This window comes from Anolis carolinensis, unplaced genomic scaffold (genome assembly GCF_035594765.1).
Source record: "Anolis carolinensis isolate JA03-04 unplaced genomic scaffold, rAnoCar3.1.pri scaffold_10, whole genome shotgun sequence".
In the NCBI taxonomy this organism is placed as follows: domain Eukaryota; kingdom Metazoa; phylum Chordata; class Lepidosauria; order Squamata; family Dactyloidae; genus Anolis; species Anolis carolinensis.
In genome coordinates this window covers 26,419,455-26,524,454 of record NW_026943821.1, presented here as the reverse complement: position 1 = coordinate 26,524,454, position 105,000 = coordinate 26,419,455, and the positions used below count along the sequence as shown (strand labels likewise).

At 39.0% G+C, this 105,000-nt stretch overlaps 4 protein-coding genes and 1 long non-coding RNA gene across 12 annotated transcripts; 3 read left to right on the top strand and 2 right to left on the bottom strand.

Annotated features, from left to right (window-relative positions):
* The first annotated feature begins 1,155 nt into the window (after positions 1-1,155).
* Positions 1,156-7,902, top strand: syf2 (SYF2 pre-mRNA splicing factor). Its single transcript, XM_062962813.1, has 7 exons — positions 1,156-1,299; positions 3,483-3,584; positions 4,433-4,558; positions 4,935-5,052; positions 5,149-5,239; positions 6,372-6,470; positions 7,322-7,902. Exons 1-7 carry the CDS (start codon positions 1,264-1,266, stop codon positions 7,485-7,487), a joined length of 738 nt encoding a protein of 245 aa, XP_062818883.1. The 5' UTR covers positions 1,156-1,263; the 3' UTR covers positions 7,488-7,902.
* Positions 7,903-9,687: 1,785 nt separating this feature from the next.
* tmem50a (transmembrane protein 50A) lies at positions 9,688-15,544 on the top strand. 2 transcript variants are annotated; one of them, XM_062962814.1, is made up of 7 exons: positions 9,688-9,843; positions 11,115-11,227; positions 12,324-12,436; positions 12,818-12,885; positions 13,171-13,263; positions 14,302-14,371; positions 15,215-15,544. In XM_062962814.1, exons 2-7 carry the CDS (start codon positions 11,135-11,137, stop codon positions 15,258-15,260), a joined length of 483 nt encoding a protein of 160 aa, XP_062818884.1. In that variant the 5' UTR covers positions 9,688-9,843; positions 11,115-11,134; the 3' UTR covers positions 15,261-15,544. The 2 variants fall into 2 exon arrangements, with proteins under 2 accessions (XP_062818884.1, XP_062818885.1); XM_062962815.1 differs by lacking the exon at positions 9,688-9,843 and adding an exon at positions 9,904-10,043.
* rhce (Rh blood group CcEe antigens) lies at positions 15,214-35,877 on the bottom strand. 5 transcript variants are annotated; one of them, XM_062962810.1, is made up of 11 exons: positions 35,750-35,877; positions 34,168-34,632; positions 32,509-32,695; positions 28,369-28,519; positions 26,840-26,987; positions 24,118-24,284; positions 22,155-22,292; positions 21,441-21,571; positions 19,990-20,069; positions 19,012-19,085; positions 15,214-17,050 (listed from the first exon to the last, which is right to left on the bottom strand). In XM_062962810.1, the coding sequence occupies exons 2-11, from the start codon at positions 34,313-34,315 to the stop codon at positions 17,024-17,026; spliced, it is 1,251 nt and encodes a 416-aa protein (XP_062818880.1). In that variant the 5' UTR covers positions 34,316-34,632; positions 35,750-35,877; the 3' UTR covers positions 15,214-17,023. The 5 variants fall into 5 exon arrangements, with proteins under 5 accessions (XP_062818880.1, XP_003228750.4, XP_062818881.1 ...); XM_003228702.4 differs by having other exon boundaries at positions 15,214-19,085; XM_062962811.1 differs by lacking the exon at positions 21,441-21,571.
* A 493-nt stretch (positions 35,878-36,370) lies between these two features.
* On the top strand, positions 36,371-75,082 carry maco1 (macoilin 1). The gene is made up of 11 exons (XM_003228699.4): positions 36,371-36,685; positions 49,277-49,418; positions 50,857-50,983; positions 51,473-51,596; positions 52,921-53,099; positions 53,522-54,020; positions 62,691-62,849; positions 64,105-64,287; positions 65,902-66,022; positions 68,525-68,699; positions 71,464-75,082. The coding sequence occupies exons 1-11, from the start codon at positions 36,606-36,608 to the stop codon at positions 71,664-71,666; spliced, it is 1,992 nt and encodes a 663-aa protein (XP_003228747.1). The 5' UTR covers positions 36,371-36,605; the 3' UTR covers positions 71,667-75,082.
* Positions 75,083-80,252: 5,170 nt separating this feature from the next.
* Positions 80,253-86,670, bottom strand: LOC103281266 (uncharacterized). 3 transcript variants are annotated; one of them, XR_010000845.1, is made up of 5 exons: positions 86,538-86,670; positions 84,603-84,682; positions 82,013-82,121; positions 81,725-81,783; positions 80,253-80,600 (listed from the first exon to the last, which is right to left on the bottom strand). It is a non-coding gene; the product is annotated as an uncharacterized LOC103281266 (long non-coding RNA). The 3 variants fall into 3 exon arrangements; XR_010000844.1 differs by lacking the exon at positions 86,538-86,670 and adding an exon at positions 84,783-84,824; XR_010000843.1 differs by lacking the exon at positions 86,538-86,670 and having other exon boundaries at positions 84,603-84,822.
* Between the last annotated feature and the right edge of the window lie 18,330 nt (positions 86,671-105,000).

The window sequence follows — 105,000 nt, the reverse complement described above, 5'->3', positions numbered from 1 at the left end:
AGTTGCTGGGTGAAGTGGCCCTCTGTGATGTCACTGGTTTGGCTGTTGCTAGGTGAAGGATTGGCTGTTGCTAGGTGAAGTGGCCCTCTGGGATGTCGCTGGTTTGGCTGTCGCTAGGTGAAGGATTGGCTGTTGCTAGGTGAAGTGGCCCTCTGTGATGTCACTGATTTGGCTGTTGCTACGGTAGATGAAGGATTGGCAGTTGCTGGGTGAAGTGGCCCTCTGTGATGTCGCTGGTTTGGCTGTTGCTAGATGAAGGATTGGCTGTTGCTGGGTGAAGTGGCCCTCTGTGATGTCGCTGGTTTGGCTGTTGCTAGGTGAAGGATTGGCTGTTGCTAGGTGAAGTGGCCCTCTGTGATGTCGCTGGTTTGGCTGTTGCTAGATGAAGAAATGGCTGTTGCTAGGTAAAGAATTGGCTGTTGCTGGGTGAAGTGGCCCTCTGTGATGTCGCTGGTTTGGCTGTTGCTAGGTGAAGAAATGGCTGTTGCTAGGTAAAGAATTGGCTGTTGCTGGGTGAAGTGGCCCTCTGTGATGTTGCTGGTTTGGCTGTTGCTAGGTGAAGAAATGGCTGTTGCTAAGTAAAGTATTGGCTGTTGCTGGGTGAAGTGGCCCTCTGTGATGTCGCTGGTTTGGCTGTTGCTAGGTGAAGGATTGGCTGTTGCTGGGTGAAGTGGCCCCTATTGAAATACAGCCACTGAAAGCAAATAAAACTACAGTAGAGTCTCACTTATCCAACATAAACGGGCCGGCAGAATGTTGGATAAGCGAATATGTTGGATAACAAGGAGGGATTAAGGAAAAGCCTATTAAACATCAAATTAGGTTATGATTTTAAGCACCAAAACATCATGTTATACAACAAATTTGGCAGAAAAAGTAGTCATGCTACGTAGCAATTACTGTATTTACGAATTTAGCACCAAAATATCACGATGTATTGACTATAAAAATACGTTGGATGATCCAGAACGTTGGATAAGTGAGACTCTACTGTCATAAAAACTGTAACACGGCTTTTTTCCTGTATTATGAAATCTTTTTGTATTTCAAGTATTAATTTTTCCAAAAAAAAAAATAAAAATTGGCTGGATGTGATTGACGTCTAGGCTCAGAGGGATGGGCGATATCCAGGGCTAGAGCGCCACCTGGCGTTCAGAGGCGAGCATAGCAACGGGGCGGTTTAGTTCTAGTCCCGTGATTGGCATTGTTGTGGCGTGACGTCAGCGGAAACGGGGCGAGCAGGAAGTAGCAGGCCAAAACAAGATGGCGGCGGAAAGCAGCGTCCTGGAACCGGAGCTGGTGAGGAATGAAAGGAAGGCCTTGGGGTTGGAATCGGGATTAAGGGATTGAGGATAAGGTTGGTGTGTGGTCGAAGGCTTTCATGGCCGGAATCACAGGGTTGTGGTGTGTTTTCCGGGCCATGTTCCAGTAGCATTCTCTCCTGACGTTTCGCCCACATCTATGGCAGGCATCCTCAGGCTCTTTCCTTTTGCCCCTCCGCCGCTTAAGCGGCGGAGGGGCAAAAGGAAAGGGCCTGAGGATGCCTGCCATAGATGTGGGCGAAACGTCAGGAGAGAATGCTTCCTGAACATGGCCATCCAGCCCAGAAAACACACAACAACCCCATTCAGTCCTCGAACAATCGCTAAGCCAGAATCCTGGCCCTATACAAAGATAGTCTTCATCCATCCACAATGGTCCATCAGCTATTTATTTATTATTTTATTTATTTTATACATTTATATCCCGCCCTTCTCACCCTGAAGGGGACTCAGAGCGGCTTACCAATTAAATTTACATACAATATTATAGTATTGGCATAGGACAATACTGGAAATAAATTACTATATTGTACTATATCAATATATTGTAATATTACAGTATTCGTAATATTACGTGTAATATATAAGTCATATAATTATATAATTAATAATACTGTATTATTAGTATTGTATTGTATTACAAAATAACATTATTAATATTATATGCATATACAATATATTATAATATTATATATTATTATAATATTATATTGCAATATATTATTATTATATTATTATTATAAATTATATTGTATATATGTAGGCATATTTATTTATTTATTTATTTATTTGCTACATTTATATGCCACCCTTCTCACCCCAAAGGGGTCTCAGAGCGGCTTACAAATTAAATTTACATACAAAATTATATTATTAGCATAGTACAAGACTGGCAATAAATTACTATATTGTACTATATCAATATAATGTAATATTATTAGTAATATTACATGTAAAATATAGTATATAATTAATATTCTTATATTGTATTATTAGTATATCGTATTACAATATAATATTATGAATATTATATGTATATACAATATGTTATAATTATTATATATTATTGTAAATTATATTGTATATATATGTACATATATGTATGTATGTATAATAATAATTTATAATAATAATTTTATTCTTATATCCCGCCCCATCTCCCCGGAGGGACTCGGGGCGGCTTACATGGGGCCATGGCCAGACACGACAGCACAAATCAGATAAAACATTAAACTGAGCAGTAAAACTTCAACATGATTAAAAACAGTCATAAAAGTCAATATACACAATAATATTAAAATCCCGATTTGGGTCAAAAGATCCAGGCCAAGGTGCAAAGCAATATCAAGTTATCAGGGAGGGATAATTATACAGCAGGTGTAATACTTAAAGTGCTGAATGAATCCTAAAAACAATCCAGAGGGTCTACTGCTTAATAGGTAAATAAGATGATCCCACAAGGATCAGTCAACGAAGGCCTTCTGGAATAGCCAAGTTTTCAGGCTCTTCCTGAAAGAAAGTAGGGTAGGGGCCTGCCTAATCTCCCTGGGGAGCGAGTTCCACAACCGGGGGGCCACGGCGGAGAAGGCCCTCTCCCTCGTCCCCACCAACCGCAACTGCGAAGTTGGTGGAAGCGAGAGGAGGGCCTCCCCCGACAAGCGAAGAGGTCGTGCGGGTTCATAGGGGGAAATGCGGTCTCGAAGGTAGGTGGGTCCCAAACCGTTTAGGGCTTTGTAGGTGATAACCTGCACCTTGAATTGGGCTCGGAAAATAAATGGCAGCCAGTGGAGCTCTTTAAACAGCGGCGTTGAGCGCGCCCTGTAATCTGCCCCAGTTAGAAACCTGTATGTATATGTGTATATATGTAGCTAGTCCCAGTCTCTACCATCTTTCTGAAGGACAGGAGGGAGGGGGCTGATCTAATCTCACCAAGGAGGGAGTTCCATAGCCGAGGGGCAGTCACTGAGAAGGCCCTGTCTCTCATCCTGTAACAATGGCGGGACCAAGAGCAGGGCATCTCGGAAGATCTCAATCTCTGCGGTGGTTCATAGAGGGAGATGCGTTCGGACAGGTAAACTGAGCCAGGGCCGTTTAGGGTTGTGAGCTCCGTTGGAAACGAAACACTTTAATTGTGAAACTAATACATGGTTGGCATTCCAGGATGCTTCTGATGTCCCAGAAGATCAGATGACTGCAGAAGAGTTGGCTGCGCACAAAAGAGAGGCGCGCCTTCGGAAATTCCGAGAGCTTCATTTAAAAAGGGTAAGGTCTCTCATTACAGTATTACTGTTTGCCATTCCGAGCCCTTCTTGCCACCTGGGATGTAAGGGACCCCGGTGGCGCAGTGAGTTAAACCCTTGTGCCGGCAGGACTGATGACTTGGAAGGTTGGGTTGCTGACCTGAAGGTTGCCGGTTCGAATCCAACCCAGGGAGAGCGTGAATGAACTCCCTCTATCACAGGTATTGGCAAACTTGTGCCCTCCAGGGTTTTTGGACTCCAACTCCCACAATTCCTAGCAGCCGGTAGGCTGCTAGGAATTGTGGGAGTTGGAGTCCAAAACCCCTGGAGGGCCCAAGTTTGCCCATACTTTTGCTATTAGCTCCAGCTCTATCTGGGGACATGAGAGAAACCTCCCACAAGGATGATAAAATATAAAAACACCCTGGCAACGTCCCCTGGGCAGTATCCTTGCAGACAGCCAATTCTCTCACACCAGAAGCGACTTGCAGTTTTTCATGTCGCTCCTGACACACACAAAAAGCTGGAATATATATGTAGTAGAAGACCAGCTTGCAGGCTTTCCAGTGGGGTCTTTCCCTGAAAAAACATGTACTCCTAATAAAAATTACCTTATTAGGTTCATACCATGTCAGTATTTAATAGAATGTTACTGATATTCATAAGGAGTTTCATGTCATATATTTACTGTCCTGCTTTTTTCCTGAATCCTTGGTTTGTATCATGGTAAATAACCGACAAAGATGGGACTTTAAAACGAAAAGATCAGGATTGTGAACAGGTTTACTTATCTTTTTTTCCTCTCCATCTGCTTGATATTCTCATAATAAGTGATAAATACCCATCATTGTGTTGCTGTTGTTTTTACAGAACGAAGCCCGCAAATTAAATCACCAAGAAGTTGTGGAAGAGGATAAAAGGTTGAAGTTGCCAGCAAACTGGGAAGCGAAAAAAGCTCGTTTAGAATGGGAGCTAAAGGTAGAAGAAAAGAAAAAGGTAAGTAAGCACCTTAAATAGCTGATAATTATAATTATTTGATGTTATCTTGCTTACTAAAGGCTATCGACTGGTAGCATGATTGGTGCTTCAGTCAAGGACTTCTAAGCTCTTTTTTTAAAAAAAGAAATATTTTATTAGATATTCAAAAATGTGATTTAAATCCAACAAATAAAAATTTTTAGACACTGTTTGTGAAGATCCTCTAGAGTGAAAATGAAGGAGGTCTACGTTTCCTTCTCCAAATATAAGAAGGAAGTCTACACCCACTCACTGCATAAGATTTCTGGCTTCAGCTGTAGCCTTAGGAAATATCAGGATGACCAACTTTGAGGAACTATATTTGAAGTATTAAAACCTGTTTTATGCTTACAAGGATTGTGTGGCAAAAGGAGAAGATTACGAGAGAGTGAAGCTGTTAGAAATCAGCGCAGAGGATGCAGAGCGATTTGAGAGGAAGAAGAAGAAGAAAAATCCCGATCTTGGGTTTTCAGGTAAAAACAAAAGATTGCCTACATTTGTTCCGGCTATTAAGCATGAATAAAACACAATGGCTATGTTAATGTTTTCCTGTTTGACGGTTTTCTTAGATTATGCAGCTGCTCAATTACGCCAGTATCAGAGGTTGACCAAGCAGATCAGACCTGACCTGGAGAAGTATGAAAAGCTGAGAGAAGAAAGGTGAGTATGATAGATCCCATTTCCTGGGCTGATTGCAAAACTCCAACCCCTAGTAATCCTGTCCCTCCTTCTGCCCTTGTTTCCTTGCTAGATTGGTAACACTTTCAGCTCCAATCCCTGTCTCTTATCAGCTCAAAGCCCTGTCTGTGTCACCTTCAAGCCCTTTCTGAATATCACAGAGGCAAGCCTCTGTCTTTTCTATTCCTCCACAGCTTCCCTGAGCCATCATAAGCTCCCTTTGCCTGCCTATCAACATTATAATGTCGCCTTGCTTCCTGAAGGGTGTCTAGTGATAGCATTTATGAAGCCTGAGCCATGGACAACGGAGCTCACTTTTTTGTTGACTTCTCTAAGGAGCGAACAAAAAAAAGGTCTAGATTATGATTTGCAGACATTAGAAGGAAATCACCAGCTGACTGTATAGGAATGCTGGCTTTAGTTATATTTTAACTAGCAAGATACTTTTTCTTAGGAAAGTTTGGCATTACAAAGTTAGAGAATGTCTTTTAATTTTTAGATAGATAGGATTGGTATACAGGGTGTTTGAAAAAGAACTCCCTATTCACCATCGAAATGTGCCAGTTGTATATTTATATGTATATTGTTATCAATGTTTAATGTATTGAATTTTAATTGATTGAGTTGTTGTAATATTTTTATATTGTGTTTTATTGTAAGCCGCCCTGAGTCCCCTATGGGTGAGAAGGACTTGATAAAAGTATTGTAACAAATAAATAAATAAATAAAATGGTGAATATGGAGTTCTTTTTCAAACACCCTGTATTTGACTATGTACTTAGGACCATTTAATGCGGTTTAAAGCTAGCATCAAACTGCCAACCAGGCAACAAATTTCCACAAAAGCACTTTTTAAAAGCCCATAATGTGCATCAGTGCTGTATGGTTTGTGTGATCACCATCCCGACCTTGGACTGTTTCCAGGATTTTTTATGTAATCTGCACAGTAAAACCACTTTCTTCAATACTGCTTTGAAATGGCATTAAATGGACAATTTAGATGGGTCTTAGTAAAACATCTTGTCTTGCATTTAGTAAGCAGAAAACTAGAACTAATTTATTTTTGTAGAGATGCCACACTAACAATATTCACTGTTCTTCCCCTTTCACTCAGCGGTGAAGAATTTTACCCAACTGCAAACAGTCTTCTTCATGGAACCCACGTGCCCTGCAAAGAAGGGGTTGACAGGATGGTTTCGGATCTTGAGAAACAGTAAGTAACAAATGTTAATGGCTGTTATTATTATGATTAGGTTCCTATTTACTTTGACTTGTGATTTTGCAATCAGTGTTTCAGAGCATCAGATAACCTTCCCTGGAAGTTCTATTTTTTTAGTGTTTCTCAAAACTGGTGAAGGCATTTCTTATTAAGGCTTTTCAATTATGTTAGTGTTTTATTTTTAGTGTTAGATACTTTGAGTCTCTTTTAGAGAGATAAAGTAGGAAATAAATATATATATTTTTGATAACAATTGACAAATAACTTCAGTGGCCAGAGGTTATGGATATCTTTAATATGGTGCTTGTTGTAAGTTTTTTTAATTGTTTTATTTGATATCTTAATTGGGTTTTAATCAAGATATTATGTTTTGATTATTGCTGTTCAGTGTATTTGTATGAACTTTATATGTTGTAGGCCGCTTTGAATCCCACCCACGGGAGAAAAGCGGGATAGAAATGAATTAATAATAATAATAACAACAACAGCAATAACATGTTAGGACATTCAGGTTGATCTTGACTCTGTTTTGTGTTGTTAATTGCCTTTGGGTAACCTCAACCTATGGCAAACCTATGAATGCGGGACCAAAAATGGTGTTTTGGTATGTAGAAATTAAAAATATTCCTAGACAGATGTTTCTATTTAATAGAATCCCATGACAGAAGTAGGTTGGGTTGGGAAAGAAAGGCAGAGAGGATTTCTGTTGCTGGAGTTTGCAGAATTCTTTACTTTACTGGACAGGGATAGTACAAGCTGAGCTTGGGCTTATGTTCACTATGAATAATAAAGGATGGGGAGATACATTTTTATGTGACGTGTCAATGTATCCATTTCTATTCTAGAATCCAAAAACGTGAAAAATACAGCAGAAGACGTTCTTACAATGACGATGCAGATATCGACTACATCAATGAACGGAATGCGAAGTTCAATAAGAAGGCGGAGCGGTTCTATGGGAAATATACTGCAGAAATCAAACAGAACTTGGAAAGAGGAACTGCTGTCTAGGAGATTCAGGCTATAGCTCAGAAACATGGTCATCCAGTCTTTCCAAATGATTCTGCGTTTAAAACCCGTTCTATAAAGGGACTTCTAAAACAATGGAAAGATGAGGCTTGTCTGAGATTATTTCTGTAATAAAATCACATTAGAATTCTCTGTCCTGTAAATAAAATACTAGTGGAACATTGGAAAAGTAATTGTTTGGATTTCTAGATCACGAGATGCCCATGAGCATGTCCAGTTTTTCCTTATTAACCATAAATGAAGATAAGTTCAATTTGTGTATTAATTTGGTTATTAAGTTCAATTTTAATGTTACTTTGTTGTATCAGAAGTTTCTATGTAACCGCATTTTGTGTAATAAGATGGATTTTTGTTACAGTTTTGAGTATAAAGTTCACCAATATAATTACATTACTTATCCAGTAGTGTAAATGTATTTATTTATTTTATTTATATACCGCTCTTCTCCCCAGGGGGACCCAGAACTTCTAAACAGTATGACCTTTTAGTTCTCACCTGGGCTCCCCAGACGTTTTTGTTAGGATTTCTGGGAGTTGAAGGCCAAAAACATCTGGGGACCACAAGTTGAGAACCACTGTTCTAGGAGAACAGATGTGCGATCCGTATCTTGGAGGAGAGCAATGGTATCTCCTGCTGTAGTATCTAGGACAGGGGTCCGTAGACACCTCCAAGGTCATGTGGCCATGGGCATGACTGCATGGAACGCCGTTACCTTCCCGCCAGAGTGGTACCTATTGATCTACTCACATTGGCATGTTTTCAAACTGCTAGGTTGGCAGAAACTGGAGCTAACAGTGGCCGCTCACACCACTCCCGGGGTTTGAACCTGGAACCTTTCCGTCTCTAGCTCAGTGCTTTTACACACTCCGCCACCGGGGTGCCTTAATATATTGTATATACATATAATATTGATAATAACATTATAATGTTATACAATATAATATTAATAATAATACCATATAATAATATTAATTATATGTTATATATTACATATAATCTTACAGTATAGTGGTATCATTCAATATAGTAATATATAATGCTAATATTGTGCTATGCTAATAATATATTGTATGTACATACAGCTGCTCTGAGTCCCCTTCAGGGTGAGAAGGGCGGGATATAAATGTAATAAATAAATGTAGTAAATGAATAAATAACTAATTTTAGACTTAGGCTCACCCAAAGTCTGAAATGACTTGAAGGCACACAACAACAACAATCCAAATTCACTTGACCTAATTCATTGGCCCACACTTCCCATTGAAATCCTGATAGGTTTATGCTGGACGGTTACAATTGTTTGCATTTTTAAATATTGTTCTTTCATTGTTGTTTTGCACTACAAATAAGACATGTGCAGTGTGCATAGGAATTTGTCTGGTGTTTTTTTTTCTTCCAAATTATAATTCGGCCCCTCCATAGTCTGAAGGATTGTGGACCGGCCCTCTGCTTTAAAAGTTTGAGGACCCCTGATCTAGGATGATACCTTTCCTTATACCTGTCGCTGCAGGATCTTGATTGATACCTTGAATAAGATCTTAAGTATCTTCTGTTCCTACGGGAACAATTCCTTTTCGGACACGATCTTGATCAGCTCCTACAGCGAATCCAACTTCTTGAAGATGATGAAGTGCTTGAACTGGATCTTGAGCTGTAAGATGACCTGCTGGATGATCTTGAAGGCGATTTCTGACTATAACTGTTCCTCGATCTTGAATGAGCTCTCTTTTGATGAACTTAAAGTCAAGTCATCCATGATGTCCATCATCTCATCCATCTTCTTGCTAGCTCAGTCTACCAGCTATTAGAAATTGTGGGAGTTGAAGTCCAAAACACCTGGAGGCCCGAAGTTGGCCCTTGCCTGGTCTAAACCATCACAACAATGGATCTGGGATTTTATTTGTTTTCTCAGGGCCCTTCCACACAGCCATTTAACCCAGAACATCAAGGCAGAAGATCCATCAATATCTGCTTTGAATTGGGAGCCCTTCCACAGTCATATAACCCAGAATACCAATACCACAATATTTGCTTTGAACTGGGTTATCTGAGTCCACACTGACCTAGAACCCAGTAGAATGTGGATTCGATACAGCTCAATGAAAGAGGCCTCAGAATTGACGCATGCGCCGTTCTTTCCCTTTGCCAGCCGGCTCGCCTGCGCATGCGTCATCAAGGGAGCTGCAATCATCACTCCTTTCCTAGGTATCGCCAAAACTCAGCGATTCTGCGCCTGCGCGAGGCGGCCTTGTCAACATCCGGGTCCTTCAGGCGACGTCTCCTTTTGTTTACTCGGAGGGCGGAGTTAGCGGAAGGCGCCGTCCGGGCTCTTTTCGAGGTAAGTGGGAAAGGGGCCCCCGGGGAAATGTTGCCCCGGATAAGGGTTCCGGATGGGCGTGGTTCCGTCTTTCCGGGAGGCCGGTGGAGCCGGAGCCGAAAAGGGAGGATGGCAGCGGCACAGTTGCCTCACGCTGCCTGCAGGCTCAGGGCGCCTCTGCAGGCCTCACCGGAGGGCAAGTCGAGAATGAGCCCTGAACAGTGGGTTCTTTGGCCCCTGTTATTATTATTATTATTTATTTATTTGCTACATTTATATGCCGCCCTTCTCACCCCGAAGGGGACTCAGAGCGGCTTACAAATTAAATTTGCATACAATATTATATTATTAGCATAGCACAATGCTGGCAGTAAATTACTATATTGTATAGTAATTATTGTAATATTATTATTAATATTACATGTAATATATAATTAACATTATCTTGTATTATTAGTATTATATTGTATTACAAAATAATATTATTAATATTATATGCTTCTAGGCCTCTTCCATACAGCTGTAACCAAGCCACACTGAACTGGGTTATATTGGCACTGTGGACTTAGATAACTCAGTTCAAAGCAGACTGGGTTGTTGTATGTCTTTTGGGCTGTGTGGCCATGTTCCAGTAGTAGCATTCTCTCCTGACGTTTCACCCACATCTATGGCAGGCATTCCCAGAGGTAGTGAGGTATGGATAAACTAGGCAAGGAAAGGAAAAAATATATATCTGTGGAGACTCCAGGGTGTGACAAGAGTCTTTTGTCAGTTGGAAGCTAGCATTAATGTTTCAGTTAATCACCCTAATTAGCATTGGAAAGGTTAATGCTAGTTTCCAACTGACAAAAGACTCTTGTCACACCCTGGACTCTCCACAGATATATATTTTTTTCCTTTCCTTGCCTAGTTTATCCATACCTCACTACCTCTGGGGATGCCTGCCATAGATGTGGGCGAAACATCAGGAGAGAATGCTACTACTGGAACATGGCCACACAGCCCAAAAGACATACAACAACCCTGTGATCCCGGCCATGAAAGCCTTCGACAACTCAAAGCAGACTGCTGGATGGACAGATGACCCAGCTGATCATTCTTTTTAATGGGAATATTGTGACCCCTTGGCATCCACTGGGGTTTGGTTCCTGGACCCCTATGGAGATCAGCATCCAAGCCCCATTATATACAATGGCATAGGAAAAGGTGTTCCTTATATAAAATGGCAAAGTCTGTGTTTACCTTTCAAATTAAAAAAAAAACAGAGAAGGAAATAACATTTTTTCTTGTAGATTTTCCAAAGCGTTGAAACATGTCTGGGTTCCTTGAGAACATGAGATGCTCAGAATGTGTTGACTGGGGAGAAAAACGAAACACAATCGCGTCTATTGCCGCTGGGGTCCTGGTGTGTATGTTTATCTCTTCTTAAAGATTCAGTTACAGTAGAGTCTTGCTTATCCAACGTAAACGGGCTGGCAGAATGTTGGATAAGTGAATATGTTGGATAATAAGGAGAGATTAAGGGAAAGCCTATTAAACATCAAATTACGTTATGATTTTACAAATTAAGCACCAAAACATTGTTATACAACAAATTTGACAGAAAAAGTAGTTCAGTATACAGTAAGGCTATGTAGTAATTTATTATTTATTTATTTGCTACATGTATATGCCGCCCTTCTCACCCCGAAGGGGACTCAGAGCGGCTTACAAATTAAATTTACATACAATATTATATTATAATTAATACAATAATTACTGTATTTACGAATTTAGCACCAAAATATCACGATGTATTGACAACATTGACTACAAAAATGCATTGGATAATCCAGAACGTTGGATAAGCGAGTGTTGGATAAGTGAGACTCTACTGTAAATGTTCTTTAAAATCTGCTTAATTTGATTGAATTAAATAGTTCTGCCCATGTGCTAAAATTCTGAATAATATATTAATATGTCGCAACAAGAACAAAGTGTTCTAAGGCACATAATAAAATGTGTATTGCGGCATTAAGTTTTGTGGGCTTGACCCACTTTGTCAGATGCATGAAATGTGAATGTTAGATATGAAATACCCATGTTGCACTAAAGATCAACGAGTTTAAAATCTGTAACATTGTACATCAGTGTGGGCAACCTGTTCTTTTTGAGACAGATTTTAAAAAACTGCTCTCAAGGATAGCTGTGGGTGACAATGTTATCTTTCTATTGCCTGCTTCCAAGGTTTGCATCTTCCTTTCACTTGAAATACATCAGGCACTCCAAATAGAAGAGTCACATTAGCTGACAAACTGGAGTGCAGACATTTGACATAATAGTTTATCTTTTGACAACTTTAAGGATTGTTATTTTTGTCTGGCAGCAGAGCATCCTTGGCCGCTGAAATGTTTTCTCACTGGTTCCTAATTGTTGCCACTTTCAATGAATGTCTGGTAAACACAATGATACATTATGTCAGTACTGTGTTGACAATCGTATTAAAAATTGTGTTCAAATAGTTTTTTACAGGTTGGTGGATCATCATAGATGCAGCTGTTAAATACCCAGATTCGAAACAGTTCAACCATTCATACCATGCATGTGGAGTTATAGCAACAGTTGCATTCCTAATGTAGGTATAATTTGCATTCAGATGATATCATTTATTTTCAGAACCTATATTAAAATATAAATTAAATTATATAAGCTGATATGTCAGATCTCCTATATTTAAACAAATTATTTGTTTCTCTTTGTTTTGATTAACAAAATGAATGTATTAGATCTAGTGATGTAGGTAAGCAGAAAATTCTATTCAAGTCATGCGTCTACCATGAATTTGCCAGGTAGCTTCTTCTCTCCCCCACCCCAACAGCAATATAGCATAATGATACAACCCAGCCTTACAGTGTTGTTTGGATATGAAGCTATCTGACTACTGGGAAGTGCTTTCAGATGTTGCATTTGAATTGACTAAATGTGTGAAACTCTGTTTCCTTTTTTTTCCATATAGGATCAATGCAGTCTCCAATGGACAAGTGCGCGGAGATAGTTACAGTGAAGGCTGCCTTGGGCAAACAGGTAAATCTTGCTAATTAGTTTTTTTCAGCTTTTTGCTCCATTCTGTTTATGGCCCATCAGAGACACAGTCTCATTTTCACAGACAAATCTTTCAAATGGTAGATTGCATAATTTCACTGGATGCTTAAGAGGAAGACATTTAAGGTGCAGTCAGGAAAAGCATTTCCTGCATGTTTCAAGTTTGCATATCTTTGCATTATCATATATGAAAAATGTAGTCTGTCTAATGCACAAATGCGGCACTACTGATCTTGAAAAATAAATGTGTGTGTTTCTTTTGGTAAGGTGCTCGCATCTGGCTGTTCATCGGGTTCATGTTGGCTTTTGGATCGCTGATTGCGTCCATGTGGGTCCTCTTTGGAGGATACGTGATTAACGGTAGGTGTCAAACCTTTGAAATGAATGCTTTACTACAGAGTGGGCAATGTCTAGGCCTTGGGCTACAACTCTCAGTGATTATAACATGCAGGCTAGCCAAGGAAAGCCCAGCTGCCCATCCTTGCCTTTGCCATATAAATATAAATGTTGAATTGTACATTCCTTGGGGGCAAGCCCCTGTCTTTTGCTTATGACAGATTTCTAAAAATGTCATTTACATTGATGATATTGTATAAATAATAATGAAATGGGATTTCCATAGGCAGAAAATGGGCTTGGGCTTGTTCTATTTTCAGAAACTGAGCTATGTTTTCTTTTTCCCTATGGAGAACTATGTTCCAAAAGATCAAAATAAAACCGTGATGAAACTAAATGGGCTTTACAATTGCCTGGATCGGAAGCTTGTGGGAATTATTTGCTCTCTTGCGTTTTAAGTGATACATGTGTACTATAAATATAGTAAACATGTTTTATGTGAGCTGCAGTTCTACTCACAATTACATGACAGTAGACATCATTAAATACAATGGAACCTAATTCCATAAAATTGCACTGTCAGATACGCAGTCAGTTCAGTCATCTGTCCCTTTTACTCAGAAATAATTCCCACTGTTCCCTGAAGCGTAGTCATGAGTCAGTGCATTTAGGATTGTGGCCTCAGTTCTTGTTTTGAGGAACTTGTGAAAGTAAACATGTGATAGCAAGCAATTATATATCTGGTTTAGGGTATATCGGTTGCACAATTTATGCCATTTTAATTTGCATTTGTTCTGCTTTCTTGCATTATTCAAATCTGACTAAGTGATTGCTTGTAACAATCTGCTTGAGAACCATTGTGGTAGAAAGCTGTATAAAAGCATTGCAAGTACATAAGTAAAACAAAATCAGTCTATTCCTATCAGATTCTGATAGGAATAGCATCAGATCTAGCTATTTGCCAAACAATTCAGAATTTACAAAATAGATCAGATGGGCATTAGTGGGGTGTTGGGGCTAGGAGTAAATATTGGCAATCTAACTAATTTTTTTCCTTCCCAGACAAACCAGACAAACCGGCCGTATATCCAGGAATTGCGGTCTTTTTCCAAAACGCATTTATCTTTTTTGGGTAAGGACGCATTTGTTTCTTTTTTAATTGCACGAGGCAAGTCATACACAAAAATAAATTTAAGTTTACATACACACACATATATAATATACAATAATTTATAAATATATAATATATTGTATATACAGTAGAGTCTCACTTATCCAGCACTCGCTTAGCCAACGTTCTGGATTATCCAACGCATTTTTGTAGTCAGTTTTCAATATATCATGATATTTTGGTGCTAAATTTATAAATACAATTACTACATAGCATTACTGTGTATTGAACTACCTTTTCTGCCAAATTTGTTGTATAACATGATGTTTTAGTGCTTAATTTGTAAAATCATAACCTAATTTAATGTTTAATAGGCTTTTCCTTAATCTCTCCTTATTATCCAACATATTCGCTTAGCCAACATTCTGCCTGCCCGTTTACGTTGGATAAGCGAGACTCTACTGTACTTATAATATTGATAATATTATAATGAAATACAATATTATACTAATAATAATATAATATAATAATATTAATTGTATGTTATATATTAAAGGTAATATTACTAATAATATTACCATATAATGATATAGTACAATATAGTAATTTAATGCATATATTGTGCTATGCTAATAATATATTGTATGTAAATTTGATTTATAAGCCACTCTGAGTCCCCCCCAGGGTGAGAAGAGTGGGATATAAATGTAGTAAATAAATAAATAAATCACTTACAGTACCAAAATCAACAAGAAATCTATTATTTTATGTTATATTTTCCTATTAGATATCCCAGTTAGTGTTTGAAAGCCATTTAAACCTATTTGTTTTCACTTTTAAAATGTCTGTGTCTTTCCTTTGCAGAGGTTTGGTCTTTAAGTTTGGTCGCACAGAAGATTTGTGGCAATAAGAGACTGCGCACGCCCGGCCGGCTATTTTTAATCGCCCACCTCCATTTTGGTAACATTTCCGCTCTGATATCACTGACGATAAAACACTGTCTACACTTTAAAATCATGAAGCACACTTCCTATTTTTATTATTATTATTATTCTGTTCTCTTAGCTTCCGACATTAAGCGTTTTCTTGTATGACAGATGTAAAACTGTTAAGAGAATCTGATGAAGTCGTCCTCTCGCTGAATGTTTTTGTTATTATAATGAAGTATTAAACAATATAAATGTTTCTTTCATAGCTCTTGAATGTATGGTGTGTTTCATGAAGTCTTTCCTGGCATTTGCTGAGCCATAGTTCATGGCTGGGAGTTATAGTCTAGGACAGGCATGGGCCAACTTTGGCCCTCCATCCAGGTGTTTTGGACTTCGACTCCCATCATTCCTAACAGCCTCAGGCCCTTTCCTTTTCCCCCTCAGCCGCTTAAGCGGAAGGGGCCTGAGGCTGTTAGGAATGATGGGAGTCGAAGTCCAAAACACCTGGATGATAATAATAATAATAATGATGCTGATAATAATAATAATAATGATAATAATAATAATAACAGCTGGCACAACAAAACATTGCATGGAAAGTTCCTTGACAAAATTGAAGGAAAAGCTGATAAGGAGAAGACCTGGCTCTGGCTCACGAATGGGACCCTGAAGAAGGAGACAGAAGGCCTGATCCTTGCAGCCCAGGAGCAAGACATCAGGACAAAGGCAATTCAGGCCAAGATCGAAAAATCAGCTGATGACCCAAAATGCAGACTGTGCAAGGAAACCGACGAAACCATGGATCATATCCTCAGCTGCTGTAAGAAAATTGCACAGACAGACTACAAACAGAGGCACAGCTCTGTGGCCCAAATGATTCATTGGAACTTATGCCTCAAGTACCACCTGCCAGCAGCAAAGAACTGGTGGGATCACAAACCTGCAAAAGTATTGGAAAATGAGCACGCAAAGATACTGTGGGACTTCCAAATCCAGACTGACAAAGTTCTGGAACACAACACACCAGACATCACAGTGGTGGAAAAGAAAAAGGTTTGGATCATTGATGTCGCCATACCAGGTGAAAAACAACAGGAAAAACTCAGCCACTATCAGGACATCAAGATTGAACTGCAAAGACTCTGGCAGAAACCAGTGCAGGTGGTCCCGGTGGTGATGGGCACACTGGGTGCCGTGCCAAAAGATCTCAGCCGGCATTTGGAAACAATAGACATTGACAAAATTACGATCTGCCAACTGCAAAAGGCCACCTGACTGGGATCTGCACGCATCATCCGAAAATACATCACACAGTCCTAGACACTTGGGAAGTGTTCGACTTGTGATTTTGTGATATGAAATCCAGCATATCTATCTTGTTTGCTGTGTCATAATAAAATAGTAATAATAATTTTATTCTTATACCCCGCCCCATCTGCCCGAAGGGACTCGGGGCGGCTTACATGGGGCCAAGCCCGAACAGAACAATAAAAACAAGTCAAAGTTGGCCCATGCCTGGCTTAGAGTCAAACAAACAGCAAAACAGAGGCACAAATAGCAAATAAACACCACAGGGTTGTAGTGCTCTGCACTTAGCCTTGCAAATAATTATTTACTGCAGAAAGATGAATGCAGGACTTCTGGCAGCTTTAATAAAGCAGATACAAAATCTCACATTGCAGAGTGATGAGAGCACATAGGAAACAATTCTCTCTTGAATGTCTAGCTTCCTTGATGGCTGTGTTCAGTATCCAACAGCTAAATTTGGAAACTAGAAAGAAAGAAAAAAATAGCATGAGGACACTAACAAAAATAAATAACATCTTACTTTGCTCTTTTATGAAAACCTGAGTGTATTTGAGGAGGATGACTTCCCAGTTTCAACACAACCTCAACAAGTAAATGACGTGTTCTGGATGCTGGGTAAAAAGTGCAATGTTGATAATGTTTAAAATGTGACACTACAATACATTCTGTTAATATAGTAGAGTCTCGCTTATCCAACGTAAACGGGCCGGCAGAGCGTTGGATAAGCGAGTATGTTGGATAATAAGGAGAGATTAAGGAAAAGCCTATTAAACATCAAATTAGGTTATGATTTTACAAATTAAGCACCAAAACATCATGTTATACAACAAATTTAACAGAAAAAGTAGTTCAATACGCAGTAATGCTATGTAGTAATTATTGTATTTACAAATTTAGCACCAAAATATCACGATGCATTGAAAACATTGACTACAAAAATGTGTTGGATAGTCTAGAAAGTTGGATAAGCGAGTGTTGGATAAGTGAGACTCGACTGTACCAGAGATCACAGAGCTGCACTTAGATATTTTCTCCAGCTTACTCTTTGGATCCTAATACAAGCAGATATAGTTCAGAAGATGTAATTTCCTTGTACTAAAGCATGTAGTGTAGTCCTAGTAAGTTCAATCAGAAACAAATCCCATGGTGTCCATTTAGGCCTGGGTTAGTGTATACAGGATTTATTTTTTTAAATGATTCCTGCCTGGGGGAATCCTTTGTTCGCATGTGTTAGCTGGCCCTGATTGTCTCCTGTCTGGAATCCCCCTGTTTTTTGAGTGTTGTCCTTTATTTACTGTCCTGATTTTAGAGGAAGCAGCCAGTCTTTGAAGCTGTAAGGCCATTCAATGCTAACCAAGGTGGCCAATTGAAACATTCACACTTGCCTCCAACAGGCAAGAGTTCTTTCCCCCACCCTGGACATTATTCCAGTGGTATATATATAAATCCCACTTGCTTAGTTTCCATCAGATCTCACAACCACTGAGGATGCCTGCCATAGATGTGGGCGAAACATCAGGAGAGAATGCTTCTGGAACATGGTCATTCAGTCCGGAAGACACACAGCAACCCAGTGATTATGGCCATGAAAGCCTTCAACCACACAACAACAACAAAAATAATAATAATAATAATAATAATAATAATAATAATAATAATAACAACAACGATAATTTGGCATCGGATACTGGATGATATGGAAATGTAGATCCAGCCTGAGAAGAGTGCATGACCAATGCATGTCAATGATCAGAGGTAACTCCCTGCAGATGGCTTTTCACATTGCAGTTCAATACTGAGACAAAAAGGATCAGGACAATTGGAAATAAACAATTACAGTAGAGTCTCACTTATCCAAGTCTCGCTTATCCAAGCCTCTGGATTATCCAAGCCATTTTTGTAGTCAATGTTTTCAATATATCGTGATATTTTGGTGCTAAATTCATAAATACAGTAATTACAACATAACATTACTGCGTATTGAACTACTTTTTCTGTCAAATTTGTGGTATAACATGATGTTTTGGCGCTTAATTTGTAAAATCATAACCTAATTTGATGTTTAATAGGCTTTTCCTTAACCCCTCTTTATTATCCAAGATATTCGCTTATCCAAGCTTCTGCCAGCCCGTTTAGCTTGGATAAGTGAGACTCTACTGTATATGGAAGTGTAGATCTAGCCTGAAAAGAGTGTATGACCAATGCAAGTCAATAATAAGAGGTAATTCCCTGCAGACATTGCAGTTCATTGCTGGGACAAAAAGGATCTGGACAACTGGAACTAAACAATTAGCCCTCTTTGCTTCACATATTCCATTCCAAATGTGAATGAATTGGCTATTGAGAAGCAAAAAGGTTCTTGATCCAATAAATCCACATCTTCACTCCAGAAAAATCACCAGCTAATATGCATGTGAATCTTACCTCCCAATAAGCTTGATCATCAAAGTACTTGGTTACAGGAGGTGCTTTCCAGAACTTGAAAGTTAAGAAGAAACCTGAGGAAAATAAGCAGTTAGAGAGTAAGAAAAAAATCACAGAAGCATGTTATCTATTAAATGTAATAATACTAATAATATTACCACATAATGATATAGTACAATATAGTAATTTAACGCTTATATTGTGCTATGCTAATAATATATTGTATGTTCATTTGTAAGCCGCTCTAAGTCCCCTTCGGGGTGAGAAGAGCGGGATATAAATGTATTAAATATAGTAAATAATAAATAAATTATCCTGATAAGTTAAAAACATTCTATGATCTGCAATGCATTACAACTAAAAACATATTTTGAGGTGTCTATAGAGTTTATATCAAAGATGGCATGCAGTTCCCAACCCCGTAGTGTTTCCTATAATCTGACCTTTTCAAAATCCAACCGACATTGCAGTTTGATGTCAAAATTCATTAGCAAACCACCCAATGCACAAGCATAAATGAGAAAAGGCACTAAAGGCTTGGATATTGATTGTGCCATTGACTACAGTCCATTTAGTTCTCAGTAAGACACTCAATGGCATAGTTAATATCGTATTCATCAAAGTCAGTCCAAGTACCTACGAATTTAATACTACCGTAATTAATGAAACATGAGTTGTTCCTAATGAGCAGAGGGACGTTACTTGTTAATAAGGAAATCCCTTAACAAGGAAATCCATCTTTCTGAATGTTGATTAATGAAGTCGGGATGTGGAACGTTTTGCATGCTAAGGCTGAAATGTAAATAATATTGGAACGCAGAAGGTTATGCAACCCTTATCAGAAATTCTTGAGCTGTATTTCAGATTTTGGAGTACCAGGAAACCCCCATCACCTTGGATTCACCTTAAATTGGAAGGCATACGACAACAACCAATTGCTGTTGCATTGCAAATGTTAGGAATGTCTATAATACAGACCTGTAATGAAACCGCCGATCAGACCCAGGGCCATGCTCAGGCACAGAGCTCCGGCCTCCATCAAAGCCGAATAGCCCAATCTGGAAATATATATCAATCAACCATGTGCAGATCAAAACAACTTTTAATGGGAGAATCTATTAAACAGTTGGCATTTCAAAATACTGACTCAAGTTCCCCATCTCTCATATTATGCTATGCTAATAATATATTTTATATACATATAATATTGATAATAATATTATAATTTAATACAATATAATAATACGCTATTATAATTGTATATTTATATTACATATAATATTGCAATATAGTGGTATAGTACAATATAGTAATATATAATGCTTATATTGTGCTATACTAATAATATAATATATTGTATATACATATAATATTGATAATAATATTATAATGTAATACAATAATATACTATTATAATTGTATATTTATATTACATATAATATTGCAATACAGTGGTATAGTACAATATAGTAATATATAATGCTTATATTGTGCTATACTAATAATATATATTGCATGTACATATAATATTGATAATATTATAATGTAATACAATATAATAATACACTATTATAATTTTATATTTTTATTACATGTAATATTACTAATAATATTGCAATATAGTGGTATAGTACAATATAGTAATATATAATGTTTATATTGTGCTATACTAATAATATAATATATTGCATGTACATATAATATTGATAATAATATAAGATAATAAAATATAATAATACACTATTATAATTTTATATTAGTATTACATGTAATATTACTAATAATATTGCAATATAGTGGTATAGTACAATATATTAATATATGCTTATATTGTGCTATACTAATAATATAATATACTGCATGTACATATAATATTGATAATAATATAATTTAATACATATAATAATAATACACCATTATAATTGTATATTTAGATTACACGTAATATTACTAATAATATTGTAATATAGTGGTAGAGTACAATATAGTAATATATAATGTTTATATTTTGCTATACTAATAATATATTCCATGTACATATAATATTGATAATATTATAAGGTTATACAATATAATAATACACCATTATAATTATATATTTATATTACATGTAATATTACTAATAATATTACAATATGGTGGTAGAGTACAATATAGTAATATATAACACTTATATTGTGCTATACTAATATTATCATATATTGCATGCATATATAACTTGCAGGATCTTTCCATTCATCTGTTTGGACTGAATGCATCCTACAGTATTCTGGTAATAGTGAGCATCTCGGGGGAGTTTTTCTGTCGTTATAGATTGAAAAATGGGAAACTTTCTCCCTCAAAGGCCCAATGTAGTGGGGAATTTAAAACGGCGGCCTGTTTCTATTCAAAGAACCAAAGGATGATACTTATAAAGACCCTCAACCTACACTGAGAGGTCCTCCCAGCTGTCCACTACAATCAGGATAACGTGGGCGATTCCTCCAAGCAAACTGGGCAAGCCAAACATGGAATGAACTCCACGGGTGTCATGAAGCCCAATGGCTGGATCCAGGCATTTCTGGAATCAGGACAAAGGAACATGCGAAAAACAAGAAGAAACAGTTCAACGTTTAATAGAAGCTCTCTGTTTATTGCAGTGGTGTTGGCTAAGCAGTACAGGCATGGAAAGGCAAAATATGAAAAGTCTACAGTCAGCCGCAATTGGTTGTGTTTCCAGCGGAAGCGTGCTGGGCCCATAACCACTGTCAGAGCGCGCGGTTTGGATAAACACACATGCAGCGGAAGATCAATGAAGAATCACTGGCACCAATAAATAGGCTGAAGCCTGTTTGGCTATCTACAAAAGATTTACTAACAAACGGAAAACTCTCAAGACAACATATACATACAGAGTGCAAATAGGCAGAGGGAAGAGAGCAGGCAGATAACACACCTATTTATAACCACCTCTGCTGTCTGATGCAATACACAGCTAACTCTTTACACACTCGCATAGTGGACAGCAGACAGCATGATGCAATCTTCAGCTCACATTGCAACACTATAACTCAATTACATTTAAACAACTCTATATACAATCATTCCCACTTCAACATCCCCCTTGTTCATAAACAGCACAGTTTGAAAAGTGGACCATTTACCTTTAGAAAGCCGGAACCAAGAGCAGAGACTGCTCCCGCTGCCAGGCCCAACGTCATTGCAAGCCAAGGATGATGGATCATGGAAGCGGAGAAGCCGAGAGCAACCCCACCTGCCAGTGAAGCATTCTGGATGTGAGCCTGGCGGACAAGGCAAAGTAACGAAATGAGGGAAGTTGAATGACAACGTACTGCTCGATAATACTTATGGAAAGGTTCCCTTCCTAGATAACAATTCTCAGACTTCCCCAGATAGGTAGTGGCATATCTAGTTTGCAGCAATAGTTGTATTTTGTCAACTGGCCACTTGCATTCATGCATATCAACCAGCCCCCAAAAAACAAAACTGTCCCATCCTCAGGCAGTCAAAAACTAAAGAATTATTATTTTATTGTATGACACAACAAGCAAGATAGATATGCTGGATTTAGTTTCACAAAACCACAAGTCGAGCACTTCCCAAGTGTCTAGGACTGTGTGATGTATTTTCTGATGATGTGTGCAGATCCCAGTCGGGTGGCCTTTTGCAGTTGGCAGGTCATAATTTTGTCAATGTCTATTGTTTCCAAATGCCGGCTGAGATCTTTTGGCACAGCACCCAGTGTGCCGATCACCACCGGGACCACCTGCACTGGTTTCTGCCAGAGTCTTTGCAGTTCAATCTTGAGGTCCTGAGAGCGGCTGAGTTTTTCCTGTTGTTTTTTGTCAATGCGACTGTCACCTGGGATGGCGACATCAATGATCCAGACCTTTTTCTTTTCCACAACTGTGATGTCTGGTGTGTTGTGTTCCAGAACTTTGTCAGTCTGGATTCGGAAATCCCACAGTATCTTTGCGTGCTCATTTTCCAATACTTTTGCAGGTTTATGATCCCACCAGTTCTTTGCTGCTGGGAGGTGGTACTTGATAATATATTGTTGTTATTGTTGTTGTTGTCATCTATGAGCCAATGGATGCCAGATTGCAGTGAGTTTCCAGAGGAGAATAATAATAACAACAACAACAACAATCTGCCAACTGCAAAAGGCCACCCGACTGGGATCTGCGCACATCATCTGAAAATACATCACACAGTCCTAGACACTTGGGAAGTGTTCGACTTGTGATTTTGTGATACAAAATCCAGCATATCTATCTTGTTTTCTGTGTCATACAATGTTGTATCAATAATAATAATAATAATAATAATAATAATAATAATAATAATAATTTTATTTATACCCCGCCTCCATCTTCCCCGAAGGGGACTCGGGGCGGCTCACAGATAATACCAGATAAAAACAATAACAATATACAATACATCAATGAGCAAAAACATACGCAAATTATAAAATATAAACATGGAATTAAAAACAGCGAGGTTATTATAATATACTAAGTAAAGTGCACATTATAAAAGTTGTATAAAAGTTATAAAAGAGAAACAACTGTACCCAATGGTCACAAATATTGCACCAGTCTGGAAGGGGGGGAAACCAGTCTTCCACACTACATAAACTGGGAAATGCTGGTATAAGCAACCTCTTTATATTTCCACATCTCCTCCCCTCTCCTCTCTCTTTCTTGCCCAGCACACTTTCTCCATCTCTTCATTACTCTTCATCATTCTGTCAATGTTTTGAAAATAAAATAATAATAATAATAATAACAACAACAACAACTTTATTTTTATACCCCGCCCCATCTCCCCGAAGGGACTCGGGGCGGATTACATGGGGCCTTGCCCGATAAAACAATCAAATATGAAAACACAGCAATAAAACAGTTATCCAATAAAAACATCAAAAAGCTATGTTGTCAGTCTGTGAAGTTTGACATGAAGCCAATAGGGTTTTTGCCCTATCGGTGCCATTGATGGGGAGAAGCCTAGCATCTTAATCCAGAATTTCAGAAGCAAGCGCCTATCTTCAATGGATAGGACACAGTATTGAAGAGAAGAGCCCCGCTCTTAAAGCTTAGATCTTACCATCGTGAGCTTTCCATGTCTGCTGGTTGCCGCTGAGACGGAAAAGGCGGCGATGGAACTGGCCGCAATTGCCAAATAGGTATTGCACACAGCAAGCCATTTCTTCTCGGCCTCCGTTATCAACACGGAATTGAAGCTGGGCCAGAACATCCAGAGGAAAAGAGTGCCTGGAAACCCACCAAAAGGACCATAATTAGTATTTCCTTCATGCCATTCAGTGCTTGGATTTAGCAGTCCTCACCAGTTCAGGTATCCCATCCATGTCCACAAAGCATGAAGTCACCACGATTGATGTTTCAGAAGCAGTTTTTCATTTAAGAACCAGGCCTAATGTTTGTAGGCAAACTTGTCTCTTATTGCGGCACCAACTCAAAAGAGGCACACAATCACTAGACAAGAAATGCTGGCCAAAGCTGACCAAGTATATTGGTAAATTACTGTATATACTCGAGTACAAGCCTAGTTTTTCAGCCCTTTTTTTAGGACTAAAAAAGCCCCCCTTGGCTTATACTCGGGTGAGGGTCCTGGTTGGCTTATATTTGGGTCAGCTTATACTCAAGAATATATGGTCCATTTATTATTTTTCTCTATTATTATTGGTATTATTACATTTATTATTTTTCTATATTATTATTACATTTATTATTGTACTCTATTATTGTTGCTACTATTACATTTATTTTACTCTATTATTATTAATACATTTATTATTTCACTCTGATATTATTATTGCCTTTATTATTTTACTCTATTTATTATTACATGTATTATTTTCCTGTATTTATTATTATTATTATTACATGTATTATTCTACTCTATTATTATTAAAAGGATACATAAGCATATTTACATTGAAGAAGATGAGAATAATGATTTGATCAGAGTTGGACAGTCTTCTCTTAAACTAGAGATTGATGTAAATATTCAAAAACATTTAACCTACTGATTAATTAATGTAATTTTTGGTATCTGTTTTTATTTCTGAAATTTACCACCCTTGGTTTATACTGGAGTCAATGATTTCCCTTTTTTTTCGTGGTAAAATTAGATGCCTCGGCTTATATTCGGGCCAGCTTATATTCGAGACCACTGATCTAGCCCTCCATCCCTACTTGTTAAAAAGGAAGCAAGGAAATTGCTATTGTTTGTTGACCAGCTTTGCTTGGGGCATCTTATCTCATATAGACGTATGAATTAAAACTCTGGATGGAGCCTATATCTATCCGTTCTGCAGCACAGGGCAAAACAAGGGTTGAGTCAAGGGGATCTGTAACGGGATCTCCTGGCGCATGTCACGCTCAAAAGGAAACAACAGGTGTGGGCTGGTGGTAATTTACTGCAGGGAATAACCACAACGGAGTCGACGACAACAACGTCATGTCACCTCCTTATCTATCAACAAGTTAAAAGGACAGGCGTCTGGCTCAGATGCTGCCTCTGGAAACAACAGCCGCAGAAGGTCACGTATTTCCACATCTGTTTTTTATGTACAGGTTTCAAACAAAATTGCACAAAATGATAATGGGACTTTTAAGGACCTCTTGATGTGTATGCTATTGTATTTACTTTGACATAACTATCTCCTATTCTGGGCAGTGAATCGTGCAGCTACAGTCCTGGGGCCAATTTACTGCCTTGATGCAAGCAATCAAAAACATCATTTCAAAGTGTAATAATAATAATAATAATAATAATAATAATAATAATAATAATAATAACAACTTTATTTTATACCCTGCCTCTGTCTCCCCAAAGGGGACTCAGGACGGCTTACATGGGGCCAAGCCCAAATAAAAACAATCTATATATATAAAAGAGTGATGGCATCACGGCGCCCGACAAAACAACAAAACTACAGGCCCCCCCAACCTCGAAATTTGACAACACAACCCATCATCCATGCCTCTAGGTTGATACAACAAAAAGAAAAGAAAAATAAAGTCCTCATTAGAGGGAGAGGAATAATTGTTTTTATCCAATTGCTGCCAGTTAGAAGGCTAAGCTCCGCCCACTGGGTCTCCTAGCACCCCACTCAGCCCAGGGACAGGCAGAGTTAGGCCTCACTTAGGCCTCTTCCACACTGCCTATAAAATACAGATGATAATAATAATAATAATAATAATAATAATAATAATAATAATTTTATTTTTGTACCCCGCCACCATCTCCCCAGAGGGACTTGGGGCGGCTTACAGATATAAAACCAACATACAATAATATCAAATACAAAAACACACAAATAAATTTAAAAGGCATTAAAGAAAATCACAATTATTATAAATCACTTGAGAAACACAGCAATAAAAACATAAAATGAGCTGGGCATAAAAACATAAAATGAGCTTATTTTAACTGGATTATATGGCAGTGTAGACTCAAGGCCCTTCCACACAGCTATATAACCCATTTATAATCTTATTTTATCTGCTTTGAACTGGATTATCTTGACTATTTCCCATACCACCATACTTTGCCACAGCAACGCGTGGCCGGGCACAGCTAGTAGCAATATAAAACAAAAGACATGTACAATTATAAAAATTTAAACATTAGCCAATAAAAACAAATGACAAGAACTAATAAAAACATGGATTAAAACGGAGAGGTTGTAAAAGTAGACTGGGTAAGGTGCACTATATAAATATTGTAAATACGAGGTGTTCTGTGTTTCCTTTTCTCAACTCTTTTACAAAGGAAGTTGTAAACTAACCAAACCGCTCACCCAGCATTGCAAATGTATCCGAAGTGGGCTTTGAGCCCTCCTTTTCGACTCTCGAGCTCAGAGATGAATGGTAGAGCTTCCAGGAAACCATCAAGCCAAAGTAGGCACCAAATAAATGCACGTGCATCAAGCTCACATGGTTGGCAATCTGTGGAAAGCAAGAAAAAAAATGCCTTTTTGGGTATTGCTATGGTCAGGTGTGCTCTGTGCTAATGTGGGAGTTAGTGGATGAACCTGAGAGGGTGAAACAATGGGATTAAATCTAATGCCAAGTAAATATCCTACAGCCCATTTGGCATTTATTCTCCTTTACAAGTCCTTATCTAGACCCCTACTTTGCACTCATTGTAATTAAGTAAAGATTTTCCCTTGACGTTAAGTCAAGTCATGTCTGACTTTGGGGGTTGGTGCTCATCTCCATTTCTAAGCCGAAGAGCCGGCATTGTCCATAGACACCTCCAAGGTCAAGTGACTGCATGGAACACCGTTACCTTCCTGCCAGAGCAGTACCTATTTTTCTACTCACATTTTCATGTTTTCGAACTGCTAGGTTGGCAGAAGCTGGGGCTAACAGCGGGAGCTCACCCCGCTCCCGGGATTCTAACCGCCAACCTTTTGGTCAGCAAGTTCAATAGCTCAGCGGTTTAACCCACTGCGCTACTAGGGGCTCCCAATTTTAATTTAATAATAATAATAATAATAATAATAATAATAATAAACACTTTAGTCTACCCCGCCACCATCTCCCAAAAGGGACTCAGGGCGGCTTACAAAGCAGTTGTAATGTAACAGTACACACAATGCAATAAATACAGATAAATCAATATCAAAGGGAAACATAATTCACATCATAAATACATAACAATGCCACAGTAAAATCAATCAACCCTAAAATGCACATCAAAAAAAGTTATTTATTTATTATTTATTTGCTACATTTATATGTCGCCCTTCTCATCACGAAGGGGACTCAGAGCGGCTTACAAATTAAATTTACATACAATATTATATTATTAGCATAGTACAATACTGGTAATAAATTACTATATTGTACTGTATCAATATATTATAATATTATTAGTAATAATACATGTAAAATATAATATATAATTAATTGTATTATATTGTATTATTAGTATTATATCATATTACAATATAATATTATGGTACTTATAGACATAAAATGAATAATTAGCCATCGCACAAGGGGCTGCTCATGTCCGAAATTGATGGGCATGCTTAGGACATCAGATGCAGTGATTGACAGGGAGAGAAATTTTGGGCAACAAATGGTGTTGAGAAGGTGATGAGACTAAGTTTTTCGAAGGGACTGAACTGGAGACAGGGCGCCACCCGAGAACCTCTTTTTCAGTGTCAAATCACCCATTATTTTGGAGGATTTGATTTGCCAGTTTTCTAAAATGAAGGTAAAACGACTTCATCGTCTCACTAATTTAGCATGCTGGATTCTGGGAATTGCTAGCGGGAAAAATAACGTTGCCAAGCTTCAGCAAAGAGGATGATCGTACCTTCATAATAGCCACAGCAATCCATCGGTTTAACCCAAAAACGGTGAGCTCTACCACGGCCATCCAGATCAACTGCATCAGGTTGGCTTTGCCAAGAACGGCCCCAACTGAAATCAGCATCATGGTTACGGTCATGAGGGCTTCTAGGATGCTTTGGAGAAGAAAGAAAGCATTGCCTCTCAATGCGTAGCTCTCCATATGTGTCTTTCATTCTGTCATCCCATGCATTAATGCAATGAGTTTTAATACTATTTTAATATTTGTATGTAAACAGCATTTGTATATTTTGTTGTATTGCAATGCAATAATAATAATAGTAATAATAATAACTCTAAACACTTGGGAAGTGTTTGACTTGTGATTTTGTAATACGAAATCCAGCATATCTATCTTGTTTGCTGTGTCATATAACGTCGTGTCAATTATAATAATAATAACTTTATTTTTATATCCCGCCTCCATCTCCCCGAATGACTCGGGATGGCATTACATGGGGCCTGGCCCAGGTGGATACAGACAATACAAAAAAACACAACAATATAAAAACATATCAATAAAACATACTTAGATAAAAACCTGGGTAGGCAAGCCACTTTTTATTGTGAGCCACTTTGAGTCTTCATATGGAAAGAAAAGGCGGACTATAAATAATAATAATAATAATAATAATAATAATAATAATAATAATATTTCCTGATGTCTTTTTTTGTTAATCCCAATGGTGCTTGTAGTAAGTGTTAAAATTGTTTTATTTGATATGTTAATTGGGTTTTTATATCGGGATATATTTTAATTGATCATGTATTGCTGTCTGATGTATTTGTATGAATTTTATATGTTGTACGCCGCTTTGAATCCCACCAACAGGAGAAAAGCGGGACAGAAATGAACAAATTATTATTATTATTATTACTATTATTATTATTATATCCTGCCACCATCTCCCCGAAGGGACTCAGGGCGGCTCACGTGGGGACTAGCCCAGAGGACAACAGATTAAAATACAACCAGTAAAATTAAGCATAATAAATACATAAAACATAAACAATAACAACAATCAGTTAAAACAATGCAATAATAATAATAACAACTGGACATGCAGAGGATAAAAGTATAAACTCTGGAAGGGGTTCCTGAGGTATATAAGGACAATAAAAAACAGGGAATAATAATAATAATAATAATAATGTCGCCATCCCAGGTGACAGTCGCATTGACGAAAAACAACAGGAAAAACTCAGCCGCTATCAGGACCTCAAGATTGAACTGCAAAGACTCTGGCAGAAACCAGTGCAGGTGGTCCCGGTGGTGATCGGCACATTGGGTGCCGTGCCAAAAGATCTCAGCCGGCATTTGGAAACAATAGACATTGACAAAATTACGATCTGCCAGTTGCAAAAGGCCACCCTGCTGGGATCTGCACGCATCATCCGAAAATACATCACACAGTCCTAGACACTTGGGAAGTGTTTGACTTGTGATTTTGTGATATGAAATCCAGCATGTCTATCTTGTTTGCTGTGTCATAATAAAATAATAATAATAATAATAATAATAATAATAATAATAATATAAAATAATAGTAATAATGATGATGATGATGATGATCATGATGATGATGATGATCATGATAATAATATTGTGGAGCAATGAGGCACGGATAGCTCCTCAAGAGAAGCCCATGGGTAGGAGATTCTCCCAATATCTTTGCATTCCCCATCCCCATCCGTCTCACACCGTTGTGAAGGATCTCCTGCGCCCAATCTGGAAGGGAGACCAGTCGAAAAGGAACTGGCTCGGGGCATTTTCAGTGGGAAACTGGAAAGCACACAGTGCGGATTAAAAATCCTGCCTGCTCAGCTGCCAATCTCATGGTCACAAACATTCCCTTTTATCTAAGACAACACAAACTTCAGGAATGAAGCTGTGATCAGATAACATGAAACACTTCACGGCTTCCTGGGGTTACTGGCATTGTCAGTTCAACGGATTGTTCCTCTTCCACCTAATGAAAGTGATTTTGTGCCACTCCATCATCCTCAAGTGTCTGGCCAAGAAGGCAGGCAGAGCCCAGACTGCTGTTGATGACTCAGGCACAGTGCAATTCATGGCTGTGTGTTAGTTCAGTTTCACTCTTGGCTTCTCTAATATGCTGGGATCCCAAGTGGCTGCCACGGAGTGTAAAAGAAAGCCTTCTCGACAGAAGCAGACGGGTCGATTCCAGTGACACCCAAACCAGAGCCAGAATTATGATATTATTATAAGTATGACACAGCAAACAAGATAGATATGCTGGATTTCATATCACAGAATCACAAGTCGAACACTTCCCAAGTGTCTAGGACTGTGTGATGTATTTTCAGATGATGCGTGCAGATCCCATTAGGGTGGCCTTTTGCAGTTGGCAGATCATGATTTTGTCAATGTCTATTGTTTCCAAACGCCGGCTGAGATCTTTTGGCACGGTACCCAGTGTGCCCATCACCACCGGGACCACCTGCACTGGTTTCTGCCAGAGTCTTTGAAGTTCAATCTTGAGGTCCTGATAGCGGCTGAGTTATTTATTATTATTATTATTATTATTATTATTATTATTATTATTATTATTATTATTATTATTATCTGCATTTCTATACCGCTTTTCTCACCCCTGGGGGGGACTCAAAGTGGTTTACAACATAATAAATGGCAAAATTCAATGCCTCACATATATATAAAGATGTTACAGCTGGGATAAAAGCCTAAAGATATACAAAGGGCAATGCATGGCAAAGATACTTTTTACACTACCAAAGTCCAGCTGCTAATGCAGGAATGGGCAAACTTTGGCCCTCCAGTAGGCTGCAACTGATGTCCAAAACACTGGAGGGCTGCAGTTGGCCCATGTTTGGTCAAGGATATGCAGAGGGCAATAGGTTAGTGAAGTTTTCCAACTGTGTGTAAGGTTAGCGAGAAATTTAATAGGGGAACATTTTCCTTCAAGGGCAATTGGCTCTTTTGTCCCCTGAATCTGGAACTTCAGGCATTTGCGTAAATGCTCACCAGGCACAGACCCCCGTATCCGCGGTCCTAGTCTAAATTCGACCTCACTTGCCATGTCCTCCATTTGGGTGTTTTAATAATAATAATAATAATAATAATAATAATAATAATAATAATAATAATAACAACCTTATTTTTGTACCCTGCCTCCATCTCCCTGAAGGGACTCAGGGCGGCTAACATGGGGCCAAGCCCAGACAAGTAAGTAAGTAAGTAACTTTATTTTTCTATCCCGCCACCATCTCCCAGCAGGGACTCGGGGCGGCTACACGGATCAGAAGCCCAAACTAATAATAATAATAATAATAATAATAATAATAATAATAATAATAATAACAACTTTATTTTTATACCCCGCCCCATCTCCCCGAAGGGACTCGGGGCGGCTTACATGGGGCCTAGCCCGATAAGACAATCAATATCAATAGCACGACTATAAAACAATTATACCAGTAAAACATCAATAGCAATAAAACAATCGTTAAAATCAGCAAAAAGCATACAAAAAACATTCAATATTAAAACAGGAGACTAATTCATAAAATCCAGAACAGAATACAAAACAATAAATCAGTTAAAACACATTGCAATACCAACACAGTAAAATCAGCAGTTATACAAAACAGTTACCCTAACCAAAACAATACAGTAAATCACAAAAACTCAGTTAACATATAAATCAGTTAAAAATAAAAACAGTTAGAATGAAATAAAATAAAAATGGGCCACCATGTTGGTGGAGGGGATGGCATGGTGGGAGTCACCTAAACTAAGGTGCAATGATATAGTTCCAAAGTGCTTTGGGTCAAAGGACAAAGTGTAAACATTCCTGGACCGAAGGGATGTTATGAGAAAGAAGGTGTATTGATCTGACTATTTGGACATGGGGACTCAGTTAATTACAATAAAACAAAATAAAATGCATGCAAAACAATTATCATAGTAAAACAATAAAACAGTAACAGTAGCATAATAAAACATAGTATAAAGGCAGTACAAGAAACTTAAACAAAGGCGAACTGGGCCACCAAAGTGCAAGGAGAAAAAAATATGAAAAATTATGAAAAAATGTAAAGTATTATAAAACAAGTTGCTTACCTTTGCAGGCTTATCTCCACTGCTCCACAAGAGAAATGGAAGAGGAATCCGTTCACAATCATCGCCCACTGCACTCCAAGGGCAGCAAGGCAAAGGCTAAATCCAGTGCTGCTGAAGCCAAATCTCTTCAGAAAGGCCAGCAAGAAGGAGAAGCCAAGAATCACCAAGACATTGACATCCTGGAAGGCTGCGGGGGGAAAAAAAAATATGGATGAAGCACCGCTAGTAGGATTCAGTGTAGATGGGTGCATCTACACTGTAGAATAAAAGCAGTTCGCCACCACTTTAACCACCATCGCTCAATGCTATAATAATGATAAATAATAAATAAAACTTTATTTATATACCGCCCCATCTCCTCAAGGGACTCAGGGCGTTTTCCAACATAGCAAGGAAACCATACAACAACTTAATTAAATTGAACTTAATTACAACTTGCTGTGTTTTTAATTGAGGTACTATTGTTATGTTAAGTTTTGTACAATTTTTGCACCTTTGGAATTTTTGCACCCTGAGTCCCTCCGGGGAGATAGAGCAGTATATAAATAAAGTTTTATTATTATTATTATTATTATAAAACCATACAACAACAAAACGTAACATAATAATGAGCATAAGTACACTATGCTACGGCACCAGGACTCTGTAGCAGAGAAGGCTGAAGACTTAGCAAAATTATAACTCCCATGCTTCTGTAAGCATTGAGTTAAAAGTAATGCTATTTAGTATTGTATGTTATGAATGTTGCTGTAATTAATTAGTTAACTATTTTAATTGATTTGTATTGTATTTTATATTTTTATATACGTGTGTTTTATTGTAAGCCGCCCTGAGTCCCCTTTTGGGTGAGAAGGGCAGGATACAAATTTTGTAATAAATAAATAATGTCAAACTGCTTTAATTTCCACAGTATAGATGTAACTAGACTCTCCCAAGACAGAGAAGAAACCACTTCACGTGCCATTGAAACTTAAGAATATAATAATAATATAATACACTATTATAATTTATATTTATATTACATGTAATATTATGTAATATGTATTTTGATTTTGCTGTAAGCCGCCCGAGTCCCCTTTGGGGGAGATGGAGGCGGGATACAAATAAACTTATTATTATTATTACTAATAATATTGCAATATAGCGGTATAGTACAATAGAGTAATATATAATGCTAATATTGTGCTATGCTAAATAATATATTTTATGTACATATAATATTAATAATATTATAATGTAATACAATAATAATAATACACTTGTATATTTAGATTACACGTAATATTACTAATAATATTGTAATATAGTGGTATAATACAATATAGTAATATATAAAGCTAATATTGTGCTATGCTAAATAATATATTGTATGTACATATAATATTGATAATATAATGTAACACAATAATAATACACTATTATAATTGTATATTTATATTACATGTAATATTACTAATAATATTGCAATATAGTGGTATAGGACAATATAGTAATATATAATGCTAATATTGTGCTATGCTAAATAATATAATATATTGTATGTACATATAACTTGTAAGCCACCCTGAGTCCACTTCAGGGTGAGAAGGGCGGGATATAAATGTTGCTCATAAATAAATAAATAAGAAAACCAACAGCTCTAACAATAAGCAAACATACCTGCATAGAGAGCAGGGTCTCTCTGAAGATGTTGGTACTGACGGTCGTAGGTAAAAAAGAAATAAAAAATCAGGAGGAAAGCAGCCTCCAAAAAGAGTATACATGCAGGCAGACGAAAACGGAGACTTGGTGGGTATTGGGAAGCCATTTCTGGTTCACTTCAGCATTAAAGACAAGAAGGAATTTGTATTTTTGATTCTGTTGAAATGTCCCATTAGACTCAATGAGAAAAAAAGAGAGAGACGGAGAATTTCTGGGCGTGATAAGACATCCCAGGCGGCATCGAGTCCTTATCAAAGGCTGCCCAGCCGACCACGTTGCAAAGACAGATGCTTGAGCAAACTTGCGATCCAATGCCATGGGAGAGGGCTGTGCCAGGATGGGGTTGTTTACAAGGATAATAACTGCCATTCTGGACCAGAATGAAGAAGACGGGGCCAGGAAGATATCATTCCACCATGTCTCCTGTACCAATTTAACAACATAATAATATATAATACTCATATTATACTATACTAATATTATAATATATTGTATATACATATAATATTGATAATAATATTATAATGTAATGCAATATAATAATAATACACTGTTATAGTTGTATATTTACATTACATGTAATATTACTAATAATACTGCAATATAATCGTATAGTACAGTATAATAATATATAATGCTTATGTAGTGCTTATATTGTGCTATACTAATAATGTAATACATTGTATGTACAGTAGAGTCTCGCTTATCCAACGTAAACGGGCCGGCAGAACGTTGGATAAGCGAATATGTTGGATAATAAGGAGAGATTAAGGAAAAGCCTATTAATCATCAAATTAGGTTATGATTTTACAAATTAAGCACCAAAACATCAGGTTATAAAACAAATTTGACAGAAAAAGTAGTTCAATACACAGTAATGCTATGTAGTAATTACTGTATTTACGAATTTAGCACCAAAATATCACGATGTATTGAAAACATTGACTACAAAAATGGCTTGGATAATCCAGAACGTTGGATAAGTGAGACACTACTGTATTAAATAAATAAATTAAATAAATAAATGTAGTCGAACCGCCAACCTTCCGGTCAGTAAGTTTAGCGATTGTTGCAATTGGACACCCTGATTAGCATTGAATGGCCTTTCAGCTTCAGAGCCTGGCTGTTTCCTGCCTCCAAAACTTTTGTCTTTTTGAGGCAAGTGTGAATGTTTCAATTGGCCAGGTTGATTAGCACTGAATGGCCTTGCAGCTTAAACCTTTGAACCAGGCTTTGAAGCTGCAAGGCCATTCAATGCTAATCAAGCTGGCCAATGGCAACATTCACACCTGCCTCCCACAGAGAAGAGTTCTTTCTCCCACCCTGGACCCCACTTGCCTCGTTTCCAACAGACCTCAAACCTCTGAGGATGCCTGCCACAGATGCAGGCGAAACGTCAGGAGAGAATGCTACTGGAACATGGCCAGACAGCCCTGTGTCATTATGATTTCCCGCCCAGCTCCTCTCCCAGCCAATTCTACCTCTGATTCTTTTTAATAAGTTTAAAAAGCCAAGTTTCCCCCCAACAGAAGCACGCAACCTTCTTTGGTTCCCTTTCCGGCTCTCTTTTTCTTTCATTCCTTCCCTCCTTCCTTCTCCGCTCCCTGATTGGCCGGCTCACTTTCCCAGGGCCCTTGACGTGCTGCCTCACCTTTCTCCTTATCTCATTGGGCCTCCTTCCCGTCATTTCTCCGCTTCTCATCTCTATTGGATTAAACTCCTGTCAGTCATAAAGAAAGGCGGCGCTTGGAGGAACCTGCCCGAGCAAGGGCCTCTTTTTACCTTTGCTGCTTTGGATTACGCGAACCTTTACGTCCGGGTTGGATTGGTTGGAAAATCCGTCAATCAAGCGAAATGTCAAAGCGAGAAGTAGAACGCAGCCTCCCTTCCTTGTATTGGGTGAGCTTCGAATCCCGCCTTCGTTCACTTCCGAGTAGCCATTGGGCGACGGAGGGATCAATCCACGAGCGCTTTGTTGTCACAGGCTGCTCTAAACGTCGTTCTAATACAAAGGCGGGATCGGGGCAAAAAGAGGGCGGGGTTTTAGATTTCCGCTTTGCCATTGGCTCCCTCGCCTGCCTTTCTTCCTTCTAGGGCGGCAGGGCTGATATGTTCCAGAGCGTGGATTGGCTCGCGGGTGAAAGGAGGCGGGGCGAAGGGAAGGGAGGAAGGAGGGAGGGAGCGAGCGACCTGAAATTATTTTGTATGCCTTTGTTTCCTTGTCTCGCGGGGAAGGGACGGAAAGCCGGAGGGGACAAAGAGCCGGGGGCGAAGCGGCTCCTGGGGCCTGTCGCGCGGGATGGGGCGGCTGTGAGGGAGCGAGAGAGTGACTGAGCGGGCGGGAAGGCAGGCAGGCAGGCAGGCGAGGGGAAGGCCTGCTCGGGCCTGGAGAGAGGATGAAGCGCCGGAGCGCCGACTGCAGCAAACTCCGGCGGCCGCTCAAGCGGAACCGCATCACCGAGGGCATCTACGGCAGGTAAGGCCCACGCCCGCCGACCAGGCCGCGCTCCCTTCAGGACAGGACTTCCCCTCACGCTGGCGGGAAGGGAAGGATGGCGTCGCTGTTGGGCCTTCCCGCCAGGTGTTTTGGACTGAAAAGGAAAGGGCCTGAGGCTGAGAGGAATGGTGGGAGTTGCAGTCCAAAACACCTGGAGATAAGGCCCAACTTGGCCCATGCTTCATCTAGCCCAACCCCTTTCTTCCATGCAGGAAAGGCACAGTCAAAGCACTCCCGACAGATGGCCACCCAGCCTCCAAAGGACTCTCGAGGCAGAGAGTTCCACTGCTGAACAGGTCTGCGTCCAGTCAGTTTGAACTGGACTATATGGCAGTGTGGACTGACTAAGATAACTCAGTTCAAAGCAGATAATGTGGGATTTTCTGCCTTGTTATTCAGGGTTATATGGCTGTGTGGAAGGGCCTTCAGATAACCCGGTTCAAAGCAGATATTGTGGGATTTTCTGCCTTGATATTCTGGATTATTCTGTGCGGAAGGGCCTTGAGTTTACTTCCATATATAGAGTCTCGCTTATCCAACGTAAACAGGCCAGCAGAATGTTGGATAAGCGAATATGCTGGATAATAAGGAGAGATTAAGGAAAAGCCTATTAAACATTGAATTAGGTTATGATTTTACAAATTAAGCACCAAAACATCATGTTATACAACAAATTTGACAGAAAAAGTAGTTCAATACGAAATAATGCTATGTAGTAATTACTGTATTTACGAATTTAGCACCAAAATATCACGATTTATTGAAAACAATGACTTCAAAGATGCATTGGATAATCCAGAACGTTGGATAAGCGAGTGTTGGATAAGTGAGACTCTACTGTATATGGCAGTGTGGACTGACTCAGATAACCCAGTTCAAAGATAATGTGGGATTTTCTGCCTTGATATTCAGGGTCATATGGCTGTGTGGAAGGGCCCGGAGTTTACTTCCATATAATCTAGTTCAAAGCAGATCATCTGGATTTTATACGGCATTGTAGAAGGGGCCTAAGGGCCCTTCCACACAGCCATATAACCCAGAATATCAAGGCAGAAAATCCCACAATATCTGCCTTGAACTGGGTTATCCGAGTCCACACTGGCATATATTTCAGTTCAAAGCAAATAATGTAGGATTTTATTCAGTTGTGTGGAAGGGGCCTGAGTCCACACTGTCATATATTCCAGTTCAAAACAGATAATGTGGACTTTTTTCAGCTGCGTGAAAGGGGCCTAGGTTATCTGAGTCCACACTGCCATATAAGCCAGTTCAATGTGGATTCTATACAGCTGTGTAGAAAGGGCCTAATAGAGAGGAAGGAGTGGAGACAGCCTAGGCTGGATCCTCGGCTCCTTCTCCACTGCCATATAATCCAGATTAACAAAGCAGATAGTCCACATTATCCACTTTTAACTGGATTGTTTGAGCCTGCACTGCGGCCTCATCCAGATTATCTGCTCTGAGTCCACACTATCATATAACTCGGTTCAATGTGGGTTTTATAGAGCTGTGTGGAAGGGGCCTTCTCAATTCACACCCCTCCTATTATTCTCAGCCTCCCATTATCCCCAAATTTGCCAGTGTGTGTTTGGACTTATATATTATTTGACGACACATGGCTATGTGCCTTGGAACCTAAGGACGGATTTGTCAACATATGGGAGGTGACATTCATGTTGGAGACTAGACTGTCCCTCCATGATCTCCCAAGGTACAAGCCAACCGACACCCCTGTGATTCCAGCAAACTCATTTATGTCCACCTTTTCCCCCAATGTGAGATTCAAATGTTGGGACTGCTTTACAATCCAGTTCTTTGTTTACCATGGAAGCTTTCTTGGGACCCAATTTGGGAGAGGCAGCAGCTCTTCTGGGGACAAAAGGGGGACCAGGCATAACTACTGCCTTGACCCAATGGTTTCATGTTATTCCTACAAACAGCACAGTTTTGACTCCCAACAAAATCATTTATACACTGTCTTTCTCCTAATATAAGAGCCAGATACTAGGGCTGCATTTCCTTCTTTGTTAACCACAAGAGCTCTTTTGTAACCCAACGTAGGGGTGATTGCAACGCTTTCAGGGCCAAAAGGGACACCAGACACACCTATTGCCTTGTCCCTCATTGAGGACTGTTTCTCAATTATTTTCCCTCTCTTCCAACATGCAAACAGACAGCTGCTGGTGTTTCTGCATATGGTATTGTTTCCTAGTAGATTTCCTTTCCTGAAGTGACTCCTGTGTTGTATATTCTCTGAATATTATTCTCCATATGTTGACAAATCTGTCCTTAAGTTTCAATGCACTTAGCCATGCCTGTTTCTCACTTCCACTCTTATAATATGTAAGTCTTCTCAGGAGCTTCAGTAGAAGCTGGGAACAGCAAAGACAATTCTTTATATTTCATGGTATTCTTCAGGTCTCACTTGGAGGTTTGATTGCTGGTCCAATTATCCACCCACTGCCCCACCCCAAAAAGCATTCAGAACAAGAAAGCTCCCTTTACCATATCTCCCAAAACACAAAGAGGAGAAAAGGATTTTTAACAAGAAAAGTCCATGGGTAGTGCTGTGTATCCTAGTGACCTCACATTTTTGGTTTCCAATATGCACACAAACAAGTTCAGTGGCAATCTTGTTGACTTTTCCTTGATCCACAAATGCTGTAGATTCACCGTTTCTGTCACTGCAGACCATTTTTTATGCTAATTGAGGCTAATGAGAATTATAGTTTTGCATCTAAAGACTCTGTGTTGATAAAGTGCTGCTCTAGAATTTCCTCCAAATCCATACACACAGCTCTGCACATTGTGCTTCTAGCTCTTCTCTTGATTCTGCAACCACAGTTACTGTAGACAGCTGTTAATAGCCCTGTGGTAGAGGACCTACTCAGTAGTTTTTCTCCACATACACTCAGATCTTTTCATATTCTCTCACATCATCAGTTGTGTGCCATCACCCTTGGCAATTCTTGTCCTTTAGAATTCCCCACTGAGGGGTTTTTCTCCCTCTGAGGCAGGCTCTATGCTGTAGAAGGAATGCAGTTTGACACCACTTTAACTGCCTTGGATCAGTGCTGTAGTTTGGTAAAGCACCAGCACTCTTTGTCAGAGAAGGCTAAAGATCTTGTTTAACTCTTATGAGTTCATAGCACTAAGCCATGGCAGTTAAAGTGGCGCTGAACTACATTCATTCTACATTGTAGATGCACCCTGAGTTCAAAGTGTCCAGGGATGCAACAGCTTTTGTCAATCAGGTGTCCTTCAGGTGTGTAGGACTACAAGACCCATAATTCCAAGCCATCATTGTCATTGAGTCATAATTCTGCTATCCCATGGATTTGTTACTCGTGGATAACCAGACTGTTGTTTTCAAGCCCTTTCCCATTTTGATTACTGCTTCATTTCTGTTTTGACTTACTAACACTTAGAAGTCCCTATCCTGAACTTAATTTAAAATTCTCACAAAGATTATGTTGTTCTTAATATTCAATTATGTTTCCTTAGTTATTCTCTGTGACCTTCTCATGCAAAGCTTACTTTTCTATGGGTATACCCCATCTCTATTAATAATAGCCTTTTTATTGTGCCACTACCCATATTTCAGTTTTCCTCTTGTGCTTCACTCCTGTATTTCTCCCTCCCACACACAAAATCTTGGGCATCATTAATCAAAAGTTTGCCTAAGATGTTATTAGAGTTGCCCTGCCTACCTGTTTATATTCCTCCAGGTTATTCTTATTCTTCTTTCCACAAAATCATCAAGATAATTGGTTCTCAGAGCTATTGAACTTCCATTTCATACTTTGCTCTCTCCCTCCCTTCCTGTGCTAAAATATGTAACAGGTCAATTTGTTTTTAAAGTTGTGTGAAAGTCGGAGGCAGTAATGAGAGACTATGCGCGTACTCTTAGTTGTAGAGCTCTATTTGGCCAAAGTTTTGGTTTTAACATTCTTAACAGCTTTTAAGATAACATTTCGCTTTTAGAGGTGCTGTGGTATTGTCAAGTTGTATACTTTTAAGGAGCCTTTTGATGTAAAGTTATGGCAAACTAAACTTGGCTTAACATAAGAAGCTATGCTTTCATGGAGATCTTGTAAGAAGGGAAAGGATGGATTTAAATTAAAATGTAGTATGACTTTTATTCTAACAGTTTTCATGAAAGACTAATTGGGATGAGACTAAAACATGAAAGTCTGGTTTTTATACAAAGAAATGTTGCTGACGTGAAGTCATGGTTTTGTTATGAAATATTAGATGCATTTCAGATGCTTTTTTCCTGCATTGTTAATATGTTGCATTTATATTGCATGCAGCTCTATGAACATTTTTGGGGGCAATGTTTCCCCTTCTTACCTCAACCTTTTGGTCTAATTTTCCCCAGCTGAATCCTTAAAGTGATGTCATTGGCCATTTTAATTCACCTCATACTGTTGCTATATTAGGTATCACATATTTTTTTCAAAATTGGAAGTGATATTTTCAGGGGTTTTAAAAAAGATGGGCACAAGAAGCAGTCCACTAAGATCTAGGAATGTGGACTTAACCCTTTTCACCGACGGTTGAACACAACAAATAAGTAGTATTCTTTGATTTTCAAAACCTTAGGGAAAAGATTGATAGTCTGTACAAAATACTGTCAGGAAAGTCAAGAAAGAAGTGGTTTGATTACTCTCCCTGGGCATTCATCAGCGTGAAGGTCTTATAGATTGGATTCTCTTTAAGATCTCTAAGGGTCTTTCCACACAGCCATATAACCCAGAACATCAAGGCAGAAAATCCCACAATATCTGCTTTGAACTGGGTCATCTGAGTCCACACTGGCATATATTCCAGTTCAAAGCAGACAATTTAGGATTTTATTCAGCTGTGTAGAATGGGCCTAGGAGAGCAACTCTAGGGAAACAAAAATCCTTGGAATACAACGAAAGAGTTGTCTGTGTTTCTCCCAACTGATAGGTTTGGTATCCTGCACAGAATTGATTGTATGTATGAGGGGAGCAGGTCATGTTGGTCTTCTTACGCTAAATGCCAAGACCAGATATCATGGAAGCTCACAGGAGTAGCAAAAGCCCACTTCGAAAACCTTTGGATTTCTAGAGGTTTATATTAGATCTGTGGGGTGCATAAACGGCTGCTGCAAGTTGCAGCAGGAGCACAGCCTGAGTGGACAACAGACCTCCCAGAAACTTTCCTAACAGAACCTACATTTATGGACCTAGCCCATGAAGCTTACTTGTATATTGTTAGACTTGAATGGTTAGCTGGTCCCTATTAAACTTGTGGTTCTATAGTTTGCTAAATGTTTTAAACAAGCAGTCTTAAAAATATGTTTTTAGATACCCAGAACTTTATTCTGAAGACAGGTCCGTGATTATGCACAAGGAAAGTTTGTTTGTTTTGTCTCCAGAAACTAGTGAAAACGGGATCAAAGCAGAAGTTTATCTCATCGGTGCTACAAATCATGCCCCATGCTTCAACACAAATACTGCTCTGTCACTTTGGCAGGTCACAGGTCCTTAGCTTTACCAAACATTTATGCCTTTCCTGCAAAAATGGGACCAACAATCTCAAGATTTGCAGTCAACTTGCCCATTGAACATGTGTAACCTGGTGAACTCGCACTATGTTTGTTTGTTTATTTATTAATCAACCATTTTATCAAGTTCACATCTAATATTTATTTTGCTGTTATTATTTCCTGCCAAAAGCAAAACACATTTGTTGGCTTTAGTTTGAATATTCCTGTATGGATATTTTTTTTGGGGGGGGGGGGGGTGTTAATACAACACAATTGCCTAAGGGGAGGAAGGAAATACTCCTTAGCCAGAAGAGGAACTGTTATGTGTCAGAAAAATGATGTGCTGTGTGTTAGTGGGGTAAAGCATTGTTAGGCCGGCCTCTTCTCACTGATGTTAGTGGTAAACAGTTGCATGGTGAATAAACTACCCTATTTCTCAGATTTAAGTCTTTCTCAGATCTTGTTTCTAGAGTAGATTGTATTTGCTTCCAGCTATGGTGGAGGCATTCATATATCTAAGATAATTTTTTTATTGTGTATAAGCTGCTGCAGGTATTTGATGGCTTAATAGTTTTAAATATTGAGCTGTGTTTTCACAAGGTATGTGTCTTTAACATCAGTATGTTTACATGTGCAATAAGAATTTGAAATCCTATACTATGACAGTTAGATGATTATCAAATAATTTAAAATATACCATCCATTTACTATAGGTCCATAGCCTTATCATTTAAAATGACAGGGTTAGTTTTTTTCTGTTTCTAGAGCTTTTTGTTATTTGTGAGTTTGTTTGTTTTTTTAAAAAATTAAGAGAAAATTTAATGGAGGTTTATTTTAAGAACTAAAATTACCTATGTGATTACTCTTTAAATCACTTTTTCATCGCAGCCGCACAATTTTTAACATACTGCTCAAGTTAAGAGTTTTACTGGCCATATTGGAAAACTCGGGATGTCTTCTTTAAAAAAAAAACAAAGCAAAGCAAAAGGAATGCCAAATTTGGCGGCACAGCTAAAACATTATTGAAGAACTTTCTGTGTTGAGAAGAAGTTGAAAGCAGATTGTTACAAATCATAGGCTGTGCTAAGGTACTGCAACTATTTATAGTTCACTTGTGATCTGCGTGTGCAGTGGGTAGTACGTAGAGGAAAATACATATGAGATAGATATTAGCGTCTCCTGGAAAGCCTTTTATGGTGAACATGAATGCACTGCATGGATGTCTTCACTGCAGTATTAAGACTGCAGTTCACTTTGTAGACAGTTTGCGCATATAGTGTTTGTTTTAAGTCTGAATCCTTTTGCATCTAATCATGGATGGCCAACATCTTCATCCTAGACCACATGTGTTATTCTCAAGGCCCAGAGCCTTAATCCGGCCTGCCATGTCATTTCATGTGACCCTGGACTCCGACTCCTGTATGCCTCATTATTAGACCTCTTGACTAGAGCTGATGGGAGCTAGAATACAGTGACATCTGGAAGATTGCAGTTTGTTCTGTTCAGCCAAGAGAGTGGGGTTTGGATTTAGAAACAAGACTTGTGGAGATGATGTCTGCCTTTGAAAAGTCCTTTAACCCTTCCCCAACCTCAGAGCGACATGTGCTATCGGGTTGGAATTCCCAGTATCCCCACTTTGCATAGGGGACAATCAAAAGTAATGGAAATTGTAGTTCAATCACATCTGGTACCCAAATTGCATAAAAATTAAAGAGCACTGCCCACTATGTAAAAAAATTATAATTGGCCCTCTGTGTCCACAGATTCTCCATCCATGGATTCAGTGGTCATGAAGACAACCATAAGGCTGATGTGGCCCTTGATAAAAATGAGTTTGGGGTAAATTAATACAACTCAGCGTAATAGAAAAGAAAAAGAAACAAACCAAATTGCACAAGATTCAATTGGAAATTAAAGAAAAGGAGATTGAATATAACAAACAACCAAAAGATTAAAAAAACTAGCTGAAGAACTCAAACTATTAAGAATCCAAGCATCAATGATTTTGGTGGAACAAATGGACAAAATATTGAAATTTAACAAACAGAAATTTTTTCAACATGAAAATGAGTTTGACAGCCCTGACTTAGACCTTCTCAGATTAGTAGATGTTAGAAGGCTGGGTGTTGCACTCAAGTTACTAGTCTGTTCACTGTCTCTTGTTGTGTTGTATGATAAACACTGAAATCTTACTGAAGACCTAGAACACACATTTTATTTTATGAGGGGTTTTGCGTGGTTTTATATTTACATTTTTTGAGTTGCATCACAGCTGCTCTGCTGTGAGCTAGGACCATAATGGAATGCCAGGGCTTTGGTTGTTGTTGTCATTTTCAAATGTCTTTATACAATTATCCAAAACTGAAACTTAATGCTGTTTTTCGGACTGGTTTTACCTGGACTGTAGTAATGGCCATTTTTGATGCTTCTTTGCTTAGTGACAGTTTATGTAAGCCTGTCTCTTTGGCTGGTTGTCATTCTAGAAATAGGAAAAGTGTGTTAATATCGATTAACTTCTTTGGCACTAATCAATGAATGTGTTTTTTATTTTTGTTTTGAATGTTCTTCCTCCCTCCTTTTCTTCTCCTCTCACCTATAGTGGCTCAGTAGGTCATGGCATGAGAGAGATGCTGCATGTAATCAGGTTATTCATGGTTTGTTCACTTTCAAGTTGGATAGGGCATATTCTTGACCTACCTTAAAGTGGCACAGCCTTTATATAGTAACATCAGAGTTGTATATTAAATGCAGGCTGCTCAGTAGGGAATCTTTCTTGTCCTGGTCACAATTAAACATATGCCTGTAAGAGTCTTTATTGAATTCTTTGGACAGGTCAGTCCCAGGGGACCATTTTAGCTATCACAGAGCCAAAAGGATGTTAGAGTGGCTTATAGCATTGGCTGTGAGAAAACTGACCAAGATTTACAAGAGAGCCTCAGCAAAATTAAGAAAAAATACATTTCGGTCTGTATCCTATTTAGCACAGGGTGGCTAGAAAATCTCATGTAGCATGAAAAACTGATTCTGCATTTGTAGTTTTGATTTTCTGAAATATTGTGAAATACATGTTAAAACATATATATTTTTTGTTTTTTTATTTCTGTCATCTGCATTGTGCTTTTTAGACTTGATTCCTCCACATTAGCCTTATATGTAGTTTGGTGTTTCCTGATTTTATCAGAAACACGCCTAAAAACAAGGCCTTGGCAGAGAACTATTTATGGCAGTGCTAACACTTATTTTGGCTTAGTTGTGTCAAAAATGTGTATTTATTTCCACCTACTCAATTTCTTTTGAGTTTTCTTATTATTGTTCTCCTTGTGGTGAAGGCTATGTTTTCTTCCAAAATATAGTGTGCTGATACTGCCACAAAAACAGTGGATCCCATACTTTTTTAAAAAAAGGTCCTCCAGCTTTATAAAATGTGATTTTGGAAATCAAGCTGAAGTACAGAAAATGTGATTAAAAGTCTTAGTTATGGAATCTTTCTTAAGAACAGCTTATAGATAGAAAGAAGGACATTATTAATGCAATTCTTTAATTTTTTTCTAAGTGTCATGCACACAGATGTAGATCTTTTTGATCCTTCTGAATATTTTTCGCTACTGTCATAGTACTGTAATTATCTGCTCAGAGCCGTTGACAAGACTTAATTGGGATAGGTTTTATTACATATCTATTATGTCCTATATACGCTTCAATTTTTTAACCTATCCTAAGTGCAAAAATTTAAATACTAGTTGAATTATCAACTTCTGTGTTCTGCTATTGGAAATTCTGATTTCTACAAAAAACTGATGTAAATTTCCAGTTTCGTTTCCAGTTTCAAAAACTGATGTAAATTTCCAGAGCTATAAACCACAACTATACTAATTCATCTTGTTCAGCGGTGCTCTGAAATAGCATCTTATCTGCTATAGTACCTACCAGTAACATGCAACCTATAATATCCAGCTTATAATTTAGCAATAACTGCATGTAAGAGAAATGTCCAATCCTGCCAAAGTAGCCTCAGGGCAACAAGAGTAGGAATTTTATTCTTATTAGATATATCTCCTTGTAATACCAGAATAATACCACAGTTTATTGTTCACTATATTGTATTTTATTATAAATTAGATGATCAGTGATGTGTCTTAACAGCATCTTACGTTGTCATATTTATAACTGCAAGCACTTTTTCAAATGCATCTTCTGCCTTCTGCTTTTTTGTCCCTATTCCTTTTTTCCATAAAGTTCTGCATGTAGTGTTGCTTACTGTTGTAGTGTACAAATCCAGGAAGGATAGTAGGGAGGTGGCCAAGGGGAGGGGTATATTTAAGTACATTGCAATACAAAATACTGTAGTGTATGTATGTGCCAGTGGTTTCAAGCGAGCCTCATAGTCAAGAAGTGATGAAAAACTAGGTCCTGTAATTTGCAAGTGTTGAAAAAGCGAGTCATCAGAAAGCGAGGTGTCTAAGGGCAGGGAAGCCTGTATTAAGGTTACAGCTATTTTAGTGGGTTGTGACAAATCATCAAAGTATGTAAATGGAACCTCGATGAAAGAGGTGAGCTACGTTTGTCCAAGGATCATTATGACAAGATCATTCATCAGCAAATGTGTTAATTGGTTGCCTAGTGCAAATAGCTAGTTTCCATGTATATATGCTTGCAACATGTACTTCAGATTTTGCAGACTGTCTTCAAAAACAAAGTGGTGATTCACTTGCTTTTTAGTGATTGCTAGTGTTTGTGTGATCAGAAAGGGTTGCGGTGTCTTGAATTTAGAATGTCTCATAACAGTTTGAGATGCTTTTAATGATCACTTTGACAACCCGTGTCGTGCAGTGTGTGTTCTATTCCCTTCAAATAATTTTCTGAAAGCTGCTTGCAGGAACAGCAAAGAGTAATTAGGTTGGTGAAAGAGTCTAACCAGATGGAAGGGGCGCCTTCTGTTTTGTATGAGCAGTGAAAGGATCTCAAAGAACTGTTCAGGTTACGGCTGTTTGTATCCCATGTACCTTGATTTTAAAATAATGGAACATTTAAGTAAAAACCACATTAAGATGTATTTATCAATACAGATGTATGGGATCTTCACTTGGCCCAAGATAGGGAAAATATTTATTTCAGTTTCTTTGTCATGTATTTTAAAGTTTTGTAAATCATGTGTGGCCATGATTTTTGCTAAGCTTGAACAATGAACCTGCCATTGTACTTCTCTCAATAGCCATTCTGAGTCTTTATTTTTTGCTGGTAGTATGGTCCCATCTGCATAATTTAAATAGTTGATGTTCTTTCCTCTTATTTGCACATCTCCTTCCGTGAGTCTAATCCCACTTTGCATATGATGTGTATAGAAAATCACATTAACAACATGCTGCAATTTAAAAGAAGCGTTTATATCATTTTCATGAAAAGACATATCACATAAAATCTGAACTCTAGGTATTTCCATCTTATTTAAACTTTAGATAAGATGCGAAACAGTGTTATACTCACCCAGAAGGATATCATAATTCTTGGTATCAAAAGATACTGAGAGGTCTAATTGAAGAAAGAGAATCGTTTTCCCTGTATCTCTTTCCCAGAGGGTAGCTTGTAAGGTGGCCAAGGCAATTATAAGTACAAAAAAAATATATTTGTATCCTGACTAAATTGGATCTAAAAAATTCTTCATCCAAGTGTGTCTGGAGTTGCCTAGCAACCACTTACTTGAACACTTTACCTAAAAAGGAAATATTGATTACTGGCGCGAAATATTCAACTTCTACATTGAGGTCAGGATTTTTCAACCATAGTGAAACCCTATCTCCTTCAAGGAAGCTGACACTATTCGTATTTTCCTGGAAGTAATAGTATGGTATTTGCTAGATCGCTCAAAGTGGCCTATATAACCTTCCTATTTGCCGGGGCTTAATCTTCACAAGATTCAATCTGTAGGGCAGGTCAGACTGAGAGCAAACCCAAGGTCGCTTCATGAGCTCCACAGAATTAAAACCTGAAGCTCCCAAGTCCTAATCCATGGTTCTAGGCCAGGGATGGGCAACCTTGGGCAGCTATTCTCCTTGTCCCTGGCAATTAGCTATACCTGACCGAGAGCTGCACCTAGCAATACCTGGAGAGGAACAAGTTGTCCACCTTTATTCCAGCACTGTGTAACTATTTCATGAACTCAACCAGATGTTTCTCCTTATCAGATGTGGTCCAACGTGGTGGACAAGAGTTAAGGGTACAGGGACTTGTCTAGAATGATCTAAACACCTTGTCCACATCCCTGGATCTCTCCATGCATTGCACTGTTGCTAACAAAGATCCTAGTAACCATGCAGTCGACCAGTGAAATATTGCTGCCAACAAATCATAGTGTGAATAATCCAGTTATAATTTTTATATATCTCACATCTTAATGAAATAAAGTTACATACATTTCTTAGCACCTAGCCAAGTGCCTTTTAACTTTAACACCTTTTCACACTTGCTGTGGTATGAAATGGAGTTGTATTGCAGACGTGCCAGTCATCAACTTAATTCTCTTTTATGAAAATGAAAATTATGTATCGACAGAGTCTCTCAAATATATGACATTACTTTTGAAGCAGGCTTTTATTTAATTATTCCCGGGGAGGTAATTGGCATGCACGTTCCATTTTTTCTCATTTATATCTTTTTTCCTAACCCTTTAATAATTTTTCCGATTGTTTTCTAATATAGAATTATTTCTTTTTTGTTATTGCTGTAATTGTGTTGCTTTAACTCATTTTATCTGCAAGCCATCTTCAATCCTACCTCAATAGAAAGGTGGCATATATAAATACAATAAATAAAAATAAATTTAAAAATCTTCTGCACAGAAATGTGGGCATAGTAATTGTCTGTGTTACAGTTTCCACTTTTGCACAATACAGTATGATGTTCAGTGTATCTTGGCTTTTTTAACCATTGCTTCTTAATGTAGTAAACTACTATTCCAGTGTACATATTTTGAATCAGAAAAACATGTTTGGCTACTTGTATATTATATTGGCATGTATGCTAAATTACAATTTCACTGTCTTTCCATTTTTCAGTACTTTCCTGTACCTGAAATTCCTGGTAGTTTGGGCCCTTGTTCTGCTGGCTGATTTTGTGTTGGAATTCAGATTTGAATACCTGTGGCCATTCTGGCTTTTCATCAGGAGTGTTTATGATTCCTTCAGATACCAGGGATTGGTATGTATAACAGGAGTGACTATTTTCTTTTAAAATTAGTCGCGTTGAAATGAATAGCAATTTAAAAAAATTGTTGCATCATAAGAACTTTATGTGCATAGGCCCAGAATGTTTCAGTGCACACGCATGTGGCAATATTCATTTCTGAGCATACCCCTCACGGTACCTAGTTTTTAAAAGCACTTTTCTTCCCCTCAAATGTATGAGGGGAAGTGAAGTCTCATCCATGTTCCTGGCCAGACCATTTTAGTATAGGAAATACTTTTTTAAAAGGGAAAAGTGAACTGGAAGTGACTTCTGGATAGCTTCTTATTTTTAATAAAGCCCTTTCCTGGTCCTAAAATATAAGTTCGCTTGTTTTAAAAAAAATGCAGATTGAAGAGGCCTGTTTAAATCTAAGCCATTGCCAAAAATTAACAGACTGGTCAGATGAATAACATTTATCTGGCAGATCCAAGCGTGGGATCTGGATTCACATTGGCTGCCGTGCTTACACATCAATGAGTGACCTTTGATCAAGTTTGTGTTCTGCAACTATAACCTAAAAATAGTATTCTACCTCTTGGAGATGGAGTTGGAGATATTGCAGCACAATACCCATTTAATTGTAGGCGAGACCCATAATATTTAGTGTTTGGATAATACTGCTGATGGCAGGGAATACTCATATAAGGTTTCCACAATACAGTTTTCCTCAGCCATTAGTATTGCAGGTTTTACAGTTGCATAGTGAGTCCTTGGCTAACAGTTTGTGTAGATATGCAAAGGGATGTGCCTGGTGAAAAAATTCTATAAAATATAGTCATAATAATAATAATAAAACTTTATTTATACCCCGCCACCATCTCCCCAATGGGGACTCGGGGCGGCTTACATGGGGCCATGCCCGGGAAAAATACAATATAACACAATATAAAAACAACATATCATAATACAATAATAGTCATAGCACTTTAGTACCACTATAACTGCATCCTACAGAATCCTGAGTTGTAGATTGAACTTTCTGGCCCAAAACTCTGAACAGTCCACTCAATGACAAAGCCCAAGATTCCATAGACAGTAGCCCTGTCCGTTAAACTGGTATCGCAGTATTACAAATGCATGGTGTGAAATAAAGGTTTTTATTATTATTATTATTATTATTATTATAAAGTGAAGAGGAATTATTTGTATTAACCATATGACAAAAACAAATCCTCTTCCAAAGATACTACTAAAAGCAATATTGATAAGTTAACATTATCAATAGTTGTTGTTTTTGCTTAATTGCTAATGCGCATTTGTATAATTTCCTCCAGAATGCACGTTTATAAAAAGCTTAAATAAAAAGTATTGTTATAAAGTGTTTAAATAGTCAGTTATATTTAAAATAAATACAAATTTTTATTTTTCTTCTCCCCCCCCCCCTCCCGCCTTCATTCTGTCTTTTCTTTAGGCCTTTTCAGTATTTTTTGTTTGTGTAGCATTCACATCAAATATCATATGCTTGCTCTTCATACCGATACAGTGGCTGTTCTTTGCTGCCAGCACATACGTTTGGGTACAGTATGTCTGGCATACAGGTAAGCCATTTTACTTGAACCAATTAATTTATTGAATGTGAATCATAGATCAAAATATCCCATTGGTTATTTCTGTAAATAGCACAACCAGTTTTCCATTTCAACAGTGCTTAGTGCAGTCTCAAGTTGTTTATGTGTTTTATTAGAGCTGATCAGTGTTATTAGAATTGCCCGATATCAGCATCCTAAATCAGAGGTGAAGCTAGTTCATTCAAAAGATGCCATCTATAGGACAAGTTTAAAAAATATGGTTTTGAACTAAAATTGGCGGAATGGTCGAGTTTAACGCATTGTGAACCCAAAATTGAAATAATCAAAAGAAAGAGATTTCATTTCTGGTCTCCAGAGCAGCTCTTATGGGCAAAAGTAATGCATTTTAATTTTAAACCTGTTGTAAATATTTTTCATTTTCTTAAGAATGTCCTAAGAATTCTAGTTTCTTTTTATCTGTTAATAATACTTACCTTTCTTTTTGTGTCTCTCCAACAGAGAGGGGCGTGTGTTTACCAACAGTATCACTGTGGATACTGTTTGTTTATATTGAAGCAGCAGTTAGATTTAAAGATCTTAAAAATTTCCACGTAGATCTTTGTCGGCCTTTTGCTGCGCACTGGTAAGTATTCATTCCAGTTTTTTTTAATTTAGATCTTGGTATCAGCTTCATGGCCACATCTGTCATTTCTAAGCAACAGCTGCATTTGTGAAATTATACCCTCCCAAGTTCTTTGAATTCTCTAAGCTGGATGTGGAAATGCTTTACCTGAAGAGACTGTGGCACTAGGCCACTGATATTCGTATTGTGTTTTTTTATGTGCAGATAATAAACTGCAGCTCCTCAGTATTAAAAACAAGGGTAACCAGTCAGAGGCTCATATGCTGTTCTTCTGTTGTGTGAAATGCAAAACTGCTGAAGATCAACATCTTGACTTCACAGAAGCCTCTCAGGACATTGGACAGGGATATCAGTAACTGGGTTGTCTATTAACTCTGACAGGCGCTTGAAGGGAATGCAGTTGAGCCAAATCACTGGGGAGTAAATGCCTCCATTTCAGATGGAATCACACATTTTAGACTGCACTCCCCTCTAGTGTTTTTGTGTTTCTGTTCGATTAGTTCTGGCAGTCAGATTTGATCCCCACATAACTGATAAGGTCACAAAAACTCATAAACAATAAATTATAAAGATATTTTTCTTGATTGCCTATAGTTATATTAATCTATTGTACCTTTACTGGTGTTAATCCATGGCTCTCCCTTCATGTATACATAATCACACATTAAATGGTTAAATCAAATATTATTGTCATGTTGATTCCTTCCATTAAGAACTCTTAATCCACGGCTATCTTCATATATACAGGCCATCCCCAAGTTACAAACATCCGACTTATAAACAACTCATTGTTACAAACAGGGTGAGACAACAGGAAGTGGGAGGAATCTACCCCCAGGAAGGGAAATCCATTCTTGGAAGAGTTATTATCATGGGGAAAAGGAGTCTCAACTGAAGCTTTCTCACCAATCCTTGTTTTCACAAGCCACATTTTTCAAAATCCAATTCTCACAGGGACAGAAAGTGAGGTGAAATTTGCTGAATGGGGCACAGACAGCAGAGGAAACACCACAAGGGTGTTAAGTTAACCCTTCCGTATGCCATCCAATGATTGATTGATTTATTGATTGGTTGATGTGTGTGACATATATATATATGGCTGGAGTTACACTTTAAATGTACCTGTTCTGACTTACATCCAAACCTAAAGAACCTATCTTGTTCATAACTTGGTGACTGCCTGAACATAATTGCACATTATATTGTTCATACCGTTGTCATGTTGTCCCTTTTCGTTGAAAATATTTTGCTTCATGCCGGGATTCTCATTAGCTTACTCTTTGTGGTTCTGTCTCTATTAACAACATCATCACTTTTGTTCCAGTATCGGTTATCCTGTGGTGACTTTGGGCTTTGGCTTCAAAAGTTATGTTAGCTATAAAATGCGATTAAGAAAGCAAAAAGAAGTGCAGAAAGAAAATGAATTTTACATGCAGCTTCTGCAGCAAGCCTTGCCACCGGAACAGCAAATGCTACAGAGACAAGAAAGAGAAGCAGAAGAGGGTGAGTTCTGGATTCTTACAGACCTGGGAGCAGACATAGTGATTTGGAGGCAATCTTGGGAGTATGTGTCTCTCTTCTCTCCCTTTGCTTTTCTGGAATTATTTCCTCTTCCAATAGTAACTTTACGTTGCTAATGCAGCAAAGATTAATGGCTGTTTTGTTCTTCTTTTGATTATCTCTGTAGAGCTTTTGGAAACAGAGTTTGACTATAAACAAAATAGCAGGGATGAGTGCTATCCCACTTGTCTGGCTGTCCACAACTATGACTTATTTAAATTTGGATTGCTATATCATAGGATTTTTGTGATGAAAAACATTCAGAAGTGGTTTAATATTAATGTAAATACCTTATAAAGGGCTATGAAGCTTATAATAGGTTTTAGTTTAAATTTTAAGTGCTGTCTTTTTTTTCCATATTCCAGCTGCCAAAGGATTGTCAGAGATGGATTCTTCAATACTTTTGCAACACAACGGAGGTATTCCAGCAAATAAAAAGTTGTCTGCAACGCTACCGGAACTAGAATATAGAGAAAAGGGGAAAGAGAAAGACAAGGATGCCAAAAAACATAACCTTGGAATAAATAACAATATATTGCAACCTGTAGACTCTAAAATACAGGAAATTGAATACATGGAGAACCATATCAATAGTAAAAGATTAAATAATGATCTTGTGGGAAGTACAGAAAACCTCTTAAAAGAGGACTCATGCACTGCCTCATCTAAAAATTACAAAAATGCTAGTGGGGGTGTGAACTCCTCACCTCGCAGTCACAGTGCAACTAATGGGAGCATCCCTTCTTCATCTGCTAAGAATGAGAAAAAACAGAAATGCACTAGCAAGAGTCCAAGCACACACAAAGACTTAATGGAAAATTGTATTCCTAATAACCAGCTGAGCAAACCAGATGCACTGGTAAGGTAAGTTTGATATGTTAGTGACTTAGTTTCTTTTACTTTCCTGCTGTTTGTTTTCTGAGTAAGTTAAGATGCCTTTTAAAAGAAGGTTTTAGGGTAAGAGCCACGTACAAAAGTACAAGTTACTTGGAGATGTCGCAGACAAATATGTGCTTGTATTTGCATGTATATGTAGACTGTTGTGTGAGGAATTGCTCGACTCTTTGGAGTTTGTTTGTTCGTTTGTTGAGGTTTCCAGAAAATAGGACTACGTACATGTTACTTGCAATGTGTGCTTTATGGGAACTGGAGATCATCAGATATAGTGATGTACAGGATAGATTGTGATAATTATTTTCAGAACTCTGGGTAAAAAGAGCTTAGCTTGAAATGTTGACATACTGACCCGTTCAAAAGGAAAGGCTTCCTCTGTGTTGTTGTCGTTTTCGATTTTGTTTTTAAGTTTTTCTTCCTGGACTTGTAGCATAAATGATTGAGATGTTTGTTTTGGGAATTATGGTGCAAGTAAATCCATCCAAGAAGGAGTGATATAGAGTTACTTTTATTTGGATCTGGAATGTATCTGAGTACTTCATTACAAAATTTAAGCCAAACTTACAACTTGGTAACTGGAGGCTAGAGACTTGATTTGGAAGATTTTTGAGTGTTGTCAAAGTACCTTTTTGTGGAAAGCCTATAGAACAGGTTCATACAGTAGTTCCTAATTCCATTATCATTTGTCCTCTGGCACATGTGACAACAGAATCAGCGCTCTTGTCAGTATTTGTGATTGCAATTTGCGTTGTTTTAGCTATTTACACTACTTGGGTCTCAAACAACTTCTGTGATCATCACATCTCTCCAAAGTCATCAGCATTATAAGGATATGGTTCCTCTTCTGTTTAACTCTTTTTCAAACTATTTGGGATGTGACACAGAGGTGCAACATACGGTTGTGGGCAAACGGGGGACAGGACGTTGGCAATTATTTGTTTTGATGCAGCTACTAAAAGCCAATCAAAATGTGATAGAACATGAGTGAGTCAAACAATGAAAGAAACTTAGAGCAGAATGGCAATAAATACATGAAAGAAACTTTGGAAAAGTCATTTGTGTTTCAACGATACCCAAATTTTGGGATTTTTCTGAAAAACTATGGAGTGCCTTTTCATATGTATGGTTTCACTTTTTTGTTGTCAACCATATTTCCTATTGAATCTTTCCTATACTATTGGAGTAGATGACATCTTACTTATTTGTTGTTTTATAACGAGGGGTCAAAACTATATGTCTAATTCAGAGGTCCTCAACCAAGGTTTCTTACAAACCTAGGATTCCATGAAAAGTTGATAATATTAAATCCATGAGTGCAGAATCCAAGGATACGGAGGGCCAGCTGTATATTACCAAACATAGTTCAATCCGCAGTTGCTTGGCATTGTCAGCCTAGATGTGGACCAGCTTGAAAAGAGCAAAATCTGTTGCTTTGGTGTTTTGGGCTTCAACTCCCACAGTTCCTAACAAGTCGGTAGGCTGTCAAGATAGTTGTTACCATCTAGCTACTATTACCTTCATCTTACCTTTGTTTATATTTTCTGGAGCAAACATGACTTTGTTTTCATAACATTGTCATCTGCAACATATCTCTACAGCACCAAAACTTAAGTGCGACAAACATTACCTTGAAAAGCAGGCCAATTTGTTACACTGAATTCTAAATGTTAACTTTAGAATGTGCAAAATTTACAATGTTTCCATCTTTGTGCACAAAGATTTAACATTCAATCCCATTGGCAACCCTATACATGGGGGGAGAAGGCAATAATAAATGTCAATCATTCTAACCCCATATACTTGATTAATAGACAATTATTGTTTTATATTCCTTGGTTTCATAACAGACGTTCATTTGCTGGGAGAAGCAATTTTTATATTACATTCTGTTGGTTAAATTATTTAAGTAGTTTTGAATGCTGAAAGAAATTGCTTCCAGATGATTACTTTGGTGGCAGTCTTGTAATTAAAAACGTATCGCTTCCCCACAGGATCAGTATACATGAGGTGTGAACACCAATTCTAAAGCCATAAAAATAGACAAACCTGTATTTGGAACCCACAGGATTAAGAACACACGAAGAGCCAATTTGCATCAGACCAAAGTCCTATGTGGTTCAACATTCTGTTCACACTGTGGTCTGGGAAGGGTGCAAGCAGGGCATGAATGCCATGCCACATTTGCTCTAATGAGCAACTGGTATTCAAATTTTCCTGCCTTTGATGTGGGTAGTAATATGTAACCACCTTAACTTTATCTTCCGTGAATTTGGAGTGTTGAAATTGAACTCTTCGTAGTGTGAAATGTTAATTTAAGTCTCTTGAAACTATTTAAAGTGGAAGAACATCTGCAGGTGAAGCAGCCAGACAGTTCCAATTAGCAAGGACAAAAATACACTGGGACACATATAGGCTCTCGAGTATAGCAGCTGGAAATTGACAAACCTGTTCATTTCCCGTCTGTATAACATTCACATAGTTTTATTTTATTTTATTCTGCATCAGTCTGGGACTTTGTTTAATTGTGCACGTGTTGATATGTTTAAATGACCGAGAACTCTCCTACAACACTCTGAAATACGAAATGTGTTTGGATAGGGTCAATAAGGTCATTCATCTAAAAGGTAAGGATCACCACATTCAGAGATATTTTTTTAAGCTTGGAAAAGTACATAAAGGACCTTTTAGTATTTTCATCATAGTGGTCCAAAAAAGTTAACATTTCCCAGCTGTGGGAATACAAGCATTGGTACCAGAAGCGTATGAGTGAATAGGCAATGATATGGTCACCAAAGCCTGCTTAATTCCTATTTATATTTACCTCTTAATGGTCCTGTTGAATCCCCTGTGACAAAACAGCAGGCTCGCATGGCTACCTTGGTGAGAAGAACCCCACACTCCAATAACCATTTTAAGATTTGCATCTTGACTCTGGAGACCAAGGTTTGAATCCCTGCTCAGCCATGAAAACCCTTCATAGGGTTTAACACTATAATAAGATACAGGAGAGACAGAATTCATTTCTGCTCTTCTATATTTATTTACACCCATGCCTTTTTCACAGTGCACAGCACAGCAGAAATAAGAAGTTGGCTTTAGGATTTATAGAGTGAATCTTTTGTTTCTCATTGGTGGAAAACGGGATGCTCCTCTGCTCAAAGCTGCTGTCGTATACTATTACTTTCAGGGTGGATTTCACCTTTATCTTTTGAAACCGCAGCTTGAAAGGGGGAAATGAAATGCCAAAGTTTCTCATCTGTGTCTTCTCTTTAATAGCAGTATTAAAAAAAATCCCAAAGAACAGCGAGATGCCCTTGAAAGTATAAAAAGTTGTCCTGAAAAATACTACGTAATTTTAAAAGTCAGCCATTTTCATCTCTTTCGAAAGTCCTGTAGAGAGATCCAATATTTTGGACTTCAGCTGATATAGGATGCTGATATGCTGCAAATTATCACTATAAGCATGAATCAAGAGGCAGGTTAGTAAGGATTTTTAAAAAATCTGCCGCTAACTTTTATGTACTTGGCACTGCCAAGCTCTATACAAAAAAAAATTCTAATAACCAGTGTGGGGAGTGTCAATAAATTAATGAAGAACTATTGGATGTGAAGAGTGTTCCAAAAAGATATTTAATCAAGCAGGCTTGGCAAGTAGCTTATAGTTTGATGAGTTTAAGTGGTTTTTCATCTCAGAAATGGCAATAAAACAGACTCTTTTAAGTGTTGCATTGTATATTTACATACTTGGATGTTGTCTTGATGAAGGCAGATCAGATGTTGAGAGATTTTTAAATGTGCCGTGATGGGAAATTGTTGTTCATATAGTACTGTTTTTCCTGATATGTATCCTACTTAGTACTTCTCCAAGCAGTTCATATATTTTATTGATCGAATACAAATATTAAACATGTATAAGTAAAAGGTAAAGGTTTCCCCTGACGTTAAGTCCAGTCATGTCTGACACTGGGGATTGGTGCTCATCTCCATTTCTAAACAAAGAGCTGGCATTGTCCGTAGACATCTCCAAGGTCATGTGGCCAGCATGACTGCATGGAGCGCTGTTACCTTCCTGCCGGAGCGGTATCTATTGATCTACTTACATTTGCATGTTTTTGAACTGCTAGGTTGGCAAAAGCTGGAGCTAACAGTGGGCACTCACTCTGCTCCCGGGATTTGAACCTGGGACCTTTTGGTCTGCAAGTTCAGCAGCTCAGTGCTTTAACGCATGTTGTCACCGGGATTCCGGTGTATAAATAAAGTTAAAATGCAATGCAAGTAAATGATCACTATTAAGAGCCCTTTGATTAGAACAGTTCCAAAAATCCTATCAAAATACAGCATTGGTGTCCGTTTATCATTAGGTAGATGGATGCCAATGATAAAGCCATCTAGCCTCCCTAAAAAGGGAATTCCAAAGCCACCAAGAAAGGTATCTTTCCTGCATTTTCACCATAATGACAGAACCAAGAGAAGGGCTTGTTCTAAAGATCTGAAAGTCCTGACAGGCTCCTATGAAAGAAATATAGCCATTATATATGCCGTTCTCCCAATTTTCCTTGTACCTTCAGGAGGAAATTCAAGTTACTTGACACAGATACATTCCTAAGATGAGTTTTCTTCATCATGAATAGTGAAATGAAAAGGGTGATGACCAACTTGTCAGAAAGAGTTTTAATTTCAGTTCTTAGCATACCTTTGCTGTGTTTCCTTCAACTACTTTAGCCTCTTGTTTCATAGACTGTAGAAAATATTTCCCTTAGTTGGAGGGATTTGGAGTCAGATTAGGCTAAAGTCACCCTGCCTGCCTGACGGTTCTTTTCTGTTTTCCTAATGCACTAATATACATGTCCCAGAATGTGAGAGTGCCTCTCTCTGTGCTTTAGAATTTTAACCTGCATTTTATTGGTGTGGTCTTGTGTGTATTTTGTTATATATATTTTAATAGTGTTGTGTTTATCTCTCCGTTTTAACCCTGTTGTACCCCACTTTGAACTGCAAAGAGAGGTGGGTATTGAATTTATGATAATGATGCAATTGCATCCAAAATGAATAAAAAGCCACATGTGCAGAAGGTCCTGGGCAAGGCATGCACTGACTGAAAGGCAGGGTTAGCACAGCAGGACAGAAGGGAAATCACAGGAATGTATATCTCCAAAGCAGTAGCATTGTGTGGATTCAGAGAAATGAGATAGTGATTGTTCCAATAGCGATGTTTTTCAAAAGGCCCAAATCCAAAAGAATTGAAAAATGAATTATAGGTGGCAGCACATTGTTGACTAGGAATATAATGTTTTGTACAGACCAAAACTATCAAAATGGACCAAATCGCTTTGCTACAGGGCTTGGAAAATTACATTTCCTAGCAAAAGAATGCAAATCCTTAGCACTTTCTTTTAGTTCCTATAAAATTTATTCAGGTGGATTTTGTACTTTTCAGAAACAAATTCCACATTTGCTTCAAAAGTGCAGTTGTTTCAAGATAACAGGTTGTTGTGATAGTCCTTCGTTCTTTTCCTTACACACTCATTTTACCCTGCAATTCCCCCCTGAAAAGCTGCTTCTCTCTCCCTGTCAACCCCCAGATAAGGATTTACAAGATTAATCTTTGGGATCTATACAGGAGATAAAGTAATTTAGAAAATAGTTATAGAGAACCACCTTTCTTTTCCCCAACTACTTTTCAACTACCCACAACATTTCCCAAAGTTATCTGGGCATAACCAAAGCAGCTACTGGATTTGTCGTACACATTTGTGCATCATTTGTAGCTCTGTCCTGACACTTGGCTGGAAAATAAATGTATTTGTTTTATGGTCGTGGATAAATAATACGTTGCTGAACAAACCAAATGAAAAAGCTGTATGATCAATTTTATTTGCTTGTCTGCCTGGAGAATTTATGTTTCCTTGCCTAGACACAAGAATTTCCATTTGTAAGTGATTGTTGTTTCATAGCAGTTTTCCCCCTTCCAAGTACTGAACTTTAATACATATACATTTGATAGCCTTTGCATAAGTCTAACTTGAGAAATAGCTTTGTCAAGCTGTTCACTATTGTGTTCCAGATTAAATGTATGCTGATTGAATGTATACTTTGGGTTTGGAAGACCCCTTAATCATTTCCTATCATTGAAATATGTTGACTGATAATATAGTATTGCAACATTGGTTTTCTCAGTGAATGCAGTCAATGTGAGATCATCTCAAAAGTGCTTGATAATTTACAAAATACTTCCACATGTATTTTGTTTTCCATGTATTGACTTTAAAAAATTCCTTTATGTATATTAATAGATAATGGGACAGTGACAGAAGGGCCCATGTAATACAGTTTTATCTAGTAATCAGTGTAGGTTTATTTTTAGAGATCTGTGCCTGCTAAGCAGCTGTAGTACACATAGCAAAACTGAATGCAGCATGATTAAGGCATTTCCCAACAGAGTATGGTTTGGGGAAAGAATTAAAAGGCTTTTCCTCTTTTTATTTTAAAATAAACTTTTTGCTGCTTGAACAATTTTTACATTCTTAAAAGGGGGAAATTATCAGAGGACCAAACCTGCACATTATGCAGAAATTGTTAAGGCTGTAGAAGCTTAAAATAGGGGTTTCTTCAGGGTTCCATAAGCCTGCTTTATTTATTTACTTATTCTGTATGAATACAAAGACATGCATAGTGATGCTTACATGCAGTTAGCCTATAAACCAGTTAAATGCATAATGTTCTTTTTTGTTGATTGTGGGTGGATCTCTCATGTCAGTATGAACTGGGGTTGCTACTAAACTATTAAACAGCTGTGACAACCTGGCAAGTCTCTGACATAGGTTTTGCCTCACTGGATTATTATTATTACTACTGCTACATTTATTAATACCCTGCTTTTTCTCTCCACAAAGGAGACTCAAAGAAGCTTACAAAAAAAAAGCATTTCAGTACAATGGTATTAGTTAAAAATGAACAGTTAAAAATCCTTAAAACTTATTAAAATGTATTCAAGCTAAAATCACAACACCCCCTGACTGGATGACCTAAATTGAATTTAGAGGTATTGTGTGTATATGTGTGTATTATTAATATTATTGTTATTATTATCCTGCTTTTATCCCATGGGTAGGATTCAGTGGTTAACAATGTATGTGTGTGTGTGTGTGGATATATGTGTGTGTGTATGTATATGTATGTACAGTAGAGTCTCACTTATCCAACACTCGCTTATCCACCATTCTGGATTATCCAACGCATTTTTGTAGTCAATGTTTTCAATATATCATGATATTTTGGTGCTAAATTCTTAAATACAGTAATTACTATATAACATTACTGCATATTGAACTACTTTTTCTGTCAAATTTGTTGTATAACATGATGTTTTGGTGCTCAATTTGTAAAATCATAACCTAATTTGATGTTTAATAGGCTTTTCCTTAATGCCTCCTTATTATCCAACATATTCGCTTATCCAACATTCTGCCGGCCCGTTTATGTTGGATAAGTGAGACTCTACTGTGTGTGTGTGTGTGTGTGTGTGTGTGTATGAATGCTTTTGAACAGTTGAAATGAGGTTATGGAATTGCTAAGGATTAAAATAACCTTTTCTCAATAATTTAGGCTGTTTGCCTATTGCTAGTTGAGATTATGTGCCCTAAATCAGTTCCTATGATAGCTTTCCAGGTTTTACTATTGGCCCTGCTTGCCTGCACCAAGGTACGTTGGTTTCACATATGCTCACAAACTAAAATAAGAATCCTGGCCTTGCTAACAGATATTAAGTCGAAAATTCCCCATTTGGCATATACCGTGAGCCAGGATTTCTATTGCCAAAGTCAGTGTACACGGGAGAGAGAGAGAACAGGTGGGGAGGTGGATATGTTTTACAATGCTCATCCACAGCTTCATCGTGTGTGAAGTTGCAAATGATAGCTCGATGTTACTGCGCTACAGTTCCTTCAGGCAAGTTGCATAGCAAAACATCTATCTAGTTTTCTGGTTCAGGGAGAAATCAATCATGTGACTAAAGTCAGGAGAAAGGTGGGGTATGAATTAATTAATTCGGGTTTGACTTAGCAAAGACACCATCCTGGGTGCTTGTGGTCCAAACACAGAGCTCATTCCTTTTCCAGAATGCAGTCCCCCAAAAATGCCTTCTTGTATGACGGCTCTCCTCGTGTTTTATCTTTATTGTCAGTTGAAAATGATCCTCTTTGAATGCATTACTTACTTAACATGTACAATAAAATTGCATGAGTCATGTGTCGTTTATTTCACTGTCAAATGAGAGCAAATAATTCAGAAGCAGTCAGCTCCTGTGCTTTGGGCGCTGGAACAAGGAGCGGGTGCTGTCGGAGACAGGATGTTGGCTAGGTCTGTCCCTTGTCGTTGTTCTTGATATGGCAGTAGCCATGTTTCACAGTGTGTCAGGAAGTACAAACACCTTTGGTTGAAAAGCACTGAGCTAGATACACCTGGATTGAATTCAGAAGTGATGGGGAAATGCGACAAGAACTCACCCACGTGCTGGAATGTTGTGTTGTGTAAAATGGTTGAATACTAAGAGATCCAAAATATTTGTTCTGTTTCAAAACTTGATAAAATACAGTAATTGACCAATCAGTGAGTTCATTAAGCTGCCCTTCTGTGTCCTAGGTTGGAACAAGACATTAAGAAGTTGAAGGCTGACCTGCAGGCAAGCAGGCAGATTGAGCAGGAGCTGCGGAGTCAGATCAGTTCTCTGACCAGCACAGAGCGAGGGATTCGGTCTGAAATCGGACAGCTCCGGCAAGAAAATGAGCTGCTTCAGAATAAGTAAGTTTAGCCCCACCCCGCAATATGTTTGGCTTACTGTGGCTGCTTTCCACACTTCTAATCTGGCTTTTTAAAACCAAATCTTCCTTTTAAAAAAATCTGTGTTCAATCTGGCCCACACTAAGTTCTGCTGAGCTCCATTCATTTCAGTCAGAGATTGAAAGGCCATAATTTTAGCTTGACTGTGGCCTTCATTTTGCTCTCTCTCTCTTATACCTTGTAGGTAGAAATGCTAAAATAATAATAATGATAATAACAACAACAACAACTTTATTTTTGTAACCTGCCCCATCTCCCTGAGGGACTTGGGGCAGCTCACATGGGGACCAAGCCCAACAACATACAATAGAATACAACAATATAAAATACATAACAATTACAACAAATTAATATAATAATAATAATAATAATAATAATAATAATAATAATAATAATAGTAATAAACTTTATTTTTATATCCCGCCCCATCTCCCCGAAGGGACTCGGGGCGGCTCACAACAGGGACAAGCCCGAAACCACAACACAACATATTTGACAAAAACTTAAAACATTCCAACGATACACAAAATCAAATCATGTACAATACATTAAAATATCAAACTCTACAACAGCATTTTGTCTATACTTTTTGAGTGAAGTGAATGCTTTAGAATGGTTTTCCGTGTGAGACATTATATATACAATACACTTATAGTAATTAATTGCAGTTGGTCTGTATAAAAGCTATATGAGCCCATTAAAAATGGGATTTATTATTTTGTTTCAATATTTAGCATAGATTTCCTTCCATCCCATTCCAGCAGACGGCACAAATGCCTTCCTCCCCCATCTCTTGCTGAAATAAATACTTTAGCCTTGAATGATCCACAAAACATTTCATTTTCCCTTTTGTGCTAAAACAAACCAGCTATCTTTAAATATATATCTTTAGATTGCTTTGCAAAGTTAAACGTGTGAATGTGCCTCTCTGTTTCAGCCGCTGTTCCCCGTAAACCTCTAAGTGATAAAATTAAGTTAGCTGGCCAGAAAATGTGCATCAATTTCTTTGGCCCTTTCTACACTGCCACATAATCCACATTATCAAAGCGAATGATCCACATTGTCTGCTTTGAACTGGATTATATGAGTCTACACTGCCATATAATCCAGTTCAAAGGGTACAGAAAACAAAAAATGTTTACTTCTTAAGATATCTGCTGCCGATGGTTTTCCCATTGTGTGCACAAAAATGTTCTAACTTTTATTCTCCATACAGATTACATAATGCTGTACAAATGAAACAAAAAGACAAGCAGACTATTGGGCAATTGGAGAAAAAGTTAAAAGCAGAGCAGGAGGCACGGACTTTTGTAGAAAAGCAGTTGTTGGAAGAAAAAAAAAGAAAGAAATTGGAAGAAGCCACTGCGGCCCGCGCGGTTGCATTTGCTGCTGCCACCAGGTACTGGTCTTCCTTCCTTTCTCTGCTGTCTTTACTCTTGAGATCCCATCTCAAAGCATAGAGGTTTCTGCTGAAATGTTTCGTAAATGAACAACAGTAAGAAACAAACCCCAGCCCTAGATTTAGGCTTAGGAACATGCCTTTTATGGCTAATCTTATATATAATATGGAGTCCGGAAAACTTATTCTTCCTCTCTGTTTTGGGAATATCTTTTATGCATTGTCGAGGGCTTTCATGGCCAGAATCACTGGGTTGCTGTGAGTTTTCTGGGCTGTATGACCATGTTCCAGGAGCATTCTCTCCTTGACGTTTTGCCTGCATCTGTGGCAGACATCCTCAGAGGTTGTGAGGTCTGTTAGAAACTAGGCAAGGAGGTTTATATATCTGGAATAATGTCCAGGGTGGGAGAAAGAACTCTTGTCTGTTTGAGGCAAGTGTGAATGTTGCAATTTGCCAGCTTGATTAGCATTGAATAGCCTTTCAGCTTCAAAGCTTGGCTGCTTCCTGCCTGGAGGGATCCTTTGTTGGGAGTTGTGAGCTGGCCCTGGTTGTTTCCTGTCTGGAATTCCCATTTTCTGAGTGCTTCTCTTTATTTACTACAGTAGAGTCTCACTTATCCAAGACTCGCTTATCCAAGGTTCTGGATTATCCAAGGCATTTTTGTAGTCAATGTTTTCAATATATCGTGATACTTTGGTGCTAAATTCGTAAATACAGTAATTACAACATAACATTACTGCGTATTGAACTGCTTTTTCTGTCAAATTTGTTGTCTAAATACAGTAATTACATTAGAGTCTCACTTATCCAACCTTCGCTTATCCAACGTTCTGTATTATCCAACGCAGTTTGCCTTTTAATAGTCAATGTTTTTGTAGTCAATGTGGCAATATTTTGGTGCTAAACTCATAAATACAGTAATTAATTACTACATGATGTTACCATGTTTTGGACTTCTTTTTCTATTGATTTGTTGTATAATGTGATGTTTTGGTGCTTAATTTGTAAAATCATAACCTAATTTGATGTTTAATAGGCTTTTCCTTAATCCCTCCTTATTATCCAAGGTATTCGCTTATCCAAGGTTCTACCAGCCCGTTTAGTTTGGATAAGTGAGACTCTACTGCATCTTCATTCTAGAGTTTTTTTAATACTGGGAGCCAGAGTTTGTTCATAACCACTGTTAAGGAGCGTGCCATACTATTCACATTAAAGGTGACTGAAATGCACTGGTGCCGTCAGGCTTTTCTCTTTTGTCAGTGTTTTCTGTCCTATAGCCTTAGGAAATCTAGACTTACCTGTGGAGTGTGTTGGACAAAGGAAGTGGTGTTCAGGAGGGGTTTTCCACCTCCAGCTTCAGAGAGAAGTTGCTGGTTTTCAAGGAACAGAAGCTCACATTTGAAACGTGGCTTCCAAGAACGAGCTGACAAGTGTGTGGTTCACAAAGCATTTGTATCCCACTGACTTTGTCATTTTTGGATGCTGTTACTGAGCTGGAAAGAGCGAACCTGGCACCTTTTTCACTCCTGCCGTGTTGTGACACTTCTGAGGAACTTAAATGTGGCACAGACTGAAAGTCACTTCTCTTTCTCTCTTCTCATTTTACCTGGCAGAGGCGAATGCACCGAAACATTACGAAATCGCATAAGAGACCTGGAGACAGAGTGCAAGAAGTTAACAATTGACATAAAGGTGAAAGAAGATCAGATACGAGACCTAGAAATGAAAGTTCAGGTAACGAGAAGATGCCAAGACACTGCATGCCTTCATTGTTATTATCTGTGTTCATGCGCATTCTGGGGCGGCCTCTTGGTGTGCTTATCAATAAGATTTTGGTGCTTGAGAAGTGCATAGAATTGTCTTTTCTTTGTCATGCTCCCTTCTTTTTTGTGAGAGATGTTCCTGCTTGCTTTCTGTAAAACATCACTTAGTTTTTGTGCTCCGTTTTATTTTAATGCGCAACATCAGTTTGCATGGAAGAACCAGTTGGTGCCGCTGACATCCGGAGTGATTGATTTTATTTCACTCAAGAATGTATGTGAGTCTATGGGGATAGGCCAGTTATCACACGTTGTCTTGACTACTTATATGTGTGACTGATTGAAAGGTAAGATCTTTTGTGAAACAGGAACTTTGCAGTGCATTAATTTCTTCCTCTGAGGACTAGGGTTTGTCGGCGATGTCCTCCTTGGAATAACAACTAGAACTTCATATCCTTTAGTTATCCCATCAATAACATGATCGATTGCAAATACAACAGCCCAGATACACACACACACACACACACACACAAGGTAGAAAATTAATTGTCCACAGAAAAGTACAGCATCAGAAAATTCTGTTTTGAAAATTTTGTACCCCACATGAAAACATATTTGCCATGTGTGCATTTTAGGTATTTAGTTGGCTTAGCATAGCAAACTAAACAGCTGTGCTGCAGAAAATCCTGCCAATCGAAAGGTCAGCAGTTCGAGCCCAGGTCAGGGTGAGCACCTGCTGCCAGCCCCAGCTTATCTGCCCACCTAGCAGATCGAAAGCAGGAATGCAAGTAGATAAATAGGTACCGCCTTCAATGGGGAGGTGATAAAAGGCGCCCTTAAGGACATCGATCAGGAGGACCTCTCAGGACAACAAAAAAGCTCCTCGGCATGGAAGATGGAATGACATGTTAACTGCCCCAAGTCCCTTCAGGGAGATGGTGGTGAGATAGAAAAATAAATTATTATTATTATTATTATTATTATTATTATTATTATTATTATTATTATTAAGCACTTCCCTTCCATCAAGAGCCCTGAATCTATTAAGAATACTTGCACAATGTTCTTTATTGAAACTCTTGCAGAAAAAAATGTGCATAAAAATAGATTCTGCTTCTCCATCTATTTCTGGACCGGCTTTCTGTTTTCCTCCACTTATCATTCAGTAGATTTGCCGTGAAACACATCTGCATTTTCTGCGCTTTGCCTCTTACTTGTGTTGGATAGAAAGCCCACATAATCAAACTGTCTGTGGAAAAGTAGCACAGCTCTTGATTTGATATGCAGAGAGCTATGAAACAGAAAAGAACGTTTTCTTAATCTCGGGCTTTTCATTTGTGTGTCAAAAAGAAAAAAAGTGTTTGGCTTTGTGGATTTGACAGGCATATTAAGTAAAGCACCGGCTCTGGCTCGCTCTCTCTCTCTCTCTTGAGTCCTCAAAGCACATCCAGCTCTTGAGGCTGAAGCGGCTGAAACGAAAAGTTTCAATGTAACCCACCCTGAAAATAAAGCTTGGACACATTAGGGACGTGGTAGAGCAGGTGTCCCCAAACTACAGCCCGCGGGCCACATGCAGCCCATCGAAGCCATTTATCCGGCCCCCACGGCACAAAGGCAGAAGGGGGTGGGCTAAATATATTATTATTATTATTATTATTATTATTATTATTATTAACATTGAGGCTGGGTGGCCATCTGTCAGGGCTGCTATGCTTGTGCTTTTGGTACACAAAGGCAGAAGGGGGTTGGGCTAAATGGCCCAAGGGGTCTCTTCCAACCCTTGTTGTTGTTGTTGTTGTTGTTGTTGTTGTTATTCACACTGAGGCTGGGAGGCCATCTGTCAGGAGTGCTTTGCTTCCGCTTTTGGTCCACAAGGGCAGAAAGGGGTTGGGCTAAATATATTATTTATTTATTTATTTATTTATTGTATGACACAGCAAACAAGATGTGTGTGTGTGTGTGTGTGTGTGTGTGTGTGTGTGTGTATATAATATTGTTATAAGATTATATATTATTATTATTGTTATTAACATTGAGACTGGGTGGCCATCTGTCAAGGCTGCTTTGCTTGTGCTTTTGGTCCACAAAGGCAGAGGTTGGGCTAAATATATTATTATTATTATTATTATTATTATTATTATTATTATTATTATTACTCGATGGTCAACTATAGTCCAGCCCTCCAACGGTCTGAGGGATCGTGAACTGGCCCCCAGTTTTAAAAGTTTGGGGACCCCTGTGGTAGAGCTTGTCAGAAACTCACGAGTAAACTCAGGAATTGAATGTATAGAGCAGGCTTGGGCATAGTCCGGCCCTTCGGGTGTTTTGGACTTCAACTCCCACCATTCCCGGCCTCAGGCCTTTTCCTTTTCCAAAATGAACGGATCCATGCCTGTGAGGCGCTCCCTTTGCTGTCCCCACCTATCCCAGTGTCAAGACCCTATTTGTAACCATCCTCTTTTAATTGTCCTCAAAGGAGCTGCGGAAATACAAAGAGAACGAGAAGGATACAGAGGTGTTAATGTCAGCGCTTTCAGCCATGCAGGACAAGACGCAGCACTTAGAGAACAGCTTGAGTGCGGAGACGAGGATCAAGTTGGACCTCTTCTCCGCATTAGGAGACGCCAAAAGACAGCTGGAGATCGCCCAAGGTAAGTGTGAGAATTGATTTCATCTTCCTGAGGAGCCGAGATTTAGTCATAGAATCCTGATCAAATACTGTGTCCTCCTTACTTAGGCGATCCCTCGTAGGTCGAGGAGGATTGTCTTCCATATTTGGTGTCTTGGGTGTGTGTCCGTAGGTAGCTGAAGAGACCTATTCTTGATCTGCATGTTCTCCCTTACGCAGTGAGGACATCGGTTTCCAGGTGGAAGGCTTGACGGGCCTTCCTCTTGGCACGTTTCTCCCTTAAGCCCTCCATTCGTGCCTCTTCAAACTCCACAGCACTGCTGGTCACAGCTGACCTCCAATTAAAGCACTCAACTATTTGACAGAGAAGGCCAAGGACTGTAAACTACAACTCATCACGTGCCTTCTTCCTCTTGGCACGTTTCTCCCTTCTGCCCTCCGTTCGTGCCTCTTCGAACTCCACAGCACTGCTGGTCACAGCTGACCTCCAGTTAGAGCGCTCAAGGGCCAGGGCTTCCCAGTTCTTGGTGTCTATGCCACAGTTTTTAAGGTTGGCTTTAAGCCCATCTTTCAATCTCTTTTCCTGCCCACTAACATTACGTTTCCCGTTCTTGAGTTGGGAGTAGAGTAGTTGCTTTGGAAGACAGTGATCAGGCATTCGGACAACGTGGTCAGTCCAGCAGAGTTGATGGCGTAGGAGCATCGGTTCAATGCTGGTGGTCTTTGCTTCCTCAAGCACGCTGACATTTGTCCGCCTGTCTTCCCAAGAGATTTGCAGGATTTTTCTGAGGCAACGCTGATGGAAACGCTCCAAGAGTTGAGTGTGATGTCTATAGACTGTCCACGTTTCGCAGGCGTAGAGCAGGGTTGGGAGGGGAATGGCTTTGTAAACACGCACCTTGGTCTCTCTACGGATGTCCCGGTCATCGAACACTCTCTGCTTCATTCTATGTGTCCTCCACACTGAGGATCATAGCAGTCTTTGTGGATATCCCACACATACACACCCCGAAGTGAAAACTGAAGCAAAGCGGTTCTTGGAAACACATGGTTAGGTTCTAATGGCTTTCTGAATGAAGTTTCAAGTTGTAAATTTCCACAATATTCAGGCTGGAGTTCCTCGCTTGGTATGTTCCATCCAGATAAACAAATGGAGAGGGAAGTAGGAAGAGAAAAATAATAATAATAATAATAATAATAATAATAATAATAATAATAATAATAATAATGGAAATTGCATTGCAGGGATCATCAGTATAGATTTCACACTCCTCCTTGGCTATCATTGTATTTCCTGCTCTTAGGAAAATAAGCCTTTGGCGAGAGCCTCAGCGCAAAGGATATGGTATTCTTTGGTAGGAAGCTGTGACTAAATGCCTATTACCATATATACCAGGCATGCGCAAACTTCAGATCTGGACCAAACTTGGCACACATCCCTAATGTGCTTTCTGGGAGTTGTAGTTCACCCACAACCAGGGAAACTGTGACCTCCACCAATGATGGACCTGGTCCGAACTTGGCACACAGAACCCCCATGACTAACTCAACCTACTGTTGTGTTTTATAATGATTGTGATTTTTTAATGCATTTAAATTTATTTGTGTGTTTTTGTATTTGATATTTATATTTGATATTACTGTATGCTGGTTTTATATCTGTGAGCCGCCCCGAGTCCCTCTGGGGAGATGTGGCGGGGTACAAAAATAAAATTATTATTATTATTATTATTATTATTATTGGAGAGGTTTGTGGGGACTGGCTCAACATAGTGGGAGTTGTAGTTTACTTTGCAGCAAGATTAGCACACTGAACCCCACCAATGATACATCTAGAGCAAACTTGCCCAACATAAACTTTAAATACTGATGGAGTTACTCAAGGTTAACCTGGCATGATGTCAGTTGTAGTTAATCCACAACCTTATGCATTTTGTGCAATTAAAAAAAAATTCAAATTACCCAGGCAAGGCCAGGTACCAAAGCTAGTACGGTATATTTGCACTTTATATATACAGTAGAGTCTCACTTATCCAACATTCTGGATTATCCAACGCATTTTTTAGTCAATGTTTTCAATATATCATGATATTTTGGTGCTAAATTCGTAAATACAGTAATTACTACATAGCATTACTGCGTATTGAACTACTTTTTCTGTCAAATTTGTTGTCTAACATGATGTTTTGGTGCTTAATTTGTAAAATCATAACCTAATTTGAGGTTTAATAGGCTTTTCCTTAACCCCTCCTTATTATCCAACATATTCGCTTATCCAACATTCTGCCGGCCCGTTTATGTTGGATAAGTGAGACTCTACTGTAGTTTTAAGTTTTGTATATTGTTTCATGTGTTTTGATGCCTAATTGTTTTTAATTGCTCTATGTTTTACTCTATTGTATTGTTGTTTTATTGGCATTGAGTCTTGCCAGGTCTGTAAGCCACCTTGAGTCCCCTCGGGTGGGAAAGGCGAGATAGAAATGATGTAAATAAAATAAATATATATATTTAAAACTCGGTTCCCCACTGCTTGTAGCTTAGCTCTAGTTGTGATAGTTCTGCGCTGTAAATGGCTTCCTTATCCAGCAGAGGGTGCTCAAGGTTAACCCAAGAGTTTAAATGTCCTGGATATAATACAACATATATTCGTGTTATTAAGGCATTTGCTGGTTTTGCATTAATCGGATAGATCTGTGGGAGGATTTTTTTTTCTGCCATGGTTCTCATTGGTTGTCAGCCAGCCCCGGATGACATTGTTCTCGTTCTTTTTTTGTTTAATATTGCAGGGCAAATCATTCAAAAAGATCAGGAAATCAAGGACCTAAAACAGAAGATAGCCGAAGTCATGGCAGTAATGCCCAGCATAACGTACACTGCAGCCACCAGCACGCTGAGTCCCGTTTCCCCACATTATTCTTCCAAATTTGTGGAGACCAGCCCATCTGGACTTGATCCCAACGCCTCAGTTTATCAACCCCTGAAGAAGTAAAAAAAACAAAAACCAACTTTCCCATTTGTTACGCGGGAAGGCGGCATCACACAGAAAAATCTCTTGCAGTCAAGATGAAAATTGTATGGTGTGAGACTGTACTGATCTCTCGTTGGAAAAAATAATAATAAAAATAATAAAAAGAGGGAAGTGGGGAGACAGAACCCCAACACCAAGGTTTGGCTAGAACTGCCCATCCGTTTTTTCTTGTAAATTTTTAGAAAACCTCACAGACCTTTGACAGTTTATTTTTTTTTTCTTGGCCAACACATTGAGGAGAAAACAGCCCATGACTTTTGGTTTTCGCGTAGCAAATTCTGCCTCTCTTCTTCCGAGGTTTCCTCTTGAAAGGAGTAAAATGGCATGGCACTATGTTTGACTCTAAACCAGGCATGGCGACACTTTGGCCCTCCATCCAGGTCTTTTGGACTCCAACTCCCACCATTCCCAACAGCCTCAGGACCCTTCCTTTTCCCCCCAGTGTCCTTTACAGGTGGCTCCATATATAAGGATGACAAAATAATCCATCTTCCTCTCTCCTGTGTGACTCAGTTTGAGTATCTGCCTGCGTTGTATGTGATTATCCGATCACTTAAGTGGCTGAGGAGGAAAAGGAAGGAGCCTGAGGCTGTCAGGAATGGTGGGAGTTGAAGTCCAAATCACCTGGAGGGAAAGCCCAAGTTTCCCCATGCCTTCCTTTTGTTTTCGGATTGGTTTTTGAAACATAATGGAGCCGAAATGGCAAATTAAAAATGTCAAGGAATAATGATGAAAAATTCTCTTTTTTATATATATATGAAAGGGTTTGCAATCAAACAAAGGCCATGGGGTGGAATGGTGGGAGAAGAAGGAGGAATGTGTACAAGGAACCGGTTTGTTTTTATCCCTCTAAGGACCGAACGTATTGAAAAGTGGGCATCGGTTTTAAGGGGAGCGTAATCAGTAATGCGGGGAGTGGAGGGAGCACAATGGCATGTGAGCTTGGTGATTGAAATGTGATTCTTATTAGCCCAGGCCTGGATGATTGATCGATTGATTGGTGGCCCTCCCGGTGTTTGGGACTTCCGCTCTCAGAATTCCTGGCCATTGAACAATCTGGGAGTTGGAGACCCAAAAAACCTGGACGGCTGCAGGTTGGAAGCGGTCTGCATCCACCTGTTCAACCCAAAGCAGTGGTTCCCAACCTTTGGGCCTCCAGGTATTTTGGACTTCCGCTCTCAGAATTCCTAGCCATTGAATAAGTTGGCTTCTGAGAGTTGGAAGTCCAAAAAACCTGGATTGGAAGAGGTTTGCATTCGCTTGTTCAGCCCAGGGTAGTTGTTTCCAACCTTTGGGCCTCCAGGTATTTTGGTCTTCCGCTCTCAGAATTCCTAGCCATTAAATAAGTTGGCTTCTGAGAGTTGGAGGCCCAAAAAACCCGGATACCCGGACTTCAGCTCTCAGAATTCCTAGCCATTGAATAAGTTGGCTTCTGAGAGTTGGAGGCCCAAAAAAACCGGATACCCGGACTTCAGCTCTCAGAATTCCTAGCCATTGAATAAGTTGGCTTCTGAGAGTTGGAGGCCCAAAAAACCCGGATACCCGGACTTCAGCTCTCAGAATTCCTAGCCATTGAATAAGTTGGCTTCTGAGAGTTGGAGGCCCAAAAAACCCGGATACCGGGACTTCAGCTCTCAGAATTCCTAGCCATTGAATAAGTTGGCTTCTGAGAGTTGGAAGTCCAAAAAACCTGGATTGGAAGAGGTTTGCATCTGCCTGTTCAAACCAAAGTAGTGGTTCCCAACCTTTGGGCCTCCAGATGTTTTGGTTCTCACCGTTCCAAACCGCTGGGATTTTTGGAAGCCCGAAACACCTGGAGGTCCAAAGTTTGGGAACCACAGGCCCAGAGCATGAAAATCTTCCTTTTTTGTATTACGGTTCTCAGCAACGTTGGATGGAGACCAAAGGGTACTGAGTTGTCGAAGGATTTCATGGCCGGGATCATAGGGTTGTTGTGTGTTTTCCCGGCAGACTGGCCATGTTCCAGAAGCATTCTCTCCTGACGTTTTGCCCACATCTATGGCAGGCATCCTCACAGCCTCAGGCCCCTTCCTTTTCCCCCTCCGCCGCTTAAGCGGCGGAGGGGGGAAAGGAAAGGGCCTGAGGCTGTGAGGATGCCTGCCATAGATGGTGAAACGTCAGGAGAGAATGCTTCCGGAACATGGCCAGTCAGCCCGGAAAACACAACAACCCAAAGGCTCTGCTTGGGCGGTCTTGTTCAACGATGCCTTGGGGAAAAAAAGACATTTCAAGAGGAATTTTGATCGTTGGAAGACTTTTCTCTCCCTTTTCATCCTCATCCAGCTTATAACATTGAGCTCATTTTACAGAGTCTACTGCAGATCTTAAGTGGTAATTTGAATGCCCGTTGTAGTCCAAAAGTACATCTCTTTTTGTTCTGTTTCTTTGTTTGGGTGACGAAACCCGACAAGTATTCACTAGGGAAAGATGTGTTGCGTTCCGGGAAAAGGCGGAACTGTGCAATGTACTGTCTACAAGGGACGGCCAAGCTTGATCCTAAAGCGGCAGTCTGGACGTTTGGGTTTTATTTCGCGTCAACTGTAATTAACGCTTTAATACCATCTTGTGTTTGGTAATTTAATTTCAGCGCGGCTGAATCGATCTCAGCCATTGTGCCAAGGAGGGTTTAATTATTATTATTTTTGCAAAAAGAGAGTTTCTTTTTTAAAAAAAAAAGGCTCATAAAATTGCACAGAGATTTAAGTTTAAGTGTATATTGTGCATTGGTAGGAAAGTGTGTTGCACCGGCGACTTTCAAAGTGTTTAAGGTTTGGGTGGGAGGGGGCCGTGGGCCGGGATGCAAAATTGTATTAGTAACTAGCAAAATTATAAAACTCAAAACCATTATGATTTTTCAAACATGCAGTAGACTCTGGGAGGACACGGTCCTTCTTTGAAAACAACAACTTTTTAAAAGTTTCGTACCAATTGGCAGAGATGCCTTGTTTAAAAAAAGAAAAATTAAGTAGGACAAGCGAGTCAATAAAAAAAATAGGAGTATTAAAGATCCATCATTTTAATCAGAGATTCTTTTGAGATTTAAAAAAAAAGTCTAGCTTTAGCCAGGTGTGCATGTTGCTGTCACTTTGCATTTTTGAATCATCTTGTGTAATTGTCACCATGAAAGTGTTTACTCAGAAATGTCATAGGTTTTCATCTTTGTGAAAAACATGGACTATTGTCACTGACTTTCTTTTGTGTTGAGGTTCCCCCATTTTTTTTTATTTTTATTATATTTTTTATTTTTATTATTTGGCTGCCTTTGGGGCACGACTTTCATTGAAATACTTGGTCTTGGCTGCATTCTTTTTTTTTCTGTGGGGTTTACAAAAAATAAACATTTTCTTGCAGATAAAGTCGCCTTCTGTTTTTGTTTTGGGGTTTCTAGCACAACGTTGTGGTCTGAGTTGTGACTCCGGAGACCAGGGTTTCGATCTTTGCTCGGATGAGCGGCCTTCGGCGAGTCACACTCTCTCGGCCTCCGAGGAGAACCATGGCAAATCTCTGAACAAGTCTTGCCAAGGTTTGCTTTGGGGTTGCCATAATTTGAAAACAACCCGAGACTACACAAAAACAACAGAAAATACATACATTTTGTCAACACACTTTTTAAAGAACTTTCTTTGTTAAAGCAGGTTTGCACAATTTGCGGGATTTTGTGCAGCCTGGAGAAGGCTCTATGCTCAAGTTTTAGATAGGGAGATTACATGCAGCAATATAGCAAAATAGTAACTGGAACCTGCCATTCCCCCTTCCAAGTATTTTGCCTCTACACCAGGCATGGGCCAACTTGGGCCCTCCAGATGTTTTGGACTTCAACTCCCAGAATTCCTAACAGCCTCAGGCCCTTTCCTTTTCCCTCTCAGCCGCTTAAGCAGGTTTAATTTCTCCATCATTCAGGTAAGAAATACTGTATATACTCGAGTAGAAGCCTAGTTTTTCAGCCCTTTTTTAAGACTGAAAAAGCCCCCCCTCGGCTTGTACTCGGGTGAGGGTCCTGGTTGGCTTATATTTGGGTCAGCTTATACTCGAGAATATATGGTACATTTATTATTTTTCTCTATTATTATTGGTATTACATTTAGCATTTTTCTCTATTATTGTTGCTACTATTACATTTATTTTACTTTATTTTTTATTATTTTTATTAATACATTTATTATTTCACTCTGATCTTATTATATTATTTTACTCTACTACTGTACTTGTATTTTTTCCTGTATTTATTATTATTATTATTACATGTATTATTTTACTCTATTATTATTAAAAGGATACATAAGCACATTTACATTGAAGAAGATGAGAATAATGATTTAATCAGAGTTGGGCAATCTTATCTTAGAGCTTTATGTAAATACAGTAGAGTCTTACTTATCCAACATAAACGGGCCGGCAGAATGTTGGATAGGCGAATATGTTGGATAATAAGGAGGCATTAAGGAAAAGCCTATTAAACATCAAATTAGGTTATGATTTTACAAATTAAGCACCAAAACATGTTAGACAACAAATTTGGCAGAAAAAGCAGTTCAATACGCAGTAATGCTATGTTGTAATTACTGTATTAATGAATTTAGCACCAAAATATCACGCTATATTGAAAACATTGACTACAAAAATGTGTTGGATAATCCAGAACGTTGGATAAGTGAGACTACTGTATTCAAAAACATTTAACCTACCGATGCCTCAATTAATGTAATTTTATTGGTATCTATTTTTATTACTGGAGTCAATGTTTTCCCAGTTATTTTGTGGTAAAATTAGGTGCCTCGGCTTATATTCGGGTCGGTTTATACTCAAGTATATATGGTAATTTGCACATTTATGCCTTTGGTGAGAACACTAAAAAACCCAGAAAATAATTTCTCACAACCTGCAGGCAATGTTTTACCAATGTAGTTGCCACCTTGAATGTTGTGACTTTACACTGAAATCGTGTCGGCATGAGCAAACCCTTCTTCTATGACTTTGCTGATACATGAAAAGTTGCAAAATTTTTTTAGCCCCCAGAGATTTTCTCCTCCTTCTGCTCCTATGTAATTTACACTACATAAGTAATGTTGTCAGCTGCAAAATGAATAATTTTTATAAACCTTCCCTGGAGATCGTGATCACTGCTGGTGATGGAGAAAGTGGATATGTACAAGAACGCACTGACTAATTTAGAAGACTGAAATATATTCTGGAAAATAAAAGGAAACTTTCTAAAAATAATCCTGGTGAAGGCATTTGGAGCAACTTCCTGAGGGCAAGATCTGGTTGATAGCGGAACACACCGCTTCAAGAGTGTAAAGTCTCCTTGTCGGTTTTTAAATCGTGGCTGGATGGTCATCTGTTGGGAATGCTTTGCATGTTCCAGCATTGCAGAGATTCTTCTATTAGACATGTCCGATCGATGAAAAAAATGTTTCAATTCTCGTTTCTAAAGGAGGGGGCGCTGGTGCTTCGATATAGAAAGCATTTCCGATTTTTTTCACCCAAAAATTTCCGATATTTCCGAAAATTCGTAATGATTCTAAATGTTTCTAAAATGGTGGATGCGCATGCGCAATCACAAAAAAAAGCCCAGCCCAGAATGGCTCACCTGGGCTACACAAGGGGCTTTTATGGCAATCTTCCATGGGGACGCAGAGGACCCTAGCCCTCACCTTTGCGTCCATCGTGGAAGCTTCTGATTGGCCGGGGAGCGGCAGCCATGTTAGGCTGCGCTAAGCTCCCATTCAAGGTAGGTTGCAGAAACAAAAACATTTTTTTAAAATATTTTTTAAAATATATTTTTTTAAAAAAATTGGGGAAAAAAATTAACGAAACATTAAGAGACAATTAGAGAATGGGCCAACAATGGTTCGAATTACATTGCTGGTTGCGCTGTGAGACAATGTCTCGGAATGCGTATCAAAAAGCGAGAACAATCCGAAATAAATCCGATATATGATTCAAAACGATTTTTTGGACATGTCTATCTTCTATGATTCTGCTGCCACCTGATGGCTGTCGTCTTCTACATTTTCAACTTGCACAGAGGAGAACAAGCTCTGAAGAATATCTTTCGACCTAAACCAAATTTGCAAAGTATCACAAAGCCTCTCTTCAGTTTTTTCTTCCTTTGAAACAACATAGTGCCCAAAGGCCATAATTTCAACATAAAGTATGCGAAGAAAGTCAAAAGATTCCGCTCAAAGCCTTGTTGAACCATAAATCAAAGCGCAGAGCAGATAGAGGACTCTTGTCATCCTCCTTAGGATGCAGCAGCACGTCACATTGTTCCAATTAAATTATGAATTATGAGACATGACAACTATTTGTTTGAAGTGTGTCCGCTATATCATTTATGGGCTATAATTAACGGGGTATAATCTTTTTTTGTGATCGTGGAAACCTGCACTTGCCCAGCCTTTGATGTGCCGATATTTGAATGGCTTGAAGTGAAAAGGAAAAGGGCTCAGATTAACTCATCAAGTTTTATTTTCGGTGTTGCCAAATTGCAGGAAAATGGGGAGGGTTGGGGAGGGGAGATTATAACACATTGGGCTTATAATAGACCAAAGAAACAAAGAAGTTTCAAGCACAATGCATGTCCTGATGGAACAATTTGCTCGGAACTGATTCTGTGCAAAGAGAATTCTATCGGTTTTACTTACCTCATTCATTACACATTCTTGGATTCATTTCAATTACTGTATATACTCAAGTATAAGCCTAGTTTTTCAGCCTTTTTAGGACTGAAAAAACACCTCGGCTTATACTCAAGTGAGGGTCCTGGTGGGCTTATATTCAGGTCGGCTTATACTCAAGTATATATGGTATATTTATTATTTTTCTCTATTGTTATTGTTACACTTATTATTTTACTCTATTAAGTATTATTACATTTATTATTTTACTCTATTATTGATGTTACTTTTACATTTATTTTACTCTATTTTCATTATTATTAATACATTTATTATTTTACTCTAGTAGAGTCTCACTTATCCAACGTTCTGGATTATCCAACGCATTTTTGTAGTCAATGTTTTCCAAACATCGTGATATTTTTGGTGCTAAATTCGTAAATACAGTAAATACTACATAGCATTACTGCGTATTGAACTACTTTATCTGTCAAATTTGTTGTATAACATGATGTTTTGGTGCTTAATTTGTAAAATCATAACCTAATTTGATGTTTAATAGGCTTTTCCTTAATGCCTCCTTATTATCCAACATATTCACTTATCCAACGTTCTGCCGGCCCGTTTATGTTGGATAAGTGAGACTCTACTGTATTATAAAAATCCAAAAATATCTCTGCACCAGACACTATGTCCTCCCCAAGTCTACTTCAAAGGTAGGGAGAACTTTTTTCTTCCCAACCTAAGCTCCGTGGAAGGATAGGATAAAAATGCAGCAAATCCTAAAGCCTTAGTAGAACCGAAACCAAGTGTGTCTGCCCGATTTCTCTTCTTTGGGCGGAACAGACAAGCTATGTTATCACTTGCTGAAAATCCTAATTGGTATGGATTTTCCTTTTTTTCTCCTTTGAAAGAAGAGAGAATCTGAAATTTCTTTGTACCTTAATTGAATCCCATTTCCTCTGATGCGCTGCCTGATAATTCCTCAGAAGCGATTCAGCAAATCAACTTTAATAAGGTTGGAGGGAGAGGCTGGAGACGCTAATCCAATGAAGTTGAAAGGGAAGCCGACTCCCCTTTTTAATTTTAAATTCCCCGTCTCTGGCGTAAAATCAAGCATTGTTTTTGGGCTGTGTTGTTAGAGCGCAACAACGCTTCTCTCAGCTGTTTAATACCCTTTTTTCTAAACAGACTACAGTGGAGTCTCGCTTGTCCAACATAAAATGGGTGGCAGAACGTTGGATAAGCAAAAATGTTGGATAATAAGGAGGGATAAAGGAAATGCCTATTAAACATAAAAGTATGTTATGATTTTACAAATTAATCACCAAAACATCACATTTTACAACAAACTGACAGAAAAAGCAGTACAATACATACAGTAGTCTCTCACTTATCCAACATAAACGGGCCGGCAGAATGTTGAATAAGCGAATATGTTGGATAATAAGGAGGCATTAAGGAAAAGCCTATTAAATGTCAAATTAGGTTATGATTTTACAAATGAAGCACCAAAATATCATGTTAGACAACAAATTTGGCAGAAAAAGTAGTTCAATACGCAGTAATGCTATGTAGTAATTACTGTATTTATGAATTTAGCACCAAAATATCACGATATATTGAAAACATTGACTACAAAAATGCGTTGGATAATCCAGAACGTTGGATAACAAATTATGTTGGATAAGTGAGACTCTACTGTATTTAATCTGTGTTTGGAAATGTGTTGTGATTGGCTGTGTTAATATGTGTGCCTTAAGTTTCCTGTTGACTAATGGCAATCACAAATATTAATATTTTCTTAGACAAGGAAAACAGAGCTGTTTTTTTTTTGTTTTTGGTTTTTTTTTTACCGTTCCTTCCTCTGAAATAGAAGCTAGAGCAAGACAAGGCTCAACGAGAGTAAGAAAACTTCAACAGGTTTATTCTCCAGCAAACATTTTAAAAACAGGAACAAACAACTCTCGGAAAAGGAATATATAAACGTTCTACCATGCAACCAAGATAACACAATTAACGGGGAAGTTAACAAAGTTCAACAGTAAACATTATATATAAGACAGTAAACATGCCATATTGTGGACTCTTCTCTGTTCTAGGTCCTTGCATGCTTGGGTTGGTTTCCTAGGATGGTCCAAAGAAATCCGCACCACAGAAGTGCGTCGGTGTTTTTGGTCCTCTTCCCTTTCCACCCAACAACCAAAGCTCTTCTATGCTTGTGTCCCCGGAGAAGCAGACGGATGATTATGAACTACATGTGCAAAAGCAAAAGCAAAATTAAACCACCAAACGGCGGAGATACGGAAATATAGAGCTGGGAATAGGCAATGTAACAATGCTTATATTGTACTATGCTAATACTGTAATATATTGTATATACATATAATATTGATAATATTATAATGTAATACAATATGATAATAATACTATTATAATTGTATATTTATATTACATGTATTACTAATAGTATTGCAATATAGTGGTATAGTACAATATAGTAATGTATAATGCTTATATTATGCTATACTAATAATATATTATATATACATATAATAATAATAATACACTATTATAACTGTATACATGTAATATTACTAATAATAATATTGCAATATAGTGGTATAATATAATAAAATAATATATATTGTGCTATGCTAATAATACAATATATTGTCTGTACATATAACTTGTAAGCCGCCCTGAGTCCCCTTCGGGGTGAGAGAGGGCGGGATATCAATGTCTCTAATAAATAAATAAAAGCAGAGAGTCCTGAGCAAGGCCTTCATTACAACTATTCACACCCAATTTTATGTTAATTTTTTGTTATCTGAAAATTATTCCTAATGAATATACATAGGGGGTTGTTTTGTATTTTACAATATTTAATTATTTTGTATAAACTTGTAAATACACACGATTATAAATTCCTGTTCACATCACTGTATTTTAGAAGAAGAAAAACTACAACTTGAAAAGGGTTGTTGTGTTTTCCGGGCTGCCTGGCCATGTTGCATGTCTCTTAAGTTGGAAAGGCATCATGGCCTTGCTTCCTTCCTGAGATATGCTTTTTAATGATTGTTTTTATTGATGTTGATGTTTTTTATCGGGTTAATTGTGCCATGGCTTTGTAATTGGGTTTTTTTATTGTTGTATTGGGCATGGCCCCATGTGAGCCGCCCCAAGTCCCTTCGGGGAGATGGGGCGGGGTATAAAAATAAAGTTATTATTATTATTATTATTATATCCCACCTCCCAGTCCTCTGGGCATAACAGAAGAACCTACAATAGATCTGGCTAGAAAAGTCCAGAACGCATCTAACTGGCAAGTGTAAACCAATGGCGCCTACAATAGAGAGACCATGTTTTCACACTCACCAATTCATCCGATTCCAGGTTCCTGCTCAGTGGGGAGGTGGCCTATCTTCTCGAGTGGCCTAAAGAGAAAACCGCAGAGGAAGACAGGACCTCTTCTGTGAATCATTTCTCCTTTGCTTCCCAGGCTCCAACCAGGAGAACTCTGCCGCCCTCCAAAACTAGAGACCCACAGCTACCTGGAGAAACCTGACAACGACGGTAGTGGTCTCCCATCTGTTGTGCCCACTCCAGAGGCAAAATAAAATTAAGTATGTAATATTACTAATATTACATACTAATATCACGTACCAATCAACAGGGCAGTTGTCCTCCTCACTGAAGGATGCTGGCTCCGGAATCATGACTGAGATCCATATGCTTCCTCAGCCCGTTCGCTCCGCAAGCTGCAGTTTGGAATCTAGGGCATGAAACCAAGACCAAGGTGTTGGATTGCACGAACCCGAGGCCCCTTCTACACTGACATATTAAATCCAGATTATCTGATTTGATAATCTGGATTAAATGGCAGCATAGAAGGAACTTGAGAAATGAACTCCAAGACAATGTCCACACTGGCTGCACCAAGGCCTCCAATACAGTGTTCCCTCACTACTTCGCGGTTTGCTTTTCTCGGATTCGCTGTTTCACGGTTTTTCAATTAATAATAATAATAATAATAATAATAATAATAATAATAATAATAATAAAACAGGAAAAACTCAGCCGCTATCAGGACCTCAAGATTGAACTTCAAAGACTCTGGCAGAAACCAGTGCAGGTGGTCCTGGTGGTGATGGGCACACTGGGTGCCGTGCCAAAAGATCTCAGCCGGCATTTGGAAACAATAGACATTGACAAAATTACGATCTGCCAACTGCAAAAGGCCACCCTACTGGGATCTGCACGCATCGTCCGAAAATACATCACACAGTCCTAGACACTTGGGAAGTGTTCAACTTGTGGTTTTGTAAAATGAAATCCAGCATATCTATCTTGTTTGCTGTCATAATAAAATAATAATAATAATAATACATCACACAGTCCTAAACACTTGGGAAGTGTTCGACTTGTGATTTTGTGATACGAAATCCAGCATATCTATCTTGTTTGCTGTCATAATAAAATAATAATAATAATAATAATAATAATACATCACACAGTCCTAAACACTTGGGAAGTGTTCGACTTGTGATTTTGTGATACGAAATCCAGCATATCTGTCTTGTTTGCTGTCATAATAAAATAATAATAATAATACATCACACAGTCCTAAACACTTGGGAAGTGTTCGACTTGTGATTTTGTGATTTGAAATCCAGCATACAGATCTCATCTGCTGTGTTATAAGGTGTCTTTGTGTCAATAATAATAATAATAATAATAATAATAATAATAATAATGATGATGGAGGGTTGGAAAAGACTCCTTGTACTATTTAATCCAACCCCCTTCTGCCTTTGTCCACCAAAAGCACTAGCAAAGCACCCCCTAATAATTAAGTAAATAATAATTAAAATACCATTATAAACAAGCAAAGCTTTGGAAGATGTGTGCCTTTCCCTCCTCCCTTGCGCCACATGCACCTTCCTCGGCGGAGGAGGGAGCTTATTTTATTTACAGCATTTATATTCCGCCCTTCTTTCTCACCCCGAAGGGGACTCAGGGCGGATCACATTACACATATACCGTGTTTCCCCGAAAATAAGACAGTGTCTTATATTAATTTTTTCTTCCAAAGATGCTCTAGGTCTTATTTTCAGGAGATGTCTTATTTTTCCATGAAGAAGAATTCACATTTATTGTTGAGCAAAAAAAAAATGAACATTTATTATATACAGTACAGTAGCTGTCATCACAAACCAGCATAACCAGACAAACTGTGGATCCTATCAATAATTTCTTGTTACTACAGTAGAGTCTCACTTATCCAACATAAACGGGCCAGCAGAACGTTGGATAAGCAAATATGTTGGATAATAAGGAGGCATTAAGGAAAAGCCTATTAAACATCAAATTAGGTTATGATTTTACAAATTAAGCACCAAAACATCATGTTAGACAACAAATTGGACAGAAAAAGTAGTTCAATACGCAGTAATGCTATGTAGTAATTACTGTATTTATGAATTTAGCACCAAAATATCACGATGTTTTGAAAACATTGACTACAAAAATGCGTTGGATAATCCAGAACGTTGGATAAGCGAGTGTTGGATAAGTGAGACTCTACTGTACCATTATTTCCATGTACAACACTCTATGGTATGTACATTTACCGATCCTGCATGCTTAGTGTTCTGTTCGGCAGGCATGCTTCCAAACAAAACCTTTGCTAGGTCTTACTTTCGGGGGAGGCCTTATATTTAGCAATTCAGCAAAACTTCTACTAGGTCTTATTTTCTAGGGATGTCTTATTTTAGGGGAAACAGGGTAGGCAAACATTCAATGCCTTTTAACATAGAACAAAGACAAGACAAACATAGGCTCTGAGCGGGCCTCGAACTCATGACCTCCTGGTCAGAGTGATTCATTGCAGCTGGTTACAGCTGGCTTGCTCTCCCGCCTGCGCCACAGCTTCTGCTGCGGGGGGCAGATAAATGGCTTCGATGGGCCGCATGTGGCCCCCGGGCCGTAGTTTGGGGACCCCTGCTCTTGGCCTTCCCTTCTTCTTGGCCTTCTTAATGGACCCCCAATAAGTCCCTGATCCCTGCTGGAAACTAAGGGGGGAATTTGGTGGCTAGTAAGATACTCTTTTCAGACCACAGTCTCAAAACATACAGGACTCTTTTCCAGAGGGTTCTCAGCCAACCAAAGGCATCTGTTTTTAAAAAAGCCCTTTACTCAGTACTGCAAGTCCCATCACAAAGTGGAATCTCCCCCCACAATCCCCTCAACGTACTCTGCTCTCTCGCTTGGCACGTTCCTCTCAGGAGCCATTCGTGGGCTTGATGATACATCCGATGATTCTGTTGCTGTTGCCTGAGGAGAGAAGATGATTAAGGCTTCAGCAACATGGATGGTCAGGTTTATTTTATTTATTTTTTCGCTGTCAAGGCAGATCACATGGCTTCCACTAAACCTGAGGAAGACTTCTGAGGTGCTGCTTTTCCCAAGGCAAATGCACAACTGAGTGGTGGCACGCCCTATTTATAGCATTCCTCCTGGTGACATGGCGCAACCTGATTGGTCCTTGGTCGCCAGCCGGCACGATTTCATTGGCTGTTCCCTGCTCGTGCTCTGTTTACCTCAGGGGTCCTCAAACTTTTTAAGCAGAGGCCTAGTCCACGATCCTTCAGACTCTTGAGGGGCCAAATTATCATTTGGAAAAAAAATACCAACAAATTCCTGTCTTACTTGTAGTGCAAAAACAACAACAACAATGAAAGAACAATACAATATTTAAAAATAAGAACAATTTTAACCAAGATAAACCTATCAGGATTTCAATGGGAAGTGTGGACTTGCTTCTGGCCAATGAGAGAGTCAAGTTAATGAGGATTGTTGTTGTTGTTGTTGTTGTTGTTGTTGTCTGCCTTCAAGTCATTTCAGACTTTGGGCGAGCCTAAGTCTAAAACTTACCTTGGAGGACCTTGGTTTGGGGACCCTTAGCATTGGCTATTAATCCTGCAAATACAGCAGAGTCTCGCTTATCCAACATCCACTTATCCAACATTCTGGATTATCCAACGCAGTTTGCCTCCCGTCATGATCCACAGCTGTTTCTCTAGGCAGCAAGGATTTATGGATTTAATTTCCGACAATGCTGCTACTGTAAGTTCATTTTACGCAATTCTATCTTCATTTGTAGTCAATTTGTTAATAGCCAATGTTTTTGTAATCAATGTTTTCAATATACAGTAGAGTCACACTTATCCAAGACTCGCTTATCCAATGCTCTGGATTATCCAACGCATTTTTGTAGTCAATGTTTTCAATATATCGTGATATTTTGGTGCTAAATTCTTAAATACAGTAATTACTACATAGCATTACTTCGTATTGAACTACTTTTTCTGTCAAATTTCTTGTAAAACATGATGTTTAGGTGCTTAATTTGTAAAATCCTAACCTTATCTGATGTTTAATAAGCTTTTCCTTAATCCCTCCTTATTATCCAAGATATTCGCTTATCCAACATTCTGCTGACCCATTTATGTTGGATAAGTGAGTCTCTACTGTATTATTACATTTATCATTTTTCTCTGTTATTGTTGCTACTATTACATTTATTTTATTCTATTTTTATTATATTATAATACATTTATAATTTCACTCTGATATTATTATTATTACATTTATTATTTTACTCTATGTATTATTACACGTATTATTTTACTCTATTTATTATTATTATTATTACATGTATTATTTTACTCTATTTATTATTATTATTATTACATGTATTATTTTACTCTATTTATTATTATTATTATTATTACATGTATTTTACTCTATTTATTATTATTATTATTATTATTATTATTACATGTAATATTTTGGTGCTAAATTCATAAATACAGTAATTAATTACTACATAATGTTACCATGCTTTGAACTGCTTTTTCTGTCGATTTGTTGTAAAACATGATGTTTTTGGTGCTTAATTTGTAAAATCATAACCTAATTTGATGTTTAATAGGCTTTTCCTTAATCCCTCCTTATTATCTAACATTTTCGCTTATCCAACGTTCTGCCAGCCCGTTTATGTTGGATATTTCCCCGACTCCTTTGTTTCTTTCTGGAAAGATGGATGGAGTAAGTTTGCCCTGACAGTTGACACTTCTAGTAATTCTGCAAAATTTATTTTCCGGCATTTACTATGGATGGGTGTTACCTTGGGAAGGGATCACAGGCCATAAATTCAATTTCTCCCTCTGTTTTCCTCTTTGGGGAAGGAATGCTTGCAACATCACCTCCTGGACCCCCGTAGAGCAGTCGAATTTAATTTTTGCAAGACTTGTTGTTATTCAAGTTGTTGCCTGTGGATTAATAAAAGCATCAATTATTAAAACTCAGCAAATGCTCCCCGGTGGTTGTTTGCCGCAAAGTTAATGTTTAAGCGGAGGCCGCTGTTTGCAAGCTTAAGTAGAAATGTCTACATTTGGCCCTGTTTTGTTTGGGCTGCAAAATAAATAAATAAAAAATCCTCTCCGGAAATAGTAAATAGATAAATTCTTAACCGCATAATTGCAAGACCACTCATTTTAATGTCTGAGTGTGAGTTTCTGCTGCTCACACTCCACGGAGGGGCACCTTGCAGGACCGATTCACACCACAATCGCACGCTTTAATCGAACTCAAACTGGTCTCGAAAGCCACACAGGGTGCATCTACACTTTTTAACAAATGCAGTTTGATGCCACTTTATAACTGTATTGTCTCCTGAAGGTGTATTTTTTACAAGGCCTTCAGCTGATGCCTCACCAAACTACAACTCTCAGGATTCCATACCATTGAACCAGGGTAGTTAAAGTGGTGTCAAACTGTGTTGATTTTAGCATGCGGAGACAGCCAAAGTCTCCCCTCCTGGAAGCCACCATGGTGAGGTAAAGGTAAAGGTTTTCCCCTGACATTAAGTGTATGTCCAGCTATATTTACCGTATATACTCGACCTGAATATAAGCCAACCAGGACTCTCACTTGAGGATAAACTGAGAGGGGCTTTTTCAGCCCTAAAAAGAGCTAAAAAATTAAGCTTTTACTCGAGTATATAGGGTGTACAGGTGTTCACTCTCCCCTATGCTATCCAAAGCATAAATATATATAGGTAAAGGTTTTCCCTTGGCAGTCAAAGAGCCGGCGTTGTCCGTAGACACCTGCAAGGTCACGTGGCCACTGACATGATGGCATGGAGCACCATTACCTTCCCGCCAGAGCGGTACCTATTCATCTACTCACATTTGCATGTTTTCGAATGGCTAGGTTGGCAGAAGCTGGGGCTAACAGTGGGAGCTCACCCCAACCCCCCAGATTCGAACTGTTGACCTTTCGGTCAGCAAGTTCAGCATCTCAGTGGTTTAATCCACTGCGCCACCGGAGGCTCAGCTACCTTGGTACAAAAGGGTATTTCTGACATGTCCACCTGTCCACAGTTTTGGATGATTTTACATCAGACGAGAGCAGTTTTTGCCTTTTTTTCTGCTTCCCAGCATGCATAAACCTATCAATCAATAGCCTGTCTTGTTTTATTGTCAATCCTACAACCCACCTTCCACTCCCCTTGGATGGCTCCCCGTCCATCTCACTTCCCCACTCACCCAAATGACTGAATTGTGATTGTGATTATTATTATTATTATTATTATTATTATTATTATTATTATCATTATTATTATTTCCTGCTTCTTAGCAGGGGGTTGGACTACATGGCCCACGAGGTCTCTTCCAACTCTACTATTCTATGATTCTATGATTCTATGATTATTATATATGGCTGTGTAGATTCAAGATTGGGTGACTGTTTTGAGGTTGAATCTGGCATCAACATGGCACATGATGGACAGCCAGAAAGATCGGATATCCTTGTCACTGCCTTTTATTACTTGCTTTTCTGAAATGTGACAAGGATTCAGGCACATTTGCATCTAAAAAGGAGCAATCGAAGGAACCCAAAGGGGTAGCTCATAAAATGCGGCCTTGATGCGCTCATTCTGTGTTTCCGACATATTTGCCGGAAGTTACCTGGTGAGAAAATTATTTGTTTCTAGTTGCCTTGAACGATGAATCTTTCATGTGTCCCAGGTAGATCTCAGCGGTGTTCTCCCCCACGTGTCCCAAACACGCGGCGCATGAATGAAATTGGTGTGTTAATTATGAGAATGAACCAGAGGTTGCCATGGAAGTTCAGACGGCGCCAAGATAGACGCGTTTGTAAATGCTCGAAATGCTCCAAGTACAAATTACTTCTCTTTACAGTAGACGATATTATGCAGAAACACAATGTTCTCATCAGCTGGAGAGCAAAGCAAGAAGCGCCGAAAATGGAAGCAACTAGGAAGAGATCAGGAATCTGGTGCGCTTCCAAAGTTTGGTACGGATTTGGGCACGGCAAAACTGAAAGTGCTACAGGACAGAAAAGCTTCGATGAGGTCAACAGGAGGATAGCGTGTTTTATAGTGGGGCTCCTTAAACTATTTCCACTTGCAACCCCTTTCCAACTGGGAAATTTATATTTGACCCCAGATATATCTATATATATAAAAGGGTAATGAAATTTCGGCCTAGGACAAAACAACAAAACTACACATCCCAGAAACACTAAACTTGGCAGCACAACCCGTCATCCATGCCTCTACGTTCATACAATAAAAAGAAAAGAAAAATAAAGTCCTAATTAGAGGGAGAGGAATAATTGTTTTTATCCAATTGCTGCCAGTTAGAAGGCTAAGCTCCGCCCACTTGGTCTCCTAACAACCCACTCAGCCCAGGGGATAGGCAGAGTTAGACCTCAGTTAGGCCTCTTCCACACTGCCTATAAAATACAGATTATCTGATTTTAACTGGATTATATGGCAGTGTAGACTCAAGGACCTTCCACACAGCTATATAACTCATTTATAATGGACTTAATGTCAGGGGAAAACCTTTACCCTTTACCTTAACTACCACCAATTTCTCAATACTTTATTTCCCATACTACCAGACTTCGCCACAGCAACGCGTGGCCGGGCACAGCTAGTAGGTATATAAATCAGCATTTGCAAAGGTTGCTAAACAGACCGGTTTCCTTTTTATGTAGCACAGCTGGTGCATTTTCTTCAGAGTCGATTGTAAACACTGCAGATTTGTGTAAACGGGTGGTGTTCAGAAACCCTTTGCAAATGTCTGTGACTCCCCAAGACTGCAATAAGGGGACCCCATTGGAGGCCGAGGCCCACAGTTTATGATACAGTGCTTGTTAATGTGGGATTTGTGTATTGATAGTGTTTAAATGCAATTTGTGCCATGCTTATATTGCAACTGATTGCATCATCCAGAATGTACCATAGTGTGGAAAGAGTTCATTGCCAAGAAGCTATGATGACCTTGATGTGTGGCTGGAACTAGGGAGTATCCAGACACAAGTGTTTGTGCATAATGATTGCATCAGTTCAGTTGAGTTCTGTCTGCCTAGAGTTCGAGTCAAGTTCTGTTGGAGAACAGAACAGCCCTGTGTTCGTCTGTCGTCTGCAAGTCTGTTTGTGTTGATTACTGCTGCATACTGTAAAACATTGTAAATAGTTTTACCAATGTCTCTGAGTGTCTCTTCGTTCTGCGCTCCACTGCTTCCATCCAACTACTGCTGCACTGCAAATACTCTGACAGTGGTTATATCATAATCATTCACTTTAAAAAGTAACCAAATTGTAACTATTTTAGGGTATGTCTATATTGTAGAACAAATGCAGTTTGACACTACTTTAATTGCCATGTCTATGGAACCATGAAAATTGTAGTTTAGTATCGTCTGCCAAGGCAACAGTGCTGACCATGTTTTACAACAAATCAACAGGAAAAGCAGTTCGATACATGGTAACTTTATGTAGTATTTACTGTATTTACGAATTTATCACCAAAACATCACAATATATTGGAAACATTGACTACAAAAACACTTGACTACTAAAAAGCAGACTGCGTTGAACATTGGCTAAACGAGACTCTACTGCAGATAGATAGATAATATATAGATAGATAGACAGGGATAAGAAAAATCAAGTTAGGAATGCTATTCTGACATATTGATCCGATTTTAGAGAAATTAGAAATGGAAAGAAAAGTATGGTCTGAGGGTTGTTGTGTGTTTTCCGGGCTGCATGGCCATGTTCCAGAAGTATTCTCTCCTGACGTTTCATCCACATCTATGGCAGGCATCCTCAGAGGTTGTGAGGTGCCTGCTATAGATGCGGGCGAAACGTCAGGAGAAAATGCTTCTGGAACATGCCCATACAGCCTGGAAAACATGCAACAACCCTGTGATCCCGGCCATGAAAGCCTTCGACAACACAAAGTATGATCTGTATGTTTCTGTGGAGAAAAGGTTGAGTTCTGTAGATTCAAAGGGAATAATTTCATGGGGATCTGGTCAAGATCTTCCACTTTATCCTAGTTAATATGTGCTTTGTGTATGGCTTTTACTTCCTGCAAGAAGCAATTAGTGCTTGCACCAATAAGGCTGCAGTTCCTGCTTTGTTTTTGCTCTTACGAGGCTCTTGCCTCGGCCTGCTGCTGCTAATTGCATGCAAAATATATTTTGACTTCAGAATTGGAAAAAGTGGGGAAGGCGAGGAGAAAAGCGGAACATTTTAAAAGCAGCTGAAAAAGTGGGAAGATGGAGAAGTAAGTGTGGCTAAATTGGAACATTTGCAAGAGATGCAATTTCTCGCCTTGGACAACTCATTGGTGGCAAAGAGGATTGTTGGAAGGGCTCCAAGGAAGCCACAATAGCCTTACAAGCTATTTTTGATGGGTTGTTTTGATTCGAGCAGGATTCCAGATGCTCAGAAGTTCGGTCCAAGCGAGAGTGAGAGGCCTCTGGCCCAGAATCTGGGTCAGCCAACGATGAACTTGAACCCAGCAATTCCTTTGGCTGATGATGATTTCCTCTCCATCTCGCGCTAAGTGCTAAATCACCAGCCCCAAGAATAGCATTTGTGGTTATTAACAGCAACCGTCAATCTCTTTTGCCATTGCAGCTGGTGCTAACCTCAATCCGCCTTCTATTTGGCTCCCCTGCTGCCTTGCATCTGCACCTCCTGAGCGGATGATCCACAGGGGTCCTCATTTAAAGAGACAAGAGGCAGATTGACATCGGCAAGGAGTACCCAAGATCCCCAAGGGGCAGTGATTTCTTTTTGGCCAGGGAAAAACATGGTTATTGCTCATTTAAAGATCTTTAGCAGTCAATACACCCCACTGCACTTTAACAATGAAACTATCTCAACAACTAACCAAGAACACAAGATGTGGTTGCGTTGCAGAACAAATATTTAAGATGAGTACGCACTTTAGTGTTATAAGGGTTCATCATTCAACACCAGGCATGGGGCCAACTTGGGTGTTTTGGACTTCAACTCCCATCATTCCTAACAGCCTCAGGGCCCCTTCCTTTTCCCCATCAGCCGCTTAAGCTTTATTTTCATCCTTTGTTTAGCCAAGTACCGTAACAGCCAGCTTGGCACCTTCATAGCTATAGGTTGTGCAGTGGATTAAACCCTTGTGCCTGCAGGACTGCTGACCTGAAGGTTCCCTGTTCAAATCCAACCCGGAGAGAACACGGATGAGCTCCCTCTATGAGCTCCAGCTCCATGCGGGTGAAGGCACACAAAGGGCCTGATTAAATTTGATTTATTTTATCTACTTATTTATTTATTTACAACATTTTTTTCCGGATTAAGGTTTATGTACAAGGTCTTGTGGACGAATGGCTCAAGTATCTTATAATGTATGGTTTTAAATCTATTTATTGTATTTTGTTAAATTATCTAATTGTTTCAATTGCTTATGTTTTATCTTTTTGTATTGTATATTGGCATTGAATTTTGCCAAATTGTGAGCCGCCCTAAGTCCCCTTGGGTGAGAAAGGCGGGGTAAAATTTATTTATTTATTTATTTATTTCCATCATTTCTATCCCGTCCTTCTTACCCGAACACCTGGCAAGATTCAATGCCAAACAAATCAGCAAAAATTAACAACACATTTAAAACCATTAACAATAACAATATTCTTATTGATTAACAATAATAAATAAGAATACATTATACAAGCATTAAAAACATATACATTACTTAATTCCATTCTTCCAAGAACCTTGTACATAGACCTTAATTTAATCTGATTCATAAATAGCAATGGTATTAAGAATGGCTGGATTAAATAAATAATCTCCTTAAGTGTTAGAAGAGATCAATAAGAAGGGTTTGCCCACCAACACCACCAAATGGCACCAATAAACAGACCATTACATTCCTTAGAAATGCAAAAGTCACTGGCTCAGGAAAGTCAATACCAGCAGGAAATATATTCTTTGGAGACAGTGGCCTTAGATGTAGGAGTCAGAGATGGCATTGTGTTTTATTTTGATAGATGGACATTTGCTGTTTGCTGTTTGGAAAAGTGTCTGACCAAATGGTGCCATGTGTAGGATGAAAAGAAAGAAGGCACAGGATAGTCAAAACATCCGGGCAACGTCCCTTGGGCAACGTCCTTGCAGACTGCCAATTTTCTCACACTAGAAGTGACTTTTAGTTTCTCAAGTTGCTTCTGACACGAATAAAAAAGCTACAGGTGCTTTTTGTTTTTCTGCAACAAAACATTACATGTTCCCCAAAAATATGTGTTTAGCATCAGGGTGGCAGAAGCCAACTCTATTTTTATTCCTGTCATCATGTTGGTGCTGTAATTTAAATGTGTTTAAGAGGCACAAAACTGCGTATGTACAGATGTTCCCGTTCTTTTTTTATCAGAGCTGGCAAACCATTATTTATTTTGGCGCTTCAGACATGGAGTTTGAAAATTAATTCAACCATGTTGAATGCTAGAAATGGAGAAGTTAATTTGTTTCTACTCACTCTAATATGTATGTAAAATATATTAATTAGTTAGATTGTTGCAACTGAAAGCATTGTTTGGAAAGCTGAGTGTCTGCCTTGGAATCCACCGGGATTGGGTTTTCGTTGTTCTGATGGAGATGGCATCACTGTGGTGCCAGATCGCTTGCTCCAAGGGCCGGGCTGTCGAATAGCTGGTTAGTAGCCAGCTGGAATAAAGGTCATGAGTTCAAATCCAGCCCGCGTCGGATCGAGTGCCCTACCATTAAATAGCCTAGCTCGTTGTTGACCTGAGCAACTCATAAGACAGTTGTATCTGTCAAGTAGGAAATTTAGGTACCGGGGTGAGAAGGGCGGAATATAAATGTTTTAAATAAATAAATTTAAATAAATAATTTGGCATTAAAATCACCAAGTAGTATTATTATAGACTGGGGATATGATGTTGTTATTTCCTCCATTACTACTTCTAAACAAATCCAGTGATCAGTATTATAAAAGGAGGATATATTTGGGGGAATATATAGGAGTGAGCATCTGTAATTTGCCTACCCAGCAGTTTGAAAACATGCAAATGTGAGTATATCAATAGGTAACGCCACTCCATGCAGTCATGGTGGTGTCTATGTACAACACCGGCTCTTCGGCTTAGAAATGGAGATGAGCACCAACCCAAAGAGTGTGAGTAGATAAATAAATACTGCTCCGGCGGGAAGGTAATGGTGCTCCATGCAGTCATGCCTGTGGCCACATGGCCTTGGAGGTGTCTACGGACAACGCCGGCTCTTCGGCTTAAGAATGGAGATGAGCACTAACCCAAAGAGTGTGAGTAGATCAATAGGTACTGCTCCGGCAGGAAGGTAACAGCACCCCATGCAGTCATGCCAGTGGCTGTGGAGGTGTCTATGGACAACACTGGCTCTTTGGCTTAGGAATGGAGATGAGCACCAACCAAAGAGTCGGACATGACTAGACTTAATGTCAGGGGAAAACCTTTACCTATACATTTCCTAGTATGACTGTATCTTCTACTGAGTAAATTGAGTGCAAGCTACTTCCGAATTTTCAAAAAGTTGAAAAAGGTAGGATGACTGACATTGTCCAGGACAAATCTGGAACAGTTGGAGATGATGCTAATAATAATAATAATAATAATAATAATAATAATAATAATAATAATACCAGTGCAGGTGGTCCCGGTGGTGATTGGCACATTGGGTGCCATGCCAAAAGATCTCAGCCGGCATTTGGAAACAATAGACATTGACAAAATCACGATCTGCCAATTGCAAAAGGCCACCCGACTGGGATCTGCACGCATCATCCGAAAATACATCACACAGTCCTACACACTTGGGAAGTGTTCGACTTGTGATTTTGTGATATGAAATCCAGCATATCTATCTTGTTTGCTATGCTATAATAATAAAATAATAATAATAATAATAATAATAATAATAATAACAACTTTATTTTTATACCCTGCCTCTATCTCCTCAAAGGGGACTCAGGGCGGCTTACATGGGGCCAAGCCCAAATAAAAACAATAGCAATATAAAACACAACAATAGACAAAAGACATGCACAATTATAAAAATGTAAACATTAGCCAATAAAAACCAATGACAAGAACTAATAAAAACATAGATTCTAGCAAGTGTATAGGCTTTAGCTGCCACTAATCCCTGTTAACATGCATTTTTCATATCACGAATGGATGCGTAAGCCAGGCCAACTTTTCCAACATCGGTCTCTAGCTTGTGCTATAAGTCTCTGTGTTTTGTGTCTTTGCTTTTATAATTGCCTTTTTAATTTCCTCTTGACCAGCGTGTGGTTTGAGTGACTGCCTTGCGTCCCGTGGATCTCCCTGGGATCGGGAAATAGCCTCAAGCCACACAAAGCTGTTGCGTCATGAAAAACTGTGTGGGACTAGGCTTGATGCTTCTTGCCCAGAGACATCCTGGGAGCGCGGTAGGAAGTGCGCGGCTCTCCTCCGCTTTGACAGTCTGCGGGCTCATAACCCCAAATCCATTTGCACGCATCATTGGCGGGTGACAGTCATCTTTCCTGCCTCAGGCAGCCAAATGTCACACTCTATCCCTGAGCCTCCTGTTGCGATTTCTAGTGCTCTCTGGTAGTTGTTTTGTTGGTATCCGAAAAGGCACGAATGTTCAAAACATGACTGGAGGCTCGTTACCCTCACAGCTTGTTTGCAAATATGAAAGCCTTGCTGGAATCTGCAGGAGAGTTCCAGGGCTCCATCGGCAACGATGCTTGGAAGATAAGAAGAGGGGCTTAGCTGTGTGTTGTCTAATGTCTAACATTTGGCTGCTTGAACCAACTGCCTTTGTAGTGCCACTCTCGCCGCCCACGGTTTTGCCCCACTTTGATGTTATCCTGGCTCTTAAGGCGTCTTCGGGGATGTTTACATGGTCGAGGCATCTCCACACTCTGTGGGTCTCGCTCTTCTGATGGTCTTAAGAAAGTTCTGCAGAACAGCAGGGCTCCAGTTTAGAGATGGGGACTCTCGGGATCCCGCAGGGTGGCCGGCAATGTTTTGTTGCCAGAGGCAAGGACAGAATATTCCCTTTTCCCATCCCATGTATACAAACCCAGCTATTTCTTCAACTCCGGTGACAGAACAGCATCTGCTGCATTGTGCCTCAAGGCACCAAACTAGTAGGAAAATCTGCACAACATACAAAAGTATCGACCACAATACCTTCCCGCTGCTCCTGGCACCTGCTGTAGTGGAAGGACTGGTCCCACACATTGTGCTTATAGTAGAAATGCAAGGAAAAAATGTGGGAGATTCATTAGATAAGTCTGTATGAACTGCATTGTCGAAGGCTTTCATAGCCGGAATCACTGAGTTGCTGTGAGTTTTCCAGGCTGTCTGGCCACGTTCCAGAAGCATTCTGTCCTGACATTTCGCCCACACCTATGGCAGGCATCCTCAGAGGTTGCCAAATCTATCTATATATATAAAAGAGTGATGGCATCATGGCGACCCACAAAACAACAAAACTACAGGCCCCCCAACCTCAAAATTTGACAACACAACCCATCATCCACGTCTCTAGGTTGATACAACAAAAAGAAAAGAAAAATAAAGTCCTAATTAGAGAGAGAGCAATAATTGTTTTTATCCAATTGCTGCCAGTTTAGAAGGCTAATCTCTGCCCACTTGGTCTCCTAGCAACCAACTCAGCCAAGGGACAGCCAGGGTTCAGTTAGGGGACAGGCAGATTTAGGCCTCACTTAGGCCTCTTCCACAGATTATCTAATTTGCACTGGATTATATGGCAGTGTAGACTCAAGGCCCTTCCACCATACTTCGCCACAGCAACGCGTGGCCGGGAACAGCTAGTGTTTTAATATATTCATATGATTATTTCGTTTTTTGTTATGCTTAGAGTGTTGGATTTTAATAGCTGCATCTGTACTTTGATGTTTTATATGTTTTGTTGTTTTGTCCGGGCTTGGCCCCATGTAAGCCGCCCAAGTACCTTTGGGGAAATGGAGGCAGGATATAAAAATAAAGTATTATTTATTTATTTATTTATTTACTACATTTATATCCCGCTCTTCTCACCCCGGAGGGGACTCAGAGTGGCTTACAAATCAAATGAACATACAATATATTATTAGCATAGCACAATGTAAGCATTAAATTACTATATTGTACTATATCATTATATGGTAATATTATTAGTAATATTACATTTAATATATAATATATAATTAATATTATTATATTGTATTATTAGTACATTATTATTATTAGTACATTATTATTATTATTATTATTATTATTATTATTATTATTATTATTATTATATAAACCCCACTTGCCTAGTTTCCAACAGACTTCACAACCTCTGAGGATGCCTGCCACATATGTGGGCGAAACGTCAGGAGAGAATGCTTCTGGAACATGGCCAGACAGCCTGGAAAACTCACAGCGACTCTGTATGAACTATTTCCCAGACAAGGGCTGAAGACTTTCCATGCCCTTCGTCAGTAATATCAAGGTAAGGCATTCAAAGGACATACCAAGATGGGCGAGGAACCGGTGAAGGAGAGCTTGAATATGAGTGCACATAACTCAATTGGTTTTAAATATTTCAAACAACATTAAGCATTAATATATTTAAATTCGTCAGAAGGCAAATAGAAGGGCTTTGAGCTTGTCAGTTATCTGTGCCTTAATATTCCAGCACTCCAAGCGGCTGAACAGGCTTACCTCATACTGAGGAACTGCGGGAAATACTGTATTGTTCATGGATTTAGGATAAATACTCCCTTGATGAAAGACATCTGTTTACAATAGCATGTATCTATTCTCAACTACACATCTTGCATTCTGATGGGGAGGGTGGAAGTGTCATTGGAAAAAATCCATGGTGTTCACAATGGTGGTATGTCAGCTCTTTAGAGTCATTTCTCTGCTGACATCCTCTCTGGCCAGTGAGAATAAGCATCCGCTTTTGCCTTCGACCCATCTGGCTCTCATTCGGTGCTAGATATGCCGGGTTTCTGAACCCGTGGTTTTTGCAGAAACTGAAATCACACAACACAAGGACAGGTGTTCTGAAGTCAGCAAAGATTGCTCAACTGCATTCCTAATGTCTGATTTATGTCCATTTATCCTCTGGCTCAGAAACTGGCCTGTTGGCCCAATGTAGAGGACTAAAGAGCATCACAAATGGTGGGAGTTGAAGTCCAAAACACATGGAGCTACTCTACACCATAGAATAAGTGCAGTTTGACACCACTTTAATTGCTTGGCTCATTGCTATGAAATCATGGGAACTGTAGTTTTCCAAAAGGTCTTTAGCTTTGTCTGGCAATGAGTGCTGGTGCCGCGTATTTTCCCTTAGCAAAATGAACAGCTCTGCTTAGGAATTTCCTCTTTTTGAAAACAAGAAGAGCTTCCTCCCCTTGGACATGCCTTCTGTGGCAAGAAAGAGCTTATAAGGACATTGTTTTTGACTTGAATAGTTTTACAAATCCCAGGTTAAGTGAGCCTGAGGTTATTCTCATTTGTCTTCCTAAAGTGGCATTTAATATTTCAGTGGGCATTTCATCCCAGGGGTATCGGCAGATGGTTGCTTTATCGTGTTGGTATTGGCCGCAAGCTTTCGGAAGAATTCCGGGTGCTTTGCTGACATCTAGGAAAGTGAAATGTATTAAATGATGCTAATCTAACCAGAACAAAGTTGTGTCTCTCTGGCTGCCTCTCTTAGCTCCAAATCTATTTATTTCAGTTTTTTCCACCATGCTCTAGGCATAGAGTAGCTCCTATACTATTACAAAAGGAAGGGGGGATATAGGTAAAGGTTTTCCCTGACATTAAATCTAGCCGTGTCCGATTCTGGGGGTTGGTGCTAAGCCAAAGAGCCGGCATTGTCCATAGACACCTCCAAGGTCATGTGGCCACTGGCATGACTGCATGGAGCGCCATTACCTTCCCGCCGGAGTGGTACCTATTGATCTACTCACATTGACATGTTTTCAGACTGCTAAGTTGGCAGGAGCTGGGGCTAACAGTGGGAGCTCACCCCGCTCCCCGGATTCAGCAGCTCAGCGGTTCAGCAGCTCAGCGGTTTAACCCACTGCGCCACTGGGGACTCCTATATATATATAGGAAAGACATTAAATATGTAATTTTAAATAAAATAAGGGGAAGGGAAGAGGGGGAAAAGGTATAACAATAATAACAACAATAATAATAATAATAATAAAATATTATTATTAATAATAATAAATAAAATAATAATAATGAAATCCAGCATATCTATCTTGTTTGCTGTGTCATAATAAAATAAATAAAACATGTATAAGTAGATAAAAGTAGTAGTAGTAGTAGAGAGATATGTAGTAAAGTTGTAATGGAAAAGTCTAAAACTGATAAGAAATGCTTAAAGATGTTTTGATTTTGATTTTTCTTTATTGTTGGATTGTATACAATATTATATGTTTAAGATACTGTAAAATGAGGAAAGAATGTATACTTATACATTTTGAATTATAAATTAATAATAATAATATTAATAATAAAACATTGTAAGTAGATAAAAGGTGTGTAGTAGAGAGATATGTAGTAAAGTTGTAATGGAAAAGTTAAAAAAAACAATAAGAAATATGCTTAAAGATGTTCTTGATTTTTTTTACTGTTGGATTGTATACAACATGATATGTTTAAGATATTGTAAAATGAGGAAAATGTAAACTTATACATTTTGATTGATAAATTATTATTTTTTTAAATTAAATAAATATGTAATTGTGTACCACCTTTTCCTTCCTAAGGCAGTTTACGATATTAAAACAGCAATGAAACAAATGTAAAAATCCAGAAAAACCCAAAACAAATAAAACAAATCTACGAAGCAAGTAAGAATCGAAAGACAACAAAACGCCTGGGAAAATGAACAAGTTCTTAATCATTTGCGTTAACTATCATCAACGAGAGACCTAGCGAACATCAAAATTCTAAGTTAAATGATGTTCAGATTCAAACACACCCACAGGTCACTGGATTCTAGATTATTCTTCTTTGAATGATTCCAGACAGTATTTAATTCCAGGCAAGCTTTGCAACCTTTTGGAAAAAATGTAGTCTCCTGACCTTTTCTGCCCTGGCCATTTTTTGTCCCGCTGCCCAGTTGTGCTTTCAGATGCGCATGGAGCTCTCCTCTCAGGCTAATCCTGCCTGATCCAGGCACATTCTCCGCAGCCAGAACCAGGATCAGAACTACGCTTGCCTGGTCAAGGCTCCGATTGCGAGCATCAGTCACCAGCCCTGTCATTAGGCAGACTGAGTCAGACAACAGATTTTGGACGATATAAAATGACAGTACATTATTATTTAATAGGTATTATTTTTTATTTATTTATTTATTTATTTACAGTATTTATATTCCGCCTTTCTCACCCCGAAGGGGACTCAGGGCCAATCACATTGTATACATATAAAGCAAACGTTCAATGCCATATAACATAGAACAGAGACAGACACAGACACAGAGGCAATTTAAACCTTCTCCAGCTTCCAGCTTCCCGAGAGTATGCTTGATTCCAGCCACAGGGAGAGCAGCTGCTTCATCATCCACTCCGACAGCAACTTCCTCATTCCAACTGTGGCTGGGTGATTTTTATGGTGTCGTAAATTAGCCTCCCCACATATAAGTGGTACCTAAATTTCCTACTTGTTTGAAACAACTATCTTTCAGGTTGCTTAGGTCAACAACGAGCAGGGGTTATTTTTTATTTTAATTATCAGGTGCTCACCCCAACACCGGCTGGCCTCGAACTCATGATCTCTTGGTCACAGTGATTTATTGCAGCTGGCTGCTAATTTATTTATTTTTATTTATTTACAGCATTTATATTCCGCCCTTCTCACCCCGAAGGGGACTCAGGGCGGATCACATTACACATATAGGCAAACATTCAATGCCTTTTAACATAGAACAAAGACAAGACAAACATAGGCTCCGAGCGGGCCTCGAACTCATGACCTCCTGGTCAGAGTGATTCATTACAGCTGGTTGCAGCTGGCTTGCTCTCCAGCCTGCGCCACAGCCCGGGCCCTCTGTTAATATTGTTACTATTACATTTATTTTACTCTGTTTACTCTTAGGTCAACAACGAGCAGGGATTATTTTTTATTTTAATTGTCAGGTGCTCACCCCAACACGGGCTGGCCTCGAACTCATGACCTCTTGGTCACAGTGATTTATTGCAGCTGGCTGCTAACCAGCCTGCACCACAGCCCGGCTTATATTATTATATTTTTACATGGGCCCCGGCCCCTGTGATGCAGCTGTTTAGTAGCCACTACTGACGGAGAGGTCCTGAGTTCAAGCCAGCCCGGGTCGGATTGAGCCCCCGACCATTAAATAGCCTAGCTCGTTGTTTACCTAAGCAACCCGAAAGACAGTTGCATCTGTCAAGTAGGAAATTTAGGTACCACTAGAGCCACATTGGGCTGTGGCATCACTCCCAGTGGTGACCAGAACGTGAAACTTTCCCTCTGCCAAGTTGGAAAAATTGGAAAGTATTTGTAAAAAGCTAAGGCAGGACGCTAGTTGTATTCTGGACACGAGCCTCCGGTTAGATCCAAGCAGCCGGTTCTTTGCTTTCCCTTTTTTTCTAATCTCACATAGTGCGTCTCCCTTTTCCTGGCAAAAAAAGAGCATGAAATCTTGGCCGGATGAGAACGACTAATGCGAGTGCGGCTGGAATTAATTCCAAAGTCTATAACGAGCCTTCTAATAATAGCGGCACTCCAGCCCCATTTCGCACACTCTTCTTCATCCAAGCCATTTATCAGAGAGGCTGCGGCGTCACTGCTTTTGCGCATCCCGGCTCGTACCTGCCCCGCATCCCCTGCTTCCATTCTTGGACTCTATGGGATCGTATTCCTCTCTTCAGCACATAGTTGCAAACCCATTGGTCTTCCTGGACACATGTTAACAGAGCTGATAAAGCCCTGGATTGTCCAATTTTGCATTATTCTAACTTGAAAGTCCAGGCTGCGAGTAAACATTAAATTTCATGTGCAGCTGGCATGCGCTCAACTTGGGAGTCCACATGGACGCGAAACAACAGATGGATGCCGGCTGGCTGTCCTAGTTGGGAAGACTGTGAAGCTAATAATAATTGTAAACATCCCTTTTCATCTTCTTTTAATCCACATAATCGCCTTTGCTGAGGAGCCCGGCTTGTTGTTTGCTCTGCGTGCTGGGCTTCCTCCTTCTGACGTGGTCAAGCCAACGTGGTCAAGCGGGGTCACACAGGTTGTCTTCTCCCCGCTGGAGCTGTGAACTTGACTTCGTCTGCATAATGGCCATCTGGTCCAACCAAAGTAGCCCTGACAGATGGCCATCCAGACACTGTTAAAAACCTTCCAAGGAAGGAGCTTCTACCATACTCTGAGGCAGAGAGTTCCACAGTTGAACAGCTCACACATTCTAACCTAATGTTCACGTGGAATCTCTTTTCCTGTAATTTGGAGCCATTGCTCCTAGTTCTAGTTTCAACGGCGGTAGAAAACAAGATTCATCATTGATTATTTTAAATTGGATTATTTTAAATTGATTGTTTTAATTGTTATGTTTTATTTTTGTACTGCATTGAATTTGCCAGATTGTGAGCCGCCCTGAGTCCCTTCGGGTGAGAAGGAAGGCATAGAAATGATGGAAATAAATAAATAAATAAATAAATAAATCATCCACTTGTGACACCGAGTCCTTGGTGGAGTACTTCCTCATTCTTCCGCACGCACGCTGCTGGACATTTTTACGGTGACGTAAATTAGTTAAATTAGCCTCTCCGCATAAAGTGGTACAGTAGAGTCTCACTTACCCAAGCTAAACGGGCCGGCAGAAGCTTGGATAAGCGAATATCTTGGATAATAAGGAGAGATTAAGGAAAAGCCTATTAAGCATCAAATTAGGTTATGATTTCACAAATTAAGCACCAAAACTTCATGTTATACAACAAATCTGACAGAAAAAGTAGTTCAATACGCAGTAATGTAATGTTGTAATTACCGTATTTACGAATTTAGCACCAAAATATCACGATATATTGAACACATTGATTACAAAAATGGCTTGGATTATCCAGAGGCTTGGATAAGCGAGGCTTGGATTAGTGAGACTCTACTGTACTTAAATTTCCTACTTGACAGATTGTAAATTAGTTAAATTAGCCTCCCCGCATAAAGCGGTACCTAAATTTCCTATTCGACAGATGCAACTGTCTTTTGGGTTTCTTATGTACCTCTCAAAAAGAAAAAGAACAGAAAGAAGGAAAAGAAACCATGAATTCCTCCCGTTCCCCTGCATGCTTTGAGCATGGTGAACTTCTATATCAATAAAAGGGTATTTCATCTGCAGAACCCACAGGGAGGAAGCTCCTCATGCAAGTCTTTGCGATCTTTACCAAACATGACTTCCTCTGCAGGAAGCATTAAGGAAACATCTTGGCCAAGAGGTATGCATCACAAGACATAAAGCTCTATACTAAACTCTGTCTGCATCCACCACTCCGGTTTTGTACTTTCAGGAACAGGTTGTGTATCTCTGATCCAAAATGCTTGGGACTAGAAGTGTTTTGGATTTCAGATTTTTCCCCACTTAGATACTGGAATACTTGTATTTGTATGTGTGTGTGTGTGTGTGTGTGTGTGTGTATATATATATATATATATAAAGGAGTGATGGCATCACGGCGACCCACAAAACAACAAAACTACAGGCCCCCCAACCTCGAAATTTGACAACACAACCCATCATCCACGCCTCTAGGTTGATACAACAAAAAGAAAGGAAAAATAAAGTCGTAATTAGAGGGAGAGAAATAATTGTTTTTATCCAATTGCTGCCACCTAGAAGGCTCTAAGCTCCGCCCACTTGGTCTCCTAGCAACCCACTCAGCCCAGTGTTAATAAAAGAATAAAAAATAAAATAAATACAAATAATACAATAAAAACACTAAAAAAATAATACAATAAAATACTATAATAACAAAATAACTAAAAATAATACAACAAAATAATAAAATATAATAAATAAAAAAGATAAGTTACAATAAAATTAATTTTAAAAAATACAAATAACGTCAAATAAAAATTCCACAACAACTTTTCACCAATACCACCACCACTTTGCCACAGCAACACGTGGCCGGGCACAGCTAGTATATATATAAAAGGGTAATGGCACCGGACAAAACAACTAAACTAAATTCCCCACAACCTCAAAAAGTGACAGCACAACCTCTCATCCACGCCTCTACATTCATACAACCAAAAGAAAGAAAAAGAAAGTCCTAACAACAGCAACGCGTGGCCGGGCACAGCTTATATATATATATATATATATATATATATATATATACACACACACACACACACACACACACACACGTACATAATGGTGCTGTGGTGAGGCAGCAGGTTAAATCGCTGAGCTGCTGAACTTGCTGACTGAAAGGTCTGAGGTTCAAATCCGCATGGCAGGGTGAGTTCCCACTGTTAGCCCCAGCTTCTGCCAACCTATCAGTTCGAAAATATGCAAATGTAAGTAGATCAATAGGTACCGCTCCTATTGGCGGGAAGGTAATGGCACTCCATGCAGTCATGCCAGTGGCCACATGACCTTGGAGGTGTCTATGGACAACGCTGGCTCTTCTCCAAAGGAATAGTGGTGGTTAAAGAGCACATCCTAAGGATTGTTTTGCCATTTGATTTATTAAAATACTCCCATCCAAACCCAAGTAACGAAGGTGGAGGCATTACTTTTCATTCAACCCTCATATATCAACAATGCCCCTTGATTTGTGTCCCATCCTCCCCATCCACTTAATGTCCTGTTGTGTGACCCAACATAAAACCTGACTCCGTAATCCTTCCGCATGTCCTGTAGCGCTGAAGCAGCCGGAGTTGAGCAACGACTGGCAGACTTTTATTTGCTTTTGCTACATTGCTTTTTACAATTGCATTTCCTACTTTGGTCTTGGCTTTTATATTTCTGCCCACTGGGGAGTCTTTGCCGGAGCCCGCGATAATCGCAGAAGGAGCAGGGCATGGAGCATGTGGTTTCTCTTTAGAAGGAATTTAGACAGGAGAGGGATGTATAGCAGGGGTCCCCAAACTAAGGCCCGGGGGCCGGATGCGGCCCATCAAAGCCATTTATCTGGCCCCCACAGCACAAGGGCAGAAGGGGGTTGGACTAAATTACCCAAGGGGTTTCT

Bases quoted from the DNA above. Each gene is read 5' to 3' on its own strand.
- maco1 (XM_003228699.4), top strand. From the start codon at position 36,606: ATGAAGCGCCGGAGCGCCGACTGCAGCAAACTCCGGCGGCCGCTCAAG. The intron at 66,023-68,524 runs GTAACGAGAAGA...TTGTCCTCAAAG, and splicing joins ACCTAGAAATGAAAGTTCAG to GAGCTGCGGAAATACAAAGA. The intron at 68,700-71,463 runs GTAAGTGTGAGA...TTAATATTGCAG, and splicing joins ACAGCTGGAGATCGCCCAAG to GGCAAATCATTCAAAAAGAT.
- rhce (XM_003228702.4), bottom strand. From the start codon at position 34,315: ATGGCTTCCCAATACCCACCAAGTCTCCGTTTTCGTCTGCCTGCATGT. The intron at 32,696-34,167 runs GTATGTTTGCTT...TTCCCCCCGCAG, and splicing joins AGACCCTGCTCTCTATGCAG to CCTTCCAGGATGTCAATGTC. The intron at 20,070-21,440 runs GTAGGTTGAGGG...ATATATTTCCAG, and splicing joins AGCTGGGAGGACCTCTCAGT to ATTGGGCTATTCGGCTTTGA.
- syf2 (XM_062962813.1), top strand. From the start codon at position 1,264: ATGGCGGCGGAAAGCAGCGTCCTGGAACCGGAGCTG. The intron at 5,053-5,148 runs GTAAAAACAAAA...CGGTTTTCTTAG, and splicing joins TCCCGATCTTGGGTTTTCAG to ATTATGCAGCTGCTCAATTA. The intron at 5,240-6,371 runs GTGAGTATGATA...CCTTTCACTCAG, and splicing joins GAAAAGCTGAGAGAAGAAAG to CGGTGAAGAATTTTACCCAA.
- tmem50a (XM_062962814.1), top strand. From the start codon at position 11,135: ATGTCTGGGTTCCTTGAGAACATGAGATGCTCAGAATGTGTTGACTGG. The intron at 11,228-12,323 runs GTGTGTATGTTT...GTGTTCAAATAG, and splicing joins CTATTGCCGCTGGGGTCCTG to TTTTTTACAGGTTGGTGGAT. The intron at 13,264-14,301 runs GTAGGTGTCAAA...TTTCCTTCCCAG, and splicing joins TGGAGGATACGTGATTAACG to ACAAACCAGACAAACCGGCC.